Source organism: Manis javanica, chromosome 14 (assembly GCF_040802235.1).
Source record: "Manis javanica isolate MJ-LG chromosome 14, MJ_LKY, whole genome shotgun sequence".
NCBI lineage: Eukaryota > Metazoa > Chordata > Mammalia > Pholidota > Manidae > Manis > Manis javanica.
In genome coordinates this window covers 46081267-46225445 of record NC_133169.1, presented here as the reverse complement: position 1 = coordinate 46225445, position 144179 = coordinate 46081267, and the positions used below count along the sequence as shown (strand labels likewise).

Here is a 144179-nt window from a genome sequence, read left to right as displayed (position 1 = left end):
TTAATGTTCTGTATCATAGTAATTGATTAGAAATATCATACAATCCTTGCATCCCTGGAATGAATTCCATTTGGTCATGGTGGATGATCATTTTGATGTATTTTTGAATTTGCTTTGCTCATATTTTGTTGATTTTTTTAATCCAATGTTCATTTGGGATATTGATCTATAATTTTTCTTTTTTTAGTGTATTTTTCTGGTTTTGGTAATAGAGTGATGCTGGCCTCACAGAATGACTTTGGGAGTATTCTCTCCTCTTCTACTTTTTGGAATACTTTAAGAATAGTGGCTTATTTTTCTCTAAATGTTTGATGGAATTCAGCTTGCTAGCCATAAGTTCCTGGAATTTTGTTTGTTGGGATTTATTTGATTATTAATTCAATTTTGTTTATTGGTAGTTGTTTTGCTCAGAGCTTCTCCTCCTTCCTGGGACAGTCTTCAGAAGGTTATTGTTTTATAGGAATTTGTTCATTTCTTCTGGGTTCTCCATTTTATTGGCATATATTTTTTCATAGAATTCTCTAGTTCTTTGTATTTTTGCATTGTTTTGCTTTTTTTTGTTTCTGATTTTGTTTCTTTGGGTTCTCTCTTTTTTATTGATGTGTCTGGCTAGGGGTTTCTGTATTTTGTTTATGTTTTCAAAGAATCAGTTCTTTGTTTCACTGCTTTGTTCTGTTGTTTCATTATTCCCTACTCAATTTATTTCTTCTCTGATATGCCCCTCCTTCTAACTTTGGGCTTCATTTGTTCCTGTTTTTTTTTTTTAGTTTATGTTGTTGTGAGTTTAGACTGTTTATTTGGGGTTGTTCTTGTTTTTTGAGGGAAGCCTCTACTACTAAGTACTTTCCTTTTAGAACCACTGTGGCAGCATCCCACAAAATTTCCCACAGTTATATTTTCATAATTTCTCACCAATTTATCTGAATTAAACAAAGAAATAATTGAATTTGTTTCATAATAGCATTTATTAAAATTAACAGAAGACAAAAACACATACAAACAGCCACATTCAATATGAATAAATGTAATTATTGTATTTGTGGGGGAATTTCTTGTGTGTTTTGCCTATGTGGTGCCTCAAATCATGAGGGTTACAGTTGATCCTTAATGAACATGGGTTTAAACTCCAATGGTGTTACTACGAGGAAAAAGTCTTGAGGCAAAATATCTTTGAAACTGAAATCAGTCAAAGGGAGAAATAAAGTGGGAGAAACACATTTATTGCTAATAAGCAGTCATCCACTCTCCTTGCCAGTGTCTCTTGTGGCCTGGCTGCTGAGGAAGGGTGTCCCACCCAACCTCTCAGATCCAGATATTCTTCACTACACCTTGTAATTACCTACTGATATGCAGATGGACTACTTTCCACCCCCTTGGAAACACCTTTTGGTATGGAGATGCACTACTACGACCAGGTGAGATATTCTGGAAATATTGCAGTTTTACCCACAACTAGTCCACTTATGTGAAGATTTCTTTCAGTAAATAAAATGGAAAATACTTTTGACATTCATATCAATTGGATTTTTTTCTTTTCTCTAGCATACTTTACAGTAAGAATACATATATAATACATATAATACAAAATCTGTGCTAATTGACTTCACTGTTACTGTCTAAATTGGTAAGTCTTTGGGTCAACAGTAAGATAATAGTTAGGTTTTCAGGGAGTCAAAAGCTATGCATTGATTTTTTGATCAGCACCATTAACTTACATTGTTCACATAATTTTTTTCAGTTTATAGGGATACAATTCATAGGATATTGTTTAAGGTTCACGATATGTTGATTTATACATTTATATATTTTTAAATCATTGCCACCATAACATTTACAAACACCTCCAATCCATTTCATAATTATCATTATTTCTGTGATGAGACCATTATTATTAGCTGCAATCACCATGATGTACATTACATGTCCAGAATTTGGTCTAACTAGAAAGTGTGTACCCTTTAAACAGTATTTACCCATTTCCCCTCCCCCGAGCTCTGGTAACTACCACTCTTTTTCTATCAGTTCAGCATTTTTCAATTCCACATATAGGTGATATAGAAAATATTTGTCTTTCTCTGACTTAGCATAGTGCCCTCAAGTTACATCAAAGTTATTGCAAATGGCGCGATTTGCTTCATCTCATAGCTGAGTAATAATCCATTATGATATACATGTTTTGTTTATCTATTCATCTGATGATGGACATGTAGGCTGTTCCCATGTAGTTTCTATTGTGAAAATAGTGCACTGAATATGGGGGTGTGGATATTCTTTGGGTTCCTCAAGAGTGGGTCTGCACGATCATTTAGATCTATTTTTAATTTTTGTGCAAATTCCACACTGTTATCTGTAGTGTCTACTAATTTGAATTCCCACCAACAGCACCCAACAGCCCCTATTCCCCACAGCTGGGGAGACACTGGTCACCTCTTACAGCTGTGAGACAGCCCTTCTGACAAGCGTGAGGCGGTGGCAGGTGGTCCTGTGTGCATGTCCATCATGGCTAATGATGCCGAGCACCTGTTCATGGATCTGTGGGCTACTATAACTGTGGAAAAACATGTCTATTCAGTGGTTCTGTCCTTTTTGTTCTGAAGTACAATTGATATACAATCTTGTATTAGTTTCAAGCATACAGCACAGTGGTTCCCCAGTTACCATGTTGTTATATCCTCACCCCAACTTGTGCAGTTACTACTTGTCGACAGAAAAATGTTGAAAGTGGAGGTATTGAAGTCTACTACTATTATTATTGCTTGCCTTTCCCCTTCTGATCTGTTAAGTTTCTTTATATGTTTGGGTGCTATGATGTTGAGGGCACATTACCTTGTTATCTGTTATGTCAATCACTTATACTTATTTCAGTAGGTTTGGTTTATGGTAAATTACCTTGTTTTTTGTTTTGACATATATTTCCCAATTCCTTCATTTTCCCTTCCCCATTGTTTTGCTTTTTGTGCATTAAAAAGAGCCAAGTCTCCCTGTCTTGAGTGCTAGCATTGTATAGGATAAACTTCACCATTCAGCCTGGCCCAAGATTACAGGTACTTATGAAATTTGGCATATATCCAAACCATTGTCTCCTTTTTTATGCAGTTCCCAGGAGATTAGGGTGTGCCAAAGCCTGTCAGTGCTCAGAGGCAGCATAAATACCTATACATCCATTCAGGTTCCAGAAGGTGTGATAGTGGCCTGCTCCATGGGCTCCGTGATGCAGGCTGATTAGAAGCCTGATGGTGGACAGCCACTGGGAAATTCAAGACGTTAGGGGACCACTCTTGCTCCCAATGTGGAGATACTATGAGCTAGGTGATTTTGGCTACTCATTCTGTAACGATCTATGGGAATAGCCCCTAGGAGCGCTTGTGCATCCGTATAAAACCACCTCCTTGTTCTCTGTGGTCATGGAGTCTCATGAATGCTGAGCACCGTCAGCTGACTAAGATAGGGGATACAGGATACAGGATCCAGTCTTTGGCTTGTGGCCATTAACGCTGGTTGGTAGGTGTTGGACAAGTTCATTTCAAGGAGAATATGGAGACTTAATTGCTGGGTGATTTGGAAGGAAGCTCCCACACAGTGGACCAAGTTCCTGGAGAAATAATTAAATGCCCCATCACTCCCAGGTGCAGTTTAGTTAGAAACTTAAAATCATGCATCAGCTAATCCTCATCAAGGGAGAAACTGTTGGCCTTATGTTTTTGCGACTATTTCTCTGCTGACAGGGGGATAGCCTTCGAAGTTGTTCGTACTTTGCTTTTTTTGCTATCATTAATGTACAATTACATGAACAACATTGTGGTTAACAGACTCCCCCTACCATCAAGTCCCTACCACATACCCCATTATAGTCACTGTCCATCAGTGTAGTAAGATGCTATAGAATCAGTACTTGTCTTTTCTGTGTTATACTTTCTTCCCCGTGTCCCGCCTACCTACATCATATGTGACACTTCTCTTTTAAACTGCCTCTTATTTTGATGTGGTCCCAGGACACTTGCAATTTCAGGACCCACATTCAGCCTCAGGAATTGGTGATTTGGAACCCGTTTCCTCAGGTGACAGCCATAAAATTGGGGCACTTGCTCTGTGGACAAGCTCCTTTCCTTGGAAACATTTGTTTTTATCCAGAGAGCATGCCAGCAGGAGGAAGTTTGGAGAAATTTCCACAGGCCTCCCAGGTTCCTAGATGATCCCAGTAACCTCCTCCATATGGACTGTAGAACTGTCTCCCTCTGGGACACCTGGGAAAGCAGGCAGTCAAAACCCTTTGAGGGAGAAGCTGGGGGCTGGGCTTTTTACCTCCTATCCTTCTGAACAGTGCCTGTGAGGACATCTAAGGGAAGTGCCTGCACTTCCGCTAACAAGGGCCTCTTTGTTGAAGGTAGTCCTGGGACACTCAAGAATGCCAAGCCCATTGGCTCTCTGAGCTGGATGGTAAAGTGGCAGCTATAAAGGTTGGGCTTCTTGATATTCGGACATGCTCCTTTAAGGGAGAAGCTTGGACTTGGTTTTGCTGTTGGAATAGTCCTGGGTGAGGAGGCCTGAGAAGATATCACAACCCTTTATGGCTTCAAGGAGGATTGCAGTCAGCTTCAGAATGCAAGATAATTAGAAACCGACCCTCAGGAAGTAACTGGGATAGTAAGCCATCTAACTTGTCCTAGGGAAAACGGGGAGCTGAGCATTTTTGCCTGCTCCCTCTGCACTGAGCCCAGGACAGTAGCTGCAGGATGTGTTTCCATGCGTATTTAAAGACATCACTTTTTAGTGTGGTCTTGGGAGCTCATGAGTACAAAGATAATTGCCTTTTAAAGCTGTGGGGTTTGGAAGCCATTCCTTTCATGTGTAACTACATCCGTAGTGATACTAAGTGTGCTGTCCTCAGGCAGATTCTAGAAGATGATGACAGTTCCCTCTGACTATAATGTGCTGGCTGTTTGACATTATGCCTCAGATTTCCCCACCCATTTTTTTAATTTTTTAAATTTTGGTATTATTAATCTACAATTACATGAAGAACATTATGTTTACTAGGCTCTTTCTTCACCATTTCCCCCCCACATACCCCTTCACAGTCACTCTCCATCAGCGTAGTAAGATGCTGTAAAATCACTACCTGTCTTCTCTGTGTTGTAGAGCCCGTCCCGTACCCCCTCCACATTATACATGCTAATTGTAATGTCCCCTTTCTTTTTCCCACCCTTATCCCTTTCCCACCTATCCTCCCCACTCCCTTTCCCTTTGGTAACTGTTACTTCATTCATGGGTTCTGTGATTCTGCTGCTGTTTTGTTCGTTCAGTTTTTCTTTGCTCTTATACTCCACATATGAGTGAAATCATTTGGCACTTGTCTTTCTCCGCCTGGCTTATTTCACTGAGCGTAATACTCTCTAGCTCCATCCATGTTGTTGCAAATGGTAGGATTTGTTTTCTTCTTATGGCTGAATAATATTCCATTGTGCATATGTACCACATCTTCTTTATCCAATTATCTACTGATGGACATTTAGGTTGCTTCCATTTCTTGGCTATTGTAAATAGTGCTGTGATAAACATAGGGGTGCATCTGTCTTTTTCAAACTGGAGTGCTGCATTCTTAGGATAAATTCTTAGAAGTGGAATTCCTGGGTCAAATGGTATTTCTATTTTAAGCATTTTGAGGAACCTCCATACTGCTTTCCACAATGGTTGAACTAATTTACATTCTCCACAACCTCGCCAACATTTGTTGTTGTTTGTCTTTTGTATGGTCCCCACCCATTTTTATACTGGTATTTTCTCATTTGCTGAAAGTATTAGGGTCCCTTAACTAGAGTCTGGGTTTATCTCAGAAATAATGGATCTTTGTGTCACTGTATATTTAGTGCATCTGTATGAGGAAGGAGGCAGGAGGCCCCTATTCTACCATCTTGCAGGTGTTACAACTACTTAATTTTTAGTGTGCTTTTCTGTAGGGTCATCCTTGAGTGAGGTGGCTGAGGACATCCTAGGCTGCACTGTCTGTGTGATATGCAGGCTAATGAATGATAGAGAATGCAGAACAGATATATTTATATCCTAGAAAGATGTGATTATAATATTGTTTTGTTTCAATTGGCAGTTTTATTTTTATTTTTTTAACTTTCTGAATTATATTATTTCCATTATATTATAAAAGTAAAAATTTTTGTTTTAGAATTATTTTTATATTGACTCATGTTTTGACCCATGTATACACTCATGTAACCTTCACCCAAATCAAGATTTCAACCATTCTCTTTCATTTTCCCCCTTTCAAGATTTAATCCATCCCCCCTCATGACAATGACATTCCGTCCTCTTTGTGAGACTATTCCTGTCTTATTTATTCATTTGTTTTAACAGTCCACATATAAGTGAAATCAAATAGTAATTTATGTTTGTCTTTTTTAAGTTAGATTAATACCTTCTAGGTCCCTCCATGTTGTTGCAATGGCAAGATTTCATTCTTTTTTATGGCTGAGTAATTTTCTACTGTATATATGTTCCACATCTTTCTCCATTCATCTATTGATGGACATTTAGGTTTTGGTTGCTTTGTATTTTTGCTATTGTAAGTAACACTGCAATGAACATAGGAGTGCATATCACTTTTGAAATTAGTGATTACCTCCTCAGGTCTATTCTCAGAGGTGGAATTGCTGGATCATATCATATACGTAGTTTGAGTTTTTTGAGAAACTTTCCACTGTTTTCACCCATGTGCATTCTCACCTGCAGGGTACAAGGATTCCATTTCCTCAACATCCTCTCCAGCATGTTATGTTGTGTGTTGGTGGTGTTAGCCACTCTGACTGGTGTGGTCATATCTCACTGTGCAGTTGGCCTTCTGTGAGCACATGGACGGACCCAGATTATATTATGCTAATTGAAGTAAGTCACACAGAGAAAGACAAACACCACAAGATTTCACCTATATGTGGAATCTCAAAAAGAAAGAAATGAACAAACACAATAGAAAGAGGCTCAAAGACATAGAGAACACATAGGTGTTTGCCATTGGATAGCTGAGTGAGGGAATGGGTGTTAAGGGTGAAGGAGGAAACAATTCAGTGAGATTATTTCATACCTTGATCTTGGTGATGGTCACATAAATGTCCTCACATAGAAATGTTCACTGAGCAATACACTGAGATTCATGCATTTTTTTGTATTTACCACAGAAACAAAAATGACATAAGGACCAGAAAATCTTTTTGACAAAATTTTTATCAGTAAATGAAATAAGTAAACGCACATGAAATAAACCTTCATACAAAAATTAATTGCATTTTTATACACTGAGAATGATCTATGTATAAGAGAAATGGTTCCACTTATAGTAGCCTCAAGAATATATTTAGAATACATTTAACCAAGGAGGTGTAAGAGCAGTAGACTGAAAATTATAAGATTGCAATGAATGACATGCAAAAAGACACCAATAAATGTAAGAATACCCAATGTTCATAGACTGGAAGAATTCATATTGTTAGAACGTCCAAACTACCCGAAACCATCTATAGATTTCTTCTGTTGAAAGTATTTTATCTTTAAAAGTTTACCCTTTATGAAAATAATAACAGTTGAAGAGAGGTAGGAAGGAATAGAAGGAAGGAAAGATGATGGAGAAATGGAGATTAAGAAATGGGAATAAGAAGCAACCAAAGAAAAGAAAGATGGAGGGGAAATATGTAACTAGAGTTAAAAAACTAGAAATTTAGGAACAGGGTCTGTAATAAATTTTTTAACAATAAACCAATGAACCTGTTGGTAGTTTTACCAATTTTCCTATAAAACCACATATGATAGATATGTTATTTTCCAACATGAATTATCTTGGTAACATTAAATTCATCTGAGATTCTCCCACGGGGATTTATTCATAAATCTGGTTGGCATCCCGGGACTTACTGGGCTAAAGCTTATGCCTGTAGAGGGTGTGCGGAAAGATGGTGGAGTTGATAAGTAAGGCAGAAACACCCCTGCATGCACACTCCAAGGAGGCAACTGCGAAAGATACAACTAAACTGAGAAATGACCTGAAGACCGCAGAAGCCGTCGTCTATCTCCAGTGAGGATGAGAGGGCCGCACTGTAAAGGGCAAAGGGCCAAAAAGGGACGGAGGGAGAGCGACGGGCCGGGAAGCCCCCGCGGGACCGTCCGCACCGTCGCCGCCGCGGCCAGCGGGCTCCACGACGACGTCCCGGACGGCGCCGCCGCGCCTGCCGCCCCGGCTCGGGGGGGAGGGCGAGAACCGCGCTGCCGGCCCCGCGGCGCTGAGCCTCCCGCCCCTGGCCGCCGCACGAGCCCCCGCCGGCGGCGGCCGCGGGCGCCGAGGGATAGCGGGATGGCGCGGCGCGGCGGGGAGGGTGGGGCGGGGCGCCTGGAAGGGCGGGGTGGGGCGCCGGGAGGGGCGGGGCGCGGGAGCTGCGGGAGGGGCGGTGCATCACCGGCGCGGTCGGCGGCCCCGCGGTCGATGAGCGGGTGAACAAGACGGGGTCGGAGCAGGGCGGAGAGAACGGAGACGGGGGCGGCCATTCCACAGCAGGTCGCGCTGCGGAAGGAAGCCGGGAGCGGTCAGACCCGGGCAGCTCCGGTCCGTTACAGGAGCGTCTGCAGCGGTTTCAGGCAGGTGCAAAAGCGCAGCCACGGCCTCTGGGGAAGACCCGTAGGACTCCCCGAACAGAGAGAAGTGGGTGCAGCAGATACAGCCGGGGTGCAAGCGCCTCAGGTGGTTTGGTCTCAAGTAGCACATTGGGCAAGAACATTGAAGATCGTGAAAAGGAAGTGGTAAGAGAAAGGCAAGAAAATTGAAGACTTTTGGGACTAATGCAAGATGAAGAGGAAATGATCGGAAAACTCAAAGAAGAAATTGATTTGTTAAATAGAGACCTAGATGACATCGAAGATGAAAATGAACAACTGAAGCAGGAGAATAAAATTCTTGTGAAACTTGTTGGGCAGCTAACAAGGTAGAAGAAACAAGGCTCAATGTGGAAAAAATATTTTAAAACTACTGATTGAATGTTATGGTTAGTGGTAGGACAAAATTCCTATGCTGCAATACATTAAGTAAGTATATTTATTTCTAGAAAATAGTGGATATTTATTTTCAAAATATTTATTTCATTATTAGTTTAGAAAAGTCATCAACCTATTTCACAAATAAATAACATCTTTCAGTTATTAAAATAATAGATTATCCGTCTTTTGGTTTTGTGTGGTATTCAGATAATATATGGTTTTCACAACCATATGAATACATTTTATCTAAGGTAATGTATTTTCTCCCATAAGGAATATACATAGTCTTTGTTTACATAAATTCAAATACTTGTGGGGAGTTATTTGCAAATGCCTTATTGCTGCTGTGAGCAACCTTTTATGTGTTGATGATTTAATCATAAAGGTCTCTGTTTACTGTCATTTGTTCTTTCGAATTAGAAGCAATTTAGGGTAATAGAGAATCACACTATTTTGTGTAACAGTCATCTTTAAAATGGAAAGCTACTATAAAAAGTAAGTTAATATGTAATAATAGTTGGCTGAATATAAAATTTAAGATAATACTTGAATTATGCTATAGTAAATTTAAATGTGCTATTTTGTATTTGAATATTTAAAAAATTTTAAATCACTAGCTTCTGAAAAGCATACAATTATAATTAGAATATAACATTTCTTATAAAGGTACTACCTTTTCTATTATATCAAAGTTTATAAGTGAATATGGGTATTTAAAAAGTTCTATATTCACAAGCTGGAGAATGTGTACAATTTCAATGTATAAGGAAAAACCCATTTTAAATTATCATTAGCATTAGAATAAAAACCAAAATATTTATCCACACTTAAAACATTTATACTTATATTAACCAAACAGTACATAGACAGAAATAGTACTGAAACACTTTGCTTAATTTCTAACTAGGAGAGGAACACTGTGCCACTGTTGTTCTCATGTGAGAGAATCATTCCCCTACCTCACATTTAGGGGATTGTCTTCTTAACATTGGATATATAAAAACATTTATTTTGAAGAATTACACAGATATTCTTTTCTATTAAATATCAGTAATGTTTAGAGTTGTCTCAATGACATCGTCATGTTGAATAAGGGGACCCCTGTCTTTAAAATACATTAACAGTAAGAAATATCTGCCTTATGATTGAATCTCAAATAGTATACAATAGTTTTGCTTAATTAATTTACATGAGTGGTCTTACATGGTAAAATCCATTTGGGGTGCCCTGTTGAGTCTTTTCTTTACTTGGCAAGCCCCTTCATTATTCACTATTAGAAAAATAGGGAAGACGAGACAATTAGAAAAAATGTGGAATAATTGAAAAATATCAGATGTTGGATTCTAAATCTCTGTAGTGACCTAGCTTGGCTCCCCCACCTTCCACTTCAAAGTTTCAACTGTGGCTGATCATCAGAATCACTTGTGCTGCTTGAGAAGAATTCCCTGGCTGTAGTTTAGAGATAGGCTTAGGCTGAGACCCTGGACAGAATTCCTAAAGCCTGCCACCTGGTGACTCTGACCGTAATCGGGGTTTGGAACCAGCTTCCTTACCTCTTTCCTCCTGTAGCTTCCATTGGAAACTCTGCAATTAACATCATTTTAACCACTGGCATTTTTTTCCCTCAGTTTATTTAATAATTAACCTGGTCTCTAGTTTCATATATCCATGTATATGTATCAGAAAATTCCCTATTAGATTACCAAATGAGAGAGCTGCAGAATTGCTGCCTTCAAGCCTCCTTTTTGGAGAGTATTCCCTGGCATGGGAGCAGTGATCTGCTGCCCACGTGCCACGTGTTGCGCCAGGTTCAAGCCCCAGCTTTACTTGCAAGATACTCATCCCCATTTGGCTACCCTTATCTAGGAAATGCTAGTATTGCCCAGTCGCGCTTCCACACTTTGGACCTTGCGAAAATGCTGTTAGTATTCACCCATAAAATATATTAATGTATTGATTTTTCAGTAAAAGATTTGAATTTACTATTTAATGCAAATATAATTAAAGGAATATTTCATTTTCCCTTTAAAAATTACACCAGTTATTAATTCTTTTTAAGACTGATTTGTTAAAAAAAAATTTTCCTTTTGTTCAGTTTATTGGGAAAATTTCCAACAGTGATCTTTTACATAACGGTGCCCAGTTCAAACACAAGAGCCTGACAACTGAGGCAGAGCGGTTCACAAGCAGCCCTTCTGTCCTTAACAGATATTTTCATGTTACATATAGGTTTTTACACTGACAGTGAAAAGTAAAGTAGGATCTGCTACAAGTTACCTTTAATATTTATCAGAAGCATTGAGATTGTTTTAAAAAGATAACATTAATATGTACACTACCTTAGAAAACTTGGGTGTTGTCAATAAAGTGCTAGTATTTGTGAAAATTTTAGTCCCATTTAGAGAACATTTCTAATGCTTCCTGGGAATTTGTGGCATAATAAAGCATATTCAAAGTTTTAAAAAAATGATTGAGACCCACGCCCTGCCCCCTTTCCTGCCCACGTGCAGGAGGGAGAGGAATGGAGTGGGGAGGAGATAAACATGCAGGAACCCAGCTCACCTGGCCGTAGATATCTGCTCCATGAACATGAGTCCACTTTGTGTTGGGAAAAGGAATTTCTTAAAGCCAGAAGATGCTAAGAGAGGTGTGTGACAGCTGAAAACACAGCAATATTTCCATAATAGGGATCCCAGAAAAAGAGAGAGACAAACGTTCAGAAAGTCTCTTGGAAGAAATATAGGTGGAAAATTTCACAATCTGTGGAAAGAAAAAGACATCTGTTCCCAAAGTACAGAGAACTCCTAACAAAATGAATCACAGGAAGACAACACTAAGACACATAATAATTAAGATGGCAAAGATTAAAGATAAAGAGAGAATCTTAAAAGCAACAAGAGAGAGGCACACAGTTACCTATACGGAAACTCCCTAAATGTATTAGCTGAGTTTTCAGCAGAAGCTGTACAGGCCAGAAGTGAGTGGCATGAAATATTGAAGGTACTGAATGGAAAGAAACTACAACCAGTAATTCTCTGCCCAGCAAGGTTATCATTCAAAACTGAAGGATGGATTATAAGTTTCCCAGACAAAGGAAGATTGAAAAAATTCAGCACCACTAAACCTACCTTACAAAATATGATAGAGGGACTCCTTTAGATGGAAATGTTTTTAAGTTCAAATATTTTTCATCAGGAAACCAAAACCTACAGTAGAGACAGTAGACCAATTGTTTCCAAAACAAGTTTGAAGTTAAGGAAACAGTAGTAAAATAAACTGTAGACAAAATTAGTCAAGGGATACCCCAGAGATGTAGATTACATCATTCTTATAAATAAAGTTTGGAGGAGGAAGCATAAAAAATGTTAATTTAGAATGTGGCTCAAAGTCATATCAGTGGTCTCCATTTGACTTCTTTCACTTTGTGTAATGTCTACTAGATGTATTCCTAGTGTTGCATTGACAGGATTTCATTATTGCTTATGGCTGAGTAATATTCCATTGTGTGTGTGTGTGTACTACATATTTTTGTATCTATTCATTTATATATATGAACTTAGGCTATTTTAATAATTCTAAAATAAATACAGTATTTCATATATATTTTTGAATCAGGGTTTTGTTTTCTTTGTTTATATTCCTGAAAGAGCAGTTGCTGGTTTGTATGGTATTTATATTTTAAGCTTCTTAAGGAAACTCCATTCTGTGTTCCAAAGTGGTTACACCAATTTACATTCCTTCCAGCAGTGTAGGAGGCTTACCTCTTCTCCACATCCTTAACAACACATTATTTCTTGTCTTTGGGTTGTTGGCCTTTCTAACTGCTGTGAGGTGACAGCTCATTATACTTTTGATCATCTCTAATGATTAGCTACATAGAGGATCTTTTCATGTGCCTGATGGCCATCTGTATTTCTTCTTGAAATATTTCTCTTCAGGTGGTCAGCCATTTGCAACAACATGGATGGACCTAGAGGGTATTGGTAAGTGAAATAAGTCAGGCAGAAAAAGACAAATACCATATGATTTCAGTTGTTTCTGGAATCCAAAAACAAAACAAAACAAAATGAACAAAACAGCAGTACACTCAGAGACAGAGAAGTGACTACTGATTACAATGTGAAGGGTTGGAGTGGTTGGGTGGGCTAATAGGGGGATGAAGGGACACAAAACCTCAATCATAAGTTGCTTCCATATACAAAATGTTGTTGGAAGATATCATAAAACTTATTAAATGGAAAGGCATGCCATGTTCCTGTACCACCAGAAACAATAAAGATATAATTTCTTACCCTATTGATACATTCCCTTATTAAAATTCCAGTCAAATACCTGTTGACCTATATACATCTTGGCAAACTGAATGTAAGTCTTATGTGTGCTGGGCAACTAAAATGTAATAGGAAAAGTAACTTTGAAAAATAATGTACTTGGTTGCATCATTCTATCCATTTTCAAGACTTCTGCTGAGGGTAAAGTAATTAAGACTCTCTGGTGTTCAGGGAGGTATAGACAAACACGTCAATGCACAAATGTACAGAGTCCAGAAATGGACTCATGCATGTGTGGCCATTTGTTTTTTGAGAAACATATATATAAATCAATTCAATGGATGCTGGTTGGTCTTCTGAAAATTGTCATTAGAATGTATGGACATCCACATGCAAAAATGGAATTGTTACCTAGCACTCAGATTTCATAAATAAATTAAAAAGAAACCATAAAATTATAAAACCTTTAGAATAAAGCACAAGAAAATATAAAAACATGATTACACAAAGTGCTTAACAGGATACAAATGCAAAATCCATAAAAGGGGAAAAAGTGCTTCATCAACATTGAGAAATAAATGATCTAAAGACACTGAAACGCACAAAGTATGTAAGCAGAACTTCATTAAAATTTGAAATTTCTACTGCCCCAAAATACAGTGTCATGGTAATGAGAAGGCAGTCTATGAACTGGGAGAAAATATGTTGTAAAGACTTAGCTCACAAAGGCCTGTCCTCCAAAAATACAAGAACCACTTAAATTTGAAGAGAAAATAACCTGGTATAAAAAAGAGTCCAAAGACTATAGCACACTATAGCATAGAGAACATACAGTTTGTAAATAAGCAAATGAAAAGATGCTGCACATCGTATGTCATTGGGAAAATGCAAGTGGAAGCACTGAGATACCACCACGCACCTAATGGGAGAGATGAACCTAGAACACTGGCAATGCACAGTGCCAGCAAGGGTGTGGGGCTCACTCACTGGGGCAGAAACACAGGATGGCACAGCCGCCATGGAAGGCAGTTCGACGGTTTCTCACAAAATTGAACACACCTGTTACCATATATGACAACTGTGCTTTGGAGCTGAAAACATCAACAAAAAATCTGCCCTCTGGTAATTATAGGAGCTTTATTCATCGTTGTCAAAGGGAATCAGCCAAGGTGCCTTTTGTAAGTGAATAGTTTATACATTGATGTACATCCAGACATCAGAATATAACTACTGGTTGAAAAAAATGAGATAGTAGGCCTTGAGATACAATGAAGAGTCGTAGGGACATATTAGTAAGTGAAAGCAGCCGATGTGTAAAGGATACAACTTCTATAGTTTCAACTCCAAGAGATTCTAGGAAAAGCAGGATGGTAGAGACAGTAAAACACATGCAGGGGTTGCCATAGGCTCTGAGGGCATAGGGCTGAATAGGCACAGTTTACAGGCACTGAAATTACTTTATATGATGCTATGATGATACATATGCAGCAATAGTGATCCACAATGTAAAAGATTTTTTTTTGCAGGATTATATTTTTTTGACATAGATTTATCAAGAGGAACAAATGTGCCACTCTGGTGGGGAGATGCTGGTAAAGGGGTGGTCTATGCCTGGATGGGGGGTTAAAGAGTATTGGGATTTTCTGCAATTCCCTTCAAGTTTTCTGAGAAGCTGAAATGGCACTAAAATTTTAATTCAGTAAAAATATAAATAATAAACAAATATCTGTGATAGATGGTAAGAATGACAGCACATGTACAGTGGAAGAAATGATTTGCAGATCACATTCTGACAATGGACTTGAGAATATATAAATATCACTCAGTACTCAAGAAATATAAATGACACAATAAAAAATGGACACTTAATTAGAGGATAAATGAATGGTAAATAAGCACATGAAAATATTCAATATCAAAAGATATTATGAAATTGCAAGTTTAAGGTAACAGCATACCATGCCTAATATGAATACATTGAAAATGCCAAATGATGGGGGGGTCCTGCAGCACCTGGAAGTAAGTCCCCACCATTGCTGGTGGCAATGTGAAATGGCACAGAGACTGAAAAATTTGGTCAGTTTCTAATACTGTAAACATAGACTCACCATATGGCCCAGAAATCACACCACTCTGTATCGGAGAGAAATGAAGCCTAGTGTTTAAATCCAAATCAGTATGTGGTGGTTATAGTTGATTTATTGAGAATCACCAAAATCAGGAGAAAATCCAAACATCCTCAGGGAAGACTCGGTGAATGCCTGTGAGATCCATAAACTGGAATACTACTTAAGGACAAAACTGAGCGTGGATACGCGCAGCCGCCTGGGGCTTCCCAAAGAATGACCCTGCGGGAAACAAGCGGCATCAGAAGGCTGCGTACTGTTGACTCGGTGCACAAGACGTTCTCCAGACAGAAACCCTATGGATGAAGAGATGACGGGAGCAGCAGGGGGCCTGGGTGGGAGGGAGTGTGTGGGGGTGACGGACTAGCAGAGGGGGCTGGGGGATGGTTGTGCATTCTTAAAGCAGTGGCAGTCGTAAGAGTCTAAAGAAGTTAAAAAAATTCAGACCTGAAGAATACAACAGTTGCTAATTTTATGGTAACGTTAATTAAAAAAAAATAAACTAGTGAGGAGAATTCAATGAGCAATAATTCTATGGCCTTTTTAATGTATTTTTATTTCAAGAATAATTTCCATCATGTAAATAATCATTATTTTTTATACAGGAATTGTAACCATAATGCTCCATTCTTCAAGGGAGTCGTCTGGAGAGCTGGTCCACCTACCAAAGGGTGAATGGATAATCAAGTTAGGAACTATTCCTGAATATTAAAATATTAAATTGTAGACACATGAAGCTTATTACTTTGACAATATATTTAACAAACTCAAAATAGGAATGTAAAAGTCAGTTTCCTACCTTGTTTATAATTATGACATAGAATATGCACACATCATATTTGTCTACATCTCATTCACTTAAACTGTATCAGATTGATCCAGGCAGGTAAGAGGGAAACTGAAAAATGTGCCCATTAGTCAGTAAGTATTGTTTGCTGAAGATATCTAGATGGGGGGCTCCATCTCTCCACCCCATATAAATCATTAAGAACAGAGTAAATATAAGGAGGCAACTCATAATTTGCCAAATAATAAATGAAAACTCAGACTAAAGGTGGTTTTTATTGTGTTATATAAGCCCAATATTAGTTGAATACTTCAGCCTTCGTGCCATTTATAAAGATATATATAATCTTTTGTTAACTTTTCTGCATATACGTAAACTAGTAAGAACTCATAATATATGCAACTCTTGGCACTGCTGTCCAAGGATCTCTCTCAAATAAGAACCACATATCCAGGCCCCCTGCCACCTGAGTGGGCCCAGATCATTCAACCCTTTTAAGTATAGAGTAAATGGAAATTTTTGAAACTGCTTTCACAGAACATTCTTCCAAGTGGCTCAACAGCTCACATTCTGTGGGGCAGTTGGGGTTCCTATGGCCAGGATCCTCACTGAACTTAAACCACGTGATGAGGTAACTGGACCTGTTACTAGGCTACCGCTTCCAAGCCTGCAGGCAATGAGCTATTACTGCGCTATAGAGAGAGAGCTCTGTGCAGTGCTCCGGGAGGAGGCGGGGGGCCAGTGCTCGGCCTTCCGCAGGGAGAACCCGCTGGGAAATAAACACTTTCACCCCGAACAACGTTTGCTCTGATTTTCTTTGGTCCCACTGAATCCACAGCGAACTTGCCCGGGGCTGAAACCCATTGGCAAGACGATTCCCTTCCCTCTTCCCAGGCGCCTGGACCCTGGCGCGGGGACCGGGCCGCCGTCCGCTGAGTGCGCGTGATTGGCGCTGCGGAGAGTGGGCGTGGGGCGGGTAGAGCTGCCCCACGCCTGATGCCTGCGAGTGAGAGCCGCCTGCCTAGAGTGCTGGAAGGAAAGCAGGGGGCCCAGGTGCCTGGGAATGTGTGAAGGTGGCGTTTCACCCATTGCTTTCATGTGGAAGAGGAAGAATAACTGAATTTGCTTAATCAACACTTTTTGAGGGGTTTCTTTTTCCTGATCATTTTATCACAGGATAATCCACCTCAACAGACCAAAGACCTGGAAGGTGAAGGGAGCATAAAAAGCAGATTAAGTTACAATCTATTTCATAGATAAAAGACATGTGAATCCTTAAATAGGAGACTAGAAATCTAATGAATCAGCAACTTAAAAACGTGGAAAGTGTCAACAGATGCCCATATGGCTGAATTACCCTGGGTAAATGTAAACTGCGTTACTTAATGAAACATAGGGTAAAGTTAAGAATTTTACAATCATAATGAGATTAAATAGGAACAAGGACCTCTATCATGAGACTTATTTTTCTCAATGTCGTTTTTTATGTTCATGTTTGATTTTACCTTGGAAAATGATACAGTTACAGAAGAATGAGAATGGCATAATGAACATCTGTGTATCTTTACCCTGAACTCACTGAATGCACGTATATTTTTAATTTACAGATGTGTATTTTTAACATTCTTAGATCTAAATTTGTTTTACATTAAACCATCTATTCTGAGATAAAACAATTTAGGAATTGTAGGTTGAAAAGAATTTGAAATTGCACTCAATTTGAGCATGAAATCTTAAAACAACAAAAAAACCCTTTTCATTTGGATAGTCTTAACAATACTAACAAGTTAATAATGCATTCTTGAATAGATGCATATAATGAATAGATTGTGCTACAGCTTAGTTATTTAGCATGAAAAATGCAAATTTATGCAAGTGGATAGTACAGTCATATAACTGAGAGTTACTTTACTGATTATAGAACAAAATTCATAATATTACTTTACTCTTTACTTTTGTCTTGCAATTTAATTCTTGACCCATCTTGTTTATTCTTATCCTAAACAGTTACAGCAAAATTTCACTCATTTCTATAATTTAGCTTTTTTTAAGTTATATTAAATTTAATAAACATAAAATTAGTAAGTGCCTATTATTATTAAGTGCCCATTATTAGGTTGGTAGCAATTTATATTTGTGAAGACAAGAATATTCCCTATAGAGTACTTACTATAATATTTTTCCTTAGAGAAGACAGGACATCATTTCAACTATAGAATAAGTTAGTATATTCATACTGTGTATGAGTAAGAAATTTTCTTTTCATTTTGATGCTTCTTTCCTTTGGCAAGATCATTTTGCATTCTCACTGTTTAGAGTTTTTATTGGTACTGAGTACTCTCAGACTGAAAAGGTATTGAAAATGAAAAGTGAATTCTGGACTTCTTAGTGTAAATAATTTGATATTCGTAAAGATATTAATATGGTGTAAAGATGTATACATTTGATAAATTAGTTAAAATTGAATGCTAAACCAGTATGATGAAGGGTGTGGAATTTTAAATATTCTACAACGTATGTGTAAATATTGCTTTCAATTGTTTAATTTCATTGCTAGAAATTTTGCATCCCCCTGTAAGTGTGTATCCAGATTCTCTGTATGCAGAATTCTGCTGTGTCAAATGAATTTTTCTGACTGAATGACCTGAATGTATGTTCCTTACAAGAATGGTCCATGACTCCATAGGCAATAAGGATGTGCCAAAGCAAATGTAGAGGGACATTTTTGATTGCTTTAAAATCTTAGCTGTCAATCCACTTAGTTAAAAAGGAAGGCTACTCACTTCTTCCTTATCTATATAGCCTCAATAAGACATATCCCCCTATTCATAAAGAAATTTTACTTGTAATTTTCCTTGATATTGACATACTGAAGTAATTAGAACATTTTAATTATTTTAAGATCTGAGATTTCTCAGTGATTATTTTTGCTTGAATAACTAATTTTCATTTTTGCCACATACTAGATCCTTGACATAAACTATTTGATATAGAAGAGAGAGCTTCATATGTGGTTTGTTTCATTTTAAACATAGGCACAAGGGTAAGTTATATACATAATAAGAAAGCTTGATTTCTGGATAATTTCCAAGAGAAAGATAATCTTAGCTCCACATCGCTTCCTCCAATTCTCATTATATGATTGGCTATTTCCAAACAAAATGAAAAACAAAAAAACTTGATTTCAACTTGTTTTTCATATACTCATATTCTTATGTTTACACCAAGTAATCTCACAGAGGAGGTGAGCTATTGCGCTTCCTAAGAATTTGTTGGAAACTTTAGTATATGTGCTATCAGTCTCTTGGGTTAATAACAATGTTATAAAAGTTCTTCCTCTTCAATATGTTATCAAGAAAAGTATCATTCATCTTTCTAATGAGATGCAAATTCTTAAGATTTCATTATGTTTGATTTTAAAGAAGGGTATTGTTAATATGAATACAAGTTTTCTTCCCAAATGAACAAACTCTATATGCTAGAAGTTTGATTTAAAATGTGAACAACGAAGTAATAAATATTTGGAAATTTTATTGTGTTTTGAGGGATGTATATTGATTAAGGAAACTGATGTAGAACTAGGTTACATATTTATCAGGATATTTTGACTATTTGCCATAATCCATATTAAAACCAAGAGTAAAATTAATAAGTGTGAGTTCAAAGGAAAATGAACATTTCATATAGAACTTAATATTTAATGTCACAAGGTATAATTTTCCTTGTATTAGAAAGTACCTTTTAAACTTTCATAAATTTACTGCAACATTTTCAAAGAAAAATAAAGGACTACAATTTTCTGTGTCCTTTTTTGTAAACATGAAATCATGGCAAATCAAGTTTCTTCTTATTAAGTGTAAGAGAAACCATTGAACTCTTATGAAAATAATGGGTTACTCTGTTTTCTGTGAGATTATGGGTGTACTATACAAAACTTAAAATATTTTTAATTTAAGTATAGTTTATGTATAGTATTATATTGATTTAAAGTATATTACTTAGTTGATTTTATCATTTTCTACATTATTAAATGTTCATTCCAACTGGTGTAGAGTCTGTCTACACAGAAAGATGTTATAGAACTATTGACTACCTTCCCTATGCTGTGCTTTAATCCCTGTGACTAATCTATATGATGATTGAGATTTTGTGCCTCTTCATCATCTTCACCCGTTTCACCCACCCCAGCCCCTCCCAGATGGGGACCATCAGTGTGTTCTCAGTGTCTATGCCTATTGTTATTAGGTTCATTTTGTTTGGACTTTGGTTTCTTGGGGGTTTTTCATTACCAATTCAATTTAATTTCACTTTGTTTTGTTTTTAGATTCCACATATAAGTGAAAACATACGGTATTTGTCTCTCTCCACCTAGCTTGTTTCATTCAGCATGATGACCTCTAGTTCCATCCATGTTGTTGCAAATGACCAAATTTCTTTTTACGGCCGAATGTCATTACATACATTTGTCTACTGATGGACATACTAGTTTCTCCCACATCTCGGCTATTGTAGGTGATGTTGCTGGCAACACAGGAGCGCATTCATCTTCCCAAATCAGTGATTTTGTTTTCTTTGGGTAAATTCCTAGAAATGGAATTGATGGTCACAGGTGATTTTTATTTGTAGTATTTTGAGGAACTTCCATACTGATTTCCATGTCTTCACCAATTTTCCATGGTGACTGCACCAAAAAGAGGGTTCCCTTTTCTCCACATCCTCGCCAACACTTGTTTTTTTCAGTGTGGCCATTCTGACTGGTGTGCGTGGTGACATCTATTGTGGTTTTGACTTGCATTTTCCTGACGTTTAGTGATATGAAACATCTTTTTATGTGCCTGTTGGTTATTTGTATGGTATGATGTTGGCTGTGGGTTTGCCATCTATGGCCTTGATAAAACTGAAATACATGTCCTTTTTAATATTTGTTGAAAGTTTTTATCATGAATGGGTATTGAGTTTTGTCAAATGCTTTTTCAACATCTGTTGAGGTGATTTTTATCCTTCCTTTTGATCATGTGGTGTTTCCCAATGATTGACTTGCAGATATTATACCATCCTTGCTTCCCTGTGATAAATCCTAGCTGATCGTGGTGAATGAACTTTTCAGTGTATGTTTGAATGTGGTTTGAAAGTTAAAATACAAAAGTAGCAAAGTCAACTGCTTTTTCAGATCATTTGAAGGAATCCTGAAGTTAAAGGTGATAAAGTAGAGATATACATATCTAGATCTAAATCTATATATTCAGTGGAGGAGGGGGAAACAGAAATGTAGGCTGTTAGAAGGTATTCAAAATTAAGCAACTAACAAAATAACATAGGCTGCTATTTATGTAACATGTCATATATAAAACACATGGTAACTACAAAACACACACCTATAATAGATATACAAACACAGAAAAAGGAATACAATATAGCAAAAAGGAAAGTCATCAAACAATAGTGTTTTAAGTAGGAAAAAAGAGAACTAAGAGATGAGTCTTTGAAAAGATAAATAAAATTTTAACTAGGCTATCAAAACATAAAAATACAATAGTAGATGTAAAGAGAAACATTACAACTAATCCTACAGAATTACAAAGGATCATAAGAGACTAACATGAACAATTACATGCCTAAAAAAAGAACAAATGGATACATTTCCTAGAAACACTTTCTACCAAGAGTCATGAAAATATAGAAAATGTTAACAGACCAAAAATAAGATTGAATCATTAATAATAAAATCTTAAAAATAGGAAACTCCCAGGATTAATGTATTTATTAGTGTATTCTAGTAATCATTAATGAATTAATACCAATCCTTCTCAAGAGCTTGCAAAAATTTTAAGAGGAGAGAATATCACCAAATCCATTTCACAAGGACACAGTTACTCTGATACAGAGCAAGATAAGGAAACTACAAGGAAGAAAACTGCCGTCAATATCCCTGATGAACATAGATGCAAAAATCTCAAAAAGGTTCTGACTTTTGTGACTTCTAGTCAACAAAACATTGGAGTCCTAACAATTAGGCAAGACAAAAGTTTACAAATATCCAAATAATGAAAGAAGTATTAATGTTGTCTCTGCAGATGATGTATTTTTTATAGAAAAATACTTAAGACAAAGAAAACACCCAGGAATTAATTTTTGCATTTCAACAACATGGATTGACCTAGAGGGTATTTTGCTAAGTGAAATAAGTCTCAGAGAGAAAGAAGAAAAAATATCATTTTCACACCAGAAGGATTTCACTTACCTGTGGAATCTAAAAACAACACAAACACGTTAGAAATAGATTCATAGGCACAGGAAAGAGACTGGTAGTTGACATAGTGGAGGAAGGTAGGGGAGTGGATGAAATAGTTCAAAGGGGAAAATTAATGAGATTATTTATCCTAATCTGAGTGATCATTACATGAGTATAAAAACATCAAAATTCTTCCATCTGTGCAGTAAGAAATGTGCATCTTAGTGTATGTGCGTTGATAAAAACTGACATAAACAAGAGAAAGAAAACGACTAAGATTCCACCAGAAAGTATTAAACAAAAAAACTAAACTCACAGGATACAAATCTACATACAAATACATAATGCATTTTGATACATTAGTAATTTACATATGAAAGATATGAGATGTATCTTACAATTGCATCAAAAGTATACTAAGACTAAATTTGGCCAAGGAGGTGTAAGGTCAAAAACTGAAAATTATTAGGCATTGATGAAAGAAATTTTAAAAAGATACAAATACATGTAAATATCCCAACATGTAGAAGAAGAATTCATATTGTTAAAATGTACACACTACCCAAAGTTATCGATAGATTTAATACAATTCCCATCAAACTTCCAATGTCAGTTTCCACATAAATAGAAATCAAAACTTATCATATGGAATAAAAAAGAACCTTAAGTTACAAACTCTACTGAAAAAAGTACAGAGTAGGTATCACTCTTCTTTACCTCAAACTATATTATGAAGCTATATTATGCAAAAGAGTGTGGTACCGGCCAACAAAACCTTATAATAGACACATAGACCCATGGAATAGAATTAAAAGCCAGAAGTAAACATACATATATGGACAGCTAATATCTGATAAGGCAGCCAAGAAACACAATGGAGAAAGGATAGTGTCATAAAATAGAGGTGGCAGATGTGTTAACCTACCTTATGGTGTCAAATATTTTGCAACAAATATATCAAACTATCATTTTGCACCCCAAAACTTATACAACTTGATATGTCAACTCTATCTCAGTAATGGTGGGGAAAATGATACAATTATAAATTATGTGTGTCCATTTCTCCATAATAGTTACTATATCCAAATGAGAGACTAGTTTCAGGGATTTTAGTCCCTGTAGCTGGAGAATACTGATACCAAAAATACACAGCAACTGATAAGGAGTGTTTGTGGTCTGTGTATGTGTGTGTGTGTGTCTGTGTTAGAAAATGGTGCTTTCAATTTTGATCATGTTGAGAGTAAGATGAGAGTACTTTATTGAACTAAATTAGATAACTAAACCAGAGATAAAACAAGTCCTCTCTTTGGAGAGACAGGTAGATCTAAGAATGTACAGGGTCACAGAAAGAGGGAGAAAAGCAGATAAATACATAGTAAGTGGAAGCAAAAAAAAAAAGACAGGATGAGCAAAAGGATAATTTTATAGAGAGAGCACAGGCATTCAATCACATGAGGAAAAGAAGAAAAACAAAGATCTATGACAAGACATTTACATATAGATGTAAATGTAGATATAAAATAGATAGTATAGGTTTAGCTATGGATATGGATATGGCTATGAACATAAATTCTAATTACCTTAAAAGATAGGCTCAGTTTATTCTTATATTACTGTAACTAGTATTCTCTGCTACTCATGAAAAGGTTTATTTTGGGGTTATATACTTTAAGTTCCCCTTCGATTGAGATACAACATATGCATATATAGGTATGTAGGCTTTCAGATAAACTAAAATCATGTGCATGTTTATATGTTCATAAATTTCAGTGTGCATAAGTGTATTCTATGTGTCAAATAAAATTGTCTATAAATTCTCCTTATAAATGTGTTCTAAAATGAGTACGGACTTTTTCTGTTTTACTCTTACACTCAGTGTAAACATGCTCAGTGACATAAGACCTTGCTGAGTGCCCCTTTCACCTCTGTGTTCCTCAAGCTGTAGGTCGTGGGGTTTAGCATTGGGGCGATAACTCCGTAGAGCATGGCGATGGGTCTGTCCCTGTCTGGGGAGTGGTGACTTGAAGAGGGACCAATGTAGGTGAAGATGGCTGTGCCATAGAACAAACAGACCACCAGGAGGCGGGAGGCACATGTGGAGAAGGCTTTGTGCTTCCCTTCCACCGACTGGATCTTTAGGATGGTGGATATGATGTAAATGTAAGAGATGAAGGTGGTTAGGAAGGCACCAATTACTGAGACACCTCCTGCCACTAAAACAAGCATTTCTGCCATGTATGTGGATGAGCAGGAGAGGGCCACCAGTGGGGGGTCGTCACAGTAGTACTGGTTAACCCGATTGGACTTGCAGAAAGACAGGCAGAAGGTGGACACTGTGTGGAGGAGGGAATGGAGAAACCCTGCTGCCATCTGGGCACAGCGAGCCTTTGTCATGATGAGGGTGTAATGGAGGGGGAAGCGATGGCCATGTACCGGTCATAAACCATGACAGTGAGAAGGAAGATCTCAGCCCCTGCCAGGGCCACCAAGAAATAAAGCTGCAAAGCACAGCCCAGGAAGGAAATGCTGTGATTCCCAGTCAGAGGTTGTCCAGCATCTTGGGGATAGTAGCTGATGGGCACAGCATGTCTAAGAGGGAAAGACTGGCCAGAAAGTAATACATGGTGTGTGCAGCTTCTCCATCCAGATGACCAAGAGAATGGCCCTGTTTCCCACCAAGGTGACCTGGTAGGTGATGGCAAAGACCACAAAGAAAAGATAGTGCAACTCGGGGATGTCAGAGAGCCCTGTGAGGATAAAGTGAGTCACGGGGGTGAAATTGTAGCCATCCACCCCCTCTCTCCATGGGGGTCTCTCTGGAGGGAAGGAAGGCAAAAAAATGGGTTAGAGAAAAAACCCAAGGGAACTATTGATTAGAAATTTATCAAGTCATTGTGTGTAGTTGGTGATGAATATGTTACTTATATTTTAATTAAAGATTCCATTTATTAGACCTGTTGTTAAACACATCTCCTGACTTCATGCTCTTGCTTGGAATACTCATCCTCAGTTCCTTACCATGAGGAAGCCCTCTGAGACTTTAGAGATGTTTAAAAATTCACCTCCTCATTAAAAACCATTGTAGACCTTTCACTAGCATTTGAAGTTTCACAACTCAGTGATATAGCTGTTTTGGATTCTTGAAACTGATGGGAATTAACCTTATTTTGCTTTTATTATTTCAATGTTTACAATTTTATGCACTATCTCAATTCTAAGTATCTCAAAGGCAGTAGCTATATATTTTATAATGTATGTAATTTTGGGGGGATATTGTTCATGTACAACATTATATTGGTTTCAGATGTAGAACAAACGTAGTGACTCAGTACTTACCCACATTCCCAGCGAGTCTTGCCATGGTCCATGTACACCCCGCTACCAACCACCGTATTACTGTATTATTTTTTATAACCCTTTCTTTCACTTCCATTCCTATGCCCAATTCATTTTATAATTTGAAGTCTATACCTCTTTACCTGTGACCTTTTCAACCATCTTCACACCCCCATTTTACTTTACGTACAAAAAAACAAACAATAAAAAACAAATGCATGGTAAATTATTTTAATAAATTTTACCAATGAACATACAATAAAAAGAATAATTTACTTTTTTGTATAGGTTCAGAAGAATAAATGGTGCATCTCCTGGTTAGACAAATTGTATCTGTTTTTAAGAATAAATATGGAAATGTTTTTTATAATAGAATCACAATAATTTAAGAATGAATTTTAACAGGTGTTCTCCAGAATTAGTATATTTTGATAAATTTATGTAGCATACAAAGTATAAACTAAACAAGCTAGAAAACAGAAACAGACTCATAAACACAGAGAATAGACAGCTGGTTACCATGGGCAGGGGCAAATGAAATAGGTGCATTAGATAAAGAATTACAAATTTCAGTGTATTAAATAATTTAGTCACAGGGATGGAAGTACAGCACAGGTAATAGAACTAATAATATTGTAATATATTTTTAGTGACATATAATCACTACACATCATGATGAGCATTTGGTAATGTATACAATTATTGGATCACTTTGTTCATCTGAAACCAACATAATATTGTATATCATTTATTTCAATAAAAAAATTTAAAGAATAAAGGAAAAATAAAATGTTTGATAGTGCCTAAGTATGAAGAAAATTAGAAACAAATATATTCACATGATACTCAGCTCCCATTCTCCTTAAAATAAATATTTCAACATGTGTCTAATTGTTCAAAGAAATATGAGATCACAAAAATTAGGTGTGATGGAAGCTCTTGGCCATTGTAACTCCTTTAATTTTAAATTACATTTGTATGTATTTTAAGTCCTCATAATCATGTTCAAAATTATATATTAAAGGAACCTAGGTGAAGGTCTCAAAATCAGTACTTCTATGGATGGTTCTGTCACATTGAAAACTACTTTTTTTAATATTAAATGTGTATGACAGAGAGGGAGATGATAAGCTTACTACACTGTCCATCAGTGTAGTAAGATGCCACAGAGTCACTATTTGCCTTCTCTGTGCTGCACTGTTCTCCCTGTGATCTCCCACACCATGAGTACTAAACATAATACCCCTCAATCCCCTTCTCCCTCCCTCCCCACACATCCTACCACATCTGTCCCCTTTGGTAACCACTAGTTCCTTCTTGGAGTCTCTGAGTCTGCTGCTATTTTGTTCCTTCAGTTTTGTTTCATTGTTATACTCCACAAATGAGGGAAATCACTTGGCACTTGTCTTTCTCTGCCTGGCTTATTCCACTGAGAATAATGTCCTCAAGCTCCATTCATGTTGTTACAAATGGTAGGATTTGTTTCTTTCTTATAGCTGAATAGTATTCCATTGTGTGTATGTACCACGTCTTCTTTATTTATTCATCTACTGATGAACACAGGTTGCTTCCATATCTTGGCTACTGTAAAAAGTGCTGCAATAAACATAGGGGTGCATATGTCTTTTTGAATCTGAGAAATTGTATTCTTTGGGTTAATTCCAAGGAGTGGGATTTCTGGGTCAAATGGTATTTCTATTTTTAGTTCTTTTAGGAACCTCCATATTGCTTTCCACAATGATTGAATTAGTTGACATTCCTACCAGCAGTATAGGAGGGTTCCATTTTCTTCGAATCATTGTCAGCATTTGTTGTTCTTAGTCTTTTTGATTCTGGCCATCCTTACTAGTATGAGGTGATATCTCACTGGGGCTTTGATTTGCATTTCCCTGATGATTAGTGATGTGGAGCATCTTTTCATGTGCTTTTGGCCATCTGAATTTCTTCTTTGGAGAACTGTCTCTTCATATCTCTGCCCATTTTTTAATTGGGTTATTTGCTTTGCTTTTCAGGTTTTGAGGTGTGTAAGTTCTTTATATATTTTGGATGTTAACCCCTTGTCAGATATATCATTTACAAGTATATTCTCCCTTACTGTAGAATGGCTTTTTGTCTGTTGATGGTGTCCTTTGCCGTACAGAAACTTTTTAATTTGATGTATTCCCATAGGTTCATTTTTGCTTTTGTTTCCCTTCCTCAAGGAGATACATTCAGGAAGAAGTTGCTCATGATTATATTCAGGAGATTTTTGCCTGTTTTCTTCTAAGAGTTTTATGGTTTCATGACTTACATTCAGGTCTTTGATCCATTTTGAGTTTACTTTGTGTATGGGGTTAAGCAATGATACAGTTTCATTCTCTTGCATGTAGCTGTCCAGTTTTTCCAACACCAGCTGTTGAAGAGGCTGTCATCTCCCCATTGTATATCCATGGTTCCTTTATCGTATATTAATTGAGCACATATGCTCAATAGTATCTGGACTCTATTCTGTTCCACTGGTCTATGGGTCTGTTCTTTTGCCAATACCAAATTGTCTTGTAGTAGAGCTTTGTAGTAGAGCTTGAAGTCAGGGGGCATAATTCACCCTACTTTATTCTTCCTTCTCATGATTACTTTGTCTATTTGGGGTCTTTTGTGGTTGCATATGGATTTTAGAACTATTTGCTCTAGTTTGTTGAAGAATGCTGTTGGTATTTTGATAGGGATTGCACTGAATCTGTAGATTGCTTTGGGCAGGATGGCCATTTTGACAGTATTAATTCTTCCTATCCATGAGCACAGGATGTGTTTCCATTTATTGGTATCTTCTTTAATTTCTCTCATGAGTGTCTTACAGTTTTCAGGGTATAAGTCTTTCACTTCCTTTGTTAAGTTTATTCCTCTGTATTTTATTCTTTTTGAAGCAATCGTGAATGGAATTGTTTTCCTGATATCTCTTTCTGCTAGTTCATCATTAGTATATGGGATTGCAACAGATTTCTGTGTGTTAATTTTGTATCCTGCAACATTGCTGAATTCAGATATTTGATTTAGTAGTTTTGCGGTGGATTCTTTAGGGTTTTTTGTGGTATGTGATCTATTCTTGAAAATGTTTCATGTTCAGTTGAGAAGAATGTGTGCCCTGTTGCTTTTGGGTGCAGTGTTCTGTAGATGTCTGTTAGGTCCATCTGTTGTAATATGTTGTTCAGTGCCTCTGTCTCCTTACTTATTTTCTGTCTGGTTGATCTGTCCTTTGGAGAGAGTGATGTGTTGAAGTCTCCTAAAATGAATGCATCACAATCTATTTCCCTCTGTAATTGTGTTAGTACTTGTTTCACATTTTTGAGTTCTTCTTTGTTAAGTACACAGATATTTATAATGGTTATATCCTCTTTTTGGACTGACCCCTTTATCATTATCTATGTTTTCTTTGTCTTGTTACTTTGTTTTCTGAAGTCTATTTTGTTGAATACAAGTACTGCAATGCCTGATTTTTTCTCCATTAGTTGCATGAAATATCTTTTTCCATAACTTCAGTTTTAGTCTGTGTATGTCTTTGGGTTTGAACTGAGTCTCTTGTAGGCATTATATAGGTGGGTCTTATTTTTTGTCCCTTCAGTGACTCTATGTCTTTTGATTGATGCCTTCAGACCATTTATATTTAGGGTGATTATCAATATGTATGTACTTATTGCCATTGCAGGCTTTAGATTTGTGGTTACCAAAGGTTCAAGGGTGACTTTCTTTCTATCTCATAGTCTAACTTAACTCATGTAATGCTATTACAAACACAATCTAAATGTTATTTTTCCCCCTCCTTTTCTTCCTCCTCCTGATTTAGTATATTAGGTGTCATAATCTGTACTCTTTGTCTATCCCTTGTCTGACTTTGTGGTAGTTGATTTAATTTTGCATTTGTTTAGTAATTAATTGTTCCACTTTCCTTACTATGGTTTTATTTGTTCCTGTAACAGCTATTTAGCCTTAGGAACAGTGTGGAGACAGTTTGTGGAAGAAGTTAAATTCTCTCAATTTTTGCTTATGTGGAAATTGTTTAATCCCTTCTTCAAATTTAAATGATAATCTTTCTGAGTAGAGTATTGTTGGTTCAAGTACCTTCTGTTTCATTACATTAAGTATATCCTGCCACTCCCTTCTGGCCTGTAACATTTTTGTTGAGAAGTCTGATGATAGCCTGATGGGTTTACCTTTGTATGTGATCTTTTTTCTCTCTCTGGCTGTTTTTAATATTCTGTCCTCATCCTTGATCTTTGCCATTTCAAATATTGTATGTCCTGGTGTTATCTTCCTTGGGTCTTTTTTGTTGGGAGATCTGTGCTCTTCCGTGGCCTGTGTGACTTTCCTTCCCCAGATTGGGGACGTTTTCAATGATTATTTCTTCAGAGACCCTCTTTATCCCTTTTCCTCTCTCTTCTGCTGGTATCTTTATAATGTGAATATTGTTCCTTTTGGATTGGTCACATGGCTCTCTTAATATTCTTTCATTTCTGGGGATCATTTTTTCTCTCTCTGCCTCAGCCTCTCTGTGTTCCTGTTCTGTAATTTGTACTCCATTGAGTCTCCTGTCACTCTTCTAATCTGCTTTTAAACCCTTCCATTGTATGGTTCAGTTCAGCTATTGTATTTTTCAAAGTCTCTATGTCTATCTTGAATTGTCCCTGAGATCTTGAATATGTTTTTGTAGCTCTGTGAGCATGTTTATGATTTTTACTTTGAAATCTTTATTGAGAAGATTGGTTATCTTGGTTTCACTCTCCTCTCTAGTGTTTTAGGGATTTTGGATTGAGCTAGGTTCTTTTGCCATTTCTTTCCTACTTGAATCCTATGGAATGAAAACTTTGTGTAATTCACTCCCTCTAGTTGCCAGGATCTTTACTCTCTGGGGTGTTCACATTGATTGCAGGTATGTGGCAATGGTGCCTGACAGGATGATGGAGCTCTTTCCTGATTCATGGCCACAGTGTCTGCCTGAACTGCCAGGGCCAGTTAGTGAAGCATGCAGGGAGCGGCCTCTGTGTTACACCCCTTTAGCCGCTGTATTGGGTGCTGCCCTCCTGCTGATGTGGCACCATGGAGGGGTTAGCAGCTTTGTGAGCAGGAGCTGACCAGGAGGAAGGAGTGGCTGGCTGCTTATGGTGGTGGGGGCCCTCGAGGCTGCATTGTCTGCTAGGGGGATGGAGCTCCTGAAACTCCTGAAAGTTCCCATCCTGATGGGCTGAGTGTGCTGGGACAATTTTGTCTACTTATCCTTCCTCCTTAGCAGCAAGCTCTGTGTAATCCTTGCCCCTTTAGCAGCCCTCTCACTGTTGGAAAGTATTTCAATGCTTCTGCCTTTGTCTTGTCCTTTAGTGGCTGCTTTTGGGTACTTGTTCTATATAAGTGGCTGGAATCTCAGTCTGCCCAAGTGTTCCACCTGTCCCTGCCTTCCAACCCCTTTAATTTCCAGAGCACCATGCAATGTGGTTTCGTGGTCCTAGAGTAGATCTTCAGGGCTGGGTATTTAGAGTCCTAGGCTTCTAGTTCTTCCCTCCTCCATTTCTGTTCCTCCTGCCTGTGTGCTGGGTTTGGGGAGAGGGCTTGGTTCTGTCCAATTGTGGCTTTGCTACTTTACCCTTTTCCTTGAGGTCTTCTATTTTCCCCAGATGTAATGTCTGCTGGTGTTTCCTTCTGGTCACTCTTTCAAGATTAGTTGTATTTGCTGTGTTTTCATGTTATATGTGGTTTTGGAAATTAGTTCTAGTTCACTTCTCATGCTACCATCTTTCCTGCTCTCCTCAAGGGTATTGCTTTTAGAACCACTGAATACCATTATCATATCAAAGAAATTTAATTATATCATCTATTTCTATATTTAAATTTTCCCAGTTGTAGCGGATTTTTTTTTTTTTTGGTCCAAAAGCCAAGAAAATAATCATGTATTGCATTTGCTTGTCATTTCCTTAGTCCCCTTTAATCTAAAACAGTTTTTGCTACCGCTTCTTAAAAAATTCAAGAGTCCAGTTCTGTAGTGTGTCTCATTTTCCGGATTTGTGTGATTACTTCCTTATCATTGGATTCAAGTTAAATGCCATTACCAATTTTGGTAATGGCATTGTATAGATGATGTTCCTTACCATTTTGTCATATCAGAAGGCTCATAGTGCCAGTTTGTCTTATTGTTGGTGATGCCAACCACGTCTGATTACTTGGTTAAGGTGATAGGTAATCTATATGATGATACTCTATATTTTGACTCTGATAATTTATCCTTACCCCCTTTTACTTGGAATCCTTTCCTGAATTAGTGAATATGTTATCTGTTATTATCATTATTTTTAATGCTCAAATTTTCTCAAATTTGGCCAATTGAAATTGCTTTAGTGCCCTGACCACTCCATGTTTGAATACTTCCTTGCTCTTTATTACACACAATTATAGTTCACCTTGTGCTTCTCCCCAGCCCTGTACTCAGCTTTTTCTCCAAGGATCACTATTTCCTGTTAGTGAGAAATAATATGTTTAGGAAGGAAGTTTATTGATACTGGAGAGTCATGACTTCTAGATTTTTTCAGTGGACAGATTTTGTAAACCATCGTCAGTGACTCCATACATCCATCTATCCATCCATTCATCCATCCATCCACCCACACATCCATCCATCCACAGAGTTCATACTGATATTTTAGTGTTATTTTTAAAAAATTGCTATATTTGAAGCTTTATTTACTGTATAGAAGGAAATTAGATTACCACTTTAGGTCTTTAAAAATATTCTAATAGTGGAAAAAATTAAAGTAGCTGGAGGTAGATAACAACTTTTCTTGGTGACTCAGGTATATAAGTTTGTTATTTAGTGAGCTATTATCTCTGTTGTTAATGTAATTTTGGGGCAATGCATGACAACATCGAGTCAAAAAAGCTGCCTGTCACTGAAGAGGAGCAGATTTACCCTTGGGACACATGTGCAGCTGTTCATTATGTGAGGCTTTCATTATTATAGCATTACTTTAAGGATGTAAGTACTCTTTTTTTCACATGTATTTTTTTCTGAAAAATTGATGGTTATTTCTCTCCAGAGTGTTATTCTAAATTTTTTCTTCTACGAAATGTCATTCTAATTTGGAATCTAGACGTTTGTTAGAAAAAAACTTAATGTGTGGATTGTAAGGAAATAGAAATCTTTAAAAAGTAAAAGAAATGGATTGTAAACAATAAATAATAATCTCAGGTTATAGATATTATACCTTTGTTTTAAACGTTATTTATTATGAGGCATACAAATTCAGTTCAATGGAATGTAAATATTTATAAAATCTTTTGATATACAAATATTTTATGAAGATTTTTGCCTTCTTTTACCTTTATTTAAAGATACACAGTATACTCTCATTATGATACTTCTAAAATGTAAAGTAAGGTCATATTTAATTCATGCTTTTATGGTTTCTTTTTGTGAGCTTGTTTTATTTCCAGCTCTTTGCACCTAGGGGCTCTAGCACTCAGGCATCCTAAAACTTGGAAGATCAACTTTATTTATTTATTAGCAAAAGCACTGTTAACTTCTTTATAAAATTTCCATACCACTTCTAGTGTTTCCTGACTAGATTATCAAATGAAGTGTTCTTTCACCTGTTTTTTTTTTTTGGATCTACTGTGTTTTGAATTAAGTAAACATATAATAATAACTTTAAATGCTTAAAATACAAAGTGCAACATTATTTTTGGTTAGCTAATGAAATTATTGCTCATAATACACTAGATTAATTATAAGAAACTAGTAGTACAGGTGGAGGAAAGATTACTTAATCAGATAACCAGGAATTGGCCTAGCGATGTTAACAGTCAGAGTAGTACGGTTCAGTTGGGTGGACAGAGGAGAAAAATTTTGGTGGATTCTTGAGGAGATGATGTCTCTAGTTACAGAGGTGTCGTATGGATTATAAAGAGTCCCAGATCAGAAAAAGTGTGTTGTCATTCTGATTCTTCCATTTCTTAGCAATATGAGCTTGGCTATATAAACACTCAAAGGCTCAATTTCCTTATCTGTAAAATAGGGCATATAGTGGTCTTTGATGCAGTAACCCACCAGGTTAGAAATTTCTTTAGATCACTTTATACATAATAAAGGTCAGTGTAAATGTGAAGTGTTGTTTTTAATATTCAAGGTAGCCCATTTAGGAGGGCTCAGGTTAGGCTTTATAATGCAGTTTGGGTTAGGTAATGAGGATTATGCTTCCACATATTTTCAGAAGGTTTTAAATGAAATTTTCATTATTTTGAAAAAGGATGTATTTCATACATTTGTTGTTTCCTGAGTCCTTGTTCCCACTTGCAGTAAGAATTGAAAGGCAGAGACACAATGGCAAAGCAGAGGGCAAGTTTTATTTGAATATACTCCAAGGGAGGAGTAGGCCAGAGTCAAGGTAGATAAAGGCCTCGATTTGTTAGGTGGGAGGCTTGTCTATTGAATTCTGGTTAGGAGGCACCTGTTTGACTGGCAAGGTGGGATTATTTGATTTATAGGTCCTTGTATACAGTCACCCCTCTCAGAGAGCATATTTAGTCTATTGTGGTCTGGTTGGGGAGGGGAGGAAGTTATCTCCCTGCAAAGCCTTTGCTGTCTCCACACGGGACCCCCTCCCTGGGCAGAGTTTGGGTGGCTTCTTCTTTGAACCTTATCTTCCCCTTTTCTGGCTGCTCATGTCTGTCTTGCCACCTAACATTCCTAACACTTTTTATTGATTATTCCTTTGAATTTTTGAAAGCTTATATATATTATTTTATTATTCAGACACTAACAGATATCTTCATTTTAAAGATAATTGTACAGTTGTGCTAAGTTCTGCTTTTGCAGAAATTTACTACAACTTTCATTTAGATTTTAGTTTCCTGCCACAACACTAGTTTTAATTTTATCATTTTGAATCACTTTAGAGTAAATGAGTAAAAATGAATCCTAAAGCCAAATAGAAAGAAAAATAACTTGATTCAATCAAAATATGATCCAGACCTAGGAGTGAAATAATTTTGAGGGAAGGAGTGATCTAATAACAGAGAGAAAAAGTAGGATCCTTTTTTGCTTCAAGGATAATTACTCATTTTTAGAAAAAAATCTCTTTTGTAAAAATGCTCTGAACTTGTCTGACTCTCTGCTATATTTCTGCTAGTGATTGTGAGAGTCTATTCTTGTATTAATACTTTTATGTACTTTCATAATGGTTATTGTATGTATACATGGTGTGCTCCCTGGACTATATACCTCTAGACATTTAGGGCCATTTCTTATATTGGTTTTATATTCCATTCAGAGAGTAGCATATGCAACATGTGTTATAAATGCTTTACTGGATTTCTTCTTGAATTACTTTAGCATAGAGTTTTGTAGCCAGAGATACTACTCAGAGCAGTGCCAAAGGGCACTAGTACTGATTATGAAATTACGTTGTGTAGTTTCTGCTTTCCTCTGATCAAATTTTACAAAGTTGACATGTAGAATTTTAGTCATGTAAGACTGTGAATTTATGGTCGACACTAGAAGCATTTTATATGAAAGAGGTGATGTAGTAGCAAGGGAACCTGAACTTTAGAGTCAGATAGACTTGGGTTTGAAATTGGTCTCTATCACTTATAACTGAGTAATCTTGATAAACTTTTCATTCCTTTTTTGTAAACAAGGATAATACCACCAGGTTTTAATAAATATTGAGGTTGTGAAGATGTAGTGTTAAGCAGTTAGCACAGCGGCAGTTGGGCATATCATTGAAATCGTCCTAAAATATTTGTCTCATGTTAGTAAGTGTTTTCATGCTTTTTTTGAACCTAGCAGATTTCAAATAAGAAATCTAAAGCTGCATAGACAAATGACATTGTATTTTCAGTTTTAGAAGTTAACTGCTTTAGTTAAAAAGATTAATTACATTTTCATAAGACATTGTCAAAGAGAACAGCTTGTTTATTAACTGACTACCAACTATTCTAAAATGAACTAATACCAGCATCTGCTTCTACTTCAAGCAGCTCCGAAGAATAAAGCAGAGATGAACAGGTCTCCTGTTGTTTTTCTGATTTTTAACATTAAAAGCTAGCGCACCTGCTGTGAGGATTTGATTTCTGTGGCTGCACATCTTTAAATCAGCTGGGAAGGCATTTTGCACTGTGTAATAATTTCAACTTTCAGATGCTTATGAAGAGTCTTGATTTAATGTTGGGACTTTGTTTACTATTGTTTAAAGATGATTTGGTCATCTTACATTACCATATGTTTCTTTTCAACATAAAAATAAAATATAAAGGTTTACTCAGTTTTGATGGCTCTCAAATCTTTCTTCATATACGGTCTCATGTCAGACCTTGGGCCTAATGCTGCTCTGGCTTGGCCATGTACGTACTACAGACTCAGGGAGGTGAAGTCAAGTTCAGGCCCAAATGCTGTTTAACAGAGGCTAAAGGAAAATTCAAAGAAAATTATTTTAGGAAGAAAAGTTTTAGCCTGTTTATAGATTTAAAGGGAAGGAATTAGCAGGGAAGGAGAAGGCAATTAACTCTCAAAAGGCTATGTATTTTGCTTACATAATCTTGGTTTCCTTTTTGTGCGTATTATATGAAACCCTTGTTAATGTTAAGATACTTTTTAGGGTTATTCTTATGAGCACATTTTTACTTTAGAAAGATGTGTGGACGACACATCATGGAGAGCAGAAATTGGAGTCAAGGAGACCAGTTAAGGAACTTTATTTTAAAGAACTCCCTCCCCCACAACAAATGATACAGACTTGAATGTTATAGTGGGAATGAAGAGAGGTCAAAATCTGTGGCTTGAGAAGTAATACATATTGTTGTATTAGTGTAAGGAAAGGATGTGATTATAGAAAATATCTCTTAGTTTTCTGATTTCGTGACTTAATAGATTGTAGAGTTTTTAAACCAAAAGGGAAAGAAAAATGCATGGAGAAAATGACAAGTTTTTGACCCACTGGTTTTATATTATCTGAGGGCCATCAGTGTGGAGATTTCTGGTTGCAGCTGAGTTTTTTTTTTTTTTTTTGAGTTCTGGAGAGATCTAGGCTTGGAAGATAGTTACATTTACTGATTGAATCACTCAGGGAAAATAGTTTGAAGGAGAAGGGAGCAGCACTAAGAATAGAACTTTGAGGAATATAAACATTGAAGAGGCAAAGAAAGAGTCTTAAAAGGAGGTGTAAACTAAATGGCTAAAGAAATTGGAGAAAAGCCAAGAGAGCAGCACTGCAGAAGCCAGAGGGAAACAGGCAGGCGAAGGAAGCCATTCGTGTCAGCGGCTGTAGAGAGGTGAGTACCCTGCAGGCCATGCCAAGTGATCATCAGCAGCATAGTCCACACTGAGCTGTGGTATAACATTGGGAGCTTGTATTTTATGCGGTGGAGAAAGACTAATTCAAAATTTTTCTTTCATTATGTACAGAGATATTTGGAAGCTAAAACTTCAGGAAGTTTCAAGTTTAAAGATATTGGCTTAGGGCTGTCAAGTCAAGTGTTGTGTCACAAAAATACAAAGTTCATGGTAGTATAATAAAAAATCATTCAGAGGTTTATGTGGGTATATTTAGGTCTGTTTAAACTTCTTTAAAATTAATTGTATTTTTCTTTTTTCTCTTCTTTTCTTTTTTTTTTTAAGAGTTCTTGTCTCTGGCAGTATCAGTTGGCTGGGAAGGAAGTGTTTATGTACAGATCCGTGGCCACACATTGCATATAGATTGTCATAAATCTTACATGGAATCTTTATGGGTAAGTAGATTGAAACATTTCTGGTGGTATGTATCTTTCTAGGTATTAGATATTTCTACAGCAAATACATCCCATTTCCTCTTGAGTGATTTTTCACTATTTGAACCATCCAGCCTGAGAGTTCCTTGCCTCTACAACTTCATGGATTTCAATTTTTTACTTCACTTTTGCAACTGACTTCCGTAACTATAATTTTAGACTTTGCTACTCTAGCTTTGAAATACTGTTTTAATACCCTACCATATCCTCTTATTATATTATTCTTCACTTCTCATTTTCACTGTCAAATGTTTGTTTTGCTTCTGACATGAAGCTCTCTAGTGCTTTAAACCCCTTTGCATTTTTCCTAGCATTAGCTGTTCCCTAAACTTACTTTCTTGTACTATCCCCATCCTGTTCTTAATACTGATCATTCCATCTACCTTCTTTGATTCTAGACCCAGGCAGCTAGTCCTGCTAGTAAAATTATAAAACTAGGTGAACTGGTACCTCTACAAATTTGTAGTTTCCTATAATAGTAGCTTAGCCTAGGGCCCTGGCCTGTAGATACTACTTATCAATTCATTTGCCTGTCTTTGATCAGTTCTCTCTTCTATTTCCTCTGCAGCTCTTGCAAACCTTTCCTTCCCTCATCCCAGAGTCTTTGCCTAAACCCCAGAAGAGATTGTTGTCTCTCACATACTACCTCAGCTTCTTGCCTTATTTTTCTGTTCTTGATAAATGTCTCTGCAACCCAACCAAACCTTTCCTTTTTACTCCTTGAGGCAGTATTCCTTCTTCTGTTCAGGAATAATTTTTCTGCTAATGCTTTACTACTACTTTTTCCCCATCACCTCAAAGGCCTTGATCTATCAGTAGGTAACCTATTTTTCTTCTGTATCTCCAGTTTCTGCCTACTCTGTCCCTTCTTTTCAGCTCATAAAGACACTCGAGTCCCTGCTATTCAAAATTCCTTTGCTTGACCTTACATTCCCTTGTAGCTGCAGTCTTTCTCCTTCTCTCAGATCATCTTCTTAACAGCATTGTCTACTCTGATCTTAGATCCCTAACTCAGAAACAGTGAATTTCTGCTTTTCTCTCCCTAATTCTTACCTCTCACATTCAGTCACTTACCAAATTCTATTGATTCTATCTCCTAAATTTTACCTGATTATATCATGCCTTTGTTATTCCCACTTAGGCTTTTTGTATATGCCTTCGTCTCTCATTTTGACTTTTGCAATTGCTTTCTTACCAGTTTCTTTACTCCAAGTCTAATTTATTCACTACATTACATCTTTCTAAGATGTAAATCTGATGACATGTCATTGGCTTAAAAATCCTTCACTGACTTCTTCCTGACACATTAGAAGTTCACTCTTCTCTGAATGACATTCACAGCACTCCATGATCTGGGCTTACCTATTGCTTTCCTTTATCTTCTATCAGCTCAGCATTAATAAGCTAATTAATAGCTCACTAAGCACATTATGCATTTATCATACCTTTGTATCCAATTTGTTCATTTAACAAATATTTATTCAGTGCCTGCTGTGTTCCAGATACCATGATAGACACTTGGAATGCAGCAGTGAAAAGACAGTTTCTTCCTAAAAGTAGTTTAGTATGTATTACATGAGACAGAAATAAACAGTTGCAGTGTATGTGCTAAGTATTATGAAGTGTGCACAGGGTCTTATTAGAACATCTGCAAGTGTTGGAACCTTTGATGAAGTAAGGTGATTGAGTGATGAGAGAGAAGATGGGGGAAGTAAGTAGGGGTCATATTGTAAAGGGCCTTGAGGTCCCTGTAAAGAATTTGGAATTCAGACAGATTATTTACAGAGAGCTATTAAAGACTCTTAAGCAGAAATAAGATGTGTTCAGAAAGGCCATTGAGGCAGTTGTATAGATTGCAGGGGTTGTTGTGGGATTGCAGGAGAGTAAAAAGAATGTGGTGATATCATTTAGAAGATAAGAGGTGTTGGTGGCTTGGGTTTAGTCAAGGCAGTGGAGATAGTGAAGGGGTTAGAGATTTGGAATATATTTTACAGTAGAGTCTTCTGGTCTTGGTGAGAGAATGCATGTGGAGCATATGAAGAAACAGTAATTAATATGAGAGACAATGGTGATCATTGAAAAACTGTGATTAGGAAAAAGAGTCTCACATTACATAGATCATATTAGCAGTTGTATGGTTGGGAGACTAGTTAGGAGATAACCAGCAAAGGAGGTAGAAAGAAAAAAGTGGATGGAAGGGCTGATGGGATTGATTAACTTGATATTTGCGGAATCTGAAGGAGTTACATGACTTTGTTCTTTCTGAGGTGGGAAATGTAGCTTTATTCAAGTAAAAAGGGGCAAGGCTTGGGTAGGTGAAGGGACTTGACAAGTGAAGTGGTTGGAAATGGGGATTAGAGAGTACTTCAGAAGATGTAAGGAAAGATTGCCAGGCAGTATTCATGGGTTAGTTGAGGATGGAAACAGGTTATAACAAGAAGTTATTTCAATTTTCTCTAACAGCACTCAGTTCACATGCAGAATTGAAGTCATACATTGGATTAATGCTGTGTGAAGGTTTTGTTAGATACATGTGATAAAAGGACATATGGATGGGGAATGAGAAGCATTGATGAGAGTTTTTGAAATGATAGATCATGGTGTGTAGGCAGGATAGGAAAGTCCCGATAAACTGGGAGAAAAAGGAGGGACTAAAGGTGATAGGGGGAGTTGGCAATCAGAATGTAAGATGTTTGCATTTTGTATTTCGAGGTATGGACAATTTGGGGTCATTGCAGGACAAGGGGATGGTCATGGTAATAGGTTCTGGAGTAGGACGCCACAGCTATAGAATTTGGTGAGGTCAAAGAGCTGACCAACTATGATACAAGACTGATTGACCAGATACACACATACATACATACATGCACAGGAGGATGGCAAGTCTTGGAGTGAAGAGGAAAACTGATCTAGGCACCAAAGTGTTCAGCAATTGAGGGCAATGGATTTCAGTGAAAATGAAGGAAAATATGGTATCGTTAAATAAAATGAGCTGCAAAGACAGAAGAATGCAAGAGTAATAATCTCCAGCCTGCACTGGAGATGAGAAGGACTCTGAGGTGTGACAGATGTAGGGGAGTGAGTAATGCCTAGTTGAGAGGGCTTGTGGGGAGGCCTCAGGAAACAACCTCATCTCAATCAAGGCAAAGAGGAGGATCTAGCCTTCTTTAAAATTAAGGCCCTACGTAAGCTTAACACAGAATGTCCTTCAGTGACCAGGATCCTTGCCCCAACCTTCTAAAACACTCTTCTTGTGTATTTTGAAAACTTAGCTCACAAGTCTCCTTCTCTGGGAAGCTTTCTCTCTTGTATTTATTACACTCTTTTTAAAATATTTTTGTTTGATTGATTGATACTTTAAGTGAAGATGTGTCTTCCCTTTTTAGGTCATCACTGCATTTGACACATGATAGGAGCTTAGTAAATGTTTGTATAAGTGGATTTAAAAAGACATGGTGTCACATTTTTAAAGATTTGAAAAAATGTCAAAAGGTAAAAAAAAATAGAATTCAATTCTTTTTAGTCAAAGTTTTTGAGATCCAAAATATAGTCAAATGAGCACCTAGTTAAGAGTTGGGAAACCTAAGTTCATCTTGATGTCATTAACTACCTTTGTAACCATAGGCACTAAATGCATTTTCTTTTCTTTGTATCACTTTCTCTCATTATTTTTGTCTTGTTAGTAGTAATGTTCATATTGTAGGATTCATACATATACATTAGTGCATTAAATACAAATTTTGAGATAAAGCATTTGGCTAGTGGCAAAATAAGAGACAGACTACTGGGAAAAGATTAATATCGTAGTTAGGACTACACAATAGCAATATTCCTAAATTGCAAAGTAGACCTGGGGTGGTGTCAGGCAAAAGAAAGGAACAGATGTAGCAGGCAGAATTCCTGCCTTAAGTTGTCTGTTTAGTCAGCATATATTGCCGTTTCTTATGAGCAAGAGTTTCCTTCTAAGTGTGTGCACATTATATGTTTCAAAATTATTTTTCTTCCTCTTCCTATCAGAAGCATCTGAAGTAGAAGTATTAAATTAATTCACCTCCTATTACACTTATGTTCTGAGTAATTTAACTAAATCTTCCCCCTATCAATTAAACCTAAACCCACTGCATAAAATCCAGTCAGTTTTGTTTAGCAATTAGACACCTTCAATGACACAGCACATTGTTTAGCCTTAATTTACTCTCAAAAACTGCCTATCCTTTATCAAAGAATATGGGTCCTGGGAGAATCTTCCCAGTAGTGATTACAGACTGTGAAAACAGGGGCATGTAGTAAGAGGAAAGAGATCCACTTTAATGTGGCCTACTTTTTGACTTATTCTTTATCTAAAATCCACATTTCAGATTGATTACATGATGATTTGAATGTCTTATCCTGAATGAAGAGCAACTAAGTAAGAGACTTTGTGCTTTTATAACATATATTAGATGTATCTTTTTTTGTGTGATTCATTTTATTTACTATAAAAGGTAATGGTGTCAATTTTGTTTGTGGAATGGTGTTCATCTTACATCCGTATGTTTATTTCATTTTTTAGAATGACCAGATTCTCCAGGGCTTCTCAGTGGACAAATGAGAATTCACGTGTCTTTTCTGTAGGCAGTTTGCTAACAGTGTCCTTCCTTGTTGTCCTGGAAGCAATGTGGAAAATAACCTTTGGCAACGTCCTAGTAACAAAAGCATCCAAGATCTCATAAAGGAAGTGGAGGAGCTGCAGGGACGGCCGGGAGCCTTCCCAGTAAGCATCAGTGTGAGGCCGAAATATCCTGGTTGACTTAACTCTGCTTTTCAGCTTTCATTTTCGTTCTGTTTCTAAATTGCTGCAGAACTTTGTACATTTAGTAGCAATTGCTTTTAGGGGCTTTCCTCCTCTGTTTGTGGTTATTAAAAACAAAAATAAGAGTAACAGAACAAATTGTAGAACCAAAGGCATTAGAACTAAAGGATGTACTTTTCCATAGTCTGAATTGTTAGATTTTAATATGTATCTTCCAGATCATAAAATCCTATCAGCTTACATATGGTTACACTCTTTTAAGATGTTGAAATATTTAACAACAAAGCCAAACAAACAAATTACATATATGTATCTTGCCATGTAAAGCACAATCTAAATACATAAAAATATACCAATTAGGCACATTAGATTAAGATGATATATTTCCACACACATGCATACTTTATGTGTGGGCAATTATAGATTTACACACATGTGAGTGCATATTTTTGTATTGGAGAAATAATTGTATACTTGATTGAACCATTCACCATAAATCAGTCAATTTTACTGTGGGATTTGGGGTGAGTGAACTCCTCTTTAATCTCATCCAGTAAGATTTGTTTATTTGATTTAAATTCTTAAATATTTCACCTTCATTATAGATCTATGATATGGTTCCTGAGAGAAGTGACAGCTGTGTCTGTTCTATGGAGTAAATTTATGAAAGCTATGAATATTTGACTTTTAAAACAGAAATTCATCATTGAAATCTGCTCAGAAAGCTTTCTCTCCTGGCAGTTCCTTTTCTCAGTTGAAGACTGTTCTTAGTGTGTGTGTGATTTTTTTCTTCATAAACTGAAATTTTTGTGTTACTAATAGGCTTAAAGTAAGGGATATTGATATTAATCTTTGAAAACTGAATTCAAATGAAAGTCCAGTTTTTTATAAATATGGAAACTGTTCTAAAATATATTTTTAAAGACATCCACTTATTTGTTTAGGACATAAATTTAAGTGGTGAGTTCATAGTTGGATTATAGTGTTACCAATCACAATGTAGAATTATAATGAAAGATCTCTAAAATAAGAGAAAGTGTTTCTTGATCTGTTTTACCTTTGTGCACTAAATATAGTAGATAGCTAATGTACATTTGACTTTTTAATTTCCTAGTGTGTTCATATGATAAACATTATACTGTTAAATTATTAGAGAAAATGAATATAAATAAACTTTACATGTATGTTTGCATTTTTTGCAGTCAGAAACCAACTTAAGTAATGAAATGGAATCTGTAATGAAAGACATCAAAAATACCACTCAGAAGAAATACAGAAACTATAGCAAGACCCCAGGCTCACCAGACAATGATTTTCTCTTTATGTATTCTGTTGCTAGATAGGTAGTAATAGTATACACTTCTGTATTATGTTATTAGAAGTCATTGGTTTCATTATTATCATTTATATTTATTTGAAGAACGGATGCCTTTTTTAAATGTTAGTTGACATTATGGCTACTTTTAAAACCTCCTAAAAGTATGAAAGTGTAGTCTTCCTTCATTTTATGAAGTTTTTATGTTAATGAACTATTGGGTTAAGCTTTATTAAACATTATAAGATATGTGGGAAAAATATATTAGTAGCATTTGGGGACAGATACCTACCTCAATGCATGTGAATATTATATATACAGCGTGTTGTTAAGAAATCCCTATTGAAGTACTGCCCAAAAGTGGTAATACTGAGAATTAAAACATTGTAATATGTAAACCTCTTTAATTTATTTTTAAAATAAGAAAATAAGATCTTACTTTGTTCCATTTAAGCTAGTGAAAGATCTAGTAATATCCAAAAATACTACAGGTAGTTTAGAAAATCAGGTAAGGGAGAAAAGCAAGAGAACTGGCATGTTCTAAGCCTCTGTTAGTGGCCAGCAGCAGGCTCAAGAAAACAGAGGTGAGTACTTTTCATTTTTCAGATCCAGTAGGATTAGTCTGATTGACTGAATATGTGTTCAGTACCTAAGAAACAGTTCCAAATAGGAATTTTAGAAAACTTAATTGAATGAGAACCATAACAAAAATGAAACTGGGGAGAAGTAGGCACAAAATTCCGCCAGCATATGTGTTGTAGACCCCTGGATATCTCTAGAAACATACTTTATGTTTTGCCCAAGTACTATTTATTACATACTAGGTAAAATGTAGAGAGATAATGTGATTTGAAGTCATGCAGCAAATTACTGGCAGAATAGGACTGGAATTCAAATCTTGAATAAAGGTCTAGTTTTCTTTCAATTACTGTCCTTTTTCCTCTCCTGTGGTCAGCTTTTTATAGGTCACGTGCATGCAATTCATCATGGCCATTCTCTGCCTTATTCCCGGAACAGAGGGTAACAAAAGAGTAGATGAACTATATATATGTAGTCTTTAGAACCCAGGAAAAATGGAATCAGACTTAGGGAAATTGCAGCAAGCAAGTTACAGCTCAGCATAAGGAAACTTTTGGTCTAAGAATGTGAATGTTGGATACATATTGATGTAAAAAGATCTAATGGATGGGAAAATAACTTTCCAGTCTGCCATTCCTGGACTATTGTTTTTATTGTGAATAAATAAGAACAATATTTGGGGAAAGATGTATTGGTTAATTTAACATTTTGTTTCTGTCGAGTTACCAGTTGCATACTTGAAACAAAATATACCTCATGTGAAAACTAAATTGAATATAATTTAATTTTGCCAAGGTTTCAAGTTGTACAAAATTTATGTACAGTATTATGGCAATGTTATAGAAGATTTTCAGATGACTGAAGACTACCTCTGTTATGCTATACACGTTACATGCACACACATTCATGTTGCTTATGTGTTTATGCCTTTAATTTTATTAAGATTGACCTTTTGTTAAGACTGACCTTATAAGAAAATCCTGGTTGAGTGGAAATAATCTGTGCATGGAATTTTTCTACAGCATGATATATCAAATAATTTGATTTAAATTTAGTTTAGTGGAACTTCCTGTTTCTTGGTTTATATATTTTATTGAAGAAAGCGTGTTGTGGTAATGGGAGACTTTGATTCAGCATGTTTCAGTTTTTCTTTTATAGAAAAGCAGGGACAGATATCAAATGTCGTTTACTATGGGTGTATGTAGAGAAACAAAATTGGTTCTCCCCTCTCCCATTCTTCTCTGATCCCTAATGATAAAGTCTAAAGCAGCAACACATGAGTCTAAAAGAGAAAGTTTAAAACCCTTAAAAACCTCATTATCCTTTTGTTAAAATTAAAATTACCCAGACCATTCTTTGCAAGGTCCTCACAGTGAGATTGTGTGCCTTCTCTTAAGTTTTCCTTAGTCATTAAAAAGAAAACAAAAAGCAAATTGATGGAGGAGTTAAGAAAAACATGAATTGAAAGAAAAAAGTATGTGTATCCTATTTGAATAGGATGTAGTTTTTTCAAGCTAGGTAACCAGGTCTTTATTTTATGCCTAGCATATAACCTTATTTCATAAAATATTATGATTACAGATTATGATTATATAAAATATTCTGAAATGAACTTAATTTTAACTATTTAACTTTTGAACTAAATATGACTCTAAAAAATGTACTTCATTAGATGTGTGTGTGTTTGTGTTTGACATTAGTAATTTGAATGGAATACAACCCTAGTTTCCCAGAACTGAATACTCCAAACTGAATAAATAATTTTGTTTGCTCTTTCAGAGCTAAATTCTTTGATGTTTAGAAACCAAATATTTCTGTTGGGTAACTAGCCTGTAAATCTGTTTTCGTCAGTGATTGTTTTAAACTAGCCTGTAAAGCTGCTTTCGTCAGTGATTGTTTTAGAGCTGTTTTTTTTTTTTTTTTGTAGGACAATATGTATCTCTATCTCAAGGCTGAAGCCTTGGAAGATTTTCTGAGGGTAGCAGAGAATTTGTTGGAATGATATCTTTTTGTGGCATAAAAATTAATTAAAATCACTATGTTCAAGTTTTAACATATTTCTAAAAAACCTTCTGTTGCAAATATATGTCATTCAAATGGATTATGGAAAGTTAATTTTAGAGTAGAAAGCTTTCCTTCCTTCAATGCCAATTTAGTTTTTCATTATTGAAACAAAGAATGACACTGATTTTTCCAAGGGTTTTGTATGAAAGTTACATATAGCCTAGAGGTATTGGTGACTAGCACTTGGCCTTCATATAGTCAGAAACATGGAAATGGAGAGAAAATAAAACATAAGTAGCTGAGATGTAGATGGGGAAACATCTTTAAATCACAGTGAGTGAACTACTCAGTAGAAGAATGAACCTTGCTTTATACACTAATTAAATTGTAAGTTTAACTAAACTATGTGTGAAATAAAAGGAATGCTAGCTAGAATACCAAATTATGAATCCTTTTTAAAATTAAAAAATTATTTTGTAAAAACAAATAATCTCCCCCTCTCCCCACCCCTCTTTCTTGTTGGTTCACCACTGGGTTTAAAGGAATGGAAGGAAGGATCATGAAAAGAAAAAACGAACTTGGGACTAAGGAGAATCTTATCATTGGTTACATATCAAAACAAAGAGGTTGTTGTCAGTTCCTAAGAATTTTTTGAACAATTTGCTAGTTATCATCGGGAATTTAGAAACTGTTACCTGAAATGGTCTCTGCTCTCTGAGAATTTATATTTGGACAGACAAAACTAATAAACACCAATCTGTGTAAAATGGAATATAGTTTGTTAAAAAACTATGTCATATTGAAAAAGTGCTGAAGAGCTTCAGAAGCAAAAATGAGCAAATTGAAATATAAAATATGTGGAAGTTCTTCTTTCCTGTCCTAAGAAGAAGGAGTTAGCTTGAGCTGAGTCTTGTATGGATGAAGATATTTTTTTCTCTGAAAACCAGTAACTTGTTCAGACAGTAGGCGGTAAGCTCAGGCCTTGAATGGATACTGTACCAGTATGTGTTTGAGTGTCTCTCATGTGTGTACATATATATACCCATTTCTTTTTCAAATGATAGCTCTAAAAATAGAAGTTAGTGCCGACATGGGGTAGAAGGGAAAAGCAGACCCTGGTCATGTAAACAGAAGCTGGAACATGGAGGAGTTTTTGTGTGGGATTTCCAGGTGGCCACTATGGGAATCTGGAAGCAGTCCTTCTCATCATTCTTTCCAGTGTAGAGATTTTCTCTTTTTTTCCCTTCCAAATTAATTTGAAGGTATTTGTGTTAGAAAATACAGAAAGTAGAGTCTGTTTTTCTCTGAGAACAAAAAGGCCCAGAAAACTCCTGCTCCCAGGGCATCTTATTCTTACAGCATCCATCCAGGGGGACAGGAGCAGAACACTGTGCTGGGGTTTTCAGCAGTGAGGGAAAATCAGACGTGGGGCATGTGCTGCAGTTGTGTTTCTTTCCTCCAGGAACTGTCAAAGGAGCAATTTTGATGAAATGAAATGTGGGCAGGCTGATGGGTAGCGCCTCTGACATACGGAGTTTTATCCTTCGGATAGGTAGTTTTTGTGTTTTTAACTCACATGAAAAGTTGTGTTGGAGATCTTCCAACCATAATCAGAGATAATTGCATTTAGTAGTTTTCTTTTGGTCATTCTTTCAAATAAAATTTTTGGTAACATGTTTTCATCCTTTAAAATATCTTACTTGATGATTGCATAAGCAGAATTGTTCTTGTATTTATATTTTAATGAATATTTTTGCAAAGTATGTTGAAATAAAGGTTGGCATTCTGGTTCTGACATTCATTTATAGTAATTGATCATGTTTCTGTAGCTCTTTCAGAAGTACTATCTAGGAAGTCTTAGTTTTAATAAGAGAATATAGCCATTAATTTTTTTCTACAGATTAGGCAACAGAAGATTTGTGAAAACAAAATGTATTGATCTCATTTATATTCCCTTGATGAAGGAACACATGCTGGTCTCTGCTCGCTTTCTGTCCACTGATATGAAATCCTTGTCCCTGCTTCCTTGCTGGTAGGTTTTTAGAAGTTCAGTGAGCAATGCAAATCGCCTGAAGGGTGGAAAATTCCCTAGTCACACAGATGCCCTTATCGGCAGCAACCAGATGGAACTCTGAGCAGGAAGGTTATCAATATTAAATTGTCCCCCCCCCCACCCAGTACAGAGAATTAAAGCATTCCTTAGAAATGGGTGGCAAACATACAGACTTAGGAATATTATTTTTAACAGTTTGTATTTTTAAGTGAATATATGAAAATAACATTTCAGACATTCTGTGTTCAAAATAAAATGAAAACAGTTCAAAATGTTTTGTTTTAAATCAAATAAGGTATCTTTCTTGAATTCACTTGCCAAGTATAAGCTTGAAGCTTTGCCCTTTTTTGTAGTTAAGATGGGGGAAGTCTAACCACGAGTGTTAAATGCATATCTTCGATATAAACTAGCTTATTCATCTTTAATTGTGGCAACTAAATGTGTGTTTTTTATTAGTTGAAGTAAAAATACAACTTATGTTTCTGAATTTTCATTTATTTTGGCAAAATTGGCTATTTTACTGTTACTGTTTTTGTATAAATCTGTGAATTGTGCATCAATTTGATTTTTGAAATGTCAATTTAACAATTATTTCTATCCTGTAAGCTAATAATCACTAAGTACTATAAATTCAGATCTGTATGAACGGTACTGATGTTTAGCAGTGTTAATAGTTGCACAATATATTTTAATGAAACTGTAATATTAGAAGTCCATAAAAGAGACTGCCGTTAATTAAATGTGTTGTTCATAGCTACTTTAGCGTTAGTGATTTTGTCTCTTAATACTGATTTCTAGATACCATCTAAGCTCCAATGAGTGACAACCATTTCTCTGCTAGGAAAATTGGTATGCCTTTGTGTCTTATATGACAGAAACGACCTAATTAGTGCCTAATAGTTGGAGAGCAAATGCTTTCATCAGATTCATATGCAGGTTTATGAAATGTGTTACAGTATTTTTCTTAAGGCCTACATTCTAGTATTTGCCAATAGTTGAGGTTTTGCAACAATTACACCATAATGTGTGCAGTTATGCAGGTGGAAATATGAACATGTAAGTAAGGGTAGATGAACTGTTTCCCTTTTTAGTTTTAAATACATAAAACATGATTATTACTGATATTGCATATACTATACTTTAGCAAATAATGAAGTTGAAGAACTTTACTATTTGGGTTGATTCAGACATATCAATAAAATAAATTTTAAAATATTGCTTCAGCCTAATGACTAAGATACATTTTAATGTTTTACTTACAGAACCAATTTGGAACTTGAATTAATTCATCGAGGAGGCAATTTGTGTTCAGGTGGATCAAACACAGGTGGCAAAAGGTCTTGTTAAGTAAGTATTAAAGAGAGCTACCTTCTTAAAATGTCTAATTACATCATTTTTGAAGTATATACAGGCAAAGTTTTTTTTTTGGTATATTTTCAACTTACCTTTACGTTATAATCAGTTTTACTAGTGATTCTATGCTTTAAATGGTTAATCTTGTACTTAAAAGTCATATGAATATATAGCTCTTTCTATACTACGATTACTCAGTAAATTGATGTTATACTAACTAATCAGATTTATAATGGTTCAAAACAAAAAATAATGTAGCATTCTCACCTGTAATTGTCCTCAAACTTAAGTTCTTTTGAAGAATTTTTAAATTGTGTGGATTTAAGAATATCTTTTTATAAAGACAATTTCTGTTCCCTAAAAATTCCTGTAGATTAGCTGCTGTTAATTAATGAAAGTGTACTGTATTTTGATGTGCACATTAAAATATATTAAAATTTTGCATGTTTGCTTTTGTTTATGAGTATATATTATAAAATAAGCATGATGTTTCAATACTTTTTGTAAGGGTAAATTTGAGAGAAATGTCATTTAGTACTTGAAGTAGATTTTTCATGAGTGTGGTTTTGATAATATCGCTATTTATGCATTGTTTAGAGAACTAGTGTGAACACTAGGAGTAATGTTATTCCATGTCCTATACAGCTAATTACTGGTCTCAAATCACTGACATTAAAATATTACCTAATGCGACTGGTATAGGATATAAAAATTATTTCAAACAAATAATGTATTCTTTCTAAAAATTGAATATGTTTTCTTAAGTATTAAATTATTAGTTATTAAATATTATAATACTTTTTTAAATTAGTATATTTTTAGAAGATATGTATCTTTTAAATTTTGGAATGATTTCAAAGCAAAAGACTGATCAAAAACAGCTTGCATTTTCTAACATAAAGATACAGACTTCTGTGTGATTTCAAGTGAGTTACTTTAAAATATTTAATCAGTTGTATTAGATTTTGGTATTTTATTTGGGGTTATCACTTGATTCCTACAAGTTTAAGGTTTTGGAAGTTATTTTTTACTGAGTATTCAGTATTTTTTCATCCTTTGATGTATACACTTAAACTCTGCTTAATCAGTGATTTAGTATTATTTTTTAACTAAAGGGGAAAGTGCTGACTGCTAAGGGCTTTAGCTTCAAAATCTGTTTGAATTAGCTGAAACTGTCATTGCACTTACATAAGTTATTCTTTCCTGTTGATTTATTCATACTTGATGTTTTGCATTGGATGATAATATTCCAGAAAATGTTACATTAGGAAGCATTTAGTAAGGGAATTTCAGTTTTATATTCAAACACTCTTTCATATTTATTTTCTCTGAAGTATTCAAATTTACTCAGAGGCTTGTAAATTATTAATTTATTCAGAATCCTAAAGTAGTGGTAAAATTCTAGCAGCAGCCACTTCAGTCATCATCCTCAATTTTTAATTTAAATTATTAAATTGATAGTTATTTTCATATTTCTTCTTTTTATTTTCCCCTTAGGTAATAAGAGATTACAGTGTACCAATATAGAAAAAGTAGTGATGAAGCTCATTCTAAATATAAGTTAATACTGTTTTTAGTTTTCTTTTCTTTCCTTATTAACTAATACTAGTTCTTTTTTTCCCCCAACTTTGTTGAGGTATGATGGACAAAGAAAAGTTTATGTGTTTAGGTTTCACAACATAATGTTTTCTTTCATTTTCATCTGATTTATTGTTCAATAGTTCATGTGTTATTTATCCTAATACTTATAAAAGCAATCAGGTATGTAGAACATATTGTATAAAATCCCACTATTTTTTTTGCAAGTGTATAAACTTAAGCACTTGTTTTTCACTCATGCTTAACTCAAACCTCATTTATGTTGAACACCAGAACTTAAATGGATGGTGTTTCATAGGATGCTAGGTCAAATATCTCATTTTTTTCATCTTCCAGTAGAACTTTAATGGTATTATTAAACAAAAATTTCTGTCTTTTCTCTAGAGATTCCTCATATGTCAGTATTATCCTCTTCCCATTCATTGCTCTTCATTACCTTTTATTAAATATCTCATTTTAAAAGTGTTTTTTTTAATTTCATAATATTTTGAGGAAAGACCAAAAATGATCCACTAACTAAACAAATGAAAGGGAACTTAGATTTTTTGAATACTCCACAACTTTTGATGAAATTGAAGATTAGTTTAGTCAAGGTAAGATTTAATAAATTTTGTCTGGAATGGCTTCAGAGGCCTGACAGGTAATTAGTAGACACACACACACGTCCACAGGGATGGGGTGGCGAGGGGTCAGAGGTGGACAGGAGATCGAGGATTGCTCTTTCTACACAATAAAAGCAGAAAATATAATGGCTAAATTCATACTGAGAAATAAAATTATATAGTGGAACAATACCGTTCAACACATTTATATTCAAATAGATTTTTTAAGTTTTATGGTGAAATGATCACTATCCAGTCATAAAAAAAGTTCATTCCTAAATACGGGTCTGCAAAATTTTCCACATTAAAAAAAATGAGCAAAATTAATTTACACAGCAGAATACTATTGTATTTTAATAGTACCTTACATTTGTATTCTTAAAGTTGTAAAGTACTTTCACATAAATTATTTATTCTTTAGAATGACCATGTGAACAGGTGTTAATTTCTTTTTTGTGGAAACGGAAACTGAAGTTCAGAGTGATTGCCTTGCCAAGTCATACAGCTAGAAAATGTCAAGTTCATACTTCACCCCAGCTCTTCTACTCTAAATTCACATTTGTAAGACATTTTCCTTCCCCTTAAGTGTTCCAAAGGATGCAGAACCTTTAGGGCCTTAGCCAACGGGCTTGGTCAAGGACTGAGCTACACTGTTGCCATGGGATCTTTCCAGGCTCTGCCATGCTAACCCTCCTATTACCTCCTCTGTTTTCTCTTACCAACCTTCCTCTGTGCATCCTATATTTGTGTTGGGCCACTCCTTCAGATATTTTCTCAAGTCCTGATTCCTTCCTCCTTGAATACCAGTTTGTTCTTATTTTTCACCAGTTTGGTGACTGGTTCTTCCTCACTTCTGCTGTGCACCATCTGTGTCAGTTCCGACATATAGCTCTGCTACTGAGTCCTGCTTCAGAGGCCTAGACCTCCTGCTTATCCACTAGCAGATCAGATTTAAGGACCTTGGGTTCAGTAGATAATGCTGGTTCTAGATCATTTATTATAAGGTAGAAAGTGTTAAGTTCTAAAGAGGGATATGCATAAAGTTCTAGGAAATTTGGAGGTTTAGGATCATATCTAGCTGGTAAAATGAGTGAAGATTTTGGTAGACATGGGATATGAACAAGACTTTGAAATATACGGGAATTTAGAGTTTTTGTTAAATATTGGTGTATATGCTGGTACTACCAGCTTGGTTAGCAACTGATATAGGACAAAGTGATGGAAAAACTGAAGGCAAAATTTTTGTAAAGAATAATGTCTTATGGGGATTAAACAAGATGGCTGCGTGAGAAGTGAGGCAGAAACTTCCTCCCAAAACCACGTATAACACAAAAATACAGCAAATACAACTAATCCTGAAAGAGCGATCAGAAAGAAGAATGCAACAGAGAGCTTACATCTGGGGAAAAGAGAAGACCTCATGGAAAGGGTAAGGAAACCTGTGATCCATTGTGACACAAGCCCTCTCCCACCTAAGCTCACCAGCGGGAGGAAGAGAAATGGAGGTGGGAGAGAGTAGAAGCCCAGGACTGCTAAATACCCACCCCTGGAGATCTGCTCTGGGAGCAGGAACCCACATTACATGATTCTCCTGAGATTAGAGAGGTTGGAAAGCAAAGACAGGCAGAATACTTAGAAATACTATATTCTACCTAGTTATGGAAAACAGGTTCCCAAACTGGCTGCACTGGGACAAAAGAAAGGCAGGCACTTTGAAAGAATTCCAACAGCTAGAGGGCTGCTAAAGAGACAAAGATTATACAGAGCTTGCTGCCAGGAGAAAAGACAGGTGCACAAAATCATCCTGGCACACTCAGCAGAGCAGATTGGGAACTTTCAGAAGCTCCATCCACTTCTTCCCCCTGGCTGGCAACGCAGTGCCAAGGCCTTCCCAGTGCAATATGCAGCCTGTGGCTCCTTCTTCCCAGCCAGCATCAGTTCACAAACCTCCTAACCCCAACATCATCCCAGGCCAGCCAGAGGCAGACCCACCTACAGCACCAACAAGGGTGTAGCATAGAGAATCCATCCTGCACTCTTGACCCAGTAGCCCTGGCAGTGGAGGCAGGCACTGTGACCAGGAAGATGGGAAAGTGCTCTTTTTTCCCAGAAGGCACTGGCCCTGTGCACCTGTGACTCCCGCCTTTGCTCCAGGGGCTGGACAGCTCTGGAGAGTAGAGCTTCTGGGCACTAGAGGCCACTGCCTACACAAAGTTACTATTCAGTAGGATTCATTAGAAATATGAAATGGCAAAAAACCTGGTACAAACCAAAATCCCTCAAATACCAGAAAGAAGGCTAAGTGAAACTGAACCACCAATCTTCCTGATAAAGATTTCAAAATAAAAATCATAAACATGCTCACAGAGCTACAGAAAAATTTTCAAGACCTCAGGGAGGTTTTCAACAAAGAAACAGAAACTTTGAAAAATATAGCATCTAAATGAAACATACAATGGAGGGATATAAAAAGAAGATAAGATGAGGTAAATAGGTGATAAATGAAATAGAAATTAGGGAACAAAAATGCAAAGATCCTGAGGTGGAGAGAGAAAAAAGGATCTCTAGGAATGAAAGCGTATTAAGAGAATTGTGTAACCAATCCAAAAGTATCAATGTTCATATTACAGGGGTACCAGAAGGAGAGAAAGAAAAGTAAAAAAGGACAGAAAGTGTCTTTGAGGAAATATTTGCTGAAAACATCCCAACCTGGGGAAGGACATGTTCTCTCACGCCATGGAGGTGCACAGATCTGCCAACACACAAGGGACCCAAGGAAGACAACACCAAGACAAATAATAATAAAAATGGCAAAGATCAAGGACAAGGACAGAGTATTCAGAGCATCCAGAGAGAGAGAAAACACCAGATGCAAAGGAAAACCCATCAGGCTGTCATCAGACTTGTCAGCCGAAACCTTACAGGCCAGAAGGGAGTGGCATGATACATTTAATGCAATGAAACAAAAGGGCATCAAATGAAGAATACTGTACCTGACAAGATTTTCATTTAAATTTGATGGAAGTATTAAACCGTTTCCAAAAATGCAAAAGTTGAGGGAATTTACCTCCCAGAAACCAAACCATCTTTCTGGTGCATTTCAGAGGGATTGCTCTAGATGAGAGTGCTATAAAGACTAAATAGCTGTCACCACAGAAAATAAAACCACAGTAAAGAAAGTAGACCAATTAATTGCTAAGCAAATGGGAAATTAAATCAACTACCCTCAAAATCAGTGAAGGGATACACAAAGAGGATAGAATATGACACCTAGTATATAAAGAGTGGAGGAGGAAGAAAATGGAGAAAAAAATTCTTTAAATTTTGTTTGGAATAGCATGATAAGCAAGTTAAGTTAGACTGTTAGATACTAAAGGCGATGCCCTTGACCCTTTGGTAAACACAAATCTAAAGCCTGCAATGGTAAAGTACATACCTATCGATAATAACCCGAATTGTAAGGACTGAATGCACCAAACAAAAGACATAGTTACAGAAAGGATAAAAAAAACAAGACCCATACATATGTTGCCCACAAGAGTCTCACTTCAAACCCAAAGACCTACACAGATTAAAAATCAAGGGGTGGAAAAAGATATTTCATGAAGCTAAACAGGGAGAAAAAAGCAGGAGTTGCAGTACTTGTATGAGATAAAAAAAAGGCTTCAAAACAAAGGAAGTCAGAGGAGAAAACAAAAGACGGACATTACATAATGATGAAGGGGTCAGTCCAACAAGAGGATGTAACCATTAGAAATGTCCGTGCACCAAACATAGAGCACCCAAAAATGTGAAAAAATGCTCACAGAATTGAAAGGGGAAATAGAATGCAATGCATTCATTTTAGGAGACTTGAACTCACCACTCAATACAAGGACCGATCAACCAGACAGAAAATAAGTAAGGAGACAGAGGCACTGAACAACACGTTAGAACAGATGGACCTAAGAGACGTCTGTAGAACACGCCACCAAAAAGCAACAGGATACACATTCTTCTCAAGTGCCCATGGAACATTTTCAAGAATAGATCATATACTAGGCCACAATGAGAGCCTTGGTAAATTAAAAAGGATTGAAATTGTACCAAACAGCTTTTCAGACCCCAAAGCTTTTCTTTCCTGCAAAGAAAACAAAAAATCGCACAAACACATGGAGGCTTCACAACATGCCCCTCAATAACCAATGGATCAATAACCAAATAAAAACAGAGATCAAGCAATATATGGAGGCAATGAAAACAGTAATTCAGAACCCCAAGATCTGTGGATTGCATCAAAAGCCATGCTAAGGGGGAAGTATATTGCAATACAGGCCTACCTCAGGAGAGAAGAACAATCCCATATGAACAGTCCAAACTGGCAGTTAACAAAACCAGAAAAAGAAGGACAAAGGAGACACAAATTCACTAGAGGGAGGGGTATAATAAAGATTAGAGCAGAAATAAATAAAATCAAGGAGAATAAAACAATACAAAGAATCAATGAAAGCAAGAACTTGTTCTTCGAGAAAATAAATCAAATAGATAAACCCCAAGCCAGACTTATCAAGAAAAAAAGAGTCTACTCAAATAAACAGAATCAAACATGAGAAAGGAAAAATCATGAAGGACACCACAGAAATACAAAGAATTATCAGAGATTGCAATGCAAAATAACATGCTAAAAAACTGCATAATCTAGAAGAAATGGACAACTTTCTAGAACAATATCACCTTCCAAGACTGAGCCAGAAAGAAACAAAATCTGAACAGACCAATTACCAGCAATGAGATTGAATGGGTAATCAAAAAACAACCTAAGAAGAAAATCCCAGGACCAGATTGCTTCACTGCTGAATTTTAATCAAGCATTTACTGAAGACATAATACCCATCCTCCTTAAAGTTTTCCAAAAAGTAGAAGAGGAAGGAATACTTCCAAACTAATTCTATGAGGCCAGCATCACTCCAATACCAAAACCAGGCAAAGACACCACAAAAAAAGAAAATTACAGATCAATATCCCTGATGAACCTAGATGCAAAAGTACTCAAGAAAATATTAGCAAGCCGATTTAAAAAATACATCAAAAACATCATCCACCATGACCAAGTAGGATTTTTTCCAGGGATACAAGGATGGCACAATATTCTAAAATCCATCATCAGCCACCACATCAACAAAAAGAAGGACAAAAACCACATGATCATCTCCATAAATGCCTAAAAAGCATTTGACAAAATTCAATATCCATTCGTGATAAAAACTCTCAACAAAATGGGTATAGAGGGCAAGTACCTCAACATAATAAAGACCATATATGACAACCCACTGCCAACATCATACTTAACAGCAAGAAGCTGAAAGCCTTTCTTTTAAGTTCAGGAACAGGACAAGGATTCCCCCTCTCTACACTTTTATTCAACCTAGTTCTGGAGGTCCTCTCTACAGCAATTAAACAACACAAAAATAAAGGGCATCCAGATTGGTAAGGAAGAAGTTAAACTGTCACTGTTTGCAGATGACCTGATACTGTATCTAAAAAACCCTAAGGAACCTATACCAAAACTACTAGATCTAATATCTGAATTCAGCAAAGTTGCAGGATAGAAAATTAATACACAGAAATCTGTTGCATTCCTGTACACTAACCATGAACTATCAGTAAGAGATATCAGAAAAACAATTCCATTCAAAATTGCATCAAAAGAATAAAATACCTAGGAATAAACCTAACCAAGGAAGTGAAAAACCTGTACTCTGAAAACTACAAGACACTCATGAGAGAAATTAAAGAAGATATCAATAAATGGAAACACATCCTGTGCTCATGGATAGGAAGAATTAATATTTTCAAAATGGCCATCCTGCCTAAAGCAATCTACAGATTCAATGCAATCCCTATCAAAATACCAACAGCATTCTTCAACGAACTAGAGCAAATAGTTCTAAAGATCATATGCAACCACAAAAGACCCCGAATAGCCAAGCAATCCTGAGAAGGAAGACTAAAGCTGGGGAGATTACACTCCCTGACTTCAAGATCTACCCCAAAGCCACAGTAATCAAGACAACTTGGTACTGGCACAAGAACAGACACACAGACCAATGGAATAGAGTATACAGTCTAGATATAAACCCAACCATATATGGTCATTTAATATACAATAAAGGAACAATGGACATACAATGGAGAAATAACAGCCTCTTCAACAAATGGTGTTGGCAAAACTGAACAGCTACATGCAAGAGAATGAAACTGGATTATTGTTTAACCCCATACACAAAAATAAATTTGAAATGGATCAACGACTTGAATGTAAACCATGAAACTATAAAACTCTTAGAAGACAACATAGGCAAACATCTCCTGAATATAAATATGAGCAACTTCTTCTTGAACCCATCTCCTCGAGAAAGGGAAACAAAAGCAAAAATGAACTAACGGTACTACATCAAACTAAAAAGTTTCTATAAGGCAAATGTCATAATCAACAAAACAAAAGGCATCATGCAGTATGGGAGAATATATTTTGGAACAGCATATCCAACAAGGGTTTAATATCCAAAATATATAAGGAACTAACACATCTCAACACCCAAAAACAAATAACCCTATGAAAAAATGGGCAGAGAATATGAACATGCAATTCTCCAAAGAAGAAGTTCAGAGGGCCAACAGGCACTTGAAAAGATTCTCCACATCACTAATCATCAGTGAAATGCAAATTAAAACCACAATGAGATATCACCTCACAGCAGTAAGGATCACCACCATCCAAAAGACAAACAACAACAAATGTTTCCGAGTATGTGGAGAAAGGGGAACTCTCCTACACTGCAGCTGCTTCAATCATTGTGAAAAGCAAAATGGAGGTTCCTCAAAAAACTGAAAAAAGAAATACCATTTGATCTGGGAATCCCACTCCTAGGTATTTACCCAAAGAATACAAGTTCTCAGATTCAAAAAGACATACGCGCCCCTATGTGTATTGCAGGAATATTTACAATAGCCAAGAAATGGAAGCAACATAAGTGTCCATCAGTAGATGAATGGATAAAGAAGAGGTGGTACATATACACAATGGAAAACTATTCGGCCATAAGAAAAAAACAAATCCTACCACTTGCCAGAACATGAATGGAGCTGAAGGATATTATGCTCAGTGAAATAAGCCAGGTGAAGAAAGACAAGTGCCAAATGATTTTCCCTCATTTGTGGAGTATAACAAAGAAGCAAAACTGAATGAACAAAACAGCAGCAGACTTGGACCTCCAGGAAAGGAATAGCAGTTACCAAAGGGGAGGGATGTGGGAGGGCAGGTCAGGAGGGACACAGAAGGGGATTGAGGGGGATTATGTTTAGTACACATTGTATGTGGGGTCACAGGGAAGGCAGTGTAGCACAGAGAAGGTGAATAGTGAATCTGTGGCATCTTACTACACTGATGGACAGTGACTGCAATGGGGTATGGGTGAGGACTTGATGAATGGATGAATGTAGTAACCACATTGTTTTCTCATGTGAAATATTCATAAGAGTGCATATCAATAATACTTTAATGAGAAGAATTTAATATGGAACAACGAAAGACCCCGAATCGCCAAGCAATCCTGAGAAAGAAGAATAAAGATGGGGAAGTTATGCTCCCCGAGTTCAAGTTCTACTACAAAGCCACAGTAATCAAGACAAATTGGTACTGGCACAAGAACAGACCCATAGATTGATGGAACAGGATATACAGTGCAGATATATACCCAATTATATATGATCAATTAATATACGAAAAATGAGCCATGTATATACAATGGGGAGATGACAGCCTCTTAAAGAACTGGTGTTGTCAAAACTGGACAGCTACATGTAAGAGAATGAAACTGGATTATTGTCTCACCTCACACACAAAAGTAAACTTGAAATGGATCAAAGACCTGAATGTAAGTCATGAAACCATAAAACTTTTGGAAGAAAGCATAGGCAAAAATCTCTTGAATATAAACGTGAACAACTTTTTCATGATCATATCTTCTTCGGCAAAGGAAACAAAAGAAAAATGAGCAAATTGGACTACATCAAGCTAAAAAGCTTCCATTCAGCAAAGGACACCATCAGTAGAACAAAAAGGCATCCTATAGTATAGAGGATATATTTGTAAATGATGTATCCATAAGGGGTTACCTTCCAATATATATAAAGAACTCACATACCTCAACACCCAAAAAGCAAATAAACTGATTAAAAATGGGCAGAGGATCTAAATAGACAATTCTCCAAAGAAGAAATTCAGATGGCCAACAGGCACATGAAAAGTTTCTCCACATCGCTAATTATCAGGGAAATGCAAATTAAAATCACACCGGATGGCCACTATCCAAAAGAAAAGGAACAACAAATGCTGGTGAGCAGGTGGAGAATGGAGAAGCATCCTATGCTGTTGGTGGGAATGTAAATTAGTTCAATGGTTGTGGAAAGCAATATGGAGGTGCATCAGAAAACTAAAAATAGAAATACCATTTGGCCCAGGAATTCCACTCCTAGGAATTTACGTGAAGAAAAAAGATCCAAGATTCATAAAAACATATGCACCCCTGTTAATCACAGCACTATTCACTGTAGCCAAGATTTGGAAGCAACCTAAGTTTCCATAAGTAGATGAATGGATAAAGAATATGTGGTACATAATACATGATGGATATTATTGAGACATAAAAAGACAAGAAATCCTACCGTTTGCAATAACGTGGATATATTTAGGTGGTATTATGCTCAGTGAAATAAGCCAAGCAGAGAAAGACAAGCACCAAATGATTTCACTTATTTGTGGACCGTAACAATGAAGCCAAACTGAAGAAATGAAGCAGCAGCAGACTCACAGACTCCAAGAAGGGTCTAGTGGTTACCAAGGGGAAGGGGGTGGGAAGGGTGAGAGGAGAGGGATAGAGAAGTGGATTAAGCGATATTATAATTAGCATACATAATGTCGTTGGGTCACAGGGAAGACAGTGTACCACAGAGAGAACTAGTAGTAAATCTCGCATCTTACTATGCTGATGGACAGTGACTGCAGTTGGGTTTGTGTGGAGGGGGACTTAATAATATGGGTAAATTTAATAACCACAATGTTGGTCATGTTAAATTTTTGTAAGATTGTATATCAATGATACCTTAAAAAAGGAATATCTTATTAAAATTACTCAGTTAATTTCTTCGTTCAAGTAATTTGAACGTGGACATGAAACTCCATAGATTCGTAGGCTTTCAACACTTTTTTGCTATAACATTCTTAGTGTATTTCTCATGTAGAAATTGTTGAAACCAGTGGTTGGAGGAAAGATATGTCATTTGGTAAATTATTAACATTAGAGGATAAGTTTTAAAACGTTATCTTTAGATAAAAAAACATCTTTGCTTATGGTTGGGTGAGACTTTCTGCTTATTACTGTAGTTTTAAGAAGTCTTAATTTGTATCACAAATAGATTTCATGGTTTTATGTAAAGATTTAGAAATGAAACTTTAGTTAAGACAGAGTAAGCAAACCCTCTCTCTGACATTTTCATTTGAGGAGCTCTTCCTTATTTGGGATATAATTTACAATCTTATTAAGAAATGATGCAAATATGAAAAACTGACCCCTGTATTTGTTTTTCATGGAACGCAATCCATCTTAAATGTGTGCAGGCAAGTTAAAGAAGCTTTACTTGCTCAAAGAGTGAATTTTTTGTGAGTTCAGAGTATGGGAGATTATTTTGATGTTAATTTCACCCTGCAGTAAGGCTGTATAAAAGGTCTTGTTGAGTAAAATCCCAAAATTGCTCTTATGTAGTCTGACCTTATTCTTGAACACTGGTAAAATTCTGGTATATATGGTTTACTAAGTTTCTGTTTTCAGATTTAAAAATTATGAATTCTGCAAATATGTTTAATCACAACTTCTGTTCTTGTTACCCCATAACTAGTGGAGAGTTTGTCCCCCAAATTTTATAAGTCAGTGTGCATAAATTAATAGAAAAATGTGGAGTTTGCCTCCTGACACCATTATTTATGGTAGGCATGGTTTAGCTGTGAGCTTTTTCACCTCATCGGTTCTGTTCCTCATGATCCTCAACTAAGAAAATCATTATATAAGACCTCAATTTTACAGTGTATATTTAAGTCTTCATAGATTGTAGTCTCGACCATTACTATTTCTGCTATTTCAACACTACCATCATCAAATTAGTGATGGTGGTGGTGGTGGTGGTGGTGATGAGACCAGAAGCAAGATGAAAGTTAATTTTTAACTCTCTCTCTCTTTTTTTTTTAAGATTTCAACTGTCTTTCAATCTGTTAAGAGATGATGTTAGGACAGAATGGGATTAATTTCCAAAGACTGATATAGCTCGTCTGTTCGGTTAATTTCAGGGAATTTTAGCTTTAATATTTGGGATCAGAGTTATGGCTTTGACAATTATTTAGTCTTTCTGAAGGTCCTTTGCTTTGTGGCCCAGGAAGCCAGGACTCCCTGCATTCATCATTCATGACTTGCACATTCCAGGACTAAGTACCACACATAATAATTTCTGCTATCAGGGCATAGGCACAAGGCATCCAGCTCCTTTCTTCTTCAGTGTGAGTAGAACTCTATTCTTTGTCCCTCAGTTTTAAATGAGGTGCTCCAATTAGACCTAGATTCATGAAGTGTGCCCTCTTTGGTAAGAAGTAAATTAGGAATCCTAAGAACTGACCTGTTTCTTTACACTTCCTGGGGCTACCTATATTTGGAAGCAGAATTGTGCCCCACCCCACCCCTAACATTTTACCTTATTGTGGAAATGGGGATGATGATACCTGTGTTGATTATCTTACATACCATGATTATTGAAAGGTTCAAATGGTATTATCTAAAGCTATATATCTTATGAATTAAAGTATTTTATATATATTAGTTTATTATTATTACTATTATTACAAAAATGTTAACCCTTTAAAATTCCTACCATGACTGCCACTTTATTCCCCGCCCTGCCCTGCCCTGCCTGGAGTGGGGAGGAGTGGCATGGGGAAAGTTCCTGCCACCCAGTGGTATGAGCTGCAGATCTTTCCTCCTTAGAGTTGTTCCCAGACCTCAGCTGAGGAGCTCTCTCCCATTTTTCCGCGGCTGATTTCTCATGGGCGTGTAGAGGAACCAGGGGAAGCTGACTCTGCTGAGAGAGGATACCCATACCTGTTATATTCACCTTTTGGATAAATGGATCAGAACCATTTCCTCACTTTCATTATTCAGTTACAGAGAAACTGAGATATTTTTTCCTCATAGTAATTAAGAAAGTCATTTGGCTACTTAAGATTTTTTTCACTGACAGTTATTTAAAAAGTGATAACTGTATTGATAGGATTAAAATCCTGAGTGGTCTGGAAATGCAACCCAGTTAATTGTACCTTAAGTAAATTTTAACAGTGGTACAACTTAAGATGTAAAGCTAAGTGAGCACTCAGCTGAGTAATCCATCTGAGAAGTGATGGTCACAGTGGAGTGGAGCAGAGGATGGATCATAGGATGCAGGACCAGTAGGACTGGTGACCAGTTAGCTATGGAGGATAAGGGCGCGGAAGACGGCTCCCACGTTTTCCTTGGGTGTTTGCATGGCAGTGATGTCATTAACTTGTGTAGGGACTATGAAAGGAAAAGAACATTGGAGCTAGGTTGGGCTATTTAATCAGTTTAGTTTTGGGTATATTGATTTTATGGTACCTATTGAACATCTGAATTGCTAGAGAAATTTGTGAATTGTAGACTTATAGGTAGAAGTAGAAGTTGAACTTAAGTGAAGTAGTGTGTGTAGAGTAAGAGGGAGGGGGGACTAAGAAGAACTTCCTTATCCTTTCTTACAGAGAATGCCACCTTTTCGGGTTCAGTAGAGGAAGAAGAGTTTGTAAAAGTAACTGAGAGGGAAATGGGGGAGAACCAGGGAAGAGTGGTACCAATAGTTCCGGGGAGGAGTGAGAAAGAGTTAAAAATGCATGTTAATATTTTCTGTGGAGTTCTAGTTTTATGTGGACACCTGATGTTTCTACACTAGTTATAATCACTGATTTTAGTTGTAATATCTCATTTATAAGTATTAAATTTACTACTTGGAATTTAATCTCAGAAACCATACCTGTCTATACACTGCAAATGTATGCTATTATGGTAATCGCTCTCATATGTAACAGGCCAGGAAGGTGATATTATCCCCATGGGACAGATAATAAGACTAAGGTGATTGTGCCTAGGACACATAGGGCCAGTACAGAGCTTGGATTCAAATCCAGGACTTGCTGGCTCCTGCTGAGACAGTGGTGCCTCCTATACGTGTGTTGAAAGCACAACACACCCATAAGTTAATTTAATAATGTTTCTTATTTCCAAACTCTTTTATAAATATAGATCTAACTTTAGAGTTTTAAAATGTGTCCTTCCAGAGAAGGAGTTATCCTTTTATTTTACTATTGTTCAAATTTTAATAATATACTTTCTTGATGTGATTATTTTCAGCTTTTTAATACCGTGCACATAGTTGATGTTTAATACATCTTCTCATTATTTTTTAGTTTTTAACTTTTTGATTATGATCTTAGGGTTTTCCTTATCCTGTGTGTACTACTGTCAATATTTGTTTAGTATTAGAGATATTTTTGCAGCTAACTGAATATTAGAGTTTAGTCTTGCTAATAGGTCTCAGACTAAATTTTGAAAAGAGTGCATTGTATAAACATAGTAAAAGGTATTGATTGTTACTTGGCCAATTCTGTTTCCTACTGAAGTTATCTGCAATTTCTAGGAGCGTTTTTGGAAGGTAAATATAACTTGTTAGATATGTTGTTATTCTTCAGTTCTAGGTAAAGCCAATACCAAAGACTTTTGTCATATATTGCTTGAATAGCTTTAGAAGATGCCTCAGGGTTTTCATAGGAATAGAAAGGTGTGTGCGTGTGTGTGTGTGTGTATTAAAAAAAGAATTTTGTACTATTCTTTCAATTATAAAACCTCCAGGGAGAACTGGACTGGGACTGGTACAAAGAACTAGGAAGTAGCAAATCTTGAATTCTATTTTTAAGCTTTTCCTATAAATACTATGATAAGTTGGCAAGGTACTTCCTTTCTCTTGGTCTATTTCCTCACCTGCAGGATGATGGAATATAAAAAGTTAAAAAGTTTCCTTCTAACATTTATGCTTCTTTAATTATGGTGGAGGCTAGGAAAATAGGCAGATTGCAACATTATTTGTATGCTGCCTGTGATTTTCAGTGTGAAACAGGTTAATAAAACTGAACTTCTATGCTTTTGATTTAATTAGGTACTTTAAGGTAATTGATCTTGAAAGGAGATATTTTTTAAAGCTCGTTGATTTTGTTAACATTTATATAAAGAAATTGCAAAGCTCCCCATCTTGCTACTTGAGTTAATATTTTTCTGCAAAAGGAATTTAGGGATTTTAAAAATTCTTTTAGGTTTAAGACACTTTAAATAGTATATGCTTGATCCAAGCAGTCTCTTATGTGTAATTGAACTGAAATAAAATTAAAATGATGAATATATCTTTCATTGAATTATTCTCTACTAAAAATGACTCTTGTTTTCAGTGTAATCAGTGGAACCAATAGAACCAGGTTACTGGAAAAACTAGAAATTTGGGAGACTTGTCTCACAGCAGGAGCTAACTCTGGTAGAAATTGTGTGAAAATTAATTGAGGTAATCTGTGTAAAGTGATTATTAAATAGTGCTTGGCACATAATAGATGCTGAGCTATTGTTAGCTGTTAATGGGATAAAGAAATTTTAAAAGATGATTATAGACTATACACTGACAGAGACAAAGGTGAAGCAGGGTGAAGTATTTGGATTTTTGTTTGTTATAGAGAGATCAGATTGAAACTTAAATTTGTGTGTAGAGTGTTAAGATTCAGCTCTCCCGCCCACCTCCTATGTCCTCTACCGTGCCCCACAGAGTGGAAGAACATTTATTTTGTTCATCTTAGAGCTCTCATATGCCTTACAATAGCTTCCCGAAGTAACAACTACTGCTCCCACCACCACTGCCATATACCGCCAACATAGAAGAAGAATACTGATGGACCTTAAGTTAAACCAAAAAATAGTTGATTTCTAAGTTAATTGCTCAGAGAAACAAAATCTTGTTTAGTTTTGATTATTTTAATTTAGATAATAAAGGACCATATGCTTGTGCCATATGACTAACTTTTTTCCTTCTGGTTTTAAGAATTAATTTCAGTCGTATGTCAAGAACTGTTATCTGACTTTCTAGAAAACGTCTTTTGATTCAGAAATATTTTTGAGTATTTGTGGTAAAATAATTTAATTAATCTTGTCCTTTATACCAAAGAAAAAAGATATGATATGAAAGCAAAACTCAGGATTTTTTTCCTGAATAATTAAAATATTTTTAATAAAATTTTTTCTTCTAAATGGTGTGAGCAGAATTTTGTTGAAAGTTAAGACGGGTAGATTATTATGGTTTAGATAGAAGAAATGAAAATAGCCAGAGAAAGTCCTCCTAAATACTTTTATTTCAATTATTTTTTTCTTTATGTTGAATCAAACGATGAAGTCACAATTCAGTCTAAAGAGGATTTAAGAGAAAATATTAGGTAAAAAGAGAAATTCACCTAACAGTGACTTATATGGATGTTATTGTCCATATAACTTAGGATAGGGTATTGAAAATAATAGTGATATTGGTTATGAGGTGACCATGATAGTAAGAGTTTTTGCAAGTTGTCAAAGCTGAACCATAAAGCCAAGGAAAAGTAGGTCTTCCACAGGAGATGAGAAAAACATTCCTGTGTTAAGATTGAGCATAAGGACAGTTCAGATTGTAGTAGAAATTATTGGATCTATATTTCAGTTTACTGTAAAGAGAGCATGAAGTAATTTGTACTTAAACTTGATGAATTATAAAGATAGGAAACATTTCCCTATGAATTAGCTAGAAATTGTATCTGAATATTTTTCTGTAGGAATTGTGTGCATTTTACCTTTTCTTCAATTTATTTAGATCAGCTGTTCCATGTATTAGCCTTGCACATGCGGCTCTATAGTATTGATTCTGAATACAATCCCTGGAGAAAGCTTACACAGTTCCTAGAAGATATGAATTCACAGTAAGTATTGAAAAATTTAAGTAAATTCAAACTGTTTTTGAAAATAAGTAAAAAAAATAGATTGAAATTCTTCATAAAAGTGTGAGTTTTCCTTCTAAACCCAGAAATATTTAATAAAAGTTGAGGGCCATTATACCTTTTGTAAAAATTCCTATCAAGTGAGAAAATCTTTTAAAGAATCCCATGGTTTTTATCCAGATAAAACATTCAAATGGAGGCACATAATGGCTGGTTGTCTCCCTTTTCATGTCAGAATCAAGCAGCATGTTCAGGTGGCCTTGGTCTAATCCCTCTACTGTAAAGTTCCCCACCAGCCTTTCACCTAGTGAGTTTCGCAAGCCCTGATGATTCTTGCCTAAATGCAGTATTTCATTAGGGGCAGCAGAAAAAACAACAAAAAGGCTTCTTTCTGATTTATTAGCTAAAATGTTTTTATAAAGAAGAGTTGTCCATATCAGCTATTTGGTTACCCTGAAATATATTGGCTTAATTATTCCCAGTTTATGAATTTTCAAAGAAATAATTTGATGCCCTGTTAGTCGTCTGTATGTCTTCTTTCAAAATATGCCTATTTGGATCCTCCTCCCATTTTTAAATTGGATTTTTTTTTGCTGTTGAGTTATATTAGTTCTTTATATATTTTGGATCTTAAACCCATATCAGACATATTTTAGTATTTCCATGGCTTCCGTTTTTACATTTAGATCTCTAATCATTTGGAATTTATCATAATGTGTCATATAAGGAGTGGATACAACTTGTTTTTTTCCATATAGCTAGCTATCAAATGTCCTACTACTTTGCCTTTTCTACAATAGTAAATTAAAACAGAACTAAAAGAAAACAAAGGTGAGAAAGTACTTTGTATACTGATATGGAAAGATCAACACCAATACAATGTTAAGAGAAAAATCTGGGAGCAGAAAATGTGTACTTTATGCCACTACTTGTATAATCAAGGGAGGATGAAAAAATAAATTTTATAAGCACAGAGAAGACAAGTAATCATTCTATAGCATCTTCCTTTGCTGATAGTGACTGCAATGGGGGAGTGAGGACTTGATAATATGGGTGAATATTGACACCACAATATTGTTTATGTGAGGCCTTCAAAAGATTATATATCAATGATAAATTTAATGAAAAAATGAAACAAAATTATATTTACTTGTTAAGCTAGAACAAACCAAACAAACACATATTTGAATATAGCATAGATGACACTGAGGAGCTGTGGGGGAAGCATAGTCTTTATAATGAATGGTGATGAGATAATTGGATATTTATATGAGAAATAATTAATACTGACCCCTACCTTATACAGAACATATTCAGATTTTGTCAGTTGTTTCTGCAACGTCCTGAGAAATGCAAAGTCAATGGAAAGAAAATTCAAGTTGAACTTACATTTAGTTACCATGTTTTATTTCCTTTGTTCCTGACTTTTTCTTCTCTTTCTGGCATTGACTTTTTTTTGAAGAGCTCAGCTGTGAATTTATTTTTGTGTAATATTTTCTTATGGTTACATTCAGGTTATAATCTTTTGGCAGAAATACCATGGAAGTAATGTTGCGTTCTTTTTAGTGTATCATATCAATAGGCCCATGTTACTGATTTGTCTTGTTATTGATGAAATAACTCTCATCATTTGTCTAACATGGTATCTGCCAGGATTTTCCACTGTAAAGTTATTTTTTCCTCTGTAGTTAGAATCTTGTAGGGAACTACTTTGAGGCTATTTGTATACCCTCTTACTTCTCAAAAAAAAAAAGCCAAAATAAAATTTTGCATGTGTTTTTTCTTTATAGACAAAATTGGGAAGCTATGAGTATTTTGCATGTTATGGCTAAGGGAAGTCACTTTTCTTGATATTAGTGATTTTCTTTCCTCTGTAGACTATAAACTCAAGGACAGGGATGGTTTGCAAATAACATATGAGAATGCCTAACTCTGAGTCTAAAGATAATCAGCAAACAAAAGGTTTATTAAGTGTAGTATCGGTGAACTAAAGTTTAAAGAACAGCATAGGTCTTGTGCTTTCCATGATACTGATGGCTGGGTTGTATTTTTCTCAAGTCCTGCGAGTGGTACTCAATAGGATAGTGGTAAAGCTGTGAACACGTACCCGGTGCTTACTTCATGCTAGGCATTTTTCACCAAAACTGTATGCACTAGGTACCATTATATTCCAAGTTTTACATAAAAGGAATCTGAGGTTTAGAACATTAATTAACATGTTCTTTAGGGGCACAAAGGTGTTAAGAGAGAACTGGCATTTGAATCAAATCTTTCTCATTCCAGAACCTAAGTTCTTAATTTTTACTGGGTGCTTCCTTTCCTAGAACAAAGAAATTAGGAATTTCAAGAAAGTTTGGTTGATTTTTGTGCATAACCTCCCCACCCCTCCATTTGTTCTCATTTTATAGTTCATTAGTTCTCTACCTTGTAATACAATTTATTGTAATATGTCATCTGTGTTTTATATCTGAATCTTAGATTCTTAAAAAATTAAAGTTATCTTTTTCAATTTTCTCACTTAATACTTTTCCAACATAAAATTCTATGTCTGATAATACAAGTTTCTCATATATATTTTCCCCGTAATCCTCAAGAAAATTATTTCCTTATTTCCTTTTAATTTAACTGTATTGAAAATTACTTTCTTTTAAAATGTAATGATAAAATTAGGCCTATTAACTCTAATCTGTCCATTTTCTCTTATCATCCATAGAGTTTACTAGTTTACAGTTTTTAGAGTCTGGATTTTAAGATTACCTAAAAGATTTAAGAGATAGAAACAATTTCATATTTTAAAATATTAAACATTTTAAAGGATAATATCACAATGATGGTACTAAATCCCACAGTTAAAATCTTTGGTTCTTTTCTCTACAGTGGGGTATATCCATTCATTCATTTATTCCAATTATGTGCCTACCATGTGCCAGGAAAGATCCATTTCTGTGTCCTCAGAATGGTTGTTTTTATCTTAGTAGCCAGTAAGCTCTAGGTTACTGTTTTTGTAAATTTTTCTCTGATAATAAAAATTGTATTTATTGTGTAGTGTTTAGAATATACAAAAATATTGAAGAAAAAAGTGAAATACTCTAAAATCTTATAACCTACATGTTACATATAATTTATTATAATTTAATAAACAAGTGAACCATAAAAGTGAGCAAATATGAAAGAAAACAATCAACTATATTTTCCAGAATTCCCCTAATATTGTTAACACTTTCATAAATTTCTGTCCAGTCCCTTTTTTTTTCTGTGTGTTTATTATGGATTTTAAAATACTATTTGAATCATACTATATGTTTTAGAATCTGCTTTTTAAAATTCACACATATCAACCAAATTCTTACATCATTAAAAATTCTTTAAATGATGTCCTTATTTATTGATTTAAATTGCTTCTCCTTTTCCAGCATAATATCAGGTGATGTGTTAAGCAGTTCTTAACATTTAGATGTGAATCCAGAACTTACAGAATAACATGAAAGCATATAAATGTTTTATATTTTTAGTCATTAATTTTATAAATATTCACTGAGTGTCAAGTACTGTGTTACATAGTGCTACAATACTTTCCAGAAATATGGTATACATAAACTTTCACAGGCAGTGTAGGAATGTCTCCATTTGTCAATCTGCATATTACCACCTAAAAAAAATTTTAGAGGCTAATTTGGTAGGTAAAATGGGGTCACAATATAAATTTATTTAATTTCTGGTGAAGTTAACTTTATGCAAATATTTCATGTTTATTAGCTATTTGTATATACTCTGTGAATGATCTATTCAGAAAATTTATCCATTTTTCTGTTGGCATTTTAGTTTAAAAAATTATTTGATTGATTCTTTGTACCTTAAAAGTATTAAACTATCACAGGTGTTGAGATTTTTTTCCCAAAAATATGTTTTGCTGTTTAATTTTATAGTTATTTTTCTTGACATATTAAAGTTTTAAATTTTCATGTAGCCAAACCAATCAGACCTTGTATTTCTTGTTTTTCCTGATTATTTTGATACTTAAAATGCCTACCTATCCCTTCCAATATAATGATGTTTACCTTTATAACCAGTTTTATAATGTTTCCCATCTTAGGACTTGCAATATCTACCTATATATTCTTTGTAGAATTTTATTATGGGATGATTTTTTTAATGCATAATCTACTCAAAGTTAATTTTCATCAGTACTAATGAGTGAAGATGTAATATTTATTTTAAAATATCTAGCTAATTTTTAGCAATTTTATATCCTACTTTTTTATACATTGTGTGTTTATTGTAGTTCTTATTAGAGACTTTTCCCTTTGTTGTGTTGACCTACAAGCCTATTTCTGTGACAAAACCATGATGTTTACTAACTGAGAAAATATGTGTATACCTCTAGTTGGGCTAGGTTCCTCTCATTCTTTCCTTCATCTCCCAGTTTTTCTTTGGTATTCTCACTTATTTTTCCAGTTGATCTTTAGAACCATTTTCTAAATACTTGTTCTTTTGATTGAAAGTATTTTAAACTCATAAATTAATCTGGAAAAATTAGTTACCTTTATAGTAGACAGTCACCTCAAACCTTTCCCATTCTTTCATTTTTTGGTGTCATTGTAGTTTGAAACACTTGTTAATTATACATTCTTAATTGTATTTAATATAAAAGTTGCTAAATTTTTAACAAGGAGTGTATGAATAATCATAATAGGATATAATTTTTGTATAGATTTCCACACATATGGGGATTTAGAATGATTTTAAATGAAATTTGAAGGACACTGAAATAATAATAAAAAGCAAATAATCCACCTCCAATTTTGAGAAAGATTGATTCTATTATAAAAAACTGTTGACATAATAAGATATATGAAAATCTAGAATTGTTGGTCCTTTAAGCTTTTCATTTGCTTGTAATATCCTTATTTTTAAGAAATTATATTTAATTTACTTCTTTGGGGATTCTTTTCTGTATCTGAAAGCTCTGTAATTTGTTGGTCTTTAGGTTATGATGCAAGAAGTTCTCAAGCCTCTTTGACTTTTGTGTAGTAAAGTGGATCCTTGCGTCAGCGTGAGATTGGCCTGGTTTAAATGGATCCATACAGTTCCTTATAAATATGAGTCTTAATCAGCTGTTAAATTTATAATGTAGGATTTGATAATCCAAAATCATTTTTATTCTAAGTAGTTTTTAAAGGACCTGTTTATTATTACCATTTTCTTTTTATCCATAGTACAGCAAGGGTTTTTCAATTTTACTTTCCTCTTACTCTTCTCGCCCCTTTGTTCGGGTCTAATTTCACCCTTTCTGCATATTTCCTTTTGAGTCATTTAGTTAATTTCATTAAAGGGACTGTGATAAAACCACTGAAATACAAAAATGTGTAGGACCTATGGGCCCTGATATTGATAAGGTTGTAATTTATTATGATGTGTCTTCCCTTGGTTTATTTTGTCAATCTCATTAGCTCTAGTGTAGCTAAGCTAGTCTAGTTTTTGTTTCTTTTGCCACCTGTTTGTTCTTTTGTCCATCCATCCATCCATCCATCCATCCATCCATTTTTCATTTATTTGTTTATTCAGCTAGTTTTTATTAATTGTTTTAATCTGGACATCAAGGAAATAATAGCAAACAAGACACAGTTCCTATGGAGGCTTTTTTTTCAGGGTACTAACAGTATAAAGGATGAATTGGAGGGACATAAAATTAGGGGAGATTGAATACTTAAACAGCCATAGGGATGGCAGAGTCATTAGGATTTACTGCCAATTAAATATGGGGCGAGTGAAAGGAGATGGGTTTGGGATGTCCCAAGTTTCTAGCTTATTTATTCATTATACTTTTATTACATTTCAGGCATGTGCTGAATACTAAAACTTATAATAAATAAGCCACATGAAGACTAAGCCTATAACAGGGAGAGCATACTGATTATGACTCGGATGGGATTGCATGTGTGAATAACATGGAATGATGATGAGTTAAGTTTCAGGCATGTTGAGGTTAAGCTGTCTGTCAAATGTACAAGTGGATATTCAGATAGAGTGTTCAAGAGAGTCGTGGCTAGAGATACAGACTTGGGATACAGCTGGTGATTGAAGTCATGGGCTACGGGATCTTTCAAAAAGAGTCCTTTATACTAAACTAGAGTGAGAATTGGAGCCGTGGGGAACAGCACTATTTCTACTGGTCAGAGGAGAAGAACCTATCAAGAAGATTAAAGTAGAGTAAACAGAAAGGTAGAAGGGAAGCTGAGAGAGTGCTTCACAAAACCAAGAGAACTTTCCAGACAAGAGTGTTCAGCTATATCCAAAGTTGAGGATCCATAAGATAAAGATTGAAAAATGTCCACTAAATTTTCAATTATAGGATCGTTGTTGACCATGTGGAAAACCATTTCTGTGGGGATCTGAATAATAGGTGAAGAAGTGGTGCCCCTCCATTCAGATTCTTTTTTAAGAAAAAACTTTTGGGCTTGCAAAGAAAAGATGCTGGAGAAACTCGAAAGGCAAGAAAGAGTAGGATCCATGAGCATTAATGGAAGGTTGACTTCAGAGAGGAAGGCAAGTAAATTAAGTGCATATCTGTAGAGAAGAGAGGTATTCAGAGAGCTGTCTTCCTCCCTCTGGCAGTTATGAACTTCATAGCACCAGGTTTTAGTTTATTCGCCAGTGTATTCAGTGCCTGACATATAGTAAGTAATTTTTAAGTATTTGTTGAATGATGGACCTAATAAAAGGAGCAATTTTTGTGGATCCCAAGTCTAGACAGAAGTGTAGCTTTAGAATTTAGCTAAATCTGGAAGCTTAAGATTTATTTTTGTTCTCTGACATTAAAAATTAAACCTATGATCAAAAACTTTAAACTTCTAAAGAAGTTAAAAAAATTTGAGAACAAAACATGCTGCATTACATTATATCCTATGTTTTTCATAGTACGATATTCCTAAGGTTTAATCCTTTGTCTTTTATAATGTATTTTAAGTTCTGCTTTGGTTATTATTATCTTTTTTGAAACTTTGAAGATAAATGTTAAAGATTTTATTTGAACTTTATGTTAATTATAAAGTTGAAACAACTTTTAAACAACATAGTAACCAAGACTTTTCAGTGTAACTTCTTTGTGAATTATACTTGTTCTTTTCTTATAATGTGAAATTTACTCCTTAGTGTGAAGTTTATGATAGCAAGCATCTTATGTGCCACCCCATTTGTGGTGAAACTAATTTTAAGTTCCATTTAATGCTTCATTTGATTTCTGTAACATAAGAGATCAGAAAGACTCAAGTAAAGGTAAAATATTCCAGTTGTTTACTTTAGTAAGACCTAATAAATTTTCTATGTAGTTTTTTTATTTTATGGAGAATCAAAGAAATAAATGGGTCCAAAAGATTATGTTTTGAGGCAAAAAAATGCAGCCCCTAACTTTTTCTTTTAGAGTTCTCAGTTGCTCATGAAAGTTTCATTTCAGTTCCAAAGGCATGTATGTGAAATATAAAATGAAATTAGAAAATATGTACAACACTACCTAAAGTGGTTTTGCATTTTTCTTTTAAGCAGGGAAATGAAGAACAACAGCCTGAGGTTCCTATTCTTTTCCATAATGTTACATCCCTCTTGCTCATCCAGATCTTAATGGTGCCACAACCCTTACACAAAGGTATGTCTTTGTAATACAGGTTCTTGAGTTATATAGTATATATGCTGAATATTCTAAAAATGTTGGGGTCCAATATAGCAGTCAGTCTGATGGAAATGTTTTGAGGTAAATGACATTATTGTTTACCTATTATTAGTAAATAGTAATCATATATATCAAAAGAAGATGACAAGCAAAGGTTTTTTTTTTCCCTTGTGGGTCTATTCTTTTCACCTTTTAGTCAATAATAAGGAATAAGGAAAAGACATGGGGAAATGACTCTGAAAACCTTTGTTTAAAAAAAAGTGGTAATACAAAAATGTGAAAAATAGAGCAAACTGTTAGCCTTAATGCCTCTACCCTGTCTACATACATACATATTTTGATATGGTAGTAGTTACAGTTATTTGAAATGTGATATCCCTTCATTTTTAGTTATCATAATATTATGATGTTAATATATTATGACACTAACAGCATTAACATTATATTAGCAACATTTGAACTATTGTTCCATAGTCTTTGTAGTTTTCATTTTGAGATGCCTGCAATATTGTATCATTCAGCAAACTTGCAGGATACAAAATTAATACACAGAAGTCTGTTGCATTCCTATGTACTACAACAAACTAGCAGAAAGAGAAATCAGGAAAACAGTTCCATTAAAATTTCATCAAAAAGAATAAAGTACCTAAGAATAAACCTAACCAAGGAGATGGAAGGCCTACACTCTGAAAACTACAAGCTACTCATGAGAGAAATTAAAGAAGACACAAATAAGAGATAATCTATGCCATGCTCATAGATAGGAAGAACTAATATTGTCAAAATGGATATCCTGCCCAAAGCAATTTACAGATTCAGTGTAATCCCTATCAAAATATCAATGACATTTTTCAGTGAACTAGAGCAAATAATCCTAAGATTCATATGGAACCACAGAAGGCCCTGAATGGACAAAGCAGTTTTGAGAAAGAAGAACAAGCTTGGGGGTATTATGCTCCTTACTTCAAGCTCAACTACAAAGCTGCAGTAATCAAAATAGTATGTTTCTGGTGCAAGAACAGACCCCTAGATCAATGGAATAGCATAAAACCCAGAAATAAACCTATGCTTATATGGTCAATTAATATATGATAAAGGAGCCATGAATATATAATGGGAAAGGAGTTTTTTCAATAACTGTTGTTAGGAAAACTGGACAGCAATATGCAAGAGAATGAAACTGGATTACTGTCTAAGCCCATATACAAAAGTAAACTGGAAAGACCTAGATATAAGACATGAAACCATAGAACTTTTAGAAGAAAACATAGGCAAAAATATCTTGAGCATAAGTGTGAGCATTTTTTTTCTGGATATGTCTCTCCGGGCAAGGGAAACAAAGACAAAAGTAAACAAGTGGGACTATATCAAACTAAAAAGCTTCTGTACAGCAAAGGACACCATCAACAGAACAAAAAAGCAACTTAGAGTATGGGAGAATATTTTCATAAATGATTTATCCAATAAGGGGTTAATATCTGAGATACATAAAGAACTCATATGACTGAACACCAAAAAATCCAAATAACCTGATTAAAAAATGGGCAGAGGACATGAACAGACATTTTTTCCAAACAAGGACAGCTGGCCAACAGTCAAATGAAGAGATGCTCCACATCGCTAATCAGCAGGGAAATGCAAATCAAAACCGCAATGAGATATCACCTCTCTCCACTACCCAAAAGACAAGAAATAACAAGTAGTGACGAGAATGCAGAGAAAAGAGAACTCTCCCACACTGTTTGTGTGAATGTAAATTGGTACAGCTACTACAGAAAGCAATATGGAGGTTCCTCAAAAAACTAAAAAGAACCATACAATCCAATATTCTGCTTCTGGGAATTTAATGGAAGAAAACAAAATCCCTGATTTTAAAAGATATATGCATCCCTATGTTTATTGCTGTATTATTTACAATAGCCAAGATGTGGAAGCAACCGAAGTGTCCATCGATAGACAAATAGATAAAGGAGGTGTGGTTACTGTACACAATGGAATATTATTCAGCCATAAGAAAGAAACCCTGCTATTTGAAACAACAATGGATGGACCTAGGGGATATTATGCTCAGTGAAGTAAGCCAGGGAGAGAAAGACAAATACCATATGATTTCACTTGTTTGTGGAATACAAAAACAAAACAAAATGAACAGAATGGCAGTACACTCAGAGACACTAAGAAGTGACTAATGGGTACCCTGGGGGAGGGTTTGGAGTAGGTGGGAAAGGTAGGAAAGGGCACAGAAATCTCAATCATAATATATTTTTTTCATGGGGATGGAAGTGCAGCATGGAGAATATAGCCAGTGGGTCTGTAGCATTGTTCTGTGTTGACAGGTAGTAACTACACTAGTTGCGGTGAGGATTTAATAATGTGTATAACTGTTGAACCATGGTGATATACTCAAAACCAACATAATAATGTGTATCAACTATACCTCAATGAAATAAAATTCTATCAAATAATTAACCATTCTTCTTTAGTGGAAAACTATGTTCTTATGCTACATTATAAGTTAGATCACAAAGAACATCTGTGGGTATGTAAAGTATCATTTATTTTAAGTACAGGCAAATTGATATGCAAATTCTGGTATTCTGTAAAGTGTTGAAAAATGTCATTAGTAAACAAGCATAATTATTTATCCTATAGCTGTGAATTTTGGATTAATATTTTTAATTATAAAATTCACAAAACATAAAATTCACCATTTTAATGATTCTAATGTGTACAATTTGGTACATTCACTATATTGAGCAACCATCACCATTATCTAGTACAGGAACATTTTCATCAACCCAAAGAGAAACTTTGAACCCATTAAGCAGTCACTCCCCATTTCCTTCTTCCCCCAAGCCTTGAAACCACTAATCTGCATTCTGTCTGTATGGATTTACCTACACTGAATATTTCATATTAATGAAATTAAACAATATGTGGCCATTCGTGTCTTGCTCCTTCCACTTAGTAAAAGGTTTTCAAGGTTCATCCATGTTGTAGTATATGTCAAACTTCATTCCTCTTTATGACTGACTAATATTCTATTGTATGGATATACCACTTTTGTTTATCTTATCCATTCATCAGTTGATGGACATTTGGATTTTTTCTACTGTTTGGCTTTTGTGAGGAGTGGTGCTATGACACTCACATGTAAGTTTTTGTTTAAATACCTGTTTCCAATCTTTTGTGTACATAGCTAAAAATGGAATTCCTGGATCATGGTAATTCCATGTTTAAATTCTTGAGAGATTGTCAAACTTTAGATATTTTTGAATGTTCCCTTTTGGGGTTTGGCTATGTGTATTAATTTCATCACTTATTTTGCAGACTTGAAAGTATAAACCTATCAAGGGGCCTTACTGAAATTCATCTCTTTGCAAAATTATGAATTGTTTAGGTTTTTTGTGTGACCCTGCTTAGTTTTCCTTAGTTTAAGGAAATAGTCCCTTTGGAGTTATGCTGGTTTACCTTGACTGTGCTCTTCTAATTATACTAGTAGTAGTAACATTTTGAAATATAAAAAGTATTGCTTTGCTTTATAATGTCTTCAAAATAGTTAACTATTTTATTTAAATATACATTTTACTTGTAAGCATAATTATTACATAAACCTGAGAGGCTAAAAGTGAGAGGAACTTGATATATAGAAGTAATTTTATTTCTATAATCAGTATTTATCTAAAGAGAAAAATATTTCAGTTAATTGTAAAGGACCTATTGTATTAGGTTTTGAGATCTGTAGCTGGTGTATCTTCCCCATCATTAGATAACTGTTGGCACTATGTTTAAACAGAAGGTGAAGTTAATGCTGAAAGTGGGTATAATACATTGAATTAACTGAACCTAGTAAATTAAATTCAGTAGGAACACATGCTGAAATTATTTACTAAAATATAAGTCAAGAAAATTGATTTACTTAATTTAATAATAGTTAAATGAATAGAACAGATTCAGGAAAACATACATAAATGTTTATAGTACTGTTAGTAACTATAATTTAAAAAGTGGTAGGCAGATTTAATCAAGCAAATATTTTTTATTTTTTATTTACTTTATTTTTAAAATTAAAGTATCATTAATATACAGTCTTATGATGGTTTCTAATACACAGTGGTTCAACATCCCCCCATATTATCAAGTCCTCACCCCCTCTATTGCAGTCACTATCAACATAGTAGAAATTAGAGTCATTAGTTGTTCTCTGTACTGTACTACCATCCCTGTGACCTATCTATATTGTGATTGTGAATTACAGTGCCTTTTATCCCCTTCTCCCTTCCCACTCATCCTCCCCAGTTCCTTCCCTTTGGTAACCACTAGTTGCTTCTCGGTGTCCATGAGTCTACTGCTATTTTGTTCCTTCTGTTTATTAGCAAGTCTTTACTAGTTGGTTGTAAAGTCATTGCTTGATTCAAAAAATATTTAATGAGTACCTACTATGTGCCAGGTGGTTATGCTTGTTTGCCAGGTGGTGGAGATACAAAGCTGAATAAAACATGGACTTTGCCTTTGGGGAACCAGAGAGCTAAATATTTAGCAGTGATTAACTTTAGTCAAATTAGAATTACTTCTAAAAGCCTATGATTTATATTATTTCTTAAAACTTCATAATAATTATAGATTGGATGATCTGCATTTTTATAAAACAACTTGAAACACATTGTGTAATATGTCACTTGCCATCATTGCAGTGACAAGCACTTTTTAAAAATCTAGGACCAGAAAAAAAGTTGCCATTCTTTATTAAATTTTTTCAGTCTGTCACATATTGGGAGCTGAATAGAGACCTTTATTTTAACTTTATATTTAACTGGGTATAGATCTATTTTTGATTTCTAGGAAGTTCAGAACTTGATTATACTAAGTTATTTTAATTTTCCTCAGATAACTTTTTTTCCGAAGGTGGAATTTGTAGATTAGGGAAGGTAGAGTTGTTATGTAAACTTTTCTTTTCGACCCCCTATTGACATGAAGTTAACAATTGGTGGTCTTTACTGTACCTGTGTTTTTATTCTAAGAATATGTATTTGGTTACTGGTATTTATTAGAAGAGGAAAGGAAAGAGAAGGAAATATTACTGTTTGTATATATCTTCCCTGGTTTTATCTGAAACTAGGTGACACAAAGACCTACCTTAAGCTTTGCAGTGTTCAGTACCATGTTCAGTTTTTTTACACCAATTGTCTCATTAGAAGCTTGAATTAATATATTAAAGACAACTATTTATTTTCCTTTGATCTCTTTTTATGTCCTTGTACCTTCTTCATTATAATACCCATCACATTACTGGCTTCCAAAGAATAAGCTTTTAAACAACTTCTGATACATCACTGTTTTTCAGGTATTCATGTTTATTTTTTTTATAACTTCGGGTCAGGTTTGGCTGTACATAAAAGAGAATAAAGCCCAAATAACACAATAGCTTAAGTAAGTGAGAAGTTTATTTCTTTCATGTGGAAAGAAGTCTGAAGGTCAGGTCCTTCTGTGTCACGGCACCGTATTCCTTATGGTGCATCTCTGCTTCATGTTCCTAGATAGTTGCTAGCTTTCCAGCCATCACAGTCTTAAAGCAGCAGGATGGAGAGGCGAAAGAGGAGCTTTACCCTCTTTTTAAGAAACCCCCTTGGAAGTTCCACATAAAATTTATATCTCTTTGGCTAAAAATCTTCCTTCTTTCTGAACCTCCAGGACTTAAAATATGAAATCATCATCTTTTTTGGGATGGGCCAGTTACTCTGGTTCAGATCATGTTGCTGGTCTTTCCCACCTGTCACTGAGGAGCTTCATGATTCTGTTCAAGTCATGCCTTGTAGGGCAGAGATCCCAAGATTCTGTGGAACAACTGGTACTGGTGGTTATAGATTATTTTCTGTTTCCAAGCCCCAATAGCTGGAAGGATGCTTATTATTTGCTATTCCCTTTAAGAAAGGAAACATCTCAGTTTTGCTTTCTTATAAACCAAGGTTTTAAAAAGAAACTTTATTTTAGAATATCTCAGAGATAGAGACAAAGATAACAATAAAGAACAGCTTTTAATGAGTCCTCATGCACCCACCCATTATCAACTCACGGCCAATCCTCTCTTATCTATACCTTCGCCTAGTCTGTCCTCCTTCCTACCCTGGATTTTTAAAGCAAATCTCAGACATGATAGCATTTTATCCATAGTCTTTAGTATATATCTGTAAAAGGGAGAGATTCTTTGAATAAACATAACCCCAATACTATGAACCCTTGTAAAAATGACACATTGCCTTAATATCATTAAATGTTCAGTCAGTGTTCAGACTTCTGTAGTTGCTTCTTATAAATGATTTCTTACAGTTGGATTCAAACAAGGCCCGCACATTGGATTTGGTTATTTCTCTTTTAAATCTTTTGGTTTTCTCCCTGTGCCTCTTCTTCCCTTTCATCTTATTTGTTGGAAGAACCTGGGTCTTTTGTCTGCAATTTGCTAATGTACCCCCATGGTATCATGTAATAGCATGACCTGCCCCCATGTGTTTCCTATAGACGTAAATACATCTAGGTAACTGGATTCATTTTCGTGTCTCTTTTTGCAGAACTGTCTCAGGGATGGTGACACATACTTTCATCAGGAAACAGTTTCTCTCTTTGTGACATTAGAGGCTATTCGTGATTGCCTGGATTTGTTCTTTATTTAATTTGTTAGGTGGAATTCTTAACAAAGAAATTTTTCCGTATCACTATTTGTTCATCCAGTGGTAAAGTTGGTATAGGAAAGCAGTTTAAATACTTGATTTTTTATTTACAAGTTCTCGAAAAGTGAGTGATTTTTAAAGCATCCTCCAAAAGATTGCTTTTTTGTTTTTTAGCTGTATTGTAAGTGCATGGATTTTAACAAATCTGATGTCTCTCAGCACCAGTGTACAGTAACTATTTAAACACATGTGTTTGGTTTGTGTTGGCCCCACAGCCCTTAATAGCTTCTTTCGGACCAAGGCCTTTTAAAAATCTGTGGGTTTATTAGTGGGTTTCAAGGAATCTATTATCTTCTCAAGTAATATAGGAAAACTTGATATGTGTATGTATGTGGATTTTTATAACTCCATAGTTCTTACCAGATTTTCAAAAGGATCTTAACCCTTCAAAGTGAGTTATTTACAAATTGTCCTGAGGATTCCTGATTATGGACAAATAAATAGTTCTGTAATAAGGAGTAACAATAAGAAATGGCCTTGTGTAGTTGTAGAATCAGAAGCAGATTACAATAGGATGGAAAATTAGAGAAAGATAAAAGAACAGAGATAGAACTGTCAAGAATGAACGTGGAGTGAAAGCAGAAGCTATATCGATATATTCAAAGGGATTACTTTTTGTTTTTAAGGTAGAAATGTGAGATGTTTGCCATTTCTCTATTATTTCACTTAATAACTCCTGGTGGCACTTTTACCTTATATGTTACCCTTTCCTAGAAGCCTTTTGATTAATTGTCCATTTGTTCCTTTCCCAAAAGTTGTCCAGACTTCTGTTTTTGATACTTGTCTCACAGTCAAAATAGTAGATTTTCTTTAATAGCTATTTCTCTAGGCTACCAATTCCCCAGGATCATTTTATGTGTATCCCTAGTGCCTACCTGGTACATAAATATGCTCAGTAAATGTTTCCTGAATGGATAAGTTAAATGTCTGATTGTCTTATTTTTCTGGTAAATTGCTTATTTTCTTTGTTGAAACTCAAGAAAGCTATTGCTTTGATTTGAATCTTTATATCTTATATTGTGATTACTTCTATTTAATTTTTTTTGAAGATGCTGGCAGTTTATCAGACCCAAGCCATAACTGCCCTGAAGTACACCCAAAGGAACAACTTTAACTATCTTTTTGTTAGATGGACTTGGGATATTTTCTCAGTTCTGTGTTGATTAAGACAAAGAAAGTCTTTTTAAACTGATTGGGTTTTTCACTCATTAAAGAGAAAATAGACTTGAGCATATCACACAAAACACACCACAGACTGATTATTATTGTAGACAAGACTTTTTGGAGAGAGTCAGAGCACATGTAACTCAGATCATAAGAAGGAAGACTACGAAGATTTGATGTTTGCATGGATATGTGCAAATTGCCTTATGGAAACGGAGGGATAGTAATTTTTTTACAAAAATTTTTCATGGTAATTTTAGGAAAAGAATGTTTAATATCATCCTCAGATGATATCCAATTTACTCACCTGTTTTTCCTCTTAGGGTTTTATTATTTTACATATACTCTACCTTGTCCTAAAAGAAACCTGGAGCATTTTGTATTGCATTAAACTCTAAAACATCTTATGGGAAAGGAATTTATGCAAACATCTGAATCCTGTTTGTCTTCTTTTTTTAATCACCAACACTAAGCACAATACCTATAGGCAAGCTAGTAAGTAAGTTTATGTTTGTTGAATAACTGCCTCCCCAAGGAGACTCTAGATTCCTTGGATTACTCTTGAAAAATCCAGTGGAAATGCTATTGCATAAGGAGAATACTTACTAAATATTTAGTTGCCCAACTTTTGAAAATTTCTCATCATGTTTTTATGCCTTACCGAAGAAACTCTGGTTTACTCAAATTTTGTTGGCATCATTCCAGTCGTGGTGTTGTGTCAGTTTATGTCAGTTCCCTTTGACCTTTTTATTCCTCTTTTTAGGATTTTATCTTGATGAAAATTAATCAAAAATATGGTCAAAGATTTACACATGGTATGGAAAATATTTTAATTTCATGAGTTATAGTATTTCAAATTTTTAAAAATGATAAATTGCATATAAATAACAAAATTCATGACTTGATCTTCTGAAATATAATGAGGTGGATATGGCACCTAAAATATTTAGTAGTTCAATCATCATAGCAGTTTAGAATAGGAAGTAAAAAATACAATTTTCATTTGTGTTTCTCAGGAAAAATATACTTGTTAACAAGCCATATGCTGATATTTCTACTCTGACAAACTTATATATATCTTACATTATCTGTTTTATTATTACTGAGCAGCCTTGAAAGTACAATGCTTCCCCCCACTCCCTATCCTGCCATAGTCGCCTTATACAGCTTAGAATCGGTGCCACTGTTTACAGCCTGTTTGCTTCTAAGGCGTTTCAAGTAAGCAGTGATCTGCCCATGTTCACCCTCAGGTGGTTTGATAGTGGATGTTTTATTTTGTTGTTTTTTAAAACACTATGGCTGAGAGTAGATGTCCAATATTTTTCTCCTTTTTAAATTCTGATAATTTTATTTGAAGGGCTTTGCTCCTTTGCAGCCTTGAAAGATAGCAGCATGTTGACCTAATACACACCTCATAGGAGTGATTCTTTGGTTTTTTAAAGTCCCGAAAAGGTACTGATTTCATACATTGTAAGCATTCAATAAATAGGTATTTATTAAATGAGTGGGAGAATTTGAGAACTTAAGTTGTGACTTTAAACTGCCAATTGAAATACTTGAAAAATGATGATAAAGTGACTGAAAACAGAAGTTAGTACTTTGTTACAATGAAAATGTAAATTTATGCCTCTGGTAAGTATAATTTCTTTAAATGCATTAACTTTATTTTAATTTAAAAAAGAATTTGTATAGTTTGCAATGAAAAGAAGCTACATGAGTGTTTTTCCTTAGCAACATTAAATAACTTCCTGATTAAGATCATTTTGTTGGTGCTTAGTATTAGACAAATTCTGTACTTTTCTCATTCTACTAATACATTTATTTATTTATTTATTTTTATTTTGGTATCATTACTCTACAATTGCATGAGGAACATTATGTTTACTAGACTCCCACCACCACCAAGTTCCCCCCACATTCCCCATTGCAGTCATTGCCTGTCAGCCAACAAGATGTTGTAGAATCACTACTTGTCTTCTCTGTGTTGTAAAGCCCTCCCTGTGCCCCCCAACATTATACATGCTAATCATAATGCCCCCTTTTTCCCCTCCACCCTCCTTATCCCTCCCTTCCCACCCATCCTCCCCAGTCCTTTTCCCTTTGGTAACTGTTAGTCCATTCCTGGGTTCTGTGAGTCTTCTTGTACTTTGCTCCTTCAGTTTTTCCTTTGTACTTATACTCCACAGATGAGTGAAATCATTCCATACTTGTCTTTCTCTGCCTGGCTTATTTCACTGAGCATAATACCCTCTAGCTCCATCCATGTTGTTGCAAATGGAATGATTTGTTTTCTTCTTATGGCTGCATAACATTCCACTGTGTATATGTACAACATCTTCTTTATCCACTCATCTACTGATGGACACTCAGGTTGCTTCCATTTCTTGGCTATTGTGAATAGTGTGGCAATAAACATAGGGGTGCATATGTCTTTTTAAAACTGGGCTGCTGCATTCTTGGGGTAAATTCCTAGGAGTGGAATTCCTGGGTCAAACGATATTTCTATTTTGAGTTTTTATGAGGAACCTCCATATTACTTTCCACAATGATTGAACTAGTTTACATTCCCACCAGCAGTGTAGGAGTGTTCCCCTTTCTTCATATCCTCACCAACATTTGTTCTTGTTTGTCTTTTGGATGGTGGCAATGCTTACTGGTGTGAGGTGATATCTTATTGTGGTTTTAATTTTCATTTCTCTGATGACTAGTGAGGTGGAGCATCTCTTCATGTGTCTGTTGGCCATCTGAATTTCTTCTTTGGAGAACTGTCTGTTCAGTTCCTCTGACCATTTTTTAATTGAATTATTTGCTTTTTGTTTGTTGATGTGTGTGAGCTCTTCTTATATTTTGGATGTCAACCCTTTATATGATCTGTCATTTATGAATATATTCTCCCATACTATAGGATGCCTTTTTGTTCTATTGGTGGTGTCCTTTGCTGTACAGAAGCTTTTCAGTTTGATGTAGTCTCACTTGTTCATTTTTGTTTTTGTTTCCCTTGCCCGGGGAGATATGTTCAAGAAGTCACTGATGTTTATGTCCAAGAGATTTTTGCCTATGTCTTTTTCTAAGAGTTTTATGGTTTCATGACTTACATTCAGATCTCTGATCCATTTTGAATTTACTTTTGTGTATGGGGTTAGACAGTGATCCAGTTTCATTCTCTTACATGTAGCTGTCCAGTTTTGCCAGCACCATCTGTTGAAGAGACTGTCATTTCCCCATTGTATGTCCATGGCCCCTTCATCGTGTATTAATTGGCCATATATGTTTGGGTTAATGTTTGGATTCTCTATTTTGTTCCACTGGTCTGTGGCTCTGTTCTTGTGCCAGTACCAAATTGTCTTGATTACTGTGCCTTTGTAGTAGAGCTTGAAGTTGGGGAGTGAGTTCCCTCTCCCCACTTTATTCTTCCTTCTCAGGATTGCTTTGGCTATTTGGGGTCTTTGGTTTTTCTATATGAATTTTTGAACTATTTGTTTCAGTTCATTGAAGAATGCTGTTGGTGATTTGATAGGGATTGCATAGAATCTGTATATTGCTTTGGGCAGGATGGCCATTTGGCGATATTAATTCTTCCTAGCCAAGAGCATGGGATTAGTATCCATTTGTTAGTGTCCTCTTTAATTTCTCTTAAGAATGTCATGTAGTTTTTAGGGTATAGGTCTTTCACTTCCTTGTTTAGGTTTATTCCCAGGTATTTTATTCTTTTTGATGCTATTGTGAATGGAATTGTTTTCCTGATTTCTCTTTCTGTTAGTTCATTGTTAGTGTATAGGTATGCCAAATATTTCTGTGTATTAATTTTGTATCCAACTTTGCTAAATGCTGATATTAGTTCTAGTAGTTTTGGGGTCGAGTCTTTAGGGTTTTTTATGTATACTATCATGTCATCTGCAATTAGTGACCGTTTGGCTTCTTCTTTACCAATCTGGATGCCTTATATTTCTTTGTTTTGTCTGATTGCCATGGTTAGGACCTTCAGTACTATGTTGAATAACAGTTGGGAGGGTGGGCATTCCTGTCTTGTTCCCGATCTTAGAGTAAAAGTTTTCAGCTTCTCGCTGTTAAGTATGATTTTGGCTGTGGGTTTGTCATATATGGCCTTTATTATGTTGAAGTACTTTCCCTTTATACCTATTTTGTTGAGAGTTTTTATCATGAATGGATGTTGAATTTTGTCAAATGCTTTTTCAGCATCTGTGGAGATGATCATGTGGTTTCTGTCTTTCTTTTTGTTGATGTGGTGGATGATGTTGATGGATTTTCGAATGTTGTACCATCCTTGCATCCCTGAGATGAATCCCACTTGGTCATGGTGTATGATCCTATTGATGTGTTTTTGAATTCGGTTTGCTAATATTTTGTTGAGTATTTTTTCATCTATATTCATCAGGGATATTGTTCTGTAATTTTCTTTTTTGGCGGGGTCTTTGCCTGCTTTTGGTATTAGAGTGATGCTGGCTTCATAGAATGAGTTTGGGAGTATTCCCTCCTCTTCTATTTTTTGGACAACTTTAAGGAGAATGGGTATTATGTCTTCTCTATATGTCTGATAAAATTTAGCAGGGAATCCATTTGTCCCAGGGATTTTTTTTTTGGGTAGTTTTTGATTACCGATTCAATTTCTTTGTTGGTAATTGGTCTGTTTAGATTTTCTGTTTCTTTCTTGGTCAGTCTTTGAAGGTTGTATTGTTGTCTTTCAAAAAGCCCTCGCTTTTCTTTTGTCCCAGGGGAGCCAGCTGTGGGGACCCGCTCGCAGATTTTACTTTTCCGTTTCTCTTGTATCCAGCACACCATACAATGTGTGTCTGTACTTCTGGTGCAGATTGCTAGAGCTGGTTATTCAGCAGTCCTGCACTGCCACTCCCTCCCCACTGCAACTCCTTTCTTCCCAATAGGGAGGTGGGGTGGGGGGAGAGCTCAGGTCCCGCCAGGCTGTGGCTTGTATCTTACACCATTCATGAGATGCTGAGTTCTCGTGGATGTAAATGTATCCTGGCTGTTGTACTGTATCCTCTGGTCTCTCTTTTACAAATAGTTGTATTTTCAAAAATATATATGGTTTGGAAGGAAATTACCGCTGCCCTACACACGCCACAGTCTTGACTCCTACTCCTGTTAAAACATTTAATTAAGCCATGAGATACATTTTTTGACATCAGTGATACCATCTCCTTTCGTGGTTCTCTTCCTGTCTCTCTTCTCATTCTCAAGGCTCCTTTTCATTCACCTCTTCTTCTCACCATCCTTTGAGTCATTCCTCAGTTCCTGTCCCCTTCTCAATTTTGTCTTCTTTTCCATAGCTTCAACTCACCTATTCTCTGGTGATTCCCAAAAATCTAGCTCCAGTCTACAATTCCCTGGTGAGCTCCAGACCCAAATACCTGTATACACTTAAAACTCAACATGCAAAACATTTATTCATTTTCTTCCCACTCAGACTTGCTCTCTTCCTGTTTTCCATTTTAGTCATTGCTATTGCTTTCCACTCTTAGCAATGAGAGACTACCATCATCCTCTATCTCCAAAGGTCTACTGGATTCTATACCTACTGTCATCTAAACATTTCTCTAATTTGACCCATTCTCCATCATCATTACTCCTCCTTAGTCTTGGCCATCTAATTTCACATATATAGTACTTTTGTTATCTGCCAGTAGGTGTCCTTCCCTGTACAATTGTCTCATTTCTGTCCCTTTCTCCTAGGAAGCAGCAATTAATATTTTAAATTATAAAGCTCATATTATCACTGTCCTGCTTAAAATGCTTCAGTGACTTCTTATTGGCCAGTCTAGATGCTAGTCTACAATCAAATGCCTGTAGATATCATACAACATAAATAATAATAACAACAACAGATATTTATTGATTGCCATTGCCAATCACTGAGCATTTAAGGGTTTAAACCTTATTTTACTTAATCCCTTTAAGGTAGGTGATATTATTATTTCCATTTAACAGGTGAGGAAATAAAAGCATTTTAGTATTTTTGCCAGCTTGCCTAAGATCTGAAGTGTCAGGTTTTAAATCTATACAGCTTGGCTTCTAACCTAAATTCATTCTTAGCAGTAATGTTATATTCTGACTCCTTGTGAATAGTCTTTGGTTTGATATAATTTGGAGTGGGAGACTGTGACATGCTAGAGAATATTGCTTGATTAAAAAGGCCGGTTACCACTCAGCTCCAGATACCTGTTGGCATATAAGTGTTTGAGCCCAGGATAGTCCACATCTTCCTGTTTTCCAAGAATAAGTGGAATTCTGGTCTTTTGTTAAGGAATATCCAATTTTTTAAATGTCAGTAATTAAAAACAAAACAGGATAAAAGGAAACCAAACATCTGTGCAAGTTACATTTGGACAGTTAGCCTATAGTTTGCAACCTTCAGTTTTCAGCATGATGATTATTTTTCTAGCTTCATCTCTCAAAAATCACTAACTCATATTCTAGTTCTAGTGGACACCTTACAGTTCCTGTAAGCCTTAGGCTTTTTCGGTGCCCTTGTACAAATGTCTTCCTCTGTCTGGAATTCCTTTCCCTTACCTCACCCCATCCCTGCCTTTCTTATTATCGTTTATTTATCTTCATCATTCAAGACTAACTCTCCCAGTTGGGGCTGGAAGCTTTTTTCTGCCCCCTGTGTCTTGCCTTTGGTCTAGATTATTTCCTCCTCCTATTTGCTTCCATTACACTCTCTCCATGCTTATAGCAATTTGTCTTTTTCTCTACCCAGACTATAAGTTTTCATTGTTTATATCCTGGCATGTGTTAAGTGCCTGGGTATTAGGACATCTAGATATCTGTGAGTCCCTCTGATCTGACTCCAGATGGAATTGTGTATTTTTCCCCTACATATATGTATAACAATAACAACATTATACACAGCAGTAATAGTAAGATAACTTCATTCAGGTTCCTGGACCCGATTCTAATGTGTATATGTATGTGGGGGTTGGGGTGGCTTCCCACACATACTAATACTAAGCAATTCTTGAACAGCAGCAGGTTGTTGGAGAACTCAACTTAATTCCAATGCTATCTGCACAGAGACAGCACCAGATTCCCAGGTTAAGGGCTCTGTCCTACAAGACTTCTCCCCCACTCCCAACTCCAGATGCCAGCAACAAGCCCCAGGTAGCTTCGTATGCTTCCGACCCACTGGCCTCAGATTGGAGGTTTCCACGATCTTCTCTGTTCGATTGATTTGTTAGATTTCCTCACAGACCCAGGAAAAAACTTATGTTTACCAGTTTAGTAAAGGATATTTCCGTAAAGGATCCAAGTTAACAGCCAGATGAAGAGATACACAGGGGAAGGTCCCAAGTAAAGGAGCTTCTGTCCCCTTGAACAGATGCGTGATGCGTGAGGGTGTTCTGATGCCTCAAGTTTAGAAGCTCTCTCCAACCAAGAAGCCAGATCCAACTGAGCCAAATAGAGAGAGAGCAAAAAGCTCTTCTCAGGGGTTTTCTTGAGGGCTTCCCTGTAGTCATGATGGACTAAATTATTGGCCATTGGCTGATTCAGCCTCCAGGCCTGCCCATGGGTAAGGGGTGCAAAAGTCTCTCATTAACATGACAAAACACCCATTTCACCTTTAAGTCTCTGCAGTGTTTTCAGGAACTGTTGATGAAGACCAAATATGCCTGGGAAATAGATATTTGATCATATGAATGCCCAAAACTGTATTTCATGTAACTCAGTATATCACATTGTCGATGCAGAGCTAACTTTGAGTACAAGGGGAGGGTAGTGATGGGCTCATGACCAACCTGTAGGAGTTGAGGGTGGCCTCAGGGGTAACAGGAACCAGGGCTTTGGGTGCTGGCAGGGTTTTTTCCATCCTGGGTCTCTCCTCTCTGTGGATCTGCTCCATTCACTCTTGCTTTAGAGTCTCTCCCATAGATCTGGAGTGTGACCTCTGACACTTCCAGAAACATCTTTAGACTCTCCTTTTACCTCCAGGTAGAAAAATCCCAGGTAGGTGTGTAAAGGAGTGCAGAGAGCATTAAGAGTCAGGAGAAAGAACTAATAAAACTTAGCTAAACCTTAACAGCAGACCATTCCGGAATAGTAAGAGATTCAATGTCTAAACTTAGAGAGAGGCCAGATCAAAGGAAGAGAGAGCAAGAGGCCAGCCAAGGGCTATTTGAATCCTAGTTTACTAAATCCCCATGGTTTACAACCCTGATATCCACCCTGGCAGGGCCCTTGCTTATTTTTATACTGCTTCTCACTTTAGGTCCCTGTATCTTAAACCCGCTAATAGCCTTTGTTAGGGAAAGAGTGAGTGCTGTTCAGGTGCTAATGCTGAGACCGCAGTATCATTCACTCACACAGCAGGAAGAAACAAACATTCCATGATTGGAATGGTCAAAGGAAAGTGGGGAAATGTAGAATCTAAACATTAGTAAGATTAGTAAATTAGCATAAGCATAGCCATCTTAGAAACCTAGAAACCATTTTCTGAGAGTGTGACTCAGAGAAAAAAAAAACAAAAAAAACCCCCTGGGCCTGGGTAAGGCCTTGAAAAACAAGTTAATCATGAGCACCGGGTGGTGGGCAGATGTGACCCTTGGTCAGCTAACCTTGGTCAGTTAATCTTACATACCAAGCTTATTGTGCAGAACCTCCCTAACCATTGAGGAGTAGTCTTACCCTGCCCTTGCTTAACCCCAGGATATATGTCTTGCAAGAATAATGTATAGTTATAGAAAATTACTATGAGTTAAGTGCTTTGAAATTGCTATATAAACCCTTGGCTCTGAGTGCTCGGGGTCCTTGTTGAGACCCGCTGCATCGGGCTGACTTGGACCCCAGCTAGCTGGCTGAATAAAGACTTTGCTTGAATTTACTTCTCTATTCCTGTGTAGTTTGTTCTCTGGAGAAGCCTCGGAAGCCTGGACCCTAACAGGTGCTCTGACTGGCTCAGTTTATGTTAAGTCCCCATCTCAACCTATCAACATGGATGAGACAGACAGACAATTTAAAATAAGGGAAGATTTTCCTTAGGAAGGGACTTTTATGATGTCATCTAATTTAATAATTATTCAGGCTACAAGGAAGCAAGAAATGTTTCAGCTTATACAGAGACCCAGGAGAAGGATGCCAAATTAAAAAAAAAAAGAATCAACCTGGCTGTAATAATCATAAAAAAGTAGATTGCAAGGGGCTAGAAGGTGATGCAGCTAATCCACTGTGCAGGAAGAAGTTAACAGAAGACTTGACTGCTAACCTGCTTAACAAGATGCCTTGACTTTATGGTTGGTGAGGGTTTCCACCATCGCCAGAACTGATAAGAATGGCTCCCTATGTGTATACTGTACAATGTGGTTTACGCTGAACACATCTGCTTTTCTCCTAGGAGTCTAGAATTTTGGTATGTGCTAAGCAGAGGATGCCTGCCAGCCCTGTCCTCAATAAAAACCTTGGGCATTGAATCTCTTAATGAGCTTCCCTGGTAGCATATATTTCATACATGCTTTTATAGTTCATTACTGGGGAATTAGTATGTACTGTGTGACTCTTCTGGGAGAAGACTCTGGAAATTTAATCTGGACTACACCCAATGTGCCTTTTGAATTTACTGCTTTTACTTTGTATCCTTTTGTGATAATAAATTATGGGACTATATGCAGAGTCTTGTGAGTCCACCTAGTGAATCATCAAACATGGAAGTGGTCTTACGGACCCCAACACAGCTGCTTAGGCTGGGATTATAGATGTAGGCAAGAAAAGATGGAAGTTTGGTCCAGGGTGTTGGAACTGACTTGAGAAATATTCTAAAAGTAGGATTGACAGGGCTTGGTTACTGTTTGAATGCGGGGAGAAAGAGACCGCAAAGTATTAACGATGTCTGTAAGTTTCTGACGTCAGCAACTGATTAAGTGGTGGTACCCATTTACTAGGGGAGCAGCAAATATAATAGAAGGAATACTGAATCCAAAGTAAAATGATCTGTATGGAATGAAGTTCAGACTTGGTTGCTTATTAACCTTGTTATCACAAGCACATTCTTTTGAAGCTCAATTGCCCAACTGATATTGTTATGAGGATTAAATGAGGCATTTGAATGAAATTTTCTAAATTATTAGGTACATATGAATGTTAGTTATGATTGCTAATCTACCACTTGGTAGGTACCTAATATGTACCAGAAGCCTCCAAGCATTTTCCATATTGCTAATACTGTTCTTTGATTCATAAGAGTTTTAAGTTCAGAGTACCTAAAATACTGGGATTCTTTTCTTTTCTTTTTTACTGTAGAAGTTCTGATGTATGATATAATATTATTCTTTAAAAGATCTCTATCATATTAGAAATAGACGAGGTATTGATTTTAAATATTCATACTCCCAGACATTGTTATTACGCACATGATGTCCAGTAAGGGCATTTGCTAAGGTTACATAGCTATACTGAGGTTGAGTGACATTAGCACTCTGGTCTTCTAAAATAGAGCATACTTTGCATTGTGTTAAATGCTTCTCATTTACATGTTCTGTGGACGAACAAGGGAACTTTGCTCTCATAATTCCAAATCTGTTGAGTAGCCAGTATTACATTATAATCTCATTTTATTACCTGTTGAATGAAAATCAGTTACACATGCAAAGAAAGTGTATATTCGTGAACTAGCTTGAGTACAAAATGTCTATATTCCAAAGAAATAATGATCTTCTCTTTCTCTTCTAGACCACTTCACCTGCATTGTGAGGGTGCTTTTCAGCCTGTGTACACACAGGCTCTTGTGGCACTTTCAGTTAAATGCTGTGAAGAAGACAGGTCAGCCTGGAAACACCCGGGAGCTCTTAGAAAGGTTAGTGTGTTGGGCTTGCCTGAATTTATCATTCAGTAGTTTGGTGAGTTAATAGAAGTTAGGGATATGAGTGAGTGAGATTAAGTGTTTGAAAGGCAAAATGAGTTATTAACAGTATTTCAATAGAAAATACAGCACTTTCAGGCTAAAAAAGTTAAAAATGTTTTTCCTGCACAGTTAGGTCTTCTACATTTGTCTGTAAACCTTGGCCTTTTTCCCTTTACATTCAGACAGATTTGTTTTGCTTTTGCTGCAAACTTTCAACTTAGAAAAGTTATAAAAATTGGGCTAACAAAGTGAATAAATAATAAAATGTCTGCAATAAAATGTCTTACCTATTTTACTTATCTGCCATCTGTTCTTCTTGTTCTTGTCTCCAATCACAATCCAAAGGTGGCTTTTGAGTCACCACTTCTAAATGTAAGAATTTTAGCCTTTTCTCAGTTATGCTTCTCTAAATACTGCTTTTTCCCCATGTTAAAACAAGTGTGTGTGTTGTATATATACATATATGTATATATATATACACACATGTATATATATATACATGCACATATATATATATGTATATTCTTAGCAAATTTAAAGGAGTTCTTTTTAAGTTAAAATTATGTCAATATGTAAGAAAAATTATGCAAGTTTAGGTAAATGTAAGGATTTTCAGTGACTTGAGGATAAATGGGATAAATGGTACCAAAGAATTGACTGTGTGGTTTGGCTTAGAGAAAGATAAAGTAAGAAAATTACTTCAGTGTTTATTTGGGGAAGTTGATAGGAAAAAGTGATAGGTGTGGTGTAAGTTGAACCTTTTGATTTATAAAGACTTTTAAAAAAAGTTTTAAACCTCATTGAAAAGTTTTGTTAAAATCATATCTTCTTTTACAAAGAAGAGAAAACCAACTATACATACATGAAATGAATTCAGTAACCTTTACTTTTTTCACAGGTTTACTTCCAAATCAGTTATGTGTGCACAAATTTAGGAAGTATTATCACAAAGTTCATTATGTCTTAATTAGGGATATTGATTGTTGGCCATTGAACCTGAGTACTAGTCCAAGTTCATGGCCCCTAAACAGACATATTCCTTTTTTGGTCAAGACATGAAAACTCTGAACCTCAGCTTTCTCAAAGGTAAATGAGAGGTTTCGAACATATGATTTATAAGGGTTGTTCTGTCCCTAAAATTCTAAGTTGTCAAAATGGATTTCTGTTATTTTCCTTTAATTATTTTCCCTCCTTATTCCTAGTTGATTCTTGGATGATTTTGCTTTCTTCAATTATCTTTTTCTTTTCTAAATGTTATTTCAGTTCCTCTAAATGCACTCTGATCTGATATTTGGACTGTTTGTTGTCATTTCAAGTATATATTAGATTTCTATGCTGTGCCACTGTTTAAATATGTTTCCTTAATTAACTAGTCTAATCATGAAAGAGTAACACATTTAAAATATTTTCTGATATAATTTGGGTCTAAATTTATTCATCTTACTGTTTGCTAAGATAAGACCTAAAGACAGAAAATCAGATAATTGTCAGTCTATGATGGAAGGATCATGAATTAATTTAGGTACCTCTACTGTCCATTTTTTCTCAATTTGAAAATTGTTAGCTATTTTTAAAAGTATTAACATATACCATAAGACAGATTGTTGTCAGAACGTAAGTCAGAAATGTATAGCCATATGAATCATTTCAGAGAATGAAAATGATATTCTCCAGGTTGGTTTGTCTCATGTTATGAACTTTTTCTACAGTAGACCTAAATGTTAGGTATATAGCAGATTGTAAATAATGGCAACCACAGTATTTTTGAGTAATGAAATGTATCACTGTGGTTTCTGTGATTATTCTGTATTGTTCATTGCTCCTTTTAAACATTTCCTTCTTCCTTCCCTTTTTCTCTCACTTTTTTTCTTTCTTCCTTCTTTTCTGTCTTCATTAAGCCTCACTTATTCATCCAATCCCTATGATTCCTTATCCTCAGGTACAATAATTCCAATGAAAACAAACTTTTCCCGGATTTAATCTCACCTAGGGCAATAAGAATATGGGTACTTGTAGTTTTTCAAAGGGATATTAGAGTTAATTTGATAATGAGGTTTAAGTGTTCTGGAAAAAATCATCACTACAATTAGTGTAAATTTTCATTAGTGGAATTTCTGTTAAAAGAGTCTTTATACCAGGATTTCTTAATCTGGGTTCCTTTTCCTGTATTTTTTGTTTTGTTTTGCTGAGAAATAGGATGGTAGCATCCAGCGTATACTCAAACAGCATGTTCCCCCAAAAGTTTAAGACGCACTATAATCTAGACAAAACAACTATCCTACACAGCTTCTCTCACCCTTGATTCTTTTCTTTCTTTAAGCCATATACCTTTGTCACCTCTCAATTAGGAATCTTTTTTTTAATGGTATCATTAATATACAATTGCATGAGTAACATTATGGTTACTAGACTCCCCCCATTATCAAGTCCCCACCAGAGACCCCATTGCAGTCACTGTCCGTCAGAGTAGTGAGATGCTATAGAATCACTACTTGTCTTCTCTGTGCTACACTGCCTTCCATGTGCTGCCCCACTACATTATGTGTACTAATCGTAATGCCCCTTATTACCTTTCTCCCTCTGTTCCCACTCAATACCAACCTCCCTTTCCCTTTGGCAACTGTTAGTCCATTCTAGGGTTCTGTGAGTCTGCTGCTGTTTTGTTCTCTCAGTATTTTCTTGGTTCTTATGCTCACCAGATGAGAAACCATTTGGTACTTGTCTTTCTCTGCCTGGCTTATTTCACTGAGCCTAATACCCTCTAGTTCCATCTATGTTGTTGCAAATGGTAGGATTTGTTTTCTTCCTATGGGTGAATAATACTCCATTGTGTGTATGTACCACATCTTCGTTATCCATTCATCTACTGATGGACACTTAGGTTGCTTCCATTTCTTGGCTATTGTGAATAGTGCTGTGATAAACATAGGGGAGCATATGCCTTTTTACACTGGGCTCCTGCATTCTTAGGGTAAATTCCTAGGAGTGGAATTCCTGGGTCAAATGCTATTTCCATTTTCAGTTTTTTGAGGAGCCTCCATACTGCTTTCCACAATCATTGAACTAGTTTACATTACCACCAGCAGTGTGTAGGAGGGTTTCTCTTTCTCCACATCCTCACCAGCATTCATTCTTCCTATTCTTTTCCATGTTGGCTATCCTAACTGGTGTGAGGTGTTATCTCATTGTGGTTTTAATTTGTATTTCCCTGACAATAGTGATGTGGAGCATCTTTTTATGTGTCTGTTTGCCGTCTGAATTTCTTCTCTGGAGAATTGTCTGTTTATATCCTCCACCCAGTTTTTAATAGGGTTATTTGCCTTTTGAGTGTTGAGGCTTATGAGTTCTTTATAGATTTTGGATGTTAACTCCTTGTCAGATATGTCATTTACAAATATATTCTCCCATACTGTAGGATGTCTTTTTGTTCTGCTGATAGTGTCCTTTGCTGTACAGAAGCTTTTTAGCATTATGTAGTCCCATTTGTTGTTTTTTATTTTGTTTCCTTTGCCCGAGGAGATGCGTTCAGGAAAAAGTTGCTCATGTATGTATTCAAGAGACTTTTGCCTGTTTTCTCCTGTGAGTTTTATGGTTTCTTGACTTACATACAGGTCTTTGATCCATTTTGAGTTTCCTTTTGTGTATGTTGTTAGACAATAATTCAGTTTCATTCTCTTGCATATAGCTGTCCAGTTTTGCCAACAACAGCTGTTGAAGAGGCTCTCATTTTCCCATTGTATATCCACTGCTCCTTTATTGTGTATTAATTGACCATATATGCTTGGGTTTATATCTGGGCTCTCTAGTCTGTTCCATTCATCTATGGCTCTGTTCTTGTGCCAGTGCCAAATTGTTTTGATTACTGTGGCTTTGTAGTAGAGCTTGAAGTCAGGGAGAATAATTTCCCCACTTTATTCTTCCTTCTCATGGTTGTTTTGGCTATTCGGGGTCTTTTGTGGTTCCAGATGAATTTTAGAACTATTTGCTTTAGTTCATTGAGGAATGCTGTTGGTATTTTGATAGGAATTGTATTGAATCTATAGATTGCTTTAGGCAGGATGGCCATTTTGACAATATTAATTCATCCATTCCATGAGCATTGAATATGTTTCTATTTATTGGTATCTTCTTTAATTTGTCTCATGGGTGTCTTGTAGTTTTCAGAGTACAGATCTTTCACTTCCATGGTTAGGTTTATTCCTTGGTATTTTATTCTTTTTGGTACAAATGTGAATGGAATTCTTTTCCTGATTTCTATTTCTGCTAGTTCATCATTAGTGTATAGGAATGCAACAGATTTCTGTGTATTAATTTTCTATCAGGCAGCATTGCTGAATTCAGATATTAGATCTAGTAGTTCTGGAGTGAATTCTTTAGGGTTTTTTATATACAACATCATGTCATCTTCAAACAGGGAGAGTTTAATTACTTCCTTGCCAATCTGGATGCCTTTTATTTCTTTGTGTTGTCTGATTGCCATGGCCTAGAACTCCAGACTTATGTTGAATAAAAGCGGAGAGAGTGGGCACCCTTGTCTTGTTCCCGATCTCAGAGGAAAAGCTTTCAGCTTCTCGTTGTTCAGTATGATCTTGGCTGTGGGTTTATCATATATGGCCTTTATTATGTTAAGGTACTTTCCCTCTATGCCCATTTTGCTGAGAGTTTTTATCATGAATGGATGTTGAATTTTGTCAAATGCTTTTTCAGCATCTATGGAGATGATCATGTGGTTTTTGTCCTTCTTTTTGTTTATGTTGTGGATGATGTTGATGGATTTTCAAATGCTGTACCATCCTTGCATCCTTGGGATGAACCCCACTTGGTCATGGTGTATGATCCTTTTGATGTATTTTTGAATTCGGTTTGCTAATATTTTGTTGAGTATTTTTGCATCTACATTCTTCAGGGATTTTGGTCTGTAGTTTTCTTTTTTGGTGGGGTCTTTGCCTGGTTTTGCTATTTGGGTGATGTTGGCTTCATAGAATGAGTTTGGTAGTATTCCGTCCTCTTGTATTTTTTGGAAAACTTTAAGGAGAATGGGTATTATGTCTTCTCTTAATGTCTGATAAAACTGCGGTATTTCCATCTGGCCCAGGGGTTTTGTTCCTGGGTAGTTTTTGATTAGCACTTCAATTTCGTTGCTGGTAATTGGTCTGTTTAGATTTTCTGTTTCTTTCTGGGTAAGTCTTGGAAGATTGTATTTTTCTAGGAAGTTGCCCATTTCTCCTAGGTTTTCCAGCTTGTTAGCATATAGGTTTTCATAGTATTCTCTAATAATTCTTTGTATTTCTGTGGGGTCCATCGTGATTTTTTCTTTCTTCTTTCTGATTCTGTTGATGTGTGTTGACTCTCTTTTTCTCTTAATAAGTCTGGCTAGAGGCTTATCTATTTTGTTTATTTTCTGGATGAACCAGCTCTTGGTTTCACTGATTTTTTCTATTGTTTTATTCTCAATTTTATTTACTTCTCTCATTTTTATTATGTCTCTACTTCTGCTGACCTTAGGCCTCATTTATTCTTCTTTTTCCAAATTCCATAATTGTGATGTTATTTTTTGGGGATTGATCTTCCTTCTTTAAATATGCCTGGATTGCTTTATACTTCCTTCTTAAGGTGGCTTTTGCTCCATCTCACAGAAGTTGGGGCTTTGTTTTGTTCTTGTCATTTGTTTCCATATATTGCTGAATCTCCATTTTAATTTGGTCATTGTTCTATTGATTCTGAGTAAAGTGATTATAAATATTCACATAGATTTTTATTCTCACAAAATTTTTAAATTTCTCTAAAAATTCTAGGGTTGTGATTTCTGGGTCATGAGTATATTTCTACATTAGAAACAGAGCACATTTTTCAGAGAAGCTATAGCATTTTTACATTACCACCAGCAATGGGTGAGAATTCCAGGTAATGTACATCCTCACAGTCATTTGGTATTGTCCATATTTTGTATTTTAATAATAGTCTCATATGTCTTCTAAAATGTGCATTTCAATAATGTATATTGCTATTGAACATCTTCATGTGCTTATTTACCATCCATTCATCATGTTAGTAGTTTTTTTTGGTGTCATTTATATTACACTTCTTGAATGCTAGGTAATTTTTATTTATTCTCAATAGATGTCCATTTTCAGAGTGTAATTTGTTAAGACTTTTTCCCTTGCTTCTTATAAGTCATGGTCTTATCACCACCCTTTGCAGAGATCTATTTATTTGTTTCTTTTTATTACATTCAATATTTTTGGAGCCTTTTAGGTTCACAGCAAAACTTAGAGGGAGTCCTAGAGATTTCCACAGGGCCCCAAGCCCAGACCTGCACATCCCTCACCGTTACCAGCAGCCCCTAGAAGAGGGGTGCACTCTGCGCTGTTGACACACTGATATGGACACAACGTAAACCCCTGACTCTGTGCTTCAAATGTGCATCATTGTTGCTGTTATGTGTATCATTACAGGGTCATATGAAGTACTTTCACAGCCCTGAATGTCTCCTGTTCTAATCAGTCCCCACCAGCCCGACACAGCCATTTGCAATCTCCCTGAATCAATTTCAGTTAGAATTATGCAATATATACAGTTCCAAAATTGGCTTCTTTAAAACTTACTAAATGACTTTAAGATTCTTTGGCTTTTCAAGGCTTGATATATCATTCCTTCCACCATGAATAATATTCTTTCATCTGAATTTACCACCATTTATTTATCAATTCACCTTCCAAAAGTTGTCTTGGTTGATCTCAAGTTTGCCATCGATGACTTAAGCTGCCCAACTATGTGTGTGCAGGTTTTCGTGCTGACATGAGTTTTCAGCTCCTTTCGGTAAATGCTAATAAGCACAATTGCAGCATCACATGGTAAGGGTGTGTTAAGTTTTGTAACAACTGGGCAAACAGACTCCCTAAGTGTGCCATTTGGCATTTCTGCCAGCAATGAATGAGTTCCATATCTTTGCCAGACAGGATATTGTCATTACACCAAGGAGTGGTATCTCATTATTGTTTGAATTGCATTTTCCTGTTGTTATATGATGTGGAGTATATTTTCATTTGCTTATTTGTCTTCTGTATATCATCCTTGGTATTGTTTTTAGGTCTTTGGACTGTTGTACAGTTTTATTTGTAGTTTTAGGGAACAGCCCTTTGTCAGCTATGTCTTTTGAAAATATATTCTCCCAATTCATGGCTTCTTTTCTCATTACCTTGACATTGTCTTTTAGAGAGCAGTTATTTAAATTTTAATGAAGTCATGCTTCAAATTACTCATTTCTTGGGTTGTGCTTTTACTGTTGCTAGATAATTTAATTTTCAACTTTGATGAAGTGTGTTTTTTTAGTCTTTTATCTACTTTGCTTTTGTGTCATTTTAAGCAATCTGTGTAGTCAGGTAATTAAATTTTTATTTTTGTTTATCTTAAGAGTGTTACAATTTTATGGTTCCTTCTGAAATTAATTTGGCAACCAGTCTCCATTTCATTGTTTTCTAGTATCTTTGTCAAAAACCAAATGGCCACATGTGCCAAGATCCTTTTATGAACTGTATACATTTGTTCACTGACCTATTTCACTATCCCTTCATTAATACCCCAAAGTCTTAACTGTACCTTCATAGTACATTTCAAATGGAATAGACTGATGCATCCAAATTGATTAATTTTCAAAATTATTTCATATACAATAATTTCACTGCCCAGTCCACATAAGCATTACTGTCAGTTTGTCTGGATGTATAAAAAGCCAGTTGTGAATTGACAGTAATTGGGAGAAAGGTGTGGATAAGGAATGAATCTCTATTGTGTTGTTTCTTACAGTCCATGAGCATGATGTGCCTTTCTGTTTAATTCATTGTTTCCTATCTTCTACCCATATTTGGAATTTTCCATCATACAGTTTCTGAACCTATTTAGATACTTATCTGATATTTCAATTAGCTTTATGTTATTATCAATGGTATTGTTTTCCTACCAAATTCTTATTGCTAGCACAGAGAAATATGATGCACTTTAATGTTTAAAATCTGCGTCCTATGATTTTACTAATCTGACATTAATTCTAGGAGGTAATTTTGGTGTAGATCTCTCTTGATTTTTTTATATTGACAGTCATACCATCTGTGAATAGGTGCCCTTTATCTCCTTCTTTGTAGTTTACAGTTTTGTATTATTGCATTGCTAGGACGTATACTACCATGTCAGATGGGACTCGTGGGGAATGACATCCTTACCTTCTTCCCTGTTCTCATGTGAAAGCATTCAGTCCATCTTCAGCGACTCTGGCATTAACCATAGTTGGTGTGTGAATGATGTTTGCCCCCTTGTTTATGCAGGTAGAGATGATTTGCTCATTGTTGAGGATGTTTGTATCTACACTTCTGAAAGTTATTGTTTGTTTACTTTTATGGTACTCTTGTGGGGTTTTGGTATTCAAAGCTGGCAATATGGAGTGAAATAATTTTCACATTTCACATCTTCTTGACTTACTCTTCTGATACTAGTTTAGGAAAGTTCTCTATTTTAAGGTCTCATGCAATTCCTTTGAAACTACATAGATAATGCAGAGTAATCTTCCTATCTTAAGGTCAACTGTGCCATGTAAGATCACAATGTCACAGATGTGATATCATAATATTCACAGGTTTCAGGGATAAACACAAAAATTTGGGGGAAAGCTTTTAGAATATTTTCTAAAACTAATTCAAAATTATATGTGCACTACCATGCTTATTATAACATAACTTAAAATATGAAGATATGGAAGCAACATAAGTGTCCCTTGATAAGTGAATATAGGAAGATGATATGGGCCATCTGTGCAACTCAAACATATAAAAGAATTCAATCTTGACATTTACAGCAATATAGGTGGACCTAGAGGTTATTATATCAATTGAGACAAATCAAACAGGTAAAGACAAATACCATATGATTTAACTTATATGTAGAATCAAAAAACAATGAACAAATGAACTAAAAAAACAGAAATAGACTTATAAACACAGAACAGTCTGTGGGCTGCTATGGGCAGGGGGATGGGAAGACCAGCAAAATTGGTGAAGAGAATAAAAAAGTACAACATTCCATTGTAAAATAAATTTAACACAAGAATGGAAATAAAGTCAATAATGTTCTAATTTCTTTGTATGTAGAGAGATAACTGCACTTACATGTTGAACATTTAAGAATATATATATATATATGATATATATGTAATTTGACACACACATATGTATGTCAAATCCTTATGGTGAACATCTGAAAACAATATAAAAGTGTATTAACAACTCTATCTCAATAAAGATATACCAAACATAAAAGGAATATTTCCTAGCACAATGACATACACTCATTTTTTCACAGATAACCTAGAATCAGTATTTTTCCATTTTAAATAGAATGTAGAATTTTACCAACAAATAAGCCATTTTATGAATCTCTGATTTTTTCTAGGATTTTACGTCTGCAACTTTTGTATTTTATCATCAAACTTTTTTCAAGAAACTCAAGCAAATGTAATCTATTTAGCTTTTCTCTTACCCTTTATTTCTTCTAATATTCCATATGTATTTTTGATGAAATTTCCATTCTTTTTGAAATAATTGATAAGGGATTGTTTAAGAACAAGTCTGCTCATGATACATCCTAATTTTTATCTGGGAATGCTTTATTTTAATTTCATTCCTGAAGGGTATTGTCACTGAATAAAGAATTCTGGATTAATTGTATTTTATTAGACTATACATATTTTCTGTCACTTTCTTCAGTAAGCTACAAATAAAATCCATAATTATTTGAATCATTGTTCAACCTTGTACAATATGTCATTTTTCTGTAATTGATTTCAAATATATCAAGCCTAATTAAGGCTTTCTTAGCTGCTTGCATCAGTAAGTTTATGCTGTTTTCTAAATATATGATGTTTTCAGCTATAATTTCTTTTAAAACATTTTCTTCCTGAGCTCTTTATTATCTCCTCCTGTGATTCAAGTAATAAGACTGACAGATTTTTTTCTTTGATGTTTTTCCCAAACTTCCCTGAATGCTGTTCATTTTATTTCTAGTGAACTATCTTAAAGATTCCTGTTTATTTCCTCTATGATCTTCATCCTCTTTGAATTCAACTAATAAGTCATTTTAAGTCTTGTATTTTGTATTTTATTTGTCTTTTTTAAATTTCTGTTTTGTTATGTTCACACCTATATTCATATCTATACCTATACCTATATCATCTCTGTATTCTTTTATATCTACTTTTAAATCCATACTTAATTGTCTATTCACAGATCATGATTTTACTTCTTTGCCTTATAGGATTAACTAGCTAGTCTGTGTTTCCATAACATTACCATTTCACTCATGCTGTCTTTCAATTGTTGCTTCCCCTGACTGAGGATTTCTATACTTTTCTCCCTTTTCCTGTGAACATGTACTTTCTCAGATCTACGTGTCTCTCCAAAGAGAGGACTAACTTTATCACTGATTCAGATATCTAACTCAGTTCAGTGTATTACTGTTATCATAGCTTCAACATGATCAAAACTGAAAGCATCATCTTCTAACACACAGAGACACCACACACACACACACACACAGCTTTTCAGTTGCCATGTATTGCTGATATCAATTCCCCCTGTCTACATATTAGAATAAAATATCAGAAATTAGTCTCTCATTTAGATATAGGAACTACTGTGGAGAACTGGACAGAAGTAATTTATAGTAATATTATTTTCTCTGACATTATTGAGATATAGTTGACATAACGTGTGAGGTTTAAGTGTACAAAAATTATAGTTTGTTATATATATATATATGATATCCTGTGAAATATTTGCCACCACAAGTTTGGTTAACACATCCATCGCCTTTAGAAGACTATTATTTCTCCACTGTATTTCTCGGTCTCCTTATCAGATATTAGCTGTTCATACATGTATGCTTATATGTGGGATCTTAATTCTATTTCCTTGTTCTGTATGTCTGTTATAAAATTTTGTAAACTGTTACCATACTGCTTTGAACAGTATAGCTTCACAATATATTGTGAGGTGAACATAAGTGATGTCTACTTTGATCTTTTCTCAGTTTTTCTTGGAATTTAAGGTTCATTTTTTATTCCATATAATAAGGAGAGTTTTAATTTTTGTTTCTATATAAACTGATAGGAATTACAGTGAATCTATACATAGCTTTGGGGAGTTTTTTAACATTTAACATTTAACGTGGAGGTTTTAACAACATTAATTCTTACAATACATGAATGTGGGATATTTTATGTATTTTTGTCTCTTAAAATTTTATGTATTTTGTATCTTTTAAATTTATTTCATCAATGCTGTATACTTTTTAGTGTACTGATGTTATAATTCATTGGTTAAATGTATGTGAAATATATTTATGATGCTATTGTAAATAGGAATATCATTTCCTTTACAGGTAGGTAATTATTAATAAATCAAAATCCATTGGCTATTTATCTGTAGATTGCATTCTGTGATCTTACTCAATCAGATTACTGGTTCAACAGTTTTTGGTTATATCTTAAGCATTTTCTTTTTCTTGTTTATATCAATATATAGATTTAGATACAATAAAATACACAATTCTTAGCATACAGGTATATAATTGGATACCTTCAGTTTTGTTCATTTCTACTTCAAGAAGAGCTGAGAAGAAAAAATAAATATATGATAATATGTTTATTTCCATCAAATGAACTCTTTGCCTTCCCACTTATGTACTTATGTCAGATGCTCTCATATTTTATATGGAGTGTTTTGACCCATTGAGATGTGGTTTTATGACCACTTTGCCATGTATTTTGTGGTTTTAGACTCTACAATAATGTGAAGAAAGATTAAAATAGTAACTCTAAACAGGAGAAATAGAAGCAAATCCAAGGCAAAATGAGAGCTGAAATATGTACCTACAATAGAAAAAGTGGCAATTTTTAAGAATTCCATCATAAGTACTTCAACATCAAAACTGATCCTGTTGTTGGTGTTTATGTCTTGCCCTATTAGAATGTGGACATGACAAATATCCGTACTGTTTTTCAACACGAACTCTCTTATTAACTTTAAAATCACATGATAGCCTCCCAACCAAATTCATTTATAAATTGCTGTGTCTCATATGACTTGAGAGCTAAAACTATGACTACAAAAATATAAACTAAAAGAAATTAAGTAGTTATTCAAAGCAATGACAAATGGATGTTCTTAATGAAAACAACGTAAATTTCATTTAGCACTGCAATGTGGAACTTAATGGATGTCAACATTCAAGCCAGCCAATGCGGCATTCAGGTCATCTCTGTTTGGTATAAATGGAGCAGGAATGTATATTTCTATGTTTTATTTCAATATAGAATGCATGATCTCTATGTCATATAAACAAAATACTGAGAACTTCAGATTACCCCAAAAACAAAGTAAAAACAGAAATTACATAGGTCTCTGGCCAGGAAACACAGCAGCAAAATAAGAGAGAAAACATTTTATTTTGAGTGACATTCTTGAGTGACTGGGAGTTCAGGATTTCACTTACTCATGCTTGACAATTGCTCTCTATGTGATTTCTCAAAACTAAGGTAACTATTCACAATATAAATCCAAAAACAATAAATGCATGCACACACGAGTGCTGGAGTATGTATGCATGGAATACATACACACCAGAGGAAAGACAGAATACTCTGATCAAAACACCACTTAACTTACTTAGTGCCTGCTTCCTAAACATGACTCATTAATCTTTACTCCTTTTCCTAAATTCCAGTATCAGAGTCTCCATTTTCCATCCTTATTTCCCAATGAGTCTTTCCTTCTTATTTCTCAGTGCAATATATCATGACCAATTTTAATTCATTCTAGGGAGGCTAGGATGGTTTGTTTGTAATTCAATCAATATCCTACACCATAATAACAAAAAGAAGGATTAAAAACACATGATTATCTCAGTAAATGCTGAAAGAGTACTTGTCAAAATTCAAAATCTGTTCATGATAAAAACTAAAAAATGGGTTCAGAGATTATGTTCCTCACAAAATAAAGGCCATGTATGACAAAGCCAGAGCCAGCATCATACTTAATAGTGAAAAGTTAAAATCTTGTACTCTAATATCAGAAACATGATAAGGATGTCACCACTTTTATTTGACATATTATTGAAGGTCCTAGCCACAGCAATCAGACAAAACAAGGAGAAAAAACTACCCAAATCAGTAAGAAAGAATTTAAACTGTCACCATTTCCAGATGACATGGTATCATTATGCATAGAAAACCCCAAAGACTCCACCAAGAAAGTATTTGAACTAATAATTGGATTCAGCAAAGTTGGAGAATACAAATTTAATTCACAGAAATTTGTTGCAGAAAGATAAATAAAAAATAACTCCATTTACAATTGCATCAAAAAGGGTAAAATACCTATGAAGAAATCTAACCAAGGAGATAAAAGATCTATGCTCTGAAAACTGTAAGACTCTTGTGAGAGAAATTGAAGAAGACCCCCATAAATGGAAATCTGCCCTATGCTCATAGATAGGAAGGATTAATATTGTCAAAATGGCCATCCTGCCCAAAGCAATTTACAGATTCAATGCCATCCCTATGAAAATAAGAACAGCTTTATGCAATGAACTAAAACAAATAGTTCTAAACTTCATATGGAACCACAAAAGACCCTGAATAGCCAAAGAAATCCTCAGAAAGGAGAACAAATCTGGGAGGATTTTGCTTTCTGAAATCAAGCTGTCCTACAAAGCTACAGTAATCAAAATAGTTTGGTATTGGCACAAGAACAGACCCATAGATCAATGGAACAGAATAGAGAGTGCAGATATAAACCCTGTGTATGTTCTCAATTAATATATGATAAATGAGCCATGAATATACAATTTTGAAAAGACAGCCCCTTCAACAACTTATGTTGGGCAACCTGGAGAGCTACATGTAAGAGAATGAAACTGGATTATTTTCTAAATCCAAACACAAAAGTAAACTCAAAATGGACCAAAGACCTGAATGTAAGCCATGAAACATAAAACTCTTAGAAGAAAACATAGGCAGAAATCCCTTGAACATAAGTATGAGCAATTTATTTTCTGGACACATCTCCTCAGACAGAGGAAAGAAATCAAGAACGAAGAAGTGAGACTATATCAAAAGTAAAGCTATACAGCAAAGAACAGTGTAAGTAGAACAAAAGGCATCCTACATCATGGTAGATACAGTCATAAATGACTTGTCCAGTAAGGGGTTAACATCCAAAATATATAAAGAACTCAGACATCTCAATACCCACCCAAAATAGCCTGATTATAAAGTGGGCAGAGGACCTAAACATATATTTCTCCAAAGAAATAGAGATGAGAAACAGGCACATGAAAAGATGCTCCACATCAAGGGAAATGCAAACTAAAAGCACAGTGAGATATCACCTCACACCAGTTAGACTGGCCATTATCCAAAATTCAAGAAATGACAGATATTGATGAGGATATGGTGAAATGGGAACACTCCTACACTGCTGATGGCAATGTAAATTGGTGCAACAAGTGTGGAAAACAGTATAGAGCCTCCTCAAAAGAAGAAAAATAGAAATACCATTCTATCCAATAATTCCTCTTCTAGGAATTCACCCAAAGGAAACAAAATCCGTGATTTAAGAAATATATATGTAACCTATGTTTATTGTTGAACTATTTGCAAAAGCAATAATATTAATACATACTGTGTCCATCAGTAGATGAATGGAAAAAGAAGAGGTGATACATATACACAATGGAGTATTACTCATCCATGAAAAGAAAATAAATCCTGCTATTTGCAACAGCATGGATGGATCTAGATGGTGTAATGCTCAGTGAAAAAAGCCAGGTGGAGAAAGACAAATATCATATGATTTCTCTTATTTGTGGAATAAAAAACAAAGCAAAAGAGAATGAAGAAAACAGCAGTAGACTCATAGACACTGAGAAGTAACTAGTGGTTCCCAAGTGGGAGGGGTTGGAGCAGGTGTCGGGGCAAGGGTGAAGGGGATAAAGGGGCACAATAATTCAGAATCACAAAATGAGTTGGTCATCAGATGGTAATGCAGCATGGAGAATATAGTTAATGAATCTGTAAGATCTTTCTGTATTGCTACATAACAACCACACTAGAGGGGGTTAGGATTTAATAATATAGGCAGTGTTTCAACCACTGTGTTATACATTTGAAAGCAATATGAGTGTATATCAATGACTTCAAAAAAATTTTAATGTTTCTACAAGTTGGAAATTATGGTATTTAAAGTGGAGAAAATTGAGTTGATTACTGATAAATTTCATACTACTTTTACTCATTTTGTTTTGTTGACAGGCTGAATTATCTGAGAATCTCTGCCACAGCTGTAATTTATCCAACATAGCAGGTTTTAAAACAATTTGTAATGAACAAGATCTTTGGACTCAATTTTGAATCATGACCATAGCTCCTACTTTAAAAATACTCTAAAAGGAGTACATTACTCATTAATTTCTTACTACTGGATGATATAGTTTAATACCTGTTTCTTAGCAAATGGAAAAACTTTTAGGCAACCTTTTCCTTGGAAATACTTATATTTTTCCTATTCTCCTTTTTATGTTTTAATTGTCCTATAGACAAATACTACATTTTCTTCTAATTTCAGAGATTGAATCATCTTCATCTACATATTATTGATGTCACATTTCCTCTAATGCAAGATCTTTGAGGAAGTCAATTTAGTTCATTTTAAATCATCCCCAAATACCTTTAAAATATGATGCTGAGTATAGACGAAATCATGTAAATGAAGAATATATTGGATGTCAGTATTATCTCACATATGGAGAAACCATCAATACAGTTTTATAGGCATTGTATGTGGGGAACGAAGGTGAGGAGATAATCTAGAGATAGAAATGGTTATGGAGGGAGATGAGGTTTATTATAGTTGGGAATGAAGTCTGAAATAATCTAGAAGATGGACTGCAATTTCAAGGCAGAAAGATGTGATAGGGTGCCTGGTGATTGAGATAATAAAACCTTTTACTTTATTTCACAGAAGGTCTTAGCAGAAGTGTAAGGGTAGACAACTGGGAGGTATAATCTAAATTCAGATTATGAATTAGTTTGATGTACTTTTCTAAGCGATTTAATTTTATCTTGAAGGAAACTGGAAGCCATAAATTTATAAATCAGTCCTCACATAATCATGCTGTTTTTCAAATGCTGCTCTATAAATGTTATTCATGGATGGAAAGTGGAACTAATAGAATGGCAGCTAGAATACATCTGCATAAAATTATAGGGTTTAGACAATATACTCTTAGCAAAAATAATATAGAAGTAATTTCACCAGAATTTTAAAGGTAGCATTAAAGATTTGATAACTTTTTACAAGTGCAGATAAGGAAAAGGAGAAAAAATGTCAGATGAGTAGTGGAGACTTGTTACTGGAAAACTGAGTTGAACTTATTGAAAATACAACATGGATTCACAATAGCCAAAACCTGTAAAACGACCCAAAAGACCATGAACATGAGCATGGATAAACAAAACATGGTTTTCTCATGATCTTATGCTACAACATAATTTTAAAATGAGATACTATTAAATGGAAATACATGGGTGAATTTCAAAAGCTTCTTCTTATAAGATGCATTAGCTTAGACAAATGAACCCATTCTTAGAGGTAAACACAGAGTAGATTTGATATGCATAAATGTTGAAAACAACTCACATGAATTTGTGGTGGCCAAGATGAGAACGATGGTTACATGTTAAGGGCGCTGAGTGAAAAACTTCATGAATGATAGATTTTTGTTTTTCTTTTTTTGGTATTATAGCATTTATTAAAATAATGCTATGGGTTAATAGAAACAGCAAAGAACCAAAGAGTTAAAATGCAAGGTACGTAAAATCCCAACTAAAACCCAAGAGTGTCTAATGCATGCATTCATTAGCTAACTAAAAGCCCAAGAAAGACAAGACAACCAATATAATAAAGTACCGCAAAACAATTGTCGATCTTCAGTTATCAAAATTGTGGATTTTCATTTTGTATCCTTTTTTCAATCAAGAAAAAAAATTCTTTTTGAATGTTATATAACATACATGTAAAACAAGATAGAAAAATATATTAAACTTGTAACAATGGCTGTAAATATATTAACTTACATGTTTCTCATAGGCATACACAGCATGAAACTACTAAAGTAATAAAGAACAGACAAAAATACATGACAGCTGTATGGTAACATACAAGCGACAATCCCATCTACCCACGCTAAAAAATTACATAATACTGTCAGAAAAAAGGCTTAAAAACCACATATTTTAGTAAGAAATAAATTCAATAAAAGCATGATAATAATGCGAACCAAGGCCTCGCGTCCCTTCCCTCCGCCTCCCCGCCCGCAGGCCAGAGGCCGCCGCCTCCGCTCCTTGGCCACCGGTTTGGCGGGGGCCCCCCCCGGGGCCGACGGGGGCGCGTCTCCGCGGGCCACGGGCCTGATAGGGTTTTAAAATATCAGAATGTATAAAGCTGTACACTTATTCTTAAAATCAGATTATAGCAATGAATGCAGAAGAGTAGGCAATATATATGAGCTTCAGGAAAAGTTTAATTCAGCTATCTGTGGACATCTACTGACATTTAGAGGATGCTTATTGTCTAGAATGATTAGCAGCATATTGGCCTTGAAAATCGGATTTGAGATTCTTCCGTATTGGTAACTTTCTATGCCCTGGGAGAAAAGGGAATCATCACAAAGTGGCGTAAAGCCTACCGTAAACCTGGAAGAACAACTAATTACCAATAATAAATGGAGAGGAGAGAAAAACAAATTCAGATTGTGTTTATTATTCTTAGTTAGTTATATGTCTTCTATACAAGCACAATTTTTGCAGTTACTCAATTAATAGTAACACTTTATGAACATTTTCCTGTACTTTATGATAGCGAATTTTTTCCACAGCATGATAACACCAGTGGAAAACAACTGAAAATTTACATTAGCAGACTATTTAAGTAAATGCAATATGGTTACATGTTTTTCTCACAGTGCTTTCATAGTTACCTTGTTCCCTAGGTGGATCTCAGCAGAACATTCTTGTCTAAGTCTTCTTTCTAAAACTACAGAATCTCATGGAACTTAGCAAAGTCAACAGTATAAAGTGTAATTTTACTAGATAGTCTTGTCAATCATTTTGTTTATTTGAAGAACCTGTATTGAATGGCTTGTAAATGAAAATTATAAGAATGTGCCGAATGTCTCACATATGTAAGAGATCCATTCCACGGTGAAAAATGGAATGTTTCATGAAGGGCCATGCTATTGTTACAGTTTATACAGAAAAGCAACTAGGGATACCGCAATCCGATGCCGGCATAGTGACAAGGGCTCATGGATGCATAATAAAGAAATCTCCCAGGATGGAAAGGCGGGACTGGTTTAGGGGATACCTGTGTCCGGTTAGCAGTGCTGTGACTGATCTCACCTTCAAACTGAATGACACTACAGTTGTTACTATTTAAGAATTTTAGTATCTGGTAAATTCATGTTTTTTTGTTTTCTCAACTTTGTTGTCTTCACCTTCCTTGATGCATCAACTTTGGAAAATGTTACTCATCTTCCATATATTCTGTGATATTGAGAGCAGCAATCTCATTACCTTTATAATGTGATTATTGGGGGTTCTATATTTCTATCATTCTAATTATCCTGAAAATAATTTATAAAATAATTATTAATTCACTTCCTTTCTATCTACCTTTTATTAAAATTTGACAACTTTAATGTCATTTCTTAAAGATTGAGATTGGACAAATTGTATAGTGTTGATTCTGTGGAAGTCAACCTTACAGAATGTGCCAAATAATTTACAACAGAGAACAAAAAAGGGTGGATGATAACCTGAGCATGGGAAAGAAGATGCAGAAGTGACTGTAACTGCATAGTGGTCAGAGATAAAATATAATTCATGATCTTAATGTGCTCCTAATTACAAGATTATGAATTCAATCAAAAAAGATTTAGAACTGTGTGGTAGTTGAAAGTCTACTTAAATGGAAATGTCTTTGCAGAGGGAGTTCTGGGCTGTGGGCAACATCTTGGACCACCGTACAGATGTCCCTTTCAAAGATGAGTAACAGGTGTGTAAGCAAAGCCCCGCTATTACAACTAGGAATGTAGTGGTCAATTTCCTACCTTGTTTATAATTATGACATGGAATATACACACATCAAATTTGCCATATTGCTTGAACTGAACTTTTTCTAAGATCGCTCCATCTAAGTACAAGAGAGATTGGAAATTGTAATCATTAGCCTGGAAACTGTTGTTGCTGATGATGGTTGAACGGGGAGTTCTGTTGAAGCCAGGGTTCTTGTTCGCAGTGGAAGAGTGAGCTTCATGAACAATCAAGGTAGGGGATTTACAGAGAAAGTTTTATTCAGGCTAACAGGAAGTAACTCCCCACGGGTGCAGGGAGGGGCCAGGCCGCCGCTCGGGGTCTCGGTGTCCAGGGTTTTATGCCTATTACAGTGGCAGCTGTTAGTTTTCCTGTAGGTTTAGCCAGAATGCTAGTCATGATTTAACCTATCTCAGTAAAGGCTGCAGGGCTGCCCCACTGTAAACGAAGGGGCCTATGGTGTCTGTGGTCAGCAAGCTGCTCCTTATCACTGGGTCCTGGTTCGGGGGGACATTGTTACATTGTTTGAACCTTAAGCACCCTGCTTCTTCTCTACATTCCTGGAACCTCCGTCAGGCTTTGTCCTTTTCCAGGGCCCAGGCTGTCCTCTGACTGGGCAGGGGTTACTCCCTGCTGCTTCCCTATCTGACTATCTCCCCAACCCCACACTCACCGTTAAATAGAGAATAAGTATTAGTAGCAACTCATAATGTAACAAAATAACAAATGAAAAATCGGACAAAAAGAGGTTGTAAAGTGTTACACAATGTTGATGGTCGCACTAATACTTCAACCTGGGTACCAGTATAATCAGTTTAGAGATAATTATGATAAATATAATTAAACTATAAAAACTCAGAATATATGCACTCCTTGACGCTGCTGGTTGCTTTCTAAAGATCTGTCTCAAATAAAATCAATATGCTCAGGATCCCCCACCATTTGAGGGTGCCCAGATAGCTGAACTCTTTTAAATACAGAGTATTTTGACATTTTTAGAACTGCTTTCACAGAACAATTTCCAAGGGGCTCAATGGAGCTCCCACGCCCTTTCCTCTTCCTGGGGGTCAGGACCCCGACGCGGTGACCAGGGCTGCAGGTGGCTGAGTGCGCGCAGCTGGGGCTGCAGTGAATGGGGGCATGGACGGATGCAGCTGCCAAGCACATTCGATTCTTGGGAATTAGAGCCACGTGACTAGAATGCTGTGGAGAAACCTATGGGATCCCAGGTGCAGGGTCATATTTGGTGAATGCATTTCACCCACTTTAGTGTGGAAGAAGAATATCTCTAATTTTGCTTCAGCAACATTTTTTTATATTTTTAAATTGAAGTTTAGTTGATATACGTACAATATTACATTGGTTTCAGGTATACAACATAATGATTTAACAATTATGTACATTAATAAGTCCTCACCCAACTAGTGTAGTTACTGTCTATCAATGTAGAGAGATGCTGCTGCACTACTGACTATGTGCTCTGTGCTGTTTCAGCAACACTTTTGAGGGTGTGCTTTGATTCATCAGTCTTGTGATTTCCAAGTAACACAATAATCAAGCAAATTCTATCAGAGGAGAGGAACAATAGATTTGAGAGGATGTAGGAAGCAATATGTAGGCATTTCCTGATTATAACAGGGCACCCCCTTCTATTGCCCAAAGGCCTAAAAGTTAGCATACAAAATTGAAATTAAAATCTATTTCAGAAAGTACAATATAAACCATGTAATGACATAAAAAGAGATTACAAACAGAATGTATCAGTAAAGAAATGTAAAAAATGAAAAATGGCTAACATAGAAGTCCATATAGCTGACTTTTTGGGATAAATGGAAATAAAATGTTTCCCCATGAAAATGTAGGGTAAAGCTAAGAGCTTCACAGTCACAGGGAGATTAAGTAGGAATGTTGGTATGTGGCTGCACTGTGAAATTCATTTTTCAGTGTCTTTTATATGTTCATGTTTAAATTTTCCTAATATTTTATCTTGAACTTTTACACAATTACAGGAAAATTACAATGTTATAATGGACATCTATATACCCTTCACCTGAACTCAGTAAATGCACATATATTGCTTGATCTATGTATACCTATTTATGAAATTCATAAATAAAAATTAATTTTACATTAATCTATTATTCTGATACAGACAAGTTAGCAATTATAGGTGGAAATAAGTCTGCAATTACACTCAATTTGAGCCTAAAGGGATGTAACAAAACTTTTAATTTAGATAATCTGAGCAATAGAAACACATGTAACAATGCATGAAGATTTTGCTAAAGTTTATTTGTCTAGCATGAAAAATGCAAAATTTTCCAAGTGTGTGGTACAATCATATTTTGAAAGAATGATTTAGCCAATTACAGAAAAAGGGTAACACAATTTTCCTCTTTACTTTTGTCCTGAAATTCAATTCTTGGTTATTCTTTGTTTAATGTTAGCCTAGACAGTCACAAAATTTTCAGTCTTCTTTAATTTAGGTTCTTTAAAATTTACTTTCATTTGATTAAATATAAAATAAGTGTTTTTATTAATAATTTCCTATTATTAGGTTCATAGTAATGTATATTTATGAAGAACACAAGAGTATTCTCGAGTCATTATTATTATGTATACCCCCTAAGAGAAACAGGGCTGTAACATCCACTATAGAATAAATTACAACATTCAGTCTCTATATACATGAGATTTCATTTTAATTTTTATTTATTTTTTTAATTTTATGCTTCTTTTCTTGGCTAGACCATTTTGCTTTCTTTTTCAATCTTTTTCGTTGGGAATGAGTATTATGAAACTGAAAAGGCTGTAAATGTGTGTGTCATTTTCTGGACTTTTTAAGCTAAGTTAAATAAGTGGTTGTTTACAAAGTTTTAATATGGTATAAAAATGTATACATTTTGAGATATAATTAAATTGACTATGACATGGGTAAGATTAAGAGAAGTTAGAATTTTATAGAGTTTGTGTTTCAATTAATGCCTGAAATTGTTTCATTTCAATCCTAAGTATTGTGCATGCCCACACAGGTATGTATTTAAAATCTCTGTACGTAAAGTTCTGCTCTATCAGAATATATATGTCAGAATATTTCTAACCCACAGGTCTGAATGCATGTACCACAGAAAAGTGGTCCATGACACCTGACCGAAAGGAAGGGTGTTACAAGCAAGTAAAGACATTAAATTTATAATAAATACGTAATAAAAGAAAGACATTTTGGATAATTTAGATTAGCAGTCAATCCAATGAGTTTTTAAAAAGCAAGACTATGAATTTCTTTAGAAGTAAAGTTTTCATAAAAACATGCCCCTATTTTCAAAGAAATTTAAGATGTAATTATCTTTTCATACTGACAAAGTAATTATAAAATTTTTAATATCTTATGTACCAAGATTTATCAGCGATTATTGTTGCTTGAGTAACTAATGCTTTTTTTCTCTATGTAGCAGATCCTTGAAGTAACTATTTGCGAAAGAAAAAATCTTCATATATGTTCGATTTGGGTCAACCTTATGCAAGGGGTAAGTTATATAAATTATACAAAAGCTTTTCTTCTTGATAATTCCAAGAGAAACATAGTCTTAGCAATTTATCCCATGCTCTGATTCACATTATGTTGGACAGTTTGTTTAAAAAAAGCAAAAGCAACTGATTTTAACATGTATTTTTCATATACTCAGATACTTACAGTTACACCAATTAATCAATCAGTTACACCAAGAAATTAATCTCACAAAGAAGGTGAGTGACTGCTCTTCATAAGAATTTCTCTGATTCTCTATTATATGTGCTATCTGTCACTTGGATAAATACGGAGGGTTATAGAATTTATTCAATATATTATCAAGGATATCATCAACCTCATCTTTCTAATGAGATAGCAAATACCTAATATTTCATGTTTGATTTGAAAGAAAATATTGTTAATATGAATACAAGATGTCTTCCCAAATGAACAAACTGTGCACATTTTATGCCAAGAACACAAGTTTGATTTAAAAAATTTTTTTTGAAGTACAAAATTTAGGAAAATGTATTCTTTAGAAGGATGCATATTGATTATGTGACCTGATGTAGATCTAGCTAATGTATTTATGAGAATGTTTTGACTTATTTCTAATAATTCTTGTAAAACAAGGAGTCATATTTATAAATGTGGGTTCAAAGGAAAATGAGCATTTCATGTAGAACTTAATACTTAATGTCTCATTATATTATTTTTCTTGTATTCGAAAGTACCTTTAAAAATTTCACAAATTTACTAAAGTATTTTCAGAAAATGAAATAAACATATAAACATAAGAACATATAAAGATGTAGAGAACTGAAATTGTACAGCTTTGTAGAACCTTGACATTTGAGAATTTGTAAGCTCACATGTGAACTGACTAGGAGGATTTTTTTGTTTCAGTCATTTTAATTCACTCAGTAAACACCTGCTGACTGAATAATGATATCCCACCACTTTATGGTTAGTATAGTCATTTTCTTTCCTAAATTTAATGACTTTTACATCATGATAGTATATTTTCTTTGCCTCTCAAGCATGATACACACCTGTGTGAACTGAGGAATGAGTAAAATCATCCCACAAGTAACATCAGATTTCCTCCCTTAAATACTGCATGGGGCAGAGGAATGGGAGGGTGGTCGAAGTGGGTGAATGGGACAAAGAGGGGCAGGCTAGCGATTTTAAAATAAATTAGCCACAGGAATGAAAGTACAGCACAGAGATTATTGTCAATAATATTGTGGAATATTTTTATGATATTATCTACAGGTAGCGTCTACGTTTATCTTGGTGAGTATTTAGCAAAGCATATAACTGTCAAAACACTGTGTTGTACACTGAGACACATATAACATTGTACATTAATTAAATTTCAATTAAAGTTTAGTGTCAGGAACACTCAGGTAGATATTCAATAATTCATTAGTTTAATGAAATATATCAGAAATATTACAATTTCAAAAAAGTTTGCCAACCATAATGAGTTCTCCTGCTTTCAAAGAACAGACAGATGGACAGAAGTAAGAAAAGAAGCAAATAAAGAAAGGATGGTTATAATGAAATATTGCATTAAAGAAGCTGGTAGAAAATAATTTCATTCCATTTGTAAAAATGTCACTATATATAATGTGTATTATTTACCCTACACATTTTATCTGAGAAATAAACCATTAACAATTTCCAATAGACAAAAAAATATGGAGGTAGAACCAATGAAAAGGATGTTTTTTTTAATCTACTCCCGTTCCTCTTTGTCATATACATGTGATATTAAAAAATTATATGGTTTTCAATGTGACAGGAATATCCATACAAGTATTAATTTTTAGACCTTCATTTAGGTTGTTTTCATAATTAACTCTGAACATTATGATTATGAGGACTTTAAAATACACACAAATGGAATCTAAAATTTAAAGGAGTTATTCTGGCCAAGAAATTCACTCATCCATAGTTTTTGTGACCTTATGCTTCTCTGGGTAGTGAAAGAGATACATGCTGAAATATTTGTTCTAAGGAGAGTGGGAATTGAGTATCATGTGAATGTGTTTATAGTTTCATTCACATTTAGGCATGATCAACCACTTTATTCTTCATTTATTTCTTAAAAAATTTTTATTGAAATATCAATGATATTATATGTTATTGATTTCAGATGAACTAAGTGATCCAATTGTATACATTACTAAATGCTCACCATGATAACTGTAGTCATTACATGTCCCTGGAAAACATATCACAGTATTTTTAGCTGCATTGCCTATGCTGTACTTCCATTCCAGTGACCAGATTACTTAATAAATTGCAGTTTGTAACTCTTTATCCTGTGCACCTATTTCATTTGCCGCCCTCCATGGCAACCGGCAGTCTGTTCTCTGTGTTGATGAGTCTGTTTCTGCTTTGCTTCCTTGTTTTGTTTATACTCTGTAGGCTATTTAAATTTTTTAAACTATATTAATTATGGAAATAACATATTCAAATTCATTGTTAAATGATTATGATTCTGTTATTAAAGCATTTCTGTATTTATTCTTGTCAACAGATACAATTAGTCTAAGAAGGAGACACACCATTCTTATACACAAAAAAATAATTATTCATTTATTATATGTCTCCTAGTTGATAGCAGTTACTAAAATTATTTAGCATTTTTTTGTTTGTTTTTGTGCACATATAAGTGAAATCAGGGGGGTGGAAGGGTGACATGAGTAAGAAAGATGATGGGATTAAAAAGGTATGAACTTCAAATTTTTAAATGAATTAGTCACAGGAAAGGAAGTACAAAAGAGAGAATACAACAAATAATCTTCTAATATTGCAGTATGGTAACGAGATCTACATGTGCCATGGCAAGCCTGTAGGAATATGTGTAATTATTGAGTCACTAAGTTTGTTGTATATCTGAAACCAATCTAATATTGAATATGAACTATGTCCCCCAATAATTACATACCTTGTAAAATATGTAGCTTATGCTTTTCAGTTATTTAAAATTGAGGTAGTGCACAAAATTGTACATATTGAAATAAAAAAACAAAATAAGGCCAATGCCCAAGGAGCTATGAAAAACACAACAGCATCTATCACTGAATTGTGAAATTACAAACGCTGGTGAAGGACAGCGGTTTTCCTGAGAAGGTGGACTGCTAAACTCTCCTCAGGATCTCAGAGGGCTTCCTTGTTGTAAGGAGCTGAAGACAAATATTCAGAGAAACAACTTGAAATCAGGAGATGTTTTTAACAACAGTTCTAATAATGGATATCTAATTAATATATGGCTAGCTTATTAATCATCAACCACAAACAATGATTTTCCAAATTTCTAATCAATAGTCCCCTTGGATTTTTTCTGTAACCTGTACTTGTTGCCTTCCTTCCCCCAAGAGAGACCCCCGTGGAGAGAGGAGATGGACGGCTGCAATCTCACCCCCATGACTCACTTTATCCTCACGGGTCTCTCTGACCTCCCCGAGGTGGCTGTCCTCTCTTTGTGGTCTTTTCCATCACCTCCCAGGCCACCTTGGTGGGAAATGGGGCCATTCTATTGGCCATCAGGACTGAGAAAAATACACCCATGCATTATTTTCTAGCCAATCTGCCCCTCTTAGATATATTCTGCCCATCAGCTACTGTCCCCAAGATGCTGGGCAACCTCTTGACTGGGAATCACAGCATTTCCTTCCTTGGCTGTGCTTTGCAGCTCTATTTCCTGGTGGCCCTGGCAGAGACTGAGGTCTTCCTTCTCGCTGTCAGGCTTATGACCGGTATGTGGCCATCTGCTTCCCCCTCCATTACACCCTCATCATGACCAAGGCTCACTGTGCCCAGCTGGCCAGCTGGGACCTGGGCAGAAGGGTTTCTCAATTCCCTCCACCATATGGTGTCCACCTTCTTCCTGTCTTTCTGTTAAGTCCAATCCGGTTAACCAGTCCTACTGTGACATACTCCCAGTGGTGGCCCTCTACTGCTCATACACCTACATGGAAGAAATGTTTATTTTACTGGTAGCAGGTATCTTTGGAATTGGTGCCTTCCTGACTGCCTTCATCTCCTACATGAACATCATATCCACCTTCCTAAAGATCCAGTCTGCGGAAGGGAAGCGCAAAGCCTTCTCCACATGTGCTTCCCACCTCTTGGTGGTTTATTTACCTACAATCACCCATCCTACAGTCAACACTTTGCAGCCAGGGACAGACTCATCGCCATGCTCTACGGGGTTATCACCCCAATGTTAAACCCCATGATCTATAGCTTGTGGAACCCAGAGGTGAAAGGGGCTCTCAGCAGGGTTTTATATCATAAAGTATGTTTACAGTGAGTAAAAGTAAAACAGAATGACTCAGTGCTCATTGCAGAATATATTTATAAGGAGAATTCATAGAAAATAATTGTTGATATACAGTATACATACTTTTGTACACTGAAATTTATAGAGATGCAACATACACATGATTTTAGTCTACCTCTAAGCCTACATAACTGTATAAGCTTATGGGTGTCTCAATCCAATGGGTGCCTCAAATATATCCTCCCAAATTAGACATTGTCATGAGTAACAGAGAACACTACCTACACTAACATAAAATGATAAACTGAGCCTATCTTTATGTTCACATCTATATCTATATACATACCAATACCTATATCATCTCTGTATTCTTTTATATCTACTTTTAAATCCATACTTAATTGTCTATTCATAGATCATGATTTTACTTCTTTGCCTTATAGGATTAACTAGCTAGTCTATGTCTCCAAAACATTACCATTTCACTCATGCTGTCTTTCAATTGTTGCTTCCACTGACTGAGGATTTCTATACTTTTCTCCCTTTTCCTGTGAACATGTACTTTCTCAGATCTACGTGTCTCTCCAAAGAGAGGACTCACCTTATCACTGATTCAGATATCTAACTCAGTTCAGTGTATTACTGTTATCATAGCTTCAACATGATCAAAACTGAAAGCATCATCTTCTAACACACGGAGACCACACACACACACACACACACACACACACACACACACACACACATAGCTTTTCAGTTGCCATGTATTCCTGGTACCAATTCCCCCTGCATACATATTAGAATAAAATGTCAGAAATTAGTCTCTCATTTAGATATAGGAAAAATTGTGGAGAAATGGACAGACATAATTTATAGTAATATAATTTTCTGTGGCATTATTGAGATATAGTTGACATAACATTGTGTGTAGTTTAGGTGTACAAAAGTGATAGTTTGATAGACATATATATACATAGATACCCTGTGAAGTATTTGCCACCATAAGGTTGGTTAACACATCCATCAACTCTACAACACTATCCTTTCTCCATTGTATTTTTTGATATCCTTATCAGATATTAGCTGTTCATACATGTATGTTTGTATGTGGGATCTTAATTCTATTTCCTTGTTCCATATGTCTGTTATAAATTTTTGTAAACTGGTACCATACTGTTTTGAACAATATAGCTTCATAATATAGTTTGAAGTGAAGATCAGTGATGTCTACTTTGATCATTTCTCAGTTTTTCTTGAAATGTAAGGTTCATTTTTATTCCATAAGTTAAGGAGAGTTTTAATTTATAATTCTATATAAACTGTCACTGGAATTTTAATAAGAATTACATTGAATCTATAGATAGCTTGCCTTCAGCTTCTCACCCCAAACTGGCCTGTCTTCTCAGCAAAAAGGACATGTAGTTTCAAAAATAAGGGCATAATTTTATAATGTAGGATGCCAAATTTATTGTGGGATAGCTCTTTGGGGAAGAACGTCTTGGATTTCTATGCATAATGTAATAGCCCTGCCTATGTTGAAATTAATCAAATGAACTGCATTCAGAAATGGCACCAACATAATTAAAGAGTCATATGAGAAAATAGAAATGAAGTTTTAAAATTATATGACTCTACAATAAATGTTTCACTCTTTCTTCCCAGGTGGAAGTGAACCAAAGAATAATATTTCCACTATCACTATGTGATTTTGCTTAGTTTGGGGGACCTTGAAAAAATTGGGACTGTCCATTTGCCTTCATTCCTCAGTCCTTATGTGGACATACTGTTGCTCATCCTGCCATGGATTTTCCTATTCATATTCCACAGTCCAGGCAGCATTGTTGTACATCCTTCTGTATCTACAGGGAGGCAAGGTTCAGTTTAGGGGCTGTTTATGTGGATCTGTAGCCATGAGCAAGCCTATGCACAGGGCTGAAATTCTGAGCAGAAGCTTTGTGACCCAAAGACTAAGGCAGCAAAGAAGACAGACACAATGTGCAAGCAGACAAGCCTTTTCACCTTTATGATGGTGTAGGAATAAGTGTAAAATTAAAGAAAAAGTACATGTTTTGAAATAACATTCCAACAATTTTTCTTAAAAAAATTGATGAATGCTTTTGTTGAAGAACAGTTGGCATACAATATCATATTGTTTTCAAGTACATGACATGGTAACTCCATATTTATATACATTTTTAAATGTTCACCCAACTGTAGTTACTGTCTTTCAATATAGATGTTACAGAAATATTTACTATTTTCTGCAGCTGTACCATCATCTATGTGACTAATTCCAATCAGAATTGAGATTTTGCACCTCTCTATCCCCTTTACCTTTTTCACTCACCCATCACAACCCGTCATCCGTTGTAAACACCAGTCACTTCTCAGTGTGCCTGAGAATTGCCTTAAACTGCTTAAAAGTACAATTTAATTATGAATTTAGCTCATATGAAAATGAAAAACATGAATAATCTAACACTTCTTTTAAAGTAGCATTATTGGTAAAAATTAACAGTTTTGGCTGAAGTGAAAAAAACAAATAAGAATTTGTAAGTGTATTTGAAAGAATCTGAAGAAATTAATCAAATGAACTGCAATCAGGAGCGGCACCAACATAACTGAGGTCATAGTATGAGAAGTAGAAAAGCTGATAATCCTACCACACAGCAGGCAAAATATACTTAGTGAATTGTCAATCTAAATGTGAATAGCTAATGCACATTTTGAAAAATGTTTTTTTTATGAGTTTAGGATAGGAAGATGCTTCACAAATACCATTAAATATAAAGGGAAACATCCACAATATTAACTATATTAAAAGTAATGTGGGAGGGGGGGCGGAGCCAGGATGGCGGCGTGAGTAGAGCAGTGGAAATCTCCTCCCAAAAACACATAGAGCTATGAAAATATAACAAAGAAAAATCTTCCTAAAATAGAGACCACAGGACACAGGACAACATCCAGACCACATCCACACCTGCAAGAACCCAGCGACTTGTGAAGGGGGTAAGATACAAGCCCCAGCCCGGCGGGACCCGAGCGCCCCTACCCCGGCTCCCGGCGGGTGGAGAGAAACCGGAGCGGTTTTTTTTTTTTGGCGAGCGCTTTTTGGAAGCCTTAGAGGGACGGGCCCCCGTTGCTGGGGAGGCAGGGTGGCGGGACCGGTGAGGAGGTGCCTGGGAACAGCGCCGGAGGACAAAGAATATCCCACGTTTCTCCCTGCGAGACCAGGGGGCGGGTGCCTGAGACCGGTGCCTGAGGACGGAGGAGGTCGCGCGTTTTTCCCCTTTTTTTTTTTTTTTTTTTTTCTCTTTTTGGCGAGCGCTTTTTGGAAGCCTTGAAGGGACGGGGACCCCAGTGCTAGGGAGGCACGGTGGCGGGACTGGTGAGCGGGTGGCTGGGACCGGCGCCTGAGGACAAAGAATATCCCCCGTTTTTCCCTGCGGGACCGGTGGGCGGGTGCCTGAGACCGGCACTTGAGGACAGAGGAAATCGCGCGTTTTTCCCCTTTTTTTTTTCTCTTTTCTGCGAGTGCTTTTTGGAAGCCTAAAAGGGACAGGGACCCCGGTGCTAGGGAGGCAGGGCGGCGGGACTGGTGAGCGGGTGCCTGGGACCGGCACCTGAGGACAAAGAATATCCCGCATTTTTCCCTGTGGGACCGGTGGGTGGGTGCCTGAGACCAGCACCTGAGGACGGAAGAAATCGCGCGTTTTTCCCCTTTTTTTCTCTCTTTTTGCCGAGTGATTTTTGGAAGCCTTGAAGGGACAGGGACCCCGGTGCTAGGGAGGCAGGGCGGCGGGACTGGTGAGCGGGTGCCTGGGACCAGTGCCTGAGGACAAAGAATATCGAGCGTTCCTTCCCTGCGGGACCGGTGGGTGGGTGCTTTTTGGAAGCCTTGAAAGGACAGGGACCCTGGTCCTAGGGAGACAGGGCAGCAGGACCAGTGAGCGGGTGCCTGGGACCGGCACCTGAGGACAAAAAAAAAACCAAAAAAACAAAAATCGCTTGTTTTTTCCTTTTTTTTTTTTTTCTCTTTCTTTCTGTTCCCTCTCTCATTGTTGCTGTTGTTGTTTTGGTTTGGAGAGTGCTTTTTGGAAATCTTAAAGGGGCAGGACAGGTCACTTAGACCAGAGGCAGGGAATCTGGGGATCTCTGGGCACTCTAACCCCCTGGGCAGCAGGGAGCACAGAGGCCCCTTATGGAGATAAATAGTCTCCTGGCTGCTCCCCCTCCAACGGGGCTCCACCATTTTGGAGGAACAGCCCCAGCCAGGCCAAGCCCACAGCAACAGCGGAGATAAACCCCAAAGCAACTGGGCAGGAAGCAGAAGCCCTGTCTGCGCACAGCTGCCCAGCACAAGCCACTAGAGGTCGCTATTCTCCCAGGAAAAGGCTACAAACCAACAAGAAGGGAAGCTCTTCCAGCGGTCACTTGTACCAGCTCTGCAAACTATCTCTATCACCATGAAAAGGCAAAACTACAGGCAGACAAAGATCACAGAGACAACACCTGAGAAGGAGACAGACCTAACTAGTCCTCCTGAAAAAGACTTCAAAATAAAAATCATGAACATGCTGACAGAGATGCAGAAAAAAATGCAAGAGCAATGGGATGAGATGCAGAGAAAAATGCAAGAGCAGTGGGATGAAGTCCGGAAGGAGATCACAGATGTCAGGAAAGAGATCACAGAAGTGAAACAATCCCTGGAAGGATTTATAAGCAGAATGGATAAGATGCAAGAGGCCATTGAAGGAATAGAAGCCAGAGAACAGGAACGTATAGAAGCTGACATAGAGAGAGATAAAAGGATCTCCAGGAATGAAACAACACTAAGAGAAATATGTGACCAATACAAAAGGAAAAACATTCGTATTATAGGGATACCAGAAGAGGAAGGAAGAGAAAAAGGGATAGAAAGTGTCTTTGAAGAAATAATTGCTGAAAACTTCCCCAAACTGGGGGAGGAAATAATCGAACAGACCATGGAATTATACAGAACCCCCAACAGAAAGGATCCAAGGAGGACAACACCAAGACACATAATAATTAAAATGGCAAGGATCAAGGACAAGGAAAGAGTTTTAAAGGCAGCTAGAGAGAAAAAGGTCACCTATAAAGGAAAACCAATCAGGCTAACATCAGACTTCTCAACAGAAACCCTACAGGCCAGAAGAGAATGGCATGATATACTTAATGCAATGAAACAGAAGGGCCTTGAACCAAGGATACTGTATCCAGCACGACTATCATTTAAATATGATGGTGGGATCAAACAATTCTCAGACAAGCAAAAGCTGAGGGAATTTGCTTCCCACAAACCACCTCTACAGGGCATCCTAAAAGGACTGCTCTAGATGGGAGCACCCCTAAAAAGAGCACAGAACAAAACACACAACATATGAAGAATGGAGGAGGAGGAATAAGAAGGGAGAGAAGAAAAGACTCTCCAGACAGTGTATATAACAGCTCAATAAGCGAGCTAAGTTAGGCAGTAAGATACTAAAGAAGCTAACCTTGAACCTTTGGTAACCACGAATCTAAAGCCTGCAATGGCAATAAGTACATATCTTTCAATAGTCACCCTAAATGTAAATGGACTTAATGCACCAATCAAAAGACATAGAGTAATAGAATGGATAAAAAAGCAAGACCCATCTATATGCTGCTTACAAGAAACTCACCTTAAACCCAAAGATAAGCATAGACTAAAAGTCAAGGGATGGAAAAACATATTTCAGGCAAACAACAGTGAGAAGAAAGCAGGGGTTGCAGTTCTAATATCAGACAAAATAGACTTCAAAACAAAGAAAGTAACAAGAGATAAAGAAGGCCACTACATAATGATAAAGGGCTCAGTCCAACAAGAGGATATAACCATTCTAAATATATATGCACCCAATACAGGAGCACCAGCATATGTGAAGCAAATACTAACAGAACTAAAGAGGGAAATAGACTGCAATGCATTCATTGTAGGAGACTTCAACACACCACTCACCCCAAAGGATAGATCCACCAGGCAGAAAATAAGTAAAGACACACAGGCACTGAACAACACACTAGAACAGATGGACCTAATAGACATCTATAGAACTTTACATCCAAAAGCAACAGGATATACATTCTTCTCAAGTGCACATGGAACATTCTCCAGAATAGACCACATACTAGCTCACAAAAAGAGCCTCAGTAAATTCCACAATATTGAAATTCTACCAACCAATTTTTCAGACCACAAAGGTATGAAAGTAGAAATAAATTTTACAAAGAAAACAAAAAGGCTCACAAACACATGGAGGCTTAACAACATGCTACTAAATAATCAATGGATCAATGAACAAATCAAAATAGAGATCAAGGAATATACAGAAACAAATGACAACAACAACACTAAGCCCCAACTTCTGTGGGATGCAGCGAAAGCAGTCTTAAGAGGAAAATATATAGCAATCCAGGCACACTTGAAGAAGGAAGAACAATCCCAAATGAATAGTCTAACATCACAATTATTAAAACTGGAAAAAGAAGAACAAATGAGGCCTAAAGTCAGCAGAAGGAGGGACATAATAAAGATCAGAGAAGAAATAAACAAAATTGAGAAGAATAAAACAATAGCAAAAATCAACGAAACCAAGAGCTGGTTCTTTGAGAAAATAAACAAAATAGATAAGCCTCTAGCCCAACTTATTAAGAGAAAAAGAGAGTCAACACAAATCAACATAATCAGAAATGAGAATGCAAAAATCACGACAGACTCCACAGAAATACAAAGAATTATTAAAGACTACTATGAAAACCTATATGCCAACAAGCTGGAAAACCTAGAAGAAATGGACAACTTCCTAGAAAAATACAACCTCCCAAGACTGACCAAGGAAGAAACACAAAAGTTAAACAAACCAATTACAAGCAAAGAAATTGAAACAGTAATCAAAAAACTACCCAAGAACAAAACCCCGGGGCCGGACGGATTTACCTCGGAATTTTATCAGACACACAGAGAAGACATAATACCCATTCTCCTTAAAGTGTTCCACAAAATAGAAGAAGAGGGAATACTCCCAAACTCATTCTATGAAGCCAACACCACCCTAATACCAAAACCAGGCAAAGACCCCACCAAAAAAGAAAATTACAGACCAATATCCCTGATGAATGTAGATTCAAAAATACTCAATAAAATATTAGCAAACAGAATTCAACAGTATATCAAAAGGATCATACACCATGACCAAGTGGGGTTCATCCCAGGGATGCAAGGATGGTACAACATTCGAAAATCCATCAACATCATCCACCACATCAACAAAAAGAAAGACAAAAACCACATGATCATCTCCATAGATGCTGAAAAAGCATTTGACAAAATTCAACATCCATTCATGATAAAAACTCTCAGCAAAATGGGAATAGAGGGCAAGTACCTCAACAAAATAAAGGCCATATATGATAAACCCACAGCCAGCATTATACTGAACAGCGAGAAGCTGAAAGCATTTCCACTGAGATCGGGAACCAGACAGGGATGCCCACTCTCCCCACTGTTATTTAACATAGTACTGGAGGTCCTAGCCACGGCAATCAGACAAAACAAAGAAATACAAGGAATCCAGATTGGTAAAGAAGAAGTTAAACTGTCACTATTTGCAGATGATATGATACTGTACATAAAAAACCCTAAAGACTCCACTCCAAAACTACTAGAACTGATATCGGAATACAGCAAAGTTGCAGGATACAAAATCAACACACAGAAATCTGTAGCTTTCCTATACACTAACAACGAATCAATAGAAAGAGAAATCAGGAAAACAATTCCATTCACCATTGCATCAAAAAGAATAAAATACCTAGGAATAAACCTAACCAAGGAAGTGAAAGACTTATACTCTGAAAACTACAAGTCACTCTTAAGAGAAATTAAAGGGAACACTAATAAATGGAAACTCATCCCATACTTATGGCTAGGAAGAATTAATATCGTCAAAATGGCCATCCTGCCGAAAGCAATGTACAAATTTGATGCAATCCCTCGCAAATTACCAGCAACATTCTTCAATGAATTGGAACAAATAATTCAAAAATTCATATGGAAACACCAAAGACCCCGAATAGCCAAAGCAATCCTGAAAAAGAAGAATAAAGCAGGGGGTATCTCACTCCCCAACTTTAAGCTCTACTACAAAGCCATAGTAATCAAGACAATTTGGTACTGGCACAAGAACAGAGCCACAGACCAGTGGAACAGATTAGAGACCCCAGAAATTAACCCAAACATATATGGTCAATTAATATTTGATAAAGGAGCCATGGACATACAATGGCAAAATGACAGTCTCTTCAACAGATGGTGCTAGCAAAACTGGACAGCTACATGTAGGAGAATGAAACTGGACCATTGTCTAACCCCATATACAAAGGTAAACTCAAAATGGATCAAAGACCTGAATGTAAGTCACGAAACCATTAAACTCTTGGAAAAAAACATAGGCAAAAACCTCTTAGACATAAACATGAGTGATCTCTTCTTGAACATATCTCCCAGGCAAGGAAAAGAACAGCAAAAATGAGCAAGTGGGACTACATTAAGCTGAAAAGCTTCTGTACAGCGAAAGACACCATCAATAGAACAAAAAGGAACCCTACAGTATGGGAGAATATATTTGAAAATGACAGATCTGATAAAGGCTTGACGTCCAGAATATATAAAGAGCTCACACGCCTCAACAAACAAAAAACAAATAACCCAATTAAAAAATGGGCAGAGGAACTGAACAGACAGTTCTCCAAAAAAGAAATACAGATGGCCAAGAGACACATGAAAAGATGCTCCACATCGCTAATTATCAGAGAAATGCAAATTAAAACTACAATGAGGTATCACCTCACACCAGTAAGGATAGCTGCCATCCAAAAGACAAACAACAACAAATGTTGGCGAGGCTGTGGAGAAAGGGGAACCCTCCTACACTGCTGGTGGGAATGTAAATTAGTTCAACCATTGTGGAAAGCAGTATGGAGGTGCATCAAAATGCTCAAAACAGACCTACCATTTGACCCAGGAATTCCACTCCTAGGAATTTACCCTAAGAACGCAGCAATCAAGTTTGAGAAAGACAGATGCACTCCTATGTTTATCGCAGCACTATTTACAATAGCCAAGAATTGGAAGCAACCTAAATGTCCATCTGTAGATGAATGGATAAAGAAGATGTGGTACATATACACAATGGAATACTACTCAGCCATAAGAAGCGGAAAAATCCAACCATTTGCAGCAACATGGATGGAGCTGGAGAGTATTATGCTCAGTGAAATAAGCCAAGCGGAGAAAGAGAAATACCAAATGATTTCACTCATCTGAGGAGTATAGGAACAAAGGAAAAACTGAAGGAACAAAACAGCAGCAGAATTACAGAACCCAAAAATGGACTAACAGGTACCAAAGGGAAAGGAACTGGGGAGGATGGGTGGGCAGGGAGGGATAAGGGGGGGGGGAAGAAGAGGGGGGGTTTTAAGATTACCATGCAGGGGGGGGGGGGAGAAAGGGGAGGGTGGGCTGCACAACACAGAGAGGACAAGTAGTGACTCTACCACATTTTGCTAAGCTGATGGACAGTAACTGTAATGTGGTTGTTAGGGGGGACCTGATATAGGGGAGAGCATAGTAAACATAGTATTCTTCAGGTAAGTGTAGATTAAAAATTTAAAAAAAAAAGAAAGAAAGAAAGAAAAGGGGGATTACTCCTTAACAGGATAAAACTATTGGTAAATCAAAGATCAACGCATGCTTTAAATATCCTTAATGTTGATCACTTAAAGGGTGTCAGATGATCAGCTATGGAGGTACTCTTTTCTGATAATATTCCTTTCTCTTAATTAAAAAAAAAAAAAAAGCAGTTACTGTGTGCTGACCTCCAATGAGTTCTGCACAGTGTTATAGAGGGCATGTCAAAGTGTGGGCAAAGGGTCTGTTTGTTTCTACGCAGAAGATCAAGGCCTAGCTTGGATACCCAGAAAATGAACTAAGATACGATATGAGGAGGAGCTTCCGGCATCAGCACTCTCTGGAGGACTCGTGCCGGGGGATGATCATCAAAAAGCCTCCACAGGGATCCGGACGATGCTGCGGTTGTGGCTGCATCCAGCCCACCATCTCCTGGACTTGCCATAAGAAGGAGGAGGGAGATGTCTAGGCTGGCATGTGCATACAGTGAGACAACGAATTTGACTGGATCTGTACTGTTGGAACTCAACCAGGAGTTGGGAGGGGTGCAAGTTGTAGCACCCCAAAATCTCATGACTATAGACTATCTATGGTTAAAAGAACATATGGGATGTGAACAGATCCCAGAAATGGGCTGCTTTAATTTGTCTGATGGTTCAAGTACAGTTGGAAAATATCCATCATATCATAGATAAATTTTCACAAATGCCTAGGGTTCCTAAATGGTTTTCTTGGCTTCACTGGAGATGGCTGGTAATTATAGATTTGCTTTGTTTATGTCACCGTATTCCTATTATGTTAATATGTGTGTGCAAATTAGTTAGTAGTTTAAAACCTATACATACTTAAGGTATTATACAAGAAGATATGTCAAAGAAATAATCAATCCTCCCAAGTTTCCTTCATATGCTACATCTATAGCTTTTCTTCTTCCTTCCTAATTACAAACCTTAAATAGAATTCGTGCCTCATATCGAATTTACCAAGTATCATAATTCCTCCAGGTGGTAAAGATACCTCGAGACAAGTGCTGGGCATAGAAGCCACAGGGCATAAATCTGTAAAGAAGTAAAAAGCTAACCTTTGCAAACAATATGGCTTCTCTCTCACTTACCAACTTTACATTTCCCTGTATGGCCCCGGAAGATGACTGGTTAGCCAGAGACGGGTAAGATTCCTCAAGGGAGGAACAACCTAAGACAGGCACAGTCGCAGGGGGGCCATCAGGTGAGAATTTGGGGATCAACAGAGGTGAGGCTCAGAACCTCACCCCCCCTTCTTTGAGAGAAATCTTCTGCATCCGTGGATGCCTTGCTGCCCTTGTCTAGCCTGGATTAATACTTAGTCCATAGGCACACACCTGATCATCTGATCATCTACATTTGCCTTCTTACGGCACTAAACTATGTTTTCTACCTTTATCTTGCATCTACCTACCACTTCAGCATTTTATTAAAAATAAAAATAATAATAATAATAGGAGAAATGTGGGATCAACATATAAATCAAGTACAAAAATGAAATGAATATTCATATTTGACCTGATGGTTTATAGGTCATATTGCATGATCAAAACCGAAAGTTTCTGTGATGAATGCGCTTGTACTGTTCACCATGTAAGAATTTATTCACTCTGTAAGAATTCGTTCACCATGTAAGAACTTGTTCATTATGCTTCAGAAGATTGGAGACTGACGAGAATTAGGCTTGAGATGGATTAATGATTGTACATTGAGCATTGACCCCCCTATACTGAATTTTATTGTTGTTAACAACCATTTGATCAATAAATATGAGAGATGCCCTCTCAAAAAAAAAAAAAAAAAAAAAAGTAATGTGGGAGCCAAGATGGCGGCGTGAGTAGAGCAGTGAAAATCTCCTCCCAAAAACACATAGAGCTATGAAAATATAATAAACAAAACTCTTCCTAAAATAGAGACCAGAGGATACAGGACAACATCCAGACCACATCCACACCTGCAAGAACCCAGTGCCTTTAAAGGGGGTAAGATACAAACCCCGGCCCGGCGGGACCCGAGTGCCCTTACCCACGGCTCCCGGCGGGTGGAAAGAAACCGGAGCGGTTTTTTTTTTTTTTTTTTTGGCGAGTGCTTTTTGGAAGCCTTAAAGGGACAGGGACCCCGTTGATAGGGAGGCAGGGCGGCGGAAACGGTGAGCGGTGCCTGGGACTGGCGCCTGAGGACAAAGATTGTGCATTTTTCCCTACGGGACCGGTGGGCGGATGCCTGAGACCGGCTTTTGAGGACGGAGGAAATCGCGCACTTTTCCCCTTTTTTTTTCTCTTTTTGGCGAGTGCTTTTTGGAAGCCTTAAAGGGACAGGGACCCTGGTGCTAGGGAGGCAGAGCAGCAGGACTGTTGAGCGGGTGCCTGGGACCAGCACCTGAGGACAAAGAATATCATGCGTTTTTCCCTGCAGGACCGGTGTGCGGGTGCCTGAGACCGGTGCCTGAGGACGGAGGAAATCGCGAGTTTTCCCCTTTTTTTTTCTCTTCTTGGCGAGTGCTTTTTGGAAGCCTTAAAGGGACAGGGATCCCGGGGCTAGGGAGGCAGAGCAGCAGGACCAGTGAGTGGGTGCCTGGGACCGGCGCCTGAAGAAAAAGAATATCACGTGATTATCCCTGTGGGACTGGTGGGCGGGTGCTTTTCGGAAGCCATGAAGGGACAGGGACCCCGGTGCTAGGGAGGCAGGGCAGCAGGACCAGTGAGCGGGTGCCTGGGATCGGCGCCTGAGGGAAAGAAAAAAAAATCGCGTGTTTTTTCCTTTATTTTTTTTTTTTCCTGTTCCCTCTCTCATTGTTGCTGTTGTTGTTTTGGTTTGGAGAGTGCTTTTTGAAAGTCTTAAAGGGGCAAGACAGGACACTTAGACCAGAGGTAGGGAATCTGGGGATCTCTGGGCACTCTAACCCCCTGGGCAACAGGGAGCACAGAGGCCCCTTATGGAGAAAAATAGCCTCCCGGCCGCTCCCCCTCCAATGGGGCTCCACCACTTTGGAGGAGCAGCCCCAGCCAGGCCACGCCCACAGCGACAGCGGAGATAAACTCCATAGCAAACGGGCAGGTAGTAGAAGCCCTCTCTGCGCACAGCTGACAAGCATAAGCCACTAGGGGTCGCTATTCTCCCAGGAGAGGTAGGCCACAAACCAACAATAAGGGAAGACCTTCCAGTGGTCACTTGTACCAGGTCTGCAAACTTTCTCTATCACCATGAAAAGACAAAATACAGGCAGACAAAGATCACAGAGACAACACCTGAGAAGGGGACAGACCTAACCAGTTCTCCTGAAAAAGAATTCAAAATAAAAATCATGAACATGCTGACAGAGATGCAAAGAAAAATGCAAGAGCAATGGGAGGAGATGCAGAGAAAAATGCAAGAGCAATGGGATGAAGTCCAGAGGGAGATCACAGATGTCAGGAAGGAGATCACAGAAGTGAAACAATCCCTGGAAGGATTTATAAGCAGAATGGATAAGATGCAAGAGGCCGTTGAAGGAATAGAAGCCAGAGAGCAGGAACGTATAGAAGCTGACATAGAGAGAGATAAAAGGATCTCCAGGAATGAAACAACACTAAGAGAACTATGTGACCAAACCAAAAGGAATAATATTCCTATTATAGGGGTACCAGAAGAAGAAGAAAGAGGAAAAGGGATAGAAAGTCTCTTTGAAGAAATAATTGCTGAAAACTTCCCCAAACTGGGGGAGGAAATAATCGAACAGACCATGGAATTACACAGAACCCCCAACAGAAAGGATCCAAGGAGGACAACACCAAGACACATAGTAATTGAAATGGCAAGGATCAAGGACAAGGAAAGAGTTTTAAAGGCATCTATAGAGAAAAAGGTCACCTGTAAAGGAAAACCCATCAGGCTAACATCAGACTTCTCAACAGAAACCCTACAGGCCAGAAGAGAATGGCATGATATACTTAAAGCAATGAAACAGAAGGCCTTGAAGGAAGGATACTGTATCCAGCACGACTATCATTTAAATATGATGGCGGGATTAAACAATTACCAGACAAGCAAAAGCTGAGGGATTTTGCTTCCCACAAACCACCTGTACAGGGCATCCTACAGGGACTACTCTAGATGGGAGCACTCCTAAAAATAGCACAGAACAAAACACAACATATGAAGAAGGGAGGAGGAGGAATAAGAAGGGAGAGAAGAAAAGAATCTCCAGACAGTGTATATAACATCTCGATAAGCGAGCTAAGTTAGGCAGTAAGATACTAAAGAAGCTAACCTTGAACCTTTGGTAACCACGAATCTAAAGCCTGCAATAGCAATAAGTACATATCTCTCAATAGTCACCCTAAATGTAAATGGACTTAATGCACCAATCAAAAGACACAGAGTAATAGAATGGATAAAAAAGCAAGACCCATCTATATGCTGCTTACAAGAAACTCACCTTAAACACAAAGACAAGCATAGACTAAAAGCCAAGGGATGGAAAAACATATTTCAGGCAAACAACAGTGAGAAGAAAGCAGGGGTTGCAGTACTAATATCAGACAACATAGACTTCAAAACAAAGAAAGTAACAAGAGATAAAGAAGGATACTACATAATGATAAAGGGCTCAGTCCAACAAGAGGATATAACCATTCTAAATATATATGCACCCAATACAGGAGCACCAGCATATGTGAAGCAAATACTAACAGAACTAAAGAGGGAAATAGACTGCAATGCATTCATTGTAGGAGACTTCAACACACCACTCACCCCAAAGGATAGATCCACCGGGCAGAAAATAAGTAAGGACACACAGGCACTGAACTACACCCTAGAACAGATGGACCTAATAGACATCTATAGAACTCTACATCCAAAAGCAACAGGATATGCATTCTTCTCAAGTGCACATGAAACATTCTCCAGAATAGACCACATACTAGCTCACAAAAAGAGCCTCAGTAAACTCCAAAATATTGAAATTCTACCAACCAATTTTTCAGACCACAAAGGTATAAAAGTAGAAATAAATTCTACAAAGAAAACAAAAAGGCTCACAAACACATGGAGGCTTAACAACATGCTACTAAATAATCAATGGATCAAAGAACAAATCAAAATAGAGATCAAGGAATATATAGAAACAAATGACAACAGAACACTAAGCCCCAACTTCTGTGGGACGCAGCGAAAGCAGTCTTAAGAGGAAAGAATATAGCAATTCAGGCACACTTGAAGAAGGAAGAACAATCCCAAATGAATAGTCTAACATCACAATTATCGAAACTGGAAAAAGAAGAACAAATGAGGTCTAAAGTCAGCATAAGGAGGGACATAATAAAGATCAGAGAAGAAATAAACAAAATTGAGAAGAATAAAACAATAGCAAAAATCAATGAATCCAAGAGCAGGTTCTTTGAGAGAATAAACAAAATAGATGAGCCTCTAGCCCAACTTATTAAGAGAAAAAGTGAATCAACACAAATCAACATAATCAGAAATGTGAATGAAAAAGTCATCACAGACTCCACAGAAATACAAAGAATTATTAAAAACTATTAAAACCTATATGCCAACAAGCTGGAAAACCTAGAAGAAATGGACAATTTCCTAGAAAAATACAACCTCCCAAGACCGACCAAAGAAGAAACACAAAAGTTAAACAAACCAATTACAAGCAAAGAAATTGAAATGGTAATCAAAAAACTACCCAAGAACAAAACCCCGGGGGTCGGTCGGATTTACCTCGGAATTTTATCAGACACACAGAGAAGGCATAATACCCATTCTCCTTAAAGTGTTCCACAAAACAGAAGAAGAGGGAATACTCCCAAACTCATTCTATGAAGCCAACATCACCCTAATACCGAAACCATGCAAAAACCCACCAAAAAAGAAAATTACAGACCAATAACCCTGATGAATGTAGATGCAAAAATACTCAATAAAATATTAGCAAACACAATTCAACAGTGTATCAAAAGGATTATACACCATGACCAAGTGGGATTCATCCCAGGGATGCAAGGATGTCACAACATTCGAAAATCCATCAACATCATCCACCACATCAACAAAAAGAAAGACAAAAACCACATGATCATCTCCATAGATGCTGAAAAAGCATTTGACAAAATTCAACATCCATTCATGATAAAAACTCTCAGCAAAATGGGAATAGATGCCAAGTACCTCAACATAATTAAGGCCAAATATGATAAACCCACAGCCAGCATTATACTGAACAGCGAGTAGCTGAAAGCATTTCCTCTGAGATGGGGAACCAGACAGGGATGCCCACTCTCCCCAGTGTTACTTAACATAGTACTGGAGGTCCTAGCCATGGCAATCAGACAAAACAAAGAAATACAAGGAATCCAGATTGGTAAAGAAGAAGTTAAACTGTCACTATTTGCAGATGATATGATACTGTACATAAAAAACCCTAAAGACTCCACTCCAAAACTACTAGAACTGATATCGGAATACAGCAAAGTTGCAGGATACAAAATTAACACAGAGAATTCTGTAGCTTTCCTATACACTAACAATGAACCAATAGAAAGAGAAATCAGGAAAACAATTCCATTCACCATTGCATCAAAAAGAATAAAATACCTAGGAATAAACCTAACCAAAGAAGTGAAAGACTTATACTCTGAAAACTACAAGTCACTCTTAAGAGAAATTAAAGGAGACACTAATAAATGGAAACTCATCCCATGCTCATGGCTAGAAAGAATTAATATCGTCAAAATGGCCATCCTTCCCAAAGCAATATACAGATTTGATGCAATCCCTCTCAAATTACCAGCAATATTTTTCAATGAATTGGAATAATATAATTCAAAAATTCATATGGAAACACCAAAGACCCCAAATAGCCAAAGCAATCCTGAAAAAGAAGAATAAAGTAGGGGGGATCTCACTCCCCAACTTCAAGCTCTACTACAAAGCCATAGTAATCAAGACAATTTGGTACTGGCTCAAGAACAGAGCCACAGACCAGTGGAACAGATTAGAGACTCCAGACATTAACCCAAACATATATGGTCAATTAATATTTGATAAAGGAGCCATGGACATACAATGGCAAAATGACAGTCTCTTCAACAGATGGTGTTGGCAAAACTGGACAGCTACATGTAAGAGAATGAAACTGGACCATTGTCTAACCCCATATAAAAAGGTAAACTCAAAATGGATCAAAGACCTGAATGTAAGTCATGAAACCATTAAACTCTTGGAAAAAAACATAGGCAAAAACCTCTTAGACATAAACATGAGTGACCTCTTCTTGAACATATCTTCCCGGGCAAGGAGAACAACAGCAAAAATGAGCACATGGGACTACATTAAGCTGAAAAGCTTCTGTACAGTGAAAGACACCATCAATAGAACAAAAAGGAACCCTACAGTATGGGAGAATATATTTGAAAATGACAGATCTGATAAAGGCTTGACGTCCAGAATATATAAAGAGCTCACATGCCTCAACAAACAAAAAACAATAACCCAATTAAAAAATGGGCAGAGGAACTGAACAGACAGTTCTCTAAAAAAGATACAGATGGCCAAGAGGCACATGAAAAGATGCTCCACATTATCAGAGAAATGCAAATTAAAACTACAATGAGGTATCACCTCACACCAGTAAGGATAGGTGCCATCCAAAAGACAAACAACAACAAATGTTGGCGAGGCTGTGGAGAAAGGGGAACCCTCCTACACTCCTGGTGGGAATGTAAATTAGTTCAACCATTGTGGAAAGCAGTTTGGAGGTTCATCAAAATGCTCAAAACAGACCTACCATTTGACCCAGGAATTCCACTCTTAGGAATTTACCCTAAGAACCTAGCAATCAAGTTTGAGAAAGACAGATGCACCCCTATGTTTATGGCAGCACTATTTACAATAGTCAAGAATTGGAAGCAACCTGAATGTCCATCGGTAAATGAATGGATAAAGAAGATGTGGTTCATATACACAATGTAATACTACTCAGCCATAAGAAGTGGAAAAATCCAACCATTTGCAGCAACATGGGTGGAGCTGGAGAGTATTATGTTCAGTGAAATAAGCCAAGCGGAGAAAGAGAAATACCAAATGATTTCACTCATCTGAGGAGTATAAGAACAAAGGAAAAACTGAAGGAACAAAACAGCAGCGGAATTACAGAACCCAAAAATGGACTAACAGGTACCAAAGGGAAGGGAACTGGGGAGGATGGGTCGGCAGGGAGGGATAAGTGGGTGGAAGAAGAAGGTGGGTATTAAGGTTAGCATTTATGGGGAGGAGGGAGAAAGGGGAGGGTGGGCTGCACAACACAGAGAGGACAAGTAGGGATTCTACAACATTTTGCTAAGCTGATGGACAGTATCCGTAATGTGGTTTTTAGGGGGGACCTGATATAGGGGAGAGCATAGTAAACATAGTACTCTTCATGTAAGTGTAGATTAAAGATTAAAAAAAAAAAGAAAGAAAGAAAGAAAGAAAAGGGGGATTACTCCTTGATAGGATAAAACTATTGGTAAATCAAAGATCAACGCATGTTTTAAATATCCTTAATGTTGATCACTTAAAGGGTGTCAGATGATCAGCTATGGAGGTACTCTTTTCTGATAATATTCCTTTCTCTTAATAAAAAAAAAAAAAGCAGTTACTGTGTGCTGACCTCCAAGGAGTTCTGCACAGCGGTATAGAGGGCATGTCAAAGTGTGGGCAAAGGGTCTGTTTGTTTCTATGCAGAAGATCAAGGCCTAGCTTGGATACCCAGAAAATGAACTAAGATACGATATGAGGAGGAGCTTCCGGCATCAGCACTCTCTGGAGGACTCGTGCCGGGGGATGATCATCAAAAAGCCACCACAGGGATCCGGGCGATGCTGCGGTCATGGCTGCGTCCACCCCACCATTTCCTGGACTTGCCATAGGAATGAGGAGGGAGATGGGGAGATGTCTAGGCTGGCATGTGCATACAGTGAGACAACGAATTTGACCGGATCTATACTGTTGGAACTCAACGAGGAGTTGGGAGGGGTGCAAGTTGTAGCACTCCAAAATCTTATGACTATAGACTATCTATGGTTAAAAGAACATATGGGAGGTGAACAGATCCCAGAAATGGGCTGCTTTAATTTGTCTGATTTTTCTCAGACTGTTCAAGTACAGTTGGCCAATATCGATCATATCACAGAGAAATTTTCACAAATGCCTAGGGTGCCTAAATCGTTTTCTTAGCTTCACTGGAGATGGCTGGTAATTATAGATTTGCTTTTTTTATGTCACCGTATTCCTGTCATGTTAATATGTGTGCGCAAGTTAGTTGATAGTTTAAAACCTATACATACTTAAGGTACTCTACAAGAAGATATGTCAAAGAAATAATCAATCCTCCCATGTTTTCTTCCATATGCTACCTCTATAGCTTTTCTTCTTCCTTCCTAATTACAACCCTTAAATAGAATTCGTGCCTCATTGAATTTACCGAGTATCATAATTCCTCCAGGTGGTAAAGATACCTTGAGACAAGTGCTGGGCATAGAAGCCACAGGGCATAAATCTGCAAAGAAGTAAAAAGCTAACCTTTTCAAACAATATGGCTTCTCTCTCACTTACCAACTTTACATTTCCCTGTATGGCCCCGGAAGATGACTGGTTAGCCAGAGACGGGTAGGATTCCTCAAGGGAGGAACAACCTAAGACAGGCACAGTCGCAGGGGGGCCATCAGGTGAGAAATTGGGGATCAACAGAGGTGAGGCTCGGAACCTCATTCCCCCTGCTTTGAGAGAAATATTCTGCATCCGTGGATGTTTTATTGCCCTTGTCTAGCTTGAATTAACACATAGTCTACAGGCACACACCTGATCATCTACAATTGCTCTCCTACAACACTAAACTATGTTTTCTACCTTTATCTTGCATCTACCTACCACTTCAGCATTTTATTAAAAATAAAAATAATAATAATAAACGGAGAAATGTGGGATCAACATATAAATCAAGTATAAAAATCAAATGAATATTCATGTTTGACCTGATTTTTTATAGTTCATAATGCGTGATCAAAACCGAAAGTTTCTGTGATGAATGCCCTTGTACTGTTCACCATGTAAGAATTTATTCACTATGTAAGAATTCGTTCACCGTGTAAGAACTTGTTCGTTATGCTTCAGAAGATTGGAGACTGATGAGAGTTAGGCTTGAGATGGATTAATGATTGTACATTGAGCATTGACCCCCCTATACTGAATTTTATTGTTGTTAACAACCATTTGATCATTAAATATGAGAGATGCCCTCTCAAAAAAAAACTAATATATATGTTTTGGAAGATATTAAATAAGGGAAATGCTCGAGATATATTGTCAAAGTGTTGTACCAAATTTTCATACACACACATGCTCAGGGTGGTGGATTACAGGTGATTTTCATTTTCATTTTCTTTTTTGTACTTTTTGGTACATAATTCCCATTTTCCAAGCCACACATTATTATGTGGTTACAAATGGGGTCACATTAAAGAAGATAATCTATATTCACTAGTTCTTGACCCCTCTGCTGACACAGCCTCCAGGACTCATCACCGTAAGCCTGGGAGCCCTGGAAGGTGGCTTATGTGAGTTCTTAACACAGTCCTTCCCAGTTCATTAACTCCACCCATTCTATTTCTGCCTTGAGAGCAGCACCTCCCTTTACCTTTCTAGCCTATGGCATCTTGAGAACATTCATGACCATCCTAAGAAAAATACAAACCTTAGAGAAGCAAAGCTGCTCTTTGTTCTGGAGAGAACTTGATATATGCATACATCAAACTGTGTTTGCTGATTGTTTTATAAGAGTGGGCTTTTTTGTTCTTTGTATTCTATTCCTTTCAAGCATTTGTAATGGTTGTAAAAATGGGACATCAGCTTGGGCTGAGACTTCAAGGCAATAAGTACTAAGTCCCAGTTACTCCTACACTACAAAGTAAGATATGAGACCACCAAAGCATAACTTACGAAGGGGGTGTCAAGAAGCCAGTCAGTTTTAATAGAGAGAGGGTCTGGAGAATACAGTTATTCTCTGGTTTTACCTCTTGAGTTAATGCTTTAGTTAACTCACCGTTTTTTGGAAGTATTGAGATTTTGCAACTATTTCAACTAAGTACATGCCCCTGACTTGCTCTTCCCATTAGCAGCCTGGTGGAGTTGCAGTTGTTGAATGGTATCATTATTTGATACTATTTAAACTATTTGATGGTATCACTTTCAGATGGCTTGTCTCCCCATAAGAGAAAAATATGAAGTCATTTTGGCCATATAGAATATATATCTGTACCATACAGGTTAGGAAATCTTTACCATTATGTTATCTTATTTGATCCTCTCAATATTACTGGTATAATAAATATTGTTAGGATCATTATTATTTAGACAAGAAAACGAAGGCTCAAAGAAGTTAAATGATTAACTTCTGGGTCAGATATCTGCTCTTAATAAAGACAGATTAGCTAGCTATAGGTCAATTCTCTCACCAAAAACAACTAGAAAAGCTGGAGGCAATGATTTTGAAATCTGTTTCAAATCATTAGAGAGCTATCAAAGCAGCCAGACCTTGAAGGGCCAAGATCTGGCAGCTGAGAGATTAGGGATAGCCCTACTTTTCTGCTTGCAACATTGCTAATTAGCAAGCAGTGACGTGGAGGCTAAGAAACTGGTCTGACAGAAGCAACTGAGAAGCTGAGAAACTGAAGGGTACTTTTAGCGATCCTCCAGGGGACCAGTGAAGATGAGAGTGAAGGAAGAGACAAAAGTAGGAGTCCAGGGTCCCCAAGAAGCCCTGGTACACAACCATAGCTTTCCTCTGAGATCCTTAAATGGCTGCACCCTAAAAGTAGAGGTGAATTGGAAATAGACCAGCCTTCACAAAGACTGAAGCTCAGCTTCAATTTTGTTTAGTCCCTAACTGAACTAAGGAGATCTTACCGTGCCATACACTTACTATATACTGCCCGCTAAAAGCAAAACTTATTCCCTCTGGAGGAAGATAAAATTATCCAGAAGCTATGGAGGATTTCCCATTAGGAGAGGAATTGTATTAATGATTCTTTACCTATGGATAATAAGTTTCTTTTTTTAAAGTGCACTCACAGCATATTTCCTCCAATAGCCCAATGAGGTAGATTTATCTCATTTTATAGAAAAGGAACATGAGACTTTATCAAGGATTCTGAAAAGTGGCTACTAGGTTCCGGGTGTGTTTAGCTCCCCTTACATCTCATATTAGCAGGTTTTTTAAGAAGTGTAAGGATGTTATAGATTTCTTAAAATAACAAAATTGACAATATATAGTTAAATCTGTTTTAATGTTTGACAAAAATAAATAAATGCTTTTTGAGAACAACAACAAAAAAAAGTAACGTGCCTGTTCAATACATTACATAATTGGAGCATAATGTAAGAGAGGAAGACAGAGCAGGGGTGGGGTATATTGTTAGAACACAAATCTGGTACAGGGTGAGTTTCTAAAGTGTATGTGTTATTCCTAGAAATCAATGATAAGTTTCAGAAAACCTAGTTGAAAAGTATACAGTAGAAATTTTAATATGGATATCAAAAGGATGAAAACTAAATGGTAAAAGACATATGAAAAGATAAGTTGTCCTATTTTGTGTGTCCCCAGGAATAGAAATCTGAGATTTTCAGTCTGTAACTATTTACACTGAAAGAGACCTAAGGAAGCACAGAGTACAGTAGGGAACTGATTGAAGAAAGAAGACAAATATGAATTCAAGAGTGAGAAAATTTCCTGTTATGCACTTAGACCCAATCCCATTACTGATTTCTGGGGAACACCTACAGGTCTCTCAATTACTTTACCCAGGAGCAAGAAAATGGCATACTCATTAGCAACCCTATTTTTATGGCACACTCATTATCAACTCTATTTTTCATTGAGAGAAATCTTTTCCTAGGGCCATTGAGTCTCCATTTTTTGCAAATAATGGGACAAGAATGTTTATAGGATCAGATGCAACTGTCAGAATGATACTCATTAGGATTATACTAAGAGGTCATCATCTTAAAACAGAATGGTGAACATACATGGATGTAGACAAGGGGCCAGCAACTCAACTTCAGTCTTGACCATAATTATATCTCAAGGAATTTCATAAATTCCAACAGAAATGCCAGATTTAATGACAATGATAGATAGTGTGAAGGATGTGAAGAAAACTAACATTGCATATACTATGACAGTAACTACTAACTTTCAATATATGCTTACCCACAAATCAGCAATTCCATTCCTTGTATTTATTCAACTGAATTACCCCTGTATGGGTTAAAAAATGCATTCCCAAGGATGTGCAGAAACAGCATCACTTGTAAAGGCAAGATGGTAAACATTGCCAATGTTCATCAACATCAGAATGGAGAAATGCACTTTGGCATATACATACAGGGCAATAACATACAGCAATCAACACAATAGACATGGAACTAAAAACCCAATTTGAGATTGGTATAAAATTTTTATTAAAAATTACTCATTGTGTTTAGGCACTTGCGAGTAAAATTGCAGTATTTCCAGAATCTCTCACCTGGCCTTAGTGCATCTCCATATCAATAGGTGTTCCAAGGGGTGGAGAGAAGTAGTTCTTCTCCATATCAATAGGAAATTACAAGAGGGAATGAGGGCATATCTGGACTGGAGAGGTTTGGGTGGGATCCGTTTCTGCAGTAGGGTCAAGGGAGACACAGGTGAGCAGAAGTGGATAACTGCTTCTGGCAGTAAATGGGTTTCTCCCACTCTCCCTATGACTGATTTCAGTTTCAAAGGTATTTTGCCCCAGGGTTGGGTACAGATTTTCACCAAGAAGAATCAGAACTTTACTTGAATGGCATTTTGCTATTAAAAAGTTCAAAAAATATAACCATCGTCTACACAGTTCTTGCACAAGGATAGATCAAATGATAAAAAAGATAATTGTTATAACATTTTTGTTCACATATCACACAAAGAAGAGTTAAATCTGAAGGATTTGTTTCT

General features: G+C 36.2%; 3 long non-coding RNA genes across 3 annotated transcripts; all 3 read left to right on the top strand.

Moving 5' to 3' along the window:
- Positions 1-37355: 37355 nt before the first annotated feature.
- LOC140846132 (uncharacterized) lies at positions 37356-45779 on the top strand. Its single transcript, XR_012125045.1, has 3 exons — positions 37356-37521; positions 42113-42313; positions 43555-45779. It is a non-coding gene; the product is annotated as an uncharacterized lncRNA (long non-coding RNA).
- Positions 45780-49555: 3776 nt separating this feature from the next.
- LOC140846131 (uncharacterized) lies at positions 49556-103002 on the top strand. Its single transcript, XR_012125044.1, has 5 exons — positions 49556-49650; positions 66876-66981; positions 74539-74641; positions 93250-93373; positions 102863-103002. It is a non-coding gene; the product is annotated as an uncharacterized lncRNA (long non-coding RNA).
- Positions 103003-116076: 13074 nt separating this feature from the next.
- On the top strand, positions 116077-123421 carry LOC140846186 (uncharacterized). The gene is made up of 3 exons (XR_012125102.1): positions 116077-116146; positions 116306-116366; positions 123367-123421. It is a non-coding gene; the product is annotated as an uncharacterized lncRNA (long non-coding RNA).
- Positions 123422-144179: the final 20758 nt, after the last annotated feature.